Source organism: Lissotriton vulgaris, unplaced genomic scaffold (assembly GCF_964263255.1).
Source record: "Lissotriton vulgaris unplaced genomic scaffold, aLisVul1.2 SCAFFOLD_520, whole genome shotgun sequence".
NCBI lineage: Eukaryota > Metazoa > Chordata > Amphibia > Caudata > Salamandridae > Lissotriton > Lissotriton vulgaris.
This window is the reverse complement of record NW_028255828.1, coordinates 312,958-457,136: the sequence shown is the minus strand read 5'-3', so window position 1 is coordinate 457,136 and position 144,179 is coordinate 312,958. Positions and strand designations below refer to the sequence as shown.

General features: G+C 47.2%; 1 protein-coding gene across 1 annotated transcript; it reads right to left on the bottom strand.

Moving 5' to 3' along the window:
• Positions 1-51,173: 51,173 nt before the first annotated feature.
• Positions 51,174-107,033, bottom strand: LOC147658875 (uncharacterized). The gene is made up of 2 exons (XM_086952075.1): positions 106,897-107,033; positions 51,174-58,429 (listed from the first exon to the last, which is right to left on the bottom strand). The coding sequence occupies exon 2, from the start codon at positions 57,759-57,761 to the stop codon at positions 56,511-56,513; it is 1,251 nt and encodes a 416-aa protein (XP_086808201.1). The 5' UTR covers positions 57,762-58,429; positions 106,897-107,033; the 3' UTR covers positions 51,174-56,510.
• Between the last annotated feature and the right edge of the window lie 37,146 nt (positions 107,034-144,179).

Genomic DNA, 144,179 nt, shown 5'->3' with positions numbered 1-144,179 from the left:
GTTGGACGCAAATGTATTTGCGTCTTCATAGCTGACACAGGAGGGAAGTTACATGCACTTTAAGCTGGTACATGGAGTCGGTGGGGTACGCGCTAGGGAACATAACATGACCAAAAATTTATATTTCCTCAATCTGACACTATGTGTCCTGTGCTCTGCCAATGATCCACCAAAGGGGCACCTAGGACCTTGCATCGTAGCCTGCTACAGTGTGAAAAAATGCGTGACTTGATTTTTTGCTGGGTTTGTCCAACATAAACTTGGTTGCACGTCTGGTTGACACAGTCCTTCGGGGTGATCTTGTATCCGTCCGGGATGGCTGTGGCGATGTCGGGCGCTGAGGAGGCGTTCATCCAGGTTTCGGTGAGGAAGGCGACGTCCGGTGCAGTTGCTTCGAGCAGGTCCCAGAGTTCCACGGCGTGCCTGTGGACGGAGCGGGTGTTCAGCAGGATGCACTTCAGGTGGTTGCTGTTAGTGTTGAAGTCGGCGGGGGCGGTGCAGGTGAAGCGGCAGGCTTTGCAGGCGAAGGGTCCGTTGGTGAGTCTCGTGGTGACTTGGTAGCAGGCCGGGTTCCTGCCGGCATTGAGTGCGTTGAGAGTGGCGGCGTCGTAGGTCAGTCGTGAAGTCTGGCATCAGCGGTGGGGGCCAGGGGTCCTGGCGCTGGGCCCGGTCCAGTCGCGGACGGGTGCTGACGGGCTTACCTTCGGCGCACAATCGGCGCGCCGCTGCGCGTCAACGCTGCACGTGTGCATGGTCGCCATTTATGGCGAAGTGCAGGGAGGGAGGAGCAGCTGGGAGGCAGGAGTGGGGAGGGCACAGAAGGAAAGGGAGCGTGTCCGCACTCCCGGCGGCGGGAAGCGGGGAGCGGGGCGGGTGGGCGCAGGGGGCACTGCAGGGGAAAACTGCACAGGGGGGGACAAAAAACACAGGCAAAAGGTACAAAGTAGGTACGAAATTACAATTAAACTACAAAAACATAACAGTAAATGCGGGAGAAACAACGAGCGACGGCGGGGGGCGTGGCCAGTAGGAAGGCTCAGTGAGGCTGAGAGCAGCGGCAGGCGGGGAGCACACGTGACAGCTGGTGGCCGTGCGGCGCGGGGGTGTCCTAAGAATAGGTCACACTCACCTGTGCCGCACGGTCGCCATTTATGGCCAAGTGCAGGGAGGGAGGAGCAGCTGGGAGGCGGGAGCGGGGAGGGCACAGAAGGAAAGGGGGCGTGTCCGCACTCCCGGTGGCGGGAAGCGGGGAGCGGGGCGGGTGGGCGCAGGGGGCACTGCAGGGGAAAACTGCACAGGGGGGGACAAAAAACACAGGCAAAAGGTACAAAGTAGGTACTAAATTACAATTAAACTACAAAAACATAACAGTAAATGCGGGAGAAACAACGAGCGACGGCGGGGGTCGTAGCCAGTAGGAAGGCTCAGCGAGGCTGAGAGCAGCGGCAGGCGGGGAGCACACGCGGCAGCTGGTGGCTGTGCAGCGCGGGGGTGTCCTAAGAATAGGTCCCTTTTGTGATGTGTGATCTGTGGCAACTCAGAATATTACAGCGTTACTGCTCGCCCTTTTCATAATGTGTGATCTCCAGCAGCTCAAAATGTTACTGTGGTAGTGATGTCCCTTTCGCAATATGTGATCTCTGGCAGCTCAGTGAGCGTTCTCTGGGGCTGCACCCAGAATTTGGAACTTGCTACCAGAAGAATACCTTCTCTGTCAATCTTCAAAAAGGTAGTGAAAACCTTCCTGATGAGCAAATTCCTCCAATAACTCTCCTGGTCGCCCACACCTCCTTTTGTCATGACTTTAGTTTCTGCGCATAATTTCCCGTACTGATTGGCCCTTTCCGTGAACCAACTCTCACTCCTTCAAATGTTCTGCTGGTTCTCTCTGCCTTTTTTTGCTATCATATCTCCCCTCTTATAGAATTGCTAGTTTTCTCTTTTAATGCGGACTTGTCTCTCTGCTCATTTTGGTACTGTATTGATTATTGTATATAACTCTGGCTTTGTCGTAATGTAGTCAATTCCCTAGTCTCCATCCTTGTTTTTTTGCCTGTGCCTAACCTCTTTGTAACGTGTTATCCCTGTAAAGCGCTCTGATACCCTAACGGGTCACGTTCGCACTCTATAAAACCTCAAATAAATAAATATTACAGTTACTGCTTGCCCTTTTCATGATGTGTGATCTCTGGCAGCTCAGAATGTTACTATAGTAGTGATGTCCCTTTTGCGGTGTGTGATCTCTGGCAGCACAGAATGCTATAGTGTTACTGATGTCCCTTTAACGATGTGTGATCTCCGGCACCTCAGAATATTAACTGCTTGCCATTTTCATAATGTGTGATCTACGGCAGCTCCGAATGTTACTGATGCCCCCTTCACGATGCGTGTTCTCTGGCAACTCAGAATGTTACAGTGTTACCGCTCGCCCTACTCATGATGTGTGATCTCTGGCAACTCAGGTGGCCTGGGTCTCCCAGATTTTAGGCTATATTTTCTGGCGGGCCTTTTACAATACACAGCACAATGATGCACGGAGGGCCAGAACACGGAGGAAGAACTGCTAGCGGATCGGAATACCAGTATGACACTCCCACGCTACCTCATGATGGGCTCACACACTCCGGCAAGTGGCAACAACACCTGAACAGGCATTCACTCTGATTATCCGGAGGGCAACATATGCCACAGCACTCCCCCTGCAATGGCTTCAGGCTTTATCCCAAATTCAAACGGTAATGGATATCAAACGGTGGTATGAAGAGGACTGCCTGACGGCTGGAGATTTATACGCTAATGGACCGTTTTTGACGTTCCAAGAGGCAAAAGACTGAGGTGCCGGGTTTTTAGGGACCCGGTGGTGCCAGGGGTAACACCCGGGGACCTCTGAGTTCTCCCTGTTATGGACCACAGAAACACGGAGTCTTCTAGTTGAAGTCAGAGATCGAGTTTTATTGGCTGCAACCAAGTAACATGTGTCCTAGAAGTACGGCAGCACGGGCCGTAAGTTCTCAGGAGACTGCTCGTTTTTACAGAACCAGCCTTCTCCTTATATACATAAATAACAGCTGTAGGCAAGAATTCTTGAGTTTATGATATGGCTATACACATATTTTTGTAACAATACAAAGAGCGAAGTCATGCTGGTCAGCACATATTTTAGATGTCCAGTTTGTGATGGATTACCCCGCCAGATCCAGAATTCCCATCAGATATCGATGTAACACCAGTAAGGTCGGGCACCCTTCCATCATAAAACGGGTCATAAACAAGAAGCATGGACAGGTGTATGTGTATGGAAAACATGATCTGTATGTAGTGAATGGTTTATGACATGTTGTGCCTAGATGATATCTTGTTCGGCCACTGGGCGAGGAGCTGCCAGAACAGGTTTGGCTGGAGGCAGTGGAGTCAGCTTCGGCCAGGTCATGGGGATGTCAGCTACGGCGGACGTGTCCTTTCAGATCAAACTCGGTCTTAATCGATTGACTATATATGAGGGCAAGTCATAAGATGGATGCCGTTTACAAAATGTCCTACTTGTAGGACACCCCCGCGCCGCACGGCCACCAGCTGCTGCGTGTGCCCCCTTGCCTCGTCTGCCTCGCTCGCTGCCTGCCTCGCTGCCGCTGACCACGCCCCCTCCTTCGAGCGGCGTGGTCCGTGAGCGCCTGCCGGTTTCTCCTGACTGTTTTTTAGTGTTTTGTTTCTTCCTTCCTTTGTGCCTGTATTTTTATTGATTTTGTGCCTGTTTTTGTGGTTTCCTTCCTGTTTGCCCGCTGTCTCGCCGCCCTCCGCTCTCCCTCCCCGCTTCCCGCCACCGCCGCTAACCCCGCCCCTTTTTTCCCTTCTGTACCCTCCCCGCTCCCGCCCCCCAGCTGCTCCGCCCACCCGCGCACTTGGCCTTATATGGCGACCGTGCGACGCAGGTGAGTGTGACCTACTTGTAGGACACCCCCGCGCCGCACGGCCACCAGCTGCTGCGTGTGCCCCCTTGCCTCGTCTGCCTCGCTCGCTGCCTGCCTCGCTGCCGCTGACCACGCCCCCTCCTTCGAGCGGCGTGGTCCGTGAGCGCCTGCCGGTTTCTCCTGACTGTTTTTTAGTGTTTTGTTTCTTCCTTCCTTTGTGCCTGTATTTTTATTGATTTTGTGCCCGTTTTTGTGGTTTCCTTCCTGTTTGCCCGCTGTCTAGCCGCCCTCCGCTCTCCCTCCCCGCTTCCCGCCACCGCCGCTAACCCCGCCCCTTTTTTCCCTTCTGTACCCTTCCCGCTCCCGCCCCCCAGCTGCTCCGCCCACCCGCGCACTTCGCCTTATATGGCGACCGTGCGAACGCGCAGCGGTCACGTGCAGCGGGCGCGCTGATTGTGCGCCGAAGGCGCGCCAAAGGTAAGCCCGTCTACGCCCGTCCGCGCCTGGACCGCGCCCAGTGCCAGGACCCCTGGTCCACGAGGACCCCGAGCGACCCGCCTGACCTACACAGCCGCCACCCTCACCGCACTCAACACCGGACAACTCCCGGGATGCTGCAGAGCCACCCCACGACGCGTCCACGGACCCTTCAGCTGCAACACCTGCAAGTTCACCTGCATCCGGACCTGCCCGACACCAGCACCCGCCAAGCCAAACACCAGCCGCAACCACCTCAAGTGCATCCTGCTCAACACCTGCTCCGTCCACAGACACGCCATCGAACTCTGGAACCTCCTAGACACCACAGCCCCGGACGTTGCCTTCCTCACGGAGACCTGGATGAACGCCTCCTCAGCGCCCGACATCGCCACCGCCATCCCAGAAGGCTGCAAGATCACCCGGAGGGACCGCAACGCCAACCAAGTGGGAGGAGGCATCGCCATCATCCACAAGAACACCATCCGCATCACGACCAGCACCGACAACACCCCACCCTCCGCCGAACACCTGCATTTCCAGATCCACACCGACCCGAAGAACACCCTCAGAGGCACCCTGATCTACCGACCTCCGGGACCACGCACTCAATTCAGCGAGGACATCGCCGACTTCGTCAGCCCGCATGCCCTCCCCTCCGCTGACTACATCCTCCTGGGGGACTTCAACTTCCACCTGGAGAACAACAACGACTGCAACACCAACACCCTGCTCGACAACCTCGCCAACCTTGGACTCAAGCAGCTGGTGTCCACCCCCACCCACCTCGCCGGACACACACTCGACGCCATCTTCTCATCCAGCAAAGACATCACCTTCAGCCATGCCACAGAACTCCACTGGACGGAACACAGATGCATCCACTTCACCTTCAGAAGAACAACGATCCACCACCACCAGCCACAGGTTGCCCGAAGAAGCTGGAACAAGATCACAGCTGACCAGCTTGCCGCTTCCCTGAGCCAGCACCCTCCGGCCAGCTCAGCGAACCCCAGCCAGGCCGCTGACAACCTCTCGAAGTGGATCAGCAAATGCGCAGACGAACTCGCCCCTCTGAGGATCCCGCCCAGCAGACCCGGCAATAAGAGAGCCCCATGGTTCACCGACAAACTCAAGAGCTCCAAGAAGAACTGCCGAGCCCTCAAGAAAGTCTGGAGAAAGGAACCCACGCCGGACAACAGGACCACCCTCAAGCTCGCCACCCGGAAACACCACCAACTGATCCGCACCGCCAAGAAAACGGCATTCAAGAACCGACTGGACGACAACGCACACAACTGCAAGGAACTCTTCAACATCGTGAAAGAGCTCTCCAACCCCAACGCCGGAAACAACGACATCACCCCATCGCAAGACCTCTGCAACTCCCTCGCCTCCTACTTCCACAACAAGATCGCGGACATACACAACAGCTTCAGCACCCAACCAACGCATGCCACGACCGCAGCAACGCCACCCACCACCACCCTCCGCGCCTGGACCCCGGTCAACACCGAAGACACCATCCACAAGATGAACTCCGTCCACTCCGGATCTCCGACCGACCCTTGCCCTCACCACGTCTTCAACAAAGCCGACGCTGTCATCGCACCCCACCTGCGGGACATCATCAACACCTCATTCGACACCGCCACCTTCCCCGAGAGCTGGAAGCACGCCGAACTCAGCGCTCTACTCAAGAAACCTACAGCAGACCCCACCGAACTCAAGAATTACCGCCCCATCTCTCTTCTCCCGTTTCCAGCCAAAGTCATCGAAAAGACCGTCAACAAACAGCTGGCCGCCTTCCTCGAGACAAATGGATCCCTCGACCCATCGCAGTCCGGATTCCGTGCCAACCACAGCACCGAGACCGCCCTCATCGCCGCCACCAACGACATCCGAGCCCTGATGGACAACGGAGAAACAGCGGCCCTCATCCTCCTAGACCTCTCCGCGGCTTTCGACGCGGTCTGCCACCGCACCCTAGTGCAGCGCCTCAGCAACGTCGGAATCCAGGAGAAGGCACTGGAATGGATCGTCTCCTTCCTCGACGGAAGAACACAAAGAGTCCGCCTACCACCGTACAAGTCAGAGGCCACCGAAGTCATCTGCGGCGTCCCTCAAGGATCCTCACTGAGCCCTACCCTCTTCAACGTCTACATGAGCCCCCTCGCGGCCATCGCACGCCAACACAACCTCAACATAATCTCCTACGCCGACGACACCCAGCTGATCCACTCCCTGACCAACGACCCCGCCGCCGCCAGAGCCAACCTGCACGAAGGGATGAAAGAGGTAGCCGACTGGATGACGACGAGCCGCCTGAAACTGAACTCAGATAAGACGGAGGTCCTCATCCTGGGCTCCTCGCCCTCCGCCTGGGACGACTCCTGGTGGCCCCCCGCCCTGGGCACCGCACCCAAACCAACGGACCACGCACGCAACCTGGGTTTCATCCTGGACTCCTCCCTCTCCATGACCAGGCAAGTCAACGCCGTCTCCGCGTCGTGCTTCAACATCCTGCGCATGCTGCGGAAGATCTTCTGGTGGATCCCCACAGAGACCAGGAAGACCGTCACCCAGGCCCTCGTCACCAGCCGACTGGACTACGGCAACGCACTCTACGCCGGAACCACCGCCAAGATCCAGAAGAGGCTCCAGCGCATCCAGAACGCCTCGGCTAGACTCATCCTCAACATCCCACGACACAGCCACATCTCCGGACACCTAAGAGACCTACACTGGCTCCCGGTCAACAAGAGAATCACCTTCCGCCTCCTTACCCACGCACACAAAGCTCTCCACGATCAAGGCCCGAGCTACCTCAACAACCGCATCAACTTCTACGCTCCCAAACGCCACCTCCGATCTGCCAGCCACGCCCTCGCCGCCGTCCCACGCATCCGCAGAGCCACCACAGGAGGAAGGTCCTTCTCCTACCTGGCCGCCAAGACCTGGAACTCCCTCCCGGCCGACCTGCGCCTGACCCAAGACCACCTCTCCTTCAGGAAGAAGCTCAAGACCTGGCTGTTCGAGCATTAGCGGCACCCCCCCTCCCAAGCGCCTCGAGACCCTACGGGTAGGTAGTGCGCTCTATAAATGTCTTTGATTGATTGATTGATTGAGGGTTTGGGACGGAAACTACGATTTAAGGGTGTTAGCATCACTCAATTGTGACGCAAATGCATAGGGATAACGTCCTAATCATTACCGGTCCGTAGATACCAAATTCGTCACGGTACGACGATGTTTTGTGACACGAGTGCTGGACCCCGGGACCGGTGGAACAGCAGGGTCCGGAATTGCGGTACCACAGACCCTCCTTTTGCCCTCATATTAGGCAATAACTCACTTTAATCTGAGTCCAAATCAGTATTGATGAATTCATGGAGATGCTGCTGTAGCATCCTTCTGTTGCTCAATTCGTCCCTTGATACAGGCTTCCTTACACATGAAGTAGCGCAGAGGCCACATATTGCAGGAGCGCACTGTACAAACAGGCAGAACATAAACAGAACGGCTAAGATCATCCCGATGAAGATCAGAGTTTTCCATCCCCAGGCAGAGATCAGTTCCCAGAACCACCCTAGCAAGGACCAGTCCCCTTTCTCTAAGTGAAGGGAATCAGAGATTTTGTGCAATTTGGAGATGGCCTGGTATACTGTCGGAGCATTATCGGGGATGAAAATGCAACAACTAGACTGGATCACTCTACATACACCACCACGGTCTGCAAGTATGACATCTAGGGCAACCCTGTTCTGAAGGGTCATAAGTCGATCCGACTGAAGCTCAGCTGTCAGGTTGCTAAGGGCACCGGCCGTTTCAGTCACGGCGGATTCAACTATTCTCGTTAATTGTCGAATGTTCCTGCTGTTCACCATGGGCCCCCAAAATGGCAGAAAACCCTTTGCGAAGTCTCCAAACTCCTGACCCGCAGTGTCGTCTTGACTCACGACACCCCTAACTGTCCTTGTCCGATGGTAATCTGCCCCGGCCGTGTAGGTGGGTGGCAGCAGAAACGAGATGAAACATGTGCCCGAGAAGTCAGGGGGCAACCATGTATAGGCTTTGTCATGGCAGACGAAATAGGTGCCTTTAGCCGCCAAGAATGGAGGGGAAGTTCGGGAGGCAAACACATATGTTTCCGTGCATACGCTCTTCCCCAACTGTGCCTTGGGATCCCTGCCAATACCTTGCAGACACAAGTGACCTCGGTGGGGTACTATCCAGACTGGGGAGGATTTCTTTGTTTTCTGGCTTTTATTCAAAGAGATCCCGGATTTAGTCACATTCCAGCGACTGTAGGGAGCGAGTTCATCTTTAGGAATCGTTTGATACGTGTCAACATCCCTACTCATATTTCTTATCCCTACCACTAGTGCCTTGTTGCTGGAATCACTCTCTGCGGAACGGGGCGGGTACGGTTCTAGGGCGAACAGGAACATGGTCTGGAAAGCCCACAGAGAACCGTAATAGCTGAATGGTAGGATGAAGTAAGGGATGCCCTTATCTGCAGTGTGTGGCATGAGACCGCATATCCAACAATTAGTAGTGTTCATCACAGATTGGTGCTGGTGGAGGAGTTGGACAAATGAGTTGTTTACGAATTCTAGTCTTCTGGCAGACTCGTGTTCGGGTAGAGGGTGAAAGGAGTGTAAAGAAACAGTTGGAGGAGGTGTGGACTGAGTGTTATTTACAAAGGTGATTTAAAACATGGATAAGGTGTAACCAATCAAGAACATCATTATGCTACATATCATCAAAATACATATTGTCAGGAACTTCTTCCTGGCCATCACAGTACATATTCTTCTTTTAAAGTTCATGTCTTTAGCAGGTCTCTCTACCCTCGGAAACTCCATCCTCTGGTTGCTGCCCGCGGTGGGAGGTTGCTTCTGCCAAGATGTGCGCTCTGTCCGATCCGGGGTAATTCCCTCAGATCGACCAGAACCGTTGACCTAGGCGTCCCCAGCTGCACTCCTCAGACTTCAACCGCGGCCCTAGCAGCAGAACCGGATGGCGGTTCGAAAATCAAAAATGAGCTAGTTCCCTGGGCGAGAGAGCTGTGAGAATCAAAAATAGTTCATGGGGAAAAAGGGGGAAAAAGGGGGGGGATCGTATTAGGTTCGTTATGTCAGTTCCTTGGTCTTGACCTCAGATTAAATCGTTCTTTTCCAGGTACGGTGTGGTCTTCAAACAATGTTTCAGGTTCTGTAGTGTCTAACTGCATTCACGGTGTCACAGATCCTTGCAAAATACAATCGCTCTCTTTGTCGGTACCAGTTCCCTTTAATCGTGCATCGCTGAAGGGGACAAAACAAGGTATGAACTCAGTTTCGGAGTCAGCGACTCCTTGCCGGACCCATCGGTCATATGGAAGGGGGAGCGGGACCCTTTTACAGTGGGCGCCGTGCACCCAATGTTTCTTCCCGTGGACACGTACTGCAGAGCGGGTAGACAGCAAAACCTGGAAAGGTCCGGTCCAGCGAGGCTCCTCGTTCTTTGTTCGTCTGAAGTTCCGAACCAGGAGCCAGGTTCGATGGTGTGGCCTGGATCGTCAGACACCGGTGGAGAGGAGCTGTGGACCTGTTGATGTAAAGCATGCAGTTTAGTTGTCAGTTCGTGCAAATAGTCAAACAGTGCAGGGTACTCTATTTCCCTGAGCTTTCTGGGCCTCGGTACTCCCCATATATTTGCTGGGCGCCCGAACACGATCTCGTGTGGGCTGAGTCCTAATCTGGAGTGGACAATCATCCTGGTAGACAGGAGTGCTAAAGGCAGGGCGTCTGGCCACTTGAGGCCTGTGCTGGCTTGGATCTTGGCCAGTTTCAATTTTAACGTGCCATTATAGCACTCTACCAATCCTGCCGATTGGGGATGATTCGCAGCGTGAAATTTTTGGTGGATGCCTAGACACTCACACGCTCTCTTCATCACTCGTCCCACAAATTCACTTCCATTATCACTCCAGACAATTCTAGGCATGCCGAATCTAGGGAAGAATTCTTTGACAAGGGCTTTGGCAGTTGACAATGCGGTGTTGTTCTTAAGGGGGTACGCTTCTACCCACCTGGAGAAGGCGCAAACGACAACAAGTACATATTTTAGGTTATTGCACCTCTCCATGTGAATGAAATCGAGCTGCAAGAGCTCGAACGGATACGTTGGAGGTGCAAAATGACCAGCTGGGGTTGGGGTTCCTTTACCGGGATTGTGCTTCAAACACACCATACAATTTCTGACCAGATTCTCTGCACATCTTGGGATACCACTATTCTGCCATACTGGGGCCAACAGCTTACATATTCCTTTCACACTGATGTGTGCCATTCCATGGGCCATCGTTATAACTGCGAGCACATAGGCGTTAGGTAACAACCATCGCTGATGTTCCGACAGTTCGACCCAACAACCATTCGCATCTAACCTACCCTTGCTTTCTCTCCATTCGTTCACCTCTTTCTCAGTAGCATCAGCTTGTATAGATTTCACGCTTTCGATGGTGTCCTCACACATACCCACATCAGGGGTCCATCTAGCAGGACCTACGACATACATCCGACTCATTGTGTTCCTTGCAGTCTCTTTCGAGACCTCATCCGCAAATGCATTCCCTCGACCAACATCATCTCGGATCTTTCTATGCGCGCTGCACTTTACAATCGCAACCTGTAGGGGCAAGGTGAGTGACTCAAGAAGGTCGTGTACTAGCTGTCCGTGTTTAATTCTCGCACCGTGTGATGTCAGGAACCCACGTTCACGCCACAGTCTTCCAAAACTGTGGGCTACGCCAAAGGCGTACTGACTATCAGTGTACACATTTACTCGTTTTCCTTTCGCCAACACACATGCTCTTGTGAGTGCGACTAACTCCGCTGCTTGTGGGGGATGCGAGCTGTCTCTACAATCGTGTGTAATGTTGTCACGGCATATGCTGCAGTCGTATCACCATTCAGCAACTTGAAACATGAACCATCAACCCATAAGTTATTATTACATTCAGGAAGGGGAGTGTCTTTCAAATCTACTCTCCCTTTTGTCTCTTCCTCTGTCCTAAAGCAGCAATCATGTTTGTCGACCTCATCTGTCTCTGCTGGAATGTGTAATAATGTAGCAGGGTTGAGTGTATCACACCTTTTTATGTGAATGTGACTTGCTAACAGGGTCAATTCATAGCTGGATAGTCGAGCACTAGTTAGGTGTTGCGTTTTTGTTCTGTTTAGTAGGATATCTACTGCGTGTGGGACCATTACGGTCAGAGTATTATTCATGACTAACCCAGCCGACTGTCGGATGCAGACAGCCGCTGCGGCAGTAGCCCTCAAGCAACTTGGTAATGCCTTAGCTACAGGATCTAGAGTCGCGGAGAAATACGCACATGGGCGTTGCTTGTCCCCAAAGCGTTGCGTCAAGACTGATAATGCGCAACCTTCCTTCTCGTGGACATATAATGTAAAAGGCTTGCTGTAGTCGGGATTGCCCAACACAGGAGCCGAACATAGTGCATCACGCAACTCATGGAAACTCGCCTGACAATCTTCAGACCAAGGCAAAGGATTGGGTGTGTCTTTACGCATTAATGTCAGCAAGGGTTTGGCCAATAGTGAGAAGTTCGGTATCCATTGTCTACAGTACGATGTAATGCCCAAGAAAGCACGCACTTCTCTTTGTGTCCTTGGGACACTCAATTCTGCAATTGCCTGTATTCTTTCTGGGGTCAGTCTCCTTCCCTCCTTCGACAAGATATGACCTAAGTAGGTTACTTCTTGTCGGCAAAATTGTAATTTGGAAAGCGAGACCTTGTGCTTCATGTCACATAAACGACGCAACAATGACAACGTAGCTCACTTGCAAATCTCTTCAGTATCTGCAGTGATCAGTAAATCGTCTACATACTGAATCAGAGTCGCGCCACCAGGTAAAACAATCGTATCTAGTTGCGTTTTCAGAGCCTGACTGAATATTGATGGACTCTCACAGTAGCCCTGAGGAGCGCGTTTAAAGCGGAAGCTTCGTCCTCCTAAATTGAAGCCAAAAATATCTCTGCTCTCCTCGGCAATCGGGATGCTGAAGAAGGCGTTCTTCAGATCAATCACTGAAAACCAGTTGGCTGAGGCTGGAACTATTGTCAATAAAGCAGTAATGTCGGCGACGACTGGAAACTGTGGTACGACGATCTTATTCACTTCCCTTAGATCGATCACAAATCGGTACACAGGGGGTTGTGAAGGATCGGTACGCTTTAACACAGGCAAAACAGGACTGTTACAAATGTTGCCTGAAGTCTCTTCGATGACATCTTTCGCAATTAGATCGTAGAATATCACTAACAGAGCCTTTTCACATTCGTTGGATATTCTATATTGGGGAATACGTGGCAACCTAACATTAGTTTTCAATGTTATGACATATGGTGCTATTTCTAAACAACATACATCGTTAGAACCATTCGCCCAAAGTACATCTGGAAGAGATGACAACTCAGTTGGGATTATTTCTTTTGACAAATACATCGGGGAAATCACTTTCTTACCAAGGGTGAGTTGTACTCCCGAAGGAGAACAGTACAAAGTAGCATATAATCTCTTCAACAAATCCAAACCTAACAAGTTTTCGCCACAACCTGTTGTAAGAATGAGGGGTGCTTCTAATTCGCATGGGCCAACAGAAAGGGGCATGGGACTGGAGATCGGGTTTCTAACAGGGGCACCTGAAAAACCTACTGAAACATTCATTTCGCCGGACAAAGGTGCACCAGGAAGTTTTGAGTGCATAATAGAACTTTTTGTAGCACCAGTACCCAGCAGAAATGGCTCTGATACTCCGGATGTAATCACCTCAACATAAGGTCCATTCTGATCTACTGGAACTGAAACAACTCCCTCTCTTTGTCCATGGCTGTCCTAGCAATTATGACCCTCATTCTCGTTCTCTGCGTAATAGTCGTCTGCATAGTACTGAGCTGTCCTGGAGGACGCATTATTCTGTTGGTCAAAGCTATTCATAGAATTCTGAGGCGGGAAAGAAATGGTGTTCTGGGAGAAATTTCCACGGCCCCTCCCTCTAGGAGCCTGTTGAACACCTCTACCTCTTGCGCCGGAGACACCATTCAAACGTCGTGCAAGAGCTTGGCAATTACTTTTGAAATGACCCTCTTCTTTGCAATAGGCACATTGATTCGGGCCATACGGAGAACGCTGGTGGGAAAACTCGTTTCCTTGTGCGTTTCTCGAATACTGCTGTGGTTGCTGATAGTTGGGCTGACTAGGAGTGCGAGGCGGATAGGCTTGTTGGAGAAGAACTTTACTTTTTAGTTCTTTAGTCTTCTTGTCTGTCTTATCTAGCTCGTCTTTGCGTCTATTTTCATAGTACTGGGCTGTGGCTAAAATCTGCGCTGACGTGGAAACAGCCCAAGCACTTTCTGAATCTTTCAACTTATTGCACAGTTCAGGAAGCAGATTATGTACAAATTTGTCTACAAACAATCTTTGACCACCCTCGGTAGCCATGTCCTGACCACTATGATCAGTAAAAGTCTCCTCAAATCTTGTGAAAAAGTCGGACACATTCTCATCTTTCTTCTGTTTGCATGCGGATAGCTTGTGCCAATTTACGCGTAATTCAGGCATTAACGTTTTCATGTACGCGATAATCCTACCGGGAAGGTCTGCTATTAAAGGCTCGGGTTTAGAGCCACCAATTTGTCTGGCATCAGTAGCTGTAATATTAGCCCATGAGTCACCTAGTTCTTGATCATGATCTGCATGACGGATTTTACTCCATAAAGGATGCGGAACAACATTCCCAAACAACATGTCTATATCTGCTAAATTCATTACACATGAGCTGGCAGTTTGTGACAATTCCTTATAATATCCTGCTGGGTTTTTACGTGGATCAGGTAGTGTCTGTTTGAGTGCTAAAACTTCAGATCTTTTCGAGGGGACATGTACCCATACGCGCTGGAAGTGTGGTGGAACGGGTGGTTGTGCATTCGCATCACCTTCCCTCCATACTGGAGGAACCTCTCTCATGGGATACTGTCGCGCCTTTTTCCTATCTGACACATCATCCTCATCAAACGCTCTAGAACTATTCCCGTACTCCTATAAGATAACAGCAGATCTATTGCTCGTCCAACATCTGCACCTATAATCATGCCTTCGTAAAATTTGAATCGCATGCGGGCTAGTTCTTGCATTCTGCGTTTTGGGTCATTGTCTCGCAAATCTTCCCAGAGGTACAAGCACATCTCTTCAAATACATATCGTTGAGTGGGTGCATCCCACTGACGGAAGACTTCCATAACGGACTGAACATCATATTTAGCAGTGTCAGTAATCCATTTGCGTGCTAACTCATTTAGTACCACTCTTTCCTCGTAGTCTGGTAGTTGGCTACGCAACTGTCTACGTTCTGTCTTAGGGGTCGTTTTAGGCGACCCAAAGAAGGGTGAGAATAGACCGGTGACAGTACTTGTCACTCTCTGTCTGACAGAAGGAGAAGCTTGTGGCGGAGCAGATGCGCCGGAAAACACAGGCTGATATAAAGAGGAAGTTGAAGCAACAGCAGAGGAAGTCGAGGCAGTAGCAGACGTAGTATAATAGTGAGTAGTTGGAGCAGTAGGCAAAGTCATAGAAGTAGATGGAGTATGTAGCAAAAGGCGGCGGCCCTTGAGAAGGTTGCGCCGGAGAAGTAGGAACCAGCTGAAGAGGAGCTGGTGCTTGTGCAAGAGCTGCTTTTCGTGCCCTAGGGCGTGGTATAACAATACGCCTTGGCGGTCCCACAATACTCGATGTGTATGGGGGCGGTGAGTTCAATAAATGGGACATTAATGGATCTTTCTCGGATGTTCCCTTTGAGTCTTGTCCCCCATGTGGTAACATCAGGTAGCATTTATCTATTGCTAGTTTCTTGCTTCTGAGCATTTGTTCACTTTCCTGCTCTTCCTCATTATCCCTGTATGCGATGGCAGCTTGCACCATCGACATACCTCTTTTATTTTTCTTTGCTAGTTTTATTTCCTTCTGTTTGGCCTCTTTGAGCCATAGGCGAAAAGAGTCAAACATCGCCGGCCGGGCTTTCTTCTTGAACAATTTGACCTCGAGGTTGTCTAATACTTCTGAGTCAAAACTACCATATTGGGGCCATTTTAAAACACCATCCTTGCGGGTGTATTTTATCCACATTTCATTATACGTGATAGGACCTACTCCGTGCTTTATATATAGCTCATTTGTTGGAGTTCCAATCGGAGGAACCGGACACGAATCCTCTAATCGGTAGTCCTTACTATAACCAAGACAAAACAAGTTTCCAAGTCTGCTAAGACCAGGCATCTTTGCTCACTAGTCTAGCTTCAAAGTTCAAGGGATTATCTAATTATGATATTATCGTGAATACACGAATCCCTCGGTTTTGGTGCTTGCAAGAACCAATACAAACCGTATCTCTAGGATACCAAAACTAAGAACCAAGAACCAATACAAACCGTATCTCTAGGATACCAAAACTAAGAACCAAACTAAGGACTGGGAGACGCTCCACTTATACTTAACTGAATATTGAAGATCGGTGACGTCACTAGAAGACTCTTCTATCGTTTCGCTCTACCAAGGATCACTGGGTCCAAAACAGGGCGATAGTCAGGGCAGCAGTCCTTCTTAGCCGTCGGGACGCGGGGAACCTCGCAGCAAAGACCTTCGGAACCACGTCGACATGCAGGGGTCGCTGAAGTGGCTGGCCGTCCTCTGGAATTTTCACACGAAGCTCCTCACGAACATCTGGCTTGGACCGTCACCGCTTGATACCGCCCCGAGTTGGGCGCCAACTGAGGTGCCGGGTTTTTAGGGACCCGGTGGTGCCAGGGGTAACACCCGGGGACCTCTGAGTTCTCCCTGTTATGGACCACAGAAACACGGAGTCTTCTAGTTGAAGTCAGAGATCGAGTTTTATTGGCTGCAACCAAGTAACATGTGTCCTAGAAGTACGGCAGCACGGGCCGTAAGTTCTCAGGAGACTGTTTGTTTTTACAGAACCAGCCTTCTCCTTATATACATAAATAACAGCTGTAGGCAAGAATTCTTGAGTTCATGATATGGCTATACACATATTTTTGTAACAATACAAAGAGCGAAGTCATGCTGGTCAGCACATATTTTAGATGTCCAGTTTGTGATGGATTACCCCGCCAGATCCAGAATTCCCATCAGATATCGATGTAACACCAGTAAGGTCGGGCACCCTCCCATCATAAAACGGGTCATAAACAAGAAGCATGGACAGGTGTATGTGTATGGAAAACATGGTCGTATGTAGTGAATGGTTTATGACATGTTGTGCCTAGATGATATCTTGTTCGGCCACTGGGCGAGGAGCTGCCCAAACAGGTTTGGCTGGAGGCAGTGGAGTCAGCTTCGGCCAGGTCATGGGGATGTCAGCTACGGCGGACGTGTCCTTTAAGATCAAACTCGGTCTTAATCGATTGACTATATATGAGGGCAAGTCATAAGATAGATGCCGTTTACAAAATGGAGTCTGAGGGTTTGGGACGAAAACTACGATTTAAGGGTGTTAGCATCACTCAATTGTAACGCAAATGCATAGGGATAACGTCCTAATCATTACCGGTCCGTAGATACCAAATTCGTCACGGTACGACGATGTTTTGTGACACGAGTGCTGGACCCCGGGACCGGTGGAACAGCAGGGTCCGGAATTGCGGTACCACAAGACTGGTACCAGGTCACAGATGGGCAGTTCTTGCAGTTTGCAAAAATAACACGCACGATCCTGGAGATTTGGACCCCCTTCCCGGACGAACCAGTAGATTCCCACACACTGGCATTAATTCTTGACCCAGGTTCCACTACTATAGCATTGATCTCGCATCTATATAAATCCCTAAAGATGGACCATACTTTCGAGCTTTCTCAAACTAAAGCTAAATGGGATGCGGATTTACCCGTCCCTCTTACGGAGGGTGAGTGGACGAGAGCATGCACACAGGTTCGTGAGGTAGCCAGTAATGCCAGATTTAAATTGACTCAATTTTATTGTCTACATCGTGCATACCTGACGCCCCAGCGCTTGGCACTTTTTGTCCCCGGCAGATCAGCAGCTTGTCCCAGGCGCGGTTCAGATCCAGCCATGTTCCCCAATATGGCCTGGAGTTGTGTCCTCCTCCAAGAGAATTGGGAGAAGGTGAGACAGGAGATAGGAACAGCCACAGCGCTGCATGTTGAAGCCTCCCTAAAGCATTGTCTACTGGGAGTACTTCCAGTCCCCAAATAAAAGGCGCACATGAGGCACAAATTTGGCCTTCCAAGCCTAATTGTGACACAATGCAGAAATGCAATTCGCTTGATCCATACCACACCCAGATATAGATGAATGCAGGGCAGATATGCGGGAGTGGGGGGTAGCGGAGGAATTTGCATAAAAATGGTGCGTACGGATGAGAATACAGAGAGATCTGAATGAGTGGAAACATATGCTAGAAGGCCTCTAGTCCGGAGCTAACCAACCTTCAGACGGGGAGGACACAGCTGAGACACCAGATAGCCCAGCACCTATACAAAGTTTATAATGATACACATGCCCCTCACTCACCTCCTACACATAGAAAGGCAAAATGAAGTCCCGACCGAATAATGCTGCCTCCATATTGATTGATACTTGTATAGCGCACTACTCAGCCGCAAGGGTCTCAAGGCGCTTGTACGAATACCGCTGTGGAACCCATCCTGGCTTTCCCTATGAGGCGTCCACTCCTGGGCACCCCCAAGGTGGAGGCCAGGCATCCTTAGCGTTGTGGGGGCCGTTGTGGAGATTAAGCAAGCTATTGCCCAGAGTTGCACTCCATGATTGGAATAGGCACCGAGGCGCGAATTATCAGGTCCGTGGAATTTTGAGCCTAAGACCCGCCGAGGCGGGGAATTGAACCCTGGTCCCGGGCTAGACCTCTGCATCAGGGTCTGCCGCTTTAACTATTGAGCCACACTTCTCCATATAAGGTTTCCACTTAGTGTACCTGATGCCCAAGCCCAACAAAAATCTCCACTGTCTACATAGGATGACGCACAGAACGGTCGCTGAAACCTCCCTTCCCACTCTCTGTTATTTATCTCACATCTTTCTTTTCTACTCTTCTTCTATAAGAAGCTGTAGTGTTGTTACTGTTTATTATACTCAAAACTAAATAATTGCATGCAGGAATCGAGATGAACAGATTCCGGAAAGCTGGCACAAGTTCTTCGAGTTTCTAAGTGAAAGTAACTGAAAAATGTATGCACAAGTTCTTCGAGTTTCTAAGTGAAAGTAACTGAAAAATGTATGCCACATAAATGTAAAATTGAGATTTACTGTGTCCATATATAGATAGATCGGAGCTGAGATGCATAACAAGCGATGGGCTGTATCAGTGCTGTAAAACATTTTATGTGCAACCTTGTTAATAAAGAAAAAATTAGATGGGTGCAGCCCTCAGGTGTAATGCTCTTGTTGTGAATGTATCTAGGACCCTAATTAGATATTCCCGATTTATGCCCTTATGTGGTTATAACAAATCATATCCATATTAAGTCATAGCCAATGCAGTCCAAATACGGCAAGGCAACTCCCATAGACTCCTAGAAAGTACAACGTGTTCTTAAACAAACCAAGCCTCCAGCAGCCCGGGAATTCCCCATGCTTCTGTTTTGATTTGTCCTCGAACTCCTGAGAGTCCTGAAAGAACTGCCAGTTTATAGTGACGTCTTATGTCCAACCTTACGTCAAACTCAGCACCTTCCAGGTATAAATATACCAACATCTGCCTTAAGCAACACACGGGGGTTTGGAGCAGATCGGCTATCTACTTGCCCGACGCCCTGCTGATGCGAGTGCCGAAGGAAGCCGACCCTCCCTGCTGACGCACTGAGAGAGAAGCTGTCTTTTTTCCTGCCGAGAAATCCAGCTCCAGTGTTTCACTGATACCCTCGCGGGTTACTGGGAGATCGAGTCCTGAGAGAGAGATACAAAACCTCCTTCATTCTATACCCAAGGTACGGAGCTGATTAGACCCATAGAGAATTCTTGATTCAGATTCTTGGCAAAAACTGTAACTCATCTACTCCTTCCCTGTACTAGGCTTAGGTTAGGTACATTGGGGAAGGCGTATCTTAGAAACACCAGTTGAGTACGTTTAGTCATTATTTTATCATTGTATGTATTTTATCCATTTTAAGTATCTTATGGCTAGAAACCATATAAATGCTTTTACAGTATTATTTCATAATACTCCTTTTACTGTACGTACTTTACTTTATGACAAGTATTGCAATTGTGGCAATTCATTTCTCTTGCATGAGAAAGAAGACTACTCAATAAATAATCCTTTTATTGAAAACGCCTGTCTCTCTATTTCTCTGCATCTCTGGTGAAACGAAGCATGCACGATTGACTGAGTAAAATAGCTAGCTATTGTTTCCGCGACTCTGGAGATATATTCCTTATTGCAGGGGGAACAAAGTTGTCATGTGATATGGATGTCAGAAGCTAATCCCTTCTTGTCTATTCAGGAAAGCTAAACACCTTCCTGTTTACTCGAGAAAGTTTCTAGTGACCTCTGAGCTAGCTGGCACACACAATTAAGTCTAACATATTCAATAGACACCTAGTCGACCTCAGTCCTACGTCTAAACTATCGTTTATATTATTCCAATGCGCAGAGCCTATTGGGAATATAGGACCTACACTGCATGGCGCCCAACATTTGGTAATGCAATAGTTTAACGCTAGATACTAGAGTAACTCAGTCGTGCTTTTCACACAGACCCCTTTTTCCCGTAAAAACTCCAATAGGGGTCTGGAGTGGGTAAAAGGTTAATATCCGCCAAAACTTAGTAGGAAGAGATTCATATGTATTAGTTTTTGGTTTAGTCAACGTTGAAGGATACAGTGTTCCAAAATATTGTGCACCTAATCTTTGCTTCCTTGAAATTTGACCTGCAAACTTTCATTAAACAATGTCAACCAACAGCGACAACAACGAAACCGGTGGAGCTGCAGTAGATGCAAATCAACCGGGTTTTGACGTTACAGGGTTTAATGAAAATGATCTGGATGCGAAAACCATCCCGGTAAATGTAAGGAAAACCTTAACTATAAAACTTTTAGAAAAGGGAGTATCATCAAGAGGTGGTACAGTCATATTTTTGTCGTGGCACCTGAATATCGGAAGACAGAGGTATTCTATTCATGGATAATTTTTCCAGCAGCAAATGCTGTAACACACGAGTTCCACTACTGCAAAGCAGGGGAACCTGCAGCGGAATACGTTTCTTTCGAGGAAATTGAAATTCCAATAACTTACCAGGAGCATGAGCTCTGGTTTAATGGCGCCCTACAACATCAAAATCACATTACCAGGCTGGGTCCACTAGGTAGACCAGGAGCCACTTGGCCGGTTCTAGCCAGCTATACACCACATCCTGGCATTGAAGAAATGTCAGAGAGAGAACTCTTAGTTCAACTAAAACAATTAATTAAAATACATAGACAATTGGTACAATATCAAATCAAATTCGAAAGCTTTATTCGACAGATTGTCATAAAAGCAACACACAAGGCATGCTATACATTACACTATAAATAATACATAGACAACACATACTAAAAAATTATTACATTCATTAAATCTGTCAATTTACAATACAATCAATTTCTTAAAAACAACTCATCTATCATTGATTAAAAAATTCTACATGATAAGACAAAGTTTCATATAAAGCACAAGTGATTTACTAACTATCATCATTAGGAAGGAAAGTGCGAGTGCGTATAATCCATACCCACTTTACAAATTTTGCAATTGCTACCGCTATACAGGGTGAGCAGTCAGACTCTAGTATTCTTAAAGCTTCTATGTGCATCTGTGTACCCAGATTTAAACAGATGGGTTTTAGCCATTTACGACGCGGAGCACAATAGAGGGGACATTCAAAAAATATATGTGCTATGGACTCAACCTTGTTTTTACAGTTATGACATTTGTCACCTCTTGATGATGCCCATTTAGCGCTAAAAGCTTTTACAGGAAGTGTCCCGATTCTAAATTGAAAATACAATTTACGATCTTGTGGGCTTTCTATGATATCCCAATTTGCCTCACAATGGGGACGTGGTTTAAAATCAAGGAAGCGACCTGTTAGGTTGGTGCCAGTGCTCTACATGTGGACTCTCTCCCAGACCATTTCCCAATATTTGTCTTTCAATTGCTTTTTTGATGGGAATGTTGTCGGGTCAGGGGCTTCCCATAGTTGAGTGAGTTCCAAATCTTTTAGAAGTGATCTTAATTCATTGAGCCACTGAATTACGTGGAATTTGTCTGCCTTCATTACATCTCTCAAAGCTATAGCATAATGAGCCAATTCTGGGGTGTGTAAATACGCCTCCAGTATAATAGTGGCCTCAGTCTCGCTATGTCAACCACGTTTTTCCTGCCTAGATCAAATAGCAGAAGGACTGTAGGGGTGCTTTGTGGAGTGCCAACCAGCCCTCGTAGACATTTTCTTTCTGATATTGCTAGTTGGGTTAGGTTAGAAAATCCCCAGAGCTCTGATCCATACAGAGTGGCGCTTAATACTTTTGTTTGATAAATCTCCAAAGCAGGTGTAATGGGCTTTGTGAAGGAAGATTTGTATTTGGAGGATAGGGCTCCCGCAAGTTGATGAAATTTCAAGGTGGCCATGTCTGTGTGGCATTTCCAACCCATGTTACTCTGCAGTGAGATACCCAAATAGGTAAAAGCCTCCACTTCCTCAAGGGGGATATTGTTAAGGATAATTTTACCTTTGAATTTTTTCCGCTGGTTCAAGGACATGAACTTGGTTTTTGAGGTGTTATTCTAAAGTCCACGCAATTCACAGAATACCCCGAATGCATTAACAGCCTTCTGCAACCCACTTGGAGTGCGCGAGAGGATCAGCGTGTCGTCCGCGAACATGAGGACTGGAACCCAGATCCCCGCTAGGACAGGCGCATCTGAAGGAGAACTACAAAGGTGGTCCACTATACCATTAATGTATAGTGAGAATAATGTAGGAGAAATTAAAAGAAACAGATATAGCAGACCAACCTTTTGAACTTGCCAGAATAATTGAAAAATCCTATGAAGTATTAGGTAGAGACAGTTTAGGTTTTAAACCACTAAAACCACAACTAACTGAAAATCCTGAAAAGACTTTCATTAAAAATAATCTCAATTCTCAAAAGAAGAAATGGGAGGGTAATAAGCAAACTTCTCCAGGAGAAAAACATTTTTAGACCAGAGGAAGGTATCTCCAATGAAGAGAACGATCTCGGGAAGGGGGGGGGGGGCAAGTCTCCACAACGGGAGCCCTCTGAAAAAAGATATAACCTTAGAAATAGGGAAAATTTGAGAAAATCTGACAGATATCAAGATATTGATACACGTCCCTCTCGATCTTTTCAGACTTCCGCACAGAAATCGGAAAGAAGAGGACGGTCAGAACATAAAGAAGAGCGCGTTAAGTCCAAAGACAAAGAACCTGCTCAACAAAGTAAAAAATTACAATTTCCCAAAAAGAAGGTAGCCAGTATTAAAATAAAACATGCCAAGGATCCTGAGGACACAACTCAAGAATGGAGAGTGGGCTCAAACAATGCTAGACAGCGCAGCAGAAGTGACCATAGCTTGCAAGATCCTGATGAATCTTCTGGAGACAGTGGGCACGAATGAATACATTCAGGTGGAAACTGCAGACACCAGAGTTAGCGAGCCCCATAAACTATATGAAATAACATTACGTATAGAGGGAGAAAAAACTAGGAAAATAAAAGGTCTCTTCTGGGAAAAACTATCTAAACTATCTACAGGTCCTAGAAATCCTGAGAGTCCTGAAAGAACTGCCATTTCTTAGTGACGTCTTATGTCCAACCTTACGTCAAACTCGGCACCTTCCAGGTATAAATATACCAACATCTGCATTAAGCAACACATGGTGGTTTGGAGCAGATCGGCTATCTACTTGCCCGACGCCCTGCTGATGCGAGTGCCGAAGGAAGCCGACCCTCCCTGCTGACGCACTGAAAGAGACGCTGTCTCCTGCCGAGAAATCCAGCTCCAGTGTTTCCCTGATACCGTCGCGGGTTACTGGAAGTTCGAGTCCTGAGAGAGAGATACAAGACCTCCTTCATTCTATACCCAAGGTAAGGAGCGGATTAGACCCATAGAGAATTCTTGATTCAGATTCTTGGCAAAAACTGTAACTCATCTACTCCTTCCTTGTACTAGGCTTAGGTTAGATACATTGGGGTAGGTGTATCTTAGAAACACCAGTTGAGTACGTTTAGTCATTATTTTATTATTGTCTGTATTTTATCCATTTTAAGTATCTTATGGCTTAGAAACCATATAAATGTAATGTAAATGTGTGTATACTTGTAAAGCTCACTATCACCTAGAAGGTATCTTGGCGCAGTATACCGCTGTGGAACCCTTCCTGGCTTTCCCTGTGAGATGCCCCTTACTGGGTACCTCCAAGGTGAGGCCAGGCTGTATAGTGCTTTCGGGGCCGTTGTGGAGATTGAGCAAGCTATTGCCCAGAGTTGCAGAGTGGGACCCATGATTAGAGTAGGCACCTAGGCGAGAATTATCGAGTCCGTGGACATTGAGCCGAAGACCCTGCCGCGTCATGAATTGAACCCTGGTCCCGGGCCAGACCTCTGCCTCAGGGTCTGCCTCTCTAATCGGTGAGCCACACTTCTCCACATAAAAGCTTTTACAGTATTATTTCATAATACTCCTTTTACTGTACGCACTTTACTTTATGACAAGTATTGCAATTGTGGCAATTAATTTCTCTTGCATGAGAAAGAAGACTGCTCAATAAATAATCCTTTTATTGAAAACGCCTGTCTCTTTATTTATCTGCATCTCTGGTGAAACTAAGCATGCACTATTGACTGAGTAAAATAGCTATCTATTGTTTCCGCGACTCTGGAGATATATTCCTTATTGCAGGGGGAACAAAGTTGTTATGTGATATGGTTGTCAGAAGCTAATCCTTTCTTGTCTATTCAGGAAAGCTAAACACCTTCCTGTTTACTCGAGAAAGTTTCTAGTGACCTCTGAGCTAGCGGGCAAACACAATTAAGTCTAACATATTCAATAGAGACCTAGTCGACCACAGTCCTACGTCTAAACTATCGTTTATGTTATTCCAATGCGCAGAGCCTATTGGGAATATAGGAACTTCACTATACTACACTCTCGACATACTGGTGGAAGGGGATGTCTCGGGCCACCCAACACAGTCATTCGCAATCCCCTGTTTTCTATTCAGGCTGCATTACAGCCTGCACAGAGAACATGCCGTCCCCTTCAGCCTCTGGCTGAGCACTGTGTCACGGCCATTTGACCAATCCTTGCAGCGCTGTGATTGGCTTAGGAGTGGGAGCCTGGCTGCCTGCTTCCTGACCCGACCTGGAGTCAGACACAGGCAAGCAGGAGAGAAAATGTGGGACCCAGCGGCGGAAAGGTAAGTTATATATTAGAATTTTTGTTGTTGTTAAAGCATCCAGCATCGCCCCATAATACATATATACACATATATATATATATACATACATGGATGCATACATATATACATATACATACATATTCCAATGGAATAATACATTTTTACTGTTGGCATTGGATGTCTCCAATTTATATATGTCAATCAGACATGAGGATGGTTTGAGAGCTTTGAGCTACTTCCTAGGCAAAAGACCTATTGAGTTCTTTACGCATAATAAGATGTTACTAGATCTCACAAGATTCTGCCTAGAGAACAATTATTTCATGTTTGATAAGAATATTTACCATCAAGTAAGAGGCATAGCTATGGGGTCGAGTTTTCCCTTAGCTATGCCTGCTTACATATGGGATGGTGGGAATGCATGATCTTAACAACGGAATTTGCCGAATATCTATCCAAAAATGTAATCAGGTGGATTAGATATATAGATGATCTTTTTATAGTTTGCCAGGAGACCAAAGGAGTGCTGATGATTTTGTGATGAAACTTGAATGTGAACTATCTGAATTTGATTTTACTCATGATATCAGTGAGGTCTCTATTACGTTTTTAGAGTTGATGGTGTTTGTAGTTAGCAACCAACTAGAACCCAGGTTGCACCACAAAATAACAGCTGGTAACTCTATACTCCACTCATCCAGTTTCCATTCAAAACACACGATATGTAGTATCCCCTACGGGGAAATGTTGCAGATTCGGAGAATCTGCAGCAGGGATGAGAATTTAGAGATAGCTCAGCAACAATGTAAAGATAGGTTCCGTGAGAGGGGATATGCTGAGCACATCCTGGATGATGCAGTAAAACATACCAGAGAAACGTCCGCACTGATCTGTTGACAAAATCTGCTAAGGGTATAAAATGCACGCCTGGGGTACCATCACAAACTGAGGTGGACAAAAAGAACAACAGCCCTAGGCTTATCCTAACTTATAATAACCAGAAGGATTGTCTTTATAGAATTTTTAAGAAAAGCTGGCATTTGATTTTAAGTGATCCTATTTTGGGTGAAAATCTACCACGCCCACCCGCAATCAATTATAGACGGGCTCCCAGTACCAGGGATCTGGTGGTGAATAATAGCCCGGAGTTGAAACACAAGAGTAGTTGGTTAACTAACCGAAAAGGGTTTTTCAAACGTCAGTCTTGCAGAGCATGCAAGTATGGTGTAAATAGAACAACATATTCTACACCATTTAAAGACAAGCCCTGTACAATTGACCAGTGTTACCGTGCAAGACCGAATATGCAATATATGTGCTGGTGTGCTCTTGTGGCCTGCAGTATGTGGGAAACACTAAATTGCAGGTTCACAAGAGAGTGCTCCAGCACCTAAGGGCCATCACCAACTCAGACGAGTCCTATCCTGTCGCAAGACATTTTAAGGAGGTGCACTCAAATAGCTTGGAGCATCTGAAATATTTTGTGATAGATAGTGTTCAGGTTTCCAAGCGGGGAGGTGATAGGGAAGCACATCTTAGGCGCTTGGAAACAAACATTAGAGCGAAAAGAGACTGAATTGAGCTCTTGGCCTCTCCAGCCTCAGCTCAGCCCCAGCTCAGGGTCGGCCTCGATTCAGCCCCAGCTCAGGGTCGGCCTCGATTCAGCCTGAGCTCTCGGTCGGCCTCGATTCAGCTCCAGCTCTGGGTCAGCCTCGATTCAGTCCCAGCTCTGGGTCGGCCTCGATTCAGTCCCAGCTCTGGGTCGGCCTCGATTCAGCCCCAGCTCTGGGTCGGCGTCAATTCAGCCCCAGCTCTGGGTCGGCGTCGATTCAGCCCCAGCTCTGGGTCGGCCTCGAATCAGCCCCAGCTCTGGGTCGGCCCTGAATCAGCCCAAGCTCGGCCTTGAATCAGCCTCAGCTCAGGGTCAGCCTAGAATTAGCCCCAGCTCAGGGTCGGCCTAGAATCAGCCCCAAATCAGGGTCGGCCTTGAATCAGCCCCAGCTCAGGGTCGGCCTTGAATCAGACCCAGCTCAGGGTTGGCCTTGAATCAGCCCCAGCTCAGGGTCGGCCTTGAATCAGCCCCAGCTCAGGGTCGGTGTTGAATCAGCCCCAGCTCAAAGTCGGCCTTGAATCAGCCCCAGCTCAAAGTCGGCCTTGAATGAGCCCCAGCTCAAGGTCGGCCTTGAATCAGTCCCAGCTCAGGGTCGGCCTTGACTCAGCCCCAGCTCAGGGTTGGCCTTGAATCAGCCCCAGCTTAGGGTCGGCCTTGAATCAGCCCCAGCTCAGTGTCGGCCTTGGATCACTCACAGCTCAGGGTCGGCCTAGGATTAGCCACAGCTCAAGGTCCTTGAATCAGCTCAGGGGCCTTGAATCAGCCCCAGCTCAGGGTCGGCCTTGAATCAGCCCCAGCTCAGGGTCGGCCTTGAATCAGCCCCAGCTCAGGGTCAGCCTTGAATCAGCCCCAGCTCAGGGTCGGCTTTGAATCAGCCCCAGCTCAGGGTCGGCCTTGAATCAGCCCCAGCCCAGGGTCGGCCTTGAATCAGCCCCCACCCAGGGTCGGCTTTGAATCAGCCCCAGGTCAGGCTCGGCCTGGTCACCGTAGAAAGGACATTACTATTTTTGGGAGACCCTCCTCCATACAGCACTGAGAGTCTCTGCACACAACATCACTCAATCGCTCTGGTTTCCTGACCCTCTCTCCTCTGGTCCTTTCTTTGTCATTTTTTCCACGTGAACTGAGACCCTGGAGCGGCTCCGAGGAAGGAGGAGGACCAGCACCAACAGCAGGGCACAAGTCCTAAAAAAAGAAGTGTGGGGATGCTGTCACCGGAAGTTACGTCACGACAGGAAGTGACGTCAAGAAAGGTGCCAAGCTCCTCGTCCCAGAGAGGCTAAAGAGGGAAGTCCAGCTGTTTGGCAAGGGGAACAGCGTCCCCCCGGTAAAAAAAGTGGGGGGACACCGTCCACCCGCATGGTACCCTGACACAAGCCCTGACCGACAGCAGAGCAGAGACATGGAAGTAAGCTGGCTACTGAAAAGGACTCCCAAGCGGGGGCCCAAGGACAGATGACAGTGCTGTAAGTTTCATTGGTCACCACTCTCAACACCACCCAGAAAGCCGTGTCTTCTAGTTCTATCAAATTGAATGGACCCTCATCTGAGCCGACTCACAAGGCCACAGTGCAGCATCTTTCCTCGACAGCAGACTTTTTCAGAGACTTTACATCTGCCTGAAGAGTGAGTAAGGTACAAGCTTTGTTGTCGACAGAGCTTTGCACTGTTGTTTGTTCTTTAGCAGGGCAGTGATGAGGACACACCCTGGCTTCACTGATAAACCACTGGCTTCAGCAGAGATGTGTTTAGGACATTCGTCTTTGTGGATGGGGGAGACTGAGTGATTTGCGCAGAATCACAGGACCTTGAGCCTACATTTCCCAGCTCAGGGTCGGCCTTGAATCAGCCCCAGCCCACGGTCAGCTTTGAATCAGCCCCAGCTCAGGCTCGGCCTGGTCACCGTAGAAAGGACATTACTATTTTTGGGAGACCCTCCTCCCTATAGCACTGAGAGTCTCTGCACACACCATCACTTACTCGCTCTGGTTTCCTGACCCTCTCTCCTCTGGTCCTTTCTTTGTCATTTTTTCCACGTGAACTGAGACCCTGGAGCGGCTCCGAGGACGGAGGAGGACCAGCACCGACAGCAGGGCACAAGTCCTAAAAAAAGAAGTGTGGGGATGCTGTCACCGGAAGTTACGTCACAAAAGGAAGTGATGTCACGAAAGGTGCCAAGCTCCTCGTCCCAGGGAGGCCAAAGAGTGAAGTCTAGCTGTTTGGCAGGGGGAACAGCGTCCCCCCGGTAAAAAATGTGGGGGGTCACCGTCCACCCGCATGGTACCCTGGCACAAGCCCTGACCGACAGCAGAGCAGAGACCTGGAAGTATGCTGGCTACTGAAAAGGACTCCCAAGCGGGGTACCAAGGATGGATGACAGCGCTGTAAGTTTCATTGATCACCACTCTCAAACTGAATGGACCCTCATCTGAGCCGACTCACAAGGCCACAGTGCAGCATCTTTCCTCGACAGCAGACTTTTCACAGACTTTACATCTGCCTGAAGAGTGAGTAGGGTACAAGCTTTGTTGTCGACAGAGCTTTGCACTGTTGTTTGTTCTTTAGCAGGGCCGTGATGAGGACACACCCTGGCATCACTGAAAAACCACTGGCTTCAGCAGAGATGTGTTTAGGACATTCGTCTTTGTAGATGGGGGAGTTTGAGTGATTTGCCCAGAATCACAGGGCCTTGATCCTACATTTCCCAGGTCGAAGGTCGGCAGCTCTGGCCGTTACACCACATCCTCCCCCCACTTGGGGCTGCGGTCTGTCTCCGGAAGTGCTACAGTTAGTGTAAAAAAACTGAAACTCCTCTGAACTCAGCAGTACAGCTCTGAGAGTCTCTGCACACACCCTCACTCACTTGTTCTGGTTTCCTGCCCCTCATTCCTCCGGTCCGTTTTTAGTCATTTTTTCCGCGTGAACTGAGACCCGAGAGCGGCTCCGAGGAAGGAGAAGGAACAGCACCGACGGCAGAGCAGGATGAAGACGGCGCGAGTGCGCAGGCGCAGAGAAAGGCATAGCGTGACTGCGCATGCTCAGAGATAAAACACTGCATTCCACGCATGCTCAGAGAGATCTGGTGTTCTACGCATGCTCAGACAGAGTGATCTTCTGTACTGACAGCTCCAGCAGGGGGCGGCTCCTACTGGACATTTTATCAATCAATCAATCAATCAATCATAGACATTTATAGAGCGCTCTACTTACCCGGAGGGTCTCAAGGCGCTAGGGGTGGGGGGGGGGGGGCTGCTACTGCTCGGACAGCCAGGTCTTGAGCTTCTTCCTGAAGGCGAGGTGGTCTTGGGTCAGGCGCAGGTCGGTCGGGAGGGAGTTCCAGGTCTTTGCGGCCGGGTAGGAGAAGGACCTTTCTCCTGTCGTCGCTCTTCGGATGCGGGGGACGGCGGCGAGGGCGTGACTGGCTGATCGGAGGTGACGTTTGGGAGCGTAGAAGTTGATGCGGTTGTTGAGGTAGCTCGGGCCTTGATCGTGCAGGGCTTTGTGTGCGTGGGTGAGGAGACGGAAGGTGATTCTCTTGTTGACCGGGAGCCAGTCAAGTCCGAGGTGCTTTTCTTTGGGTGTGACACAGAGCCAGACTGGCAGACCTGGTGGCCAATGAATATGTTCCCTCCATCTTGTTCCTCTCAGGTTGCCAAAAATCTGGGGGTTAAGATGGATAACAGGCTATCCTTGAAATCCCAGATCCTGGGGGTGTCGGGCACCTGCTTTGGCATCCTTAGGATGCTGCGGAGGTTTCTTCCCCTGCTTTCCGAGGAACATAGGACGCTGACAGTCCAGGCTCTGATTGGGTCCAGGTTGGATTATTCCAACATTCTTTACCTGGGCCTTCCAGAGTACTTGCTACAGCGGCTTCAAGTGGTGCAGAACGCCGCTGCCAGGGCAATTTTTGGTCTTAATAGGCGTTCCAGTGCCTCGGGCTTGTTGGCAACTTTTGCACTGGCTTCCCATCCGCAAGCGGATCGCCTTTAAAGCTTTGACCTTGGCCTACAAAGCTCTTCACAAGGAGGGAGCTAAGTACCTCCAAAAGAGACTGGTCTTTTATCAACCGACCAGGTCTCTGAGGTCGGAATCCCTGTACCTGGCTGTTGTCCCACGGGTTAAGAAAGCGCGCCTCGGTGGCCGCTCTTTTGGACTGTTGGCTCCACAGCTGTGGAACTCTCTGCCGCTGGCTCTGCGGGGAGCCACTAGCCTGCTGGCTTTTAGGAAGAGCCTTAAAACTTGGCTGTTCACTCAGTAGCCTGTCTTTTGTAAATTTTCTGGCTGATTCTTCTTCTTTTTTTTATCTGGTGTTATGTTAGTATGTCGCAGTTTCCTTTCTTTCTCCTATAAAGCGCCGGGACACTCTTTTTGAGTAGCCGAGCGCTATAGAAAAGATTAAATAACATAACATAACATAACATAACATAACATAACATAACAGTGCAGGTCTCTCAGGTGTCCGGAGATGTGGCTGTGTCGTGGGACGTCGAGGATGAGTCTGGCTGAGGCGATCTGGATCCGTTGGAGTCTCTTCTGGAGCTTGGCGGTGGATCCACCGGAAGATCTTACGTAGCATGCGCAGGATGTTGAAGCATGACGAGGAGACGGCGTTGACTTGTTTGGTCATGGAGAGGGAGGAGTCCAGGATGAAGCCCAGGTTGCGTGCGTGTTCTGTCGGTTTGGGTGCGGTGCCCAGGGCGGGGGGCCACCAGGAGTCGTCCCAGGCGGAGGGCGAGGTTCCCAGGATGAGGACTTCCGTCTTGTCCGAGTTCAGCTTCAGGCGGCTGGTCGACATCCACTCGGCTACCTCTTTCATCCCGTCGTGAAGGTTGGCTCTGGCGGCGGCGGGGTCGTTGGTCAGGGAGAGGATCAGCTGGGTGTCGTCGGCGTAGGAGATGATGTTCAGGTTGTGTTGGCGTGCGATGGCCGCGAGGGGGCTCATGTAGACGTTGAAGAGGGTTGGGCTCAGCGAGGATCCTTGGGGTACGCCGCAGATGACTTCGGTGGCCTCTGACTTGTACGGTGGTAGGCGGACTCTCTGTGTCCTTCCGTCGAGGAAGGAGATGATCCATTCCAGTGCCTTCTCCTGGATTCCGACGATGTTGAGGCGCTGCGCTAGGGTGCGGTGGCATACGGTGTCGAAGGCCGCGGAGAGGTCTAGGAGGATGAGGGCCGCTGTTTCTCCATTGTCCATCAGGGCTCGAATGTCATCGGTGGCAGCGATGAGGGCGGTCTCGGTGCTTTTTTGCAGTTTTATAATAGCACAAACTGGACCCAAAGGTATCAGAGTGATTTATATGAACCTCAGTTACACTTTCTTTCGGACATGTTCGTTTTTAGGCAGGGAGAGATTGAGTCATTTGCCCAGAATCACAGGATATTTTTAAGCTGAGACTCAAATCCTGTTCATCATCTTTTAGGTCGGCCGGTCTAGTCGTTAGGCTACATCCTCAATCCTAACTCGGTTTGTTGTGTGGTTCTGGAAGTGCTACAGTTTGTGTAGAACCCCTGAAAGCAATTTAAACTCAGCAGTTTTGCTCTTGTTTCCTTTAAAAGTATTTTAAAACTGACTTGCATTGGAATTTTTTAGACAAGTTTATATTAATTGCATTGAATTTTTTATTAACAATGTACGGATTTAAATGATATCTTTATACTTGCTAACTCTTGTGATTCTATGTTGGGTGGGACTCTGTGAACTATAATCTCAACCAACAGGCCTGGTCCAAGCGCCATAGTCAGTGCCAGAGCTTCAGAAACACTGTGACAGTAAAACAAAGCGACAAGACGGGTGAAGAAGAGAGGCTAGCACCTGGGTGAGTATTTCACTCGTTCGGAAGGTGGAAATGAGTTGAAACGGATGGTAACAGCTTCCTAATGAGGGTGAGTTGAAATATATGCCTACACAAGATGTCACAATCAAGTTAAAAACAACAAGGCTATCTTGGAGGCAGTTGACCTTATGGCGTGTAGGTCAGACACAAGTCTTTATTCCATATGCATTAACCTTCTGAGCTCATCTCCAGCTTTCTTTTCTTTCTAGGACCAAAGCATGTCTTTTATTTGGACTGCCTAGACTGAGTGCAAACAAACTGCTAGGTGTGTCAAGGAATTCACTGCATGAAGGCGGACAGCTTCCCCATTCTCGCCTTAAAAGTCCTGATCTTGGGAAGTGCCCCACGAGAACACTGTGCGGCGTCACTCAGAAATGCAGCATGCATGGACAAATAGCTCTGTACAAGAGGTGTACAAGAGGTGTGTAGTAATCCACGAGTCATTAAGGGATTTCAAGTAAACTTTATTTGTAAAGACAAGTTCCCACAGACAGGCATAACGTACGTGCAAGCACCTCTAGATGATGGCGACGACTCCTGACCATTAATTCCAACTGTCAAAGTCAGCATAGGGTCTCGCGTGCAAACGGGCAGCGTGAGACAGAAGCAGAACAATCCCCTCATGTGGGAGGCGCGCGGGGAGAGAAAATTACAATGTGCTATTTATTGACTTCCCCAATGTAACAACTCTTCTCCAACACCACTCACCCTTGCAGTCCAACATGTCCGGGTATTGTTTCCCTGCTGGGACCAGTAATGTGGCCATAGTCATGGGTGGCTTTGCCATATCCATGAACGGCTGTCCCCCCTGAATTTAGTGAAGGTGCTGCCCCCTGAGGGGAATCATTAACGTATCTGACAATGCTGTAAGCAATTGCATTACTGTTGGAGAAGCTGTTCGCAGCTAACCAGGGCCTTCTCACCCCACCATCCTGTACAGCTGACAAGTTTCTGATGTTAAGTGTGCGTTTAGCTCACGTAGCCTCTTTACTGTCTGAGGATTGTAGTTCTGGTTTTATAAAGTAATACAAAAGACTACAAGTCCCAGAATGCAAAGAAAATACCTAGTCTAGAACAGCCAGTCATGCATGGACCTTAAAAACCTTGCAGGGGGACATGCTCATATGAAAGAGTGTTGCACTTGGCCCTTTTTGCAGGGTCATCCCAGAACTTTTTCCCTTCCCCCTGTATTTTTTCTGTCCTGTGGTTGGTGATTTTATGACTCTGGGCACTTTACCACTGCTGATCAGTGCTAAAGTGCATATGCGCTCCCTGTAAATTGTTCTTATGGATTGGTGTTTCCATTATTGCATATTTGGTTTACTAGTGAGTCCATAGAACAGTGCACTGTGTGTGCCCACGCCCGGAAAATCAAATGCTGGCAATGGGCCTGCAGCGCTGATTCTGCCACCCACATAAGCAGCCTTTACATGTAACTCAGGCCTGCCACCACAGTGTCTGTGCGCAGTTTGGTACTGCCAAGTCGACTTGGCAAGTGCACACACTTAGTAGCACAAGAAGAGTACAAAGTTCCCCGGGAAGAGTGAAAAAGGTGGTGTGCGTGTACTAGAAGGTGGAAAAAGGGGGGATCCCCTTGTGCACACACTTGCCAGTCCCTCACCTTCCCTTTTCTTGCATGTCAGCCACCCCTAAGGTAGGCCCAAGGTACCCCTTTGGGCGGGTGCAGTGTATGTGAAAGGTAGGACATGCCCTGGTGTGTGTGGCATGTCCTGATAGTGAATTATAGCCAATTTTGTTTTTTGCTGTTGCAAGGCTACCTGTTCCCCATAGGACACAATGGGGAGTTTGTTTATAGCATCTTATAAACATAACTGGCCCGGGCAAATAGGTAGGAAGATAAAGTCTAGTATGCCTGAACTCAAAATGTAAAGATGCATCTTTTAGTTAAGGTGATTTTTAAATTCTGTGTTTGAACATACCACTTTTAGAAAGTAGGTATTTTCTCGCTTCATCATCCCGTGTGCCTTTGCTGGAATGTGGATTGCCTGTCTGGGTTTTGAATGACAGAAGGCTGGGGAGCACGAGTGGCTCCAGATAGCCTATGTGGGTCAGGAAAGGGCTGAATAGAGCTGGACTGCAATTGGGGAAGGGGGAGGAGATTTCATTGCACCTCAAATGGCCTGGTCTGCCTCTGACCATGCCGTCTTTACCAATTGCCAGGAAGTTACACCAGAGAAGGCAGAACTGATTCTGTCTGGGTAGACACTCTCTGCCTAAGAGATCAAAGGATTTTGGGATATAAATATTGGGGCCCAGACCCCTGACTTTTAGAACTCTTTTGGACCAAGAAGAGTGCCAAGAAGAAGAGCTGTAGAATCTATGAGGAGGAACCACCACACTGCTGTGTGCTTTGCTGTGTTGGCCTGCAGTGGCTACTTCTGTCTTGGGCAGTGAAAGGACTGGACTGAACTTTCTGCAATCTTCTTTTGTTAGTTTCTCCAAGGGCTTGAGGTACAGCTTGCCCCATGTTCAAGAAGTCTCAGGAACAGCAAAGACTTCAAGCTCTTCTGCCCTCAGCACTGGGGGCTGTGTGTTTTCTGCTGCAACAGAAGAAAAGCAGCCCGACGAGGTCTACGGTGCGGCTGCCGACTTGTGTCCTGACGGCCCTGCAGAAGGTACTGCCGCAACGCGACCCTGGTCTCAATGACAACGCCTGCTGACGCTGCCATCGAGCCGCTGCATGCACCGTGACCTGCTGACATCACACTCTGCACCGCCTCGCTTCACGACGACGCCTTGGTATCTCCAAGGACACCCTCCATGGCGAAATCTACGCCGCTGCTTTCACAGTGGTTCAAGGGCATCGTTTGTAAAGTTGCAAAATGCACCACCCTCATCCCGCACCGCAGCCTTGGCCTACCGATGCCATCGACTCCAGTACGTCGGCCGACGACAGCCCTTCAGCAACGACGGCGATGCTGCTTGCACCATGACCTGCCAGCACAGCGACTAGTATCGCATTCACTTTGCACCGTGACCCTGGTCTCACCGAGATGCCATCTGACGTCGCCACACCGTGACCTGAGGGCACCGCACGCAGCCCCGCTGCATCAGACGCCTGCGGACGCCAACGGTCCTGACTTCAACAGAGAGGAGTTCGATCTGCAACGCATGTGTCTTCGAGGGCCCCTATGACTCCTGCACCGACCTCCGGAACCGACGCCTGCAGATGCCGGGCTTTCAGAAGCTTAACAAGAGGTCGGCGACATCCTGCATTTCTAAAAGGTACTGTTTGTTGGTCTTTCTGACACCGTAGCTGGCCCGAGACACCGCGGTCAGCCAGAACTGTTTGGATTTGTTTGTTCATGACATCGTGATAGCCTCGGATGGAGCTATCGACTTCAAGGAACTGTTTTTCAAGGTTATGTTGATAACTGAAGTTTTCTAAGTACTGTATTGTGGATTTTTATCATTTTTGGTCTTCTGTTAAGTATATAACAATATTGCATATTTTTCTAAACTGGTGTGGTGTCATTTTGTAGTGCTTACACTGTATTGCTGTTGGTTATGTGCAAATGCTTTACACACTGCCTCTAAGATAAGCCTGACTGCTCGTGCCAAGCTACCAAGAGGGTGAGCAGGGGTTATTTTAGGAGTGTAACTCCCTTATCCTGACTAGAGTGGTGGTTTCTGCCTGGCTTTGGAACATGCCCTAGCCTACCAAAAATCACATTTCTAACAAAGAGCATAATTGGCATGGGGGAACTGCCCTGTCGAAAAGCTACAACTGAGGCAGGCAATGTAAGAAACTGTTACTCACTTCAGTAAAAGTAAACAAGTTAGCTAGACCAAGCCAAATTTCCATAGCAAAGAGACACCTCTCCTCGCCCTGGCCTGGCTCATAATAACTACTAGGGGTAGCACAGCAATCATGCTGGCTGCTGAGTTTACGTGACGCTGCAGTGCTACAGCAGCTAATTGTGCATAAGGGAGCTCTAATTATATGTGACATTAGCATTTTAGTGCAGTGATGTGGACATCAGCACTAAAATGCATCAGTCAAACTAGTCATGCATGATACTTCACAGGGCTGCCAAAAATATTCCAGGACTGATGTTTGTGTATTAAATACGCCACCTGAACTATTACGAGAAAAGTTATACTTTTCCAAAATATTGTACACTGGAGTTAGAATATTAATTGAGCTGCCCCTGCATGGAGAATCGTGCCTACTGACAATTAAAGGTAAAAAAAAACGCTGGTGCTCAAGAAGCAAACATCGGAGGTAGAAAACTAGGACCACAGCAAACCATAGACAAGTGTCAAGTATAATAGTCGTGCTTTTTTTTACAGCCTCATCTGAAATCATGAGCAATAGTTGCAAAAAAAGCATGTAGTTTACCTTCGCATCCATATCTGTGTTACTAAGGTTTTACGCTGGCATCAAGGTGATGGTTGGAAACTCTGCATGTAAGGAAAAGGTGGTCTGGTTGCTGTTGTGCTGATCCTGTGAAGATTTCTCAAAACTGATCCATGGAGATGTAGTCTTCAGATGGAAAGGCTGACAGGAGTGGATTCAATGTGGAATACAAATCTCTGTTTGGCCGTGTGAGTCTGATATCAAACAAAAGGGAGGGAAGAGGATAGAGAGTCCATTTGTTTCCCCTTAACTAGTAACTGATAATCAAAAGAGAACGGACACTGGTATCTGCAAAAACCATTAGTTTTTATCGAAAACCCTCATAGACATCCTGGAGTTGTTACAGCGGTATATCTTTTCATCCGCCCCATCAGGAGTCTTGGCATCGTCATAGGGTCAACGATTGACGTGCAGTATGCCTGCCTCACCCGAGGCTACTTCTGGTGTATGCAGAAGTGTCCAGAAATGAAAAAAGGATATCTAAAATATAATGACTAAGCCAGAAGAACTTGGTTTTTAATCAAAAGAATTTGACTAGTCACTAATATTAAAATTAAAAAGAAATTGGGATATAGGGTAGTTGAGTTACTAAACTACCATATCGTTCTTGAAAAAAGTCGACATGTTTCAGCTCGTCGGGCCCACAGAGGGTCAGTGGAGCTTTCGTCAGGACATAAACAAAAAAACACACAAACAAAAATATATGTATAACTCATACACCCTTTGTGTGTATGGTGAAAATAAACACAACGGAATTTCCAAGCTGTGAAAGAAACCAATGAAATCATTGTATCAATAATATGTTCACTGGGTTTAGGCAGACATATACATATAATAGCATCATTGTATGCAAAGACGTGAGTTAGCCTGATTGCGGCATAACCCTCGTGGGGTGAGTATGTAGGAGAAAGATCATGGGTTTGAAAGCAGATGTTAAATGCTTTTAAGCTTTCTATTTTTCGGGATTTGTGACAAAACTATGCTTACAAGTCTCTTGTAGGTGTCAGATGCAGCGCGGTATTAGAAAAATATAAAATGCATTTGCAAAATACATTCAAAAGAGTGTGATTACGGGCACCGGTAACTATTCAGGCTTAATGTGAAGAGTGACATGGTTGTAATACGCTAGTATATATATCGTCGATTTCGAGTATATACGTTGTTAAGAAACGACTCGCGTGTTAGTGAATCGCGGGTGTTGGGAAACCGTGGGTTTTACAAAAGGGGTTTACAACATTTGTTGTTTGTGCTACCAACTTCATGCACACCCCATAGAAAACCCGTAAGGTACCTGGTGTTTTCAGAAGTTAGGTATCCAACAGGGAATCAGAGTCGCATCTGGATTTTCTCTACATTCGAAATAATATATATTCATTCAGGTTAGTTTTGGCCGTCATCTTACCTCTTTTCTTCGGAAACACTCAAAGAACGCCATTCTTACCCATGCGGCATCTAACTGTGAGCCTTGTGCTGACTCTGCCCCCGGCTGTGGGCGGGTCATGAGTTGCTGGTCTTTTATACTGGCCATCGACACAATGTTTATGTTGCCGCTATGGTGGGCTAATGTGTAGGACTTAGAGAGCCTGGTTTCAGGTGAAGTTATCGGCAGAGTTGAATGTCGATAAAGTTATCTGACAAAGTTACCTGTATACATGTTATGCACCACTAGGTCAGAAGTATATCTTATCTATCCGTCTTGTTGCTTATAGGGGTGATAAGACCTATGTGTTGAAGCACATATTCATGTGGAATTCTGGGATGCAGTATATTTACAATGACAGATGTAATCAGCAATACACTTCATTTTCCATGGATAGAGTCAGTAAAGTTGGTTCCACGGAATATGGTCATTCATTCCGATTTCATCAGTCTTTAAGCGATCTACCCATCTCTGTTCTTTATTAAAAAGGACTTTTTCTGAGTTTTGATCCTTGATTTCAAGCATTTCTAGTACTGTCCACTTAAGTTCATCACATGTATGGCCAGCTTCTATGAAATGGGTGCATAATTTGGTCGTATTCTTTTTTAACCTGACATTGCTCCGGTGTTCCCCTATGCGGAGTTTGACTTTCCGGCATGTCATGCCCACATACTGCTTTTGGCATGGGCATGTGATCAGATATATCACATGTGTGGAGTTGCAGTTTGTATGGCTCCTTTGAGTCCATTTGAGATTGTCATTCAACTGTAAGGTCTTTGTACTCGACGTGAACTTACACACTCCACAGGTGCCACAGGGATAATGTCCAGGGACTGGCACCATATGTACATCTCTGATGGTAGACTTTAAAGGTGTTTTTCTCGGTCTTGTGTGTACAAGGAAGTCTTTTAAGTTCTTGGTTCTTTTGTTGGCAAAGCGAGGCTTTGGCCAGTTCAATGTTCCAGAGGTTAATATCTGCCAATTTTTCTTTATGAGTTTTTGCACCTCATAGGTCGCTGGGCAAAACGTAGTCACGCAGGTGACGAGATCTTTGACTGGTTCTTTTTGTGTACTTTGTAGCAGGCAGTCTCTAGGTTGATTTGAGGCTCTTTTTCTACATTTTGATATTATAGATGATGTATAGTTCCTTTTTTTGAGTTTTTGGCTCAATTCTTCTGCTTGTTTTTTGTAGTCCTCTTTTTTGCTACAATTCCGCTTGTGTCTCAGGAATTGGCTGTATGGGAGATTATCTCGCAGCGGGCGGGGATGGTAACTATAATAGGACAGCAAACAGTTTTTGGCTGTTGGTTTGGTAAATGTTTTTGTCTCCAATCTCCCATTTTCCACAAATATGGTGAGGTCCAAGAAATCAATTGTCTGCCTGTGTGTTGTGGAGGTAAATTTCAGCCAGCAGTCTCTGCTGTTTAGCCATTCCAAAAATATTGTGAGGTCAATTTTAGTATCCCAGATGAGGAGGACATCGTCAATATAACGTTTCCAGTATTTTATACTGGAAACGTATGGGTTGGTATCGTGAAGAATGCTTTCTTCTTCAAGGCGGCTCACGTAGAGTCCGGCCACCGAAGGCGCAAATGCACTCCCCATGGAGGTGCCATGGCATTGTAAAAATAATTGGCCGTTATACTCGAAGTAATTTTCTTGCAAGGCAAGTCTACAGCATTCGAGTATGAAGTGACGTGGGGTTTTGTATGTCCAATCTAGCTTAAAGAGCAAGTCCTCCAACATTTTTAGGGTGTCTTCTTGGGGTAGGCTGGTGTAGAGGGATTCTACATCCAGCCCTACCAGTAGCATGGTGTTTTGGTCAAAATTTACATCTCCAATCTGGTTAAGCAGGTCTCTCGTGTCCTTTAGGTATGTTGGTGTATTTTGTACCAATGGCTTTAAGAACTCGTCAGCAAATTTAGACAGGGGCTCGAGCAAGGAACCGATTCCCGAAACTATCGGGCGTCCAGGCGGAGGTGTTTTGTTTTTATGGGTTTTTGGTAACGAATAGAAGAAAGGTGTTTTGGGTGCCTTTGGAGTTAAAAATTCGGCCTCTTTCTTCGAAATCCATCTATTCAATTCCGCTTCGTGTACCATAATTGCGATCGTATTGGTCAATCTCTCAGTGGGATCCGCATCCAGTTGTTTATAGAAGGTTTCGTTGGACAGTAAAGTCAGGCATTGTTCATTATATCCTTCCTTTGTAAGGATTACCACCCCGCCACCCTTATCAGCGGGTTTAATTATGATCTTCTCATTGTCTCTTAGTTCGAGCAAAGCCTGTTTTTCTTTGTTGCTCATGTTGTGGTAAATCTTTTTGTTTTTGTCCAATTTGTCAATTCCTTTCATTATGGCTTGTTCGAAAGTTTGAACTTCAATTGGCACTACAGCAGGGGGAGGACAGAATTTAGATTTTCTCCTTAGATTAGTATCTCCCTTCGTCAATGGGTTGTCAGAATTGCCAAAGAAAGCCTTAAGTTTTAGGGTTCTGCAGAACTCTGCTGCTTCACATTTGAGTTTAAAGCGATCTGTTGTAGGCGTTGGCACAAATCCAAGTCCTTTGTTGAGGACATTCTTCTGGTCTTCGGTTAGGGTAATTGTCGTCAAGTTCACTATGAGTGAATTTACTTGCTCGGTCCCGGTTGTGCAGAGGCCATGCTTCTCGTTTGCACGTTGGGCTGTTGGTCTTGCCACCTGAGATTTTTCTTTTTGCCTCTCGTGGTGTTGTGGCCTCTCCCTAAAAAAGGCTGTGTTTGGTGTTGAGTAGCATTGTTGGGCATATGTTGACTTTCCATTTGGTGCTGTTGGTTGGCATTCGGATGGTAAGGATTCATCCATCCAGCAAAAGGGGGCATGTATGGGGGATAGTAGGGCATAGGATTGCCATGAAAAAATGGTGGTCTTTGCCATCTATTGCCTCGTCGGGGACGTGAGAACCTAAAATTGTTCCGACCTCTTCTTGGAGCAGAACCATCAAAACTCGCTTCTGAGCCTTCTGAGGAAGTTCCACCAGATGAGTCTCTATCTGAGCCGTCATTGGTAATGGTAAAATCTTCCTTGGAATACGGGTGCATTTTCTCCTGGCTGAACTTTTTTAGTTCTTTAGATAATTTCTGAAGTTTGTTTTGCGTGAGATATTCTTGCATATCATCCATTTCTTTAGTGATTTCATCCAGGCGTTTCTTGTATACTTGAGGGTTTATGCTTTTCTTAAGTTCATTCTCGCACTCTTGTATTTCTTTCAAAAGTGCGTCCGATAGTCTTTTAGCTGTTTTGACTATTAATACAAGGTAGTCCAGTGTGCATTTCCACGAGATGGAGGACCAATCGCGCCGGAAGACCAAATCATGCAAAAAGATTCTAGGTGCATTAGTGACCCATAGGCCCTTTGGGGCGGATTTGGATCTTAAATATTCGGTCATTATTATTCCGTGTATAGCAGTCCGGATTTGTTCCCGTTTTTTTGTAGTCAGAGTGTCCCACTCATCTGTCTGTGCGATTGCTTCGATGAGTTCTTGGTTCTGTAGTAAGGAATGGCCTGCTAGAATTTCGTCAATGTCACTGCCTGTAAAGCTTAAACCCATATTATTCTCCATGGTTCCTCAATTTAAAGATCCAGAGTCTAGTATACGCTATAACTAGATCTCTTGAAAATCCCTGCAGCTGTGCGCTGCTTAAAGACTGATATCAAACAAAAGGGAGGGAAGAGGATAGAGAGTCCATTCGTTTCCCCTTAACTAGTAACTGATAATCAAAAGAGAACGGACACTGGTATCTGCAAAAACCATTAGTTTTTATCGAAAACCCTCATAGACATCCTGGAGTTGTTACAGCGGTATATCTTTTCATCCGCCCCATCAGGAGTCTTGGCATCGTCATAGGGTCAACGATTGACGTGCAGTATGCCTGCCTCACCCGAGGCTACTTCTGGTGTATGCAGAAGTGTCCAGAAATGAAAAAAGGATATCTAAAATATAATGACTAAGCCAGAAGAACTTGGTTTTTAATCAAAAGAATTTGACTAGTCACTAATATTAAAATTAAAAAGAAATTGGGATATAGGGTAGTTGAGTCTACAGATCTCCAATGCTGCTGCTTCTCGTGCCACAGCAAACACCAATGCTTTATGATGACAGTGAACTGAGGTACCCAGGTCCTAGGTGAGATGTTTCAACAAGTATGTTCCTGCTTTGGGTGTCAAGGATGAGGAACCGAACAGCAGCACCACTGCACAGTCCTGACAGAGTCTCGGCCCTCTTGACTGAGGCCCTGCAGTCCTGATGTAGTCTCCTCACTCGTGGCTGAGGCCCGCAGTCCTAACGCAGTCTCTGCACACGTGGCAGAGGCCAGCAATCCTGAGAGAGTTTCGGCAATCGTAGAGGCGATGCAACAGTCCTGATGGAGTCTCAGCACTCGTGGCTGAGGCCTGCAGTCCAGACGGAGTCTCCACACTTGTGTCTGAGGCCGGCAGTCCTGACGGATTCTCCGCTCTCGTGGCGGAGGCCAGCAGTCCAGATGGAGTCTCTACACTCGTGGCTGAGGCCCGCAGTCCTGACTGATCAGCATCAGCTTCCTTCATGAGATGAAGATATTCCAGTGGCGTGTTAATTAACTGATGGTGAGTGTATTGCTCCCAAGTCCGTTTGACTTTTTCTGCAATATCCCTATTTTTTTCATCAATGTACTGAGTTACACCCCACATTCATAGATGCCTTGATGGGTGGACTTCTTTGCACTACATCCAAGATTGGAGGATTTCGTTTTACCACTACTTGGTGAGTCTACGCATGAGGTGGTTGGCTTTTTATTCTTGATTTCTAAACGCACACTTCTAAACAAACCATCCCCTTTTCTATTATTCAGGCTGTCACATTAGATTTAATTTTGTCCTGAAGAAGACCCTACGTGATGTACCTATAATACAGACACTTGGATCGAAATGTTGATGTATTGCTCTTCGTGGCTTTAGACAGTGTAACCATAAAAAGTTGAAGTTATAGGTTACAACTGGAATGATACACCTCGACAGACATTTAGATATACTGTTCACCATTTTGTGTTATTTATGTATCTGTCTTTTTTGTTGACAGTCTTTTCACTTCTATCACCCCATGCGACATCCGTCACTAATTAATCACTCATTCTTCTATTGTATGACAGTCAGTTTTCAACAAAAGAAAAATATGCAAAAGAAAAATATACATGCTTATCTAAAAAGTTGTGGTGTGTGCTTGTTTTAAAGCATAAATTTCTATTGTTAAATCACTGTATAACTACTGTACGTCAAAAGAAATTAATTGCTACCCAACTATTTTGGAGACCCTTTAGAAGTGGACAAAGGGGATATGTGGATACAGTGATTACTTCAGGTGGTGCAGCATTAATTTGCCTTGCTGCTGTTTGTTTGTTCAGCATACCTCCCTTCGCAGTGAACCTAACCTCTTAAAATTTCGGAAGGATCTGAAAACCCACCTGTTCATTTAACCTTTCTTTCCTTTTAGTATGACGGTACTTAGCGCTACGAGGCCTCCGGGTTGTTTGCGCTCTACAAAACCCGATTAATAATAGCTTGCACCTACCTGGCCCAGAAAAGTCTTCGACTCCTCAACTTGCAGTACCACAGAGTCAAGTGATAAAGGGCTAGAACTTGGCCTACTCAAGCCCCATAGTAGGTCGGGTCCCCCAGGATAACAGGATTTAAAGGCCTCAACCCCCTGACCCAGTAACTTCTGCTTGCTCCGCAGCCCTCTGGAAGGGGTTCTGACATTGCACTGTATTAGTTCAGGCAAAGTTTAGATGCCTAATCGTTTCTGGTCCCCGTTGGAGGTGGTCACATGGAAGTACACTGGTACAAGGATGATCAAGAGGTTGACAGAATGTCATAAGAGGCCAGATGCCCAGCCCTTTCTAGATGCAGAACAAGGTATACAACTTCACCAGTACTAATAAGGTCCAACACAGAGTCCATGGTACAGATGCCTATGTTATATAGAAGAGAAAACCAATAATCTTGTAAAGAAAAGTCTGCTCAACCATATGGAAACATATTGAATAATGTTCCCTGACTTCCCATCTATAAATGACATTACTATTATGATGTTGGTTCTGAGGAAGACATTTTTCCACACAGAATGGCCCTGGTGCACTGTCAACTCCCTTTTTCTCTGTTGTAAACACACCTCATATGTATTGAAAGTTATATCTGCCCAATGTTGCGGATCGGTTAGGAATTTAATGTACAGCTGAGTACACATTTCAATTGGATGCTCTATGTGTGCGATTGCAATGGACGGCGGTGACTGATATGGTCGAAGATTTCTAGGTCACTGTTATGGATTGGATATATTATAAGTGCTTGAGGAAGTTATGCAATAAAAAATTGGAGATATCCTTTTGCTACATATACAATAAAATATACTAAAGCCATGTTGTATAGTTTGCTTATTATTGTTCATAGATCATGGCTCTTCTTTGGAGATAGTGCAGTTTCTTGTTCTCATTTGATATTGTTCCACTTTTACAAACTCATGCGCTTTAGATTAAGAAAGCTGGTTTTTCATTGATTTGGCTCCAATTGTGGTGAGTCACAATTTCCGTCTTACCTCATTATAAATGAAGTAGGTCAGATTCCAACCCACAGCAGTTCAGAATTTTAAGAACCAACTATTTTGACGTAGGTCGGTGCTTACATTAGTTCTAAACTTCGACCAGTATTTTGCGAACTAGTAAATAGTAAGGCTTGAATCTCAGCTTCTGCGAAACCTCCTGTGATTAAGGATAATGTATAAACGAATCTGGTCTCTGGTTTGAGTAAATAAAAATACAAATAAACTGGCAAGTATAGTAGTCACATTTTTTTTGCAGTCTCAGCTATTTGTAGCCCCCAGGTAGGGACCGGTGGGGCCCGCACCTCCCAGTCCAGTCAAGATGCATTATCTGGGGATTATGATCTGAGTGCGTTTGACCCAGGTACTCTGTGTTTTGGATTAGGGGGATCAGAGCTGCTGAGGTCAGTGAGTAGAAAGAGTATATCTGCGTGTCAGGGTTACGCTTGCGCCAGACATCTGTCAATGACCAGTGCCCCATCCAGGAGCTCATGGAATGTGCTTTTGAAGAGGCTGTGGAGCGGTTTAGGGTAGGGAAGGAGCAATCGAGTGAGACGTCCAAGACAGAATTAAATTCTCCCCCCAATAGCCATGGGACATCTTTTCAGCGGGGTAGGAGTGCTGATATGCTACAAAGAAAGGTGCTCTTATCCATATTAGTGGCATAAATAGAGCCTAGGAGAATGGGTTGCCCAATAAGCGTACCCTTGAGGATAACATAGCGTCCAGCAGGGTCCATCACCATCAACTCCTCCTCCCTAGGGACCCCCACCTTCACCCAGATTAATACCCCTCTCGCTAGGGTTGAGTAATCAGTGCTGTACACCTGCCCACACGAGCGGCATCGCAGCCGGGTAGTCTCTAGGTTCGTCAAGTGTGTCTCCTGTAGTAAGGCGATGTTAGCTGCTGTACATTGTTAGTATGTACATGAATTTATATAGCGCAAATCACCACTGGTTTCTAAGCGCTTGCTTAGGGAACCCGCTGCGAGGGGCCGTTGTGGAGATTAAGCAAGCTATTGCCCAGAGTGTGAACCCATTAATCGAGTAGGCACCGGAGCGAGAATTGTCGAGTCCATGGACATATTAGGACTCAAGACTCCGCCGAGCCGGGAATTGAACCCTGGTCCCGGGCTGACCTCTGCTTCCAGGTCTGCCTCCTCTAACCAGTGAGCCACACTTCTCCAAATATTGCATATATTGAGTACCTCCGAGCGGGAGTATGTATACCCCTCCCATTCCAGGTTATGACGTTAAGACTAGTCGAGAGGGCGATGTGAATCTGCCAAACTCAGCTTACATAGCTGATTTACACTACAGGTATCTCCGCGACGGCAACATGTCTCTTGATAAGGCAATACTCTACGGGTAAAAACAATTGTGAAACCAATAAGATATGTAACTTCATAAGAGCGAACCTCAAGCGGGGGTTAACCCAAACAGTTGTGTCTAACTGTGGCAATTATCTCGCTGTCAAAGAATGACTCCAAATAGGCGTGTAGAGTAGGAATGAATCTGTGTGGTCCATCCCCCGCATAAGTAACAGTATGAGGCGGAATTAAGCCGAAGCATCGCATATGCCTGGCACGACATAGGTATGAAACATGAGGTGCCGGAAGCAGGCGTGAGGACTGGTTCAGTGATACTGCAACATTACATGTGATCTGGCTATAAGCGGGTCAACATATGTATTACATGTATGTCAAATAATTTAATCTGATGTCGGAGGTGTGATGTTCAGTAGGTGAGGTGAGCTAGAGTCCGCCAACCACTCTAGTGCAGAGCCAGCATCCCCATCAGACCTCAATGGAGGTGCTATGGAGCCAGCGGATGGTGAGGGTCTCTTAGGTTGGAGGGCGGCTGCCACTTGTAGTGCCTCATGGTGCTCCGACCTAATCTGCTCAGGGGCCGGGGCGGATACAGGGTAGGCCCTCTGTTGCACGTCTCTGCCCCTACCTCTCCAACTGTTAAGCCGGGCCCTTTTTCACATCTGGAAGTCATCCAGGGGCATGGGTGCAGTCGCCAGTCCATTTTCTTGCAGCCAAACCCAGGCCTCCATTGGAGAGTCGAAGAAGGGGTGTTGCCATTTCAGATGACCCGAAGGCGAGCTGGAAAGAGTAGATAGTACCAAAGATCAGGAACTCTTAGTTGACGTTTAACTGCCCTAAAGGTGGAGCGCCTCTTCAGCACATGAGCAGTGTTGTCGGGTAAGAAGGAGACAGTGACATTTTACACCTTGGGACCAGGGTGCTTCCCCACTTCCCTTAATATCGCGTCACGATCCCGGATGTGCAGCGGGCGAAACAAGAAAGGACGCAAGCCAGCTCCCGGAAGAGGCTTACGGGTGGGTACCCTACGGGTGAGCCCAACTACAAATTGTGGAGAGAGTAAGCCTGGAGGAAGTAACTCTTATCTAGGACTCAGTGTAGCCCTCCGGCTCTGACCCTCTGCCCCATCCGGTAAACCAAATGCCGGGGCACCTTCCTTCACAAAAACAATCCTGAGAGGTGTGTTCCTCTTTCTACGTGAGCTGCAGAATGCAGCACACATGGAAAGATTGAAAAACAAGGAAAAATTAAAACATTTCTCCTCGTTACGGCTCCACTGGGGAGGCGTACGTTTTTGCCGCTGCCCCAGGTTTACGTGATTTTGTACATATGGAGTAGCAGCAAAATCAATGGAGGTTGCGAGGTATCGCCAACGCAACGCCTATGGAACACCTCCTTGATGCAGAGTAAGGCAACAGAGTGACTTGCGCTGCTTTGTCTTACTCCATATCTATGAGGCCATGGAAAGCTACGCGGGGTGACTTTGCGCCACTTCATAGGTATGGTTGAGACACTTGCGCCGCTGAAGCATCAAAAAAGAGATGCTCTGGCAGCGCTGCCCTCTCATAAATAAGTTTCAAAATATTTTGTAAATTTTTTAGGTCTTTCACCATCAGGTACCTACATATAAATTATTGGGCAGGGTAAATTAAAAAAGAAACAAAAAAAGTTGTCAATCAGTGGGAAATGCACTGTCAGGGCTCGGAAAATCAAAAAAATTGCACTAGACCTGCAGGTCTAGTGATCTACAAAATCTCGACCTAACTGAAATGCACTTGACCTCCGACTCTGAATGCAAGCAAATGTGACAAGTTAACAAGATTTAAAAGCATTTTTATTGGTCATTTACTTTGTGAGCAATAAAGATGCATTTAAATCTGGCTATCCTGTCACATTTCCTCTTCTTTCAGAGGCAGAGGTCAAGTGTCAGTCTGTCTTTCTACTCACCAGAAAGGGGGAGAAGGACCTAAAAATAGTTCGTCCTTAATGAATCGGACTCGCAAATGTGAGCGGTCGTAATACATTATAAATTTTAACACTATTAGTTAATGCACTACAAAGGTCTGTGTGTAACCAGGGAGCCACAAAAATAAATCTTGGTTGGTGCAGTGGAGAATAGTGACTTGTGAATGTTGCAGTGCTATGAGGTCACAGCCTGTGACAGAAAGCGCTGTGACTATGTAAGTCATTATTTTACACTTCAATTACACACAGTATAAGATAGTCTGATACAAAATGTGTAAATAGCTTCACGATAAAATGGTGTTTCCAAAATGTAGATTTTAGCAATACCAGGGCCTATATACAGAACTGTCCCTTCAACACCTCCTGAGGGGTACTAAGGGCTGTGTAAATATAGTTAGGTTTCAATACCAGGGCCTATATACAGAACTGTCCCTTCAACACCTCCTGAGGGGTACTAAGGGCTGTGTAAATATAATTAGGTTTAGAAGCAAGTACTTCACATCCCAGTTGTTAACTCTTTGCCCAACCACCAAAAACAAACAAATCTTTGTCCTCACAAAGGTTGGAGTGGTTCAAGGGGTACCAAGCACCCTTTGCACTTGCAGATTAACCCCTTCCACGCTGATGACGAGCTGGGCTCGTCATGGTGTAGCCTCCTCGCACGCTGATGACGAGCCCAGCTCGTCACGTAACATGCGTTTTTAAAAATCTCAGCCCAGGAGCGGAATTCCGCTAGCGCGCATGAGGTAACTAATAGGGCACATGTACATTACTTTCAGGCAACCAGGCACGAAAGCTTTTCACAGCACAGGAGACTCAGCTGAAGCATTTTAACAAGTGAAACTAGCCGCGCCAGGAGGTCTGTCTTTTTCGAAAACAAAAACTGGGGAATGAGTGCCCCCCCTTCCCAGAACTCCATGGCCCCCCCGGGGGTCGCGCCCCACAGATTGAAGACCTCTGAAGTAATGTCTCATGCAACTGATCTTTACGTGAAACACATCTCACTCAAATATTTCTCAGTGGGTTGTGGAGTTTGTAGCAAATGAGTTCCGCCTATTTAGTTCACCTGGATTTTTTGCTTTCGACTACCCATTTTATTTTACTGTGAGTGAATCTCAGTACCTAATTCTCACTCCTGTCAAAATCATGGTAATTGGACTTATTATGCATACTACCAGTGTCTGCATTTTAAGATACGCTGCTTCTGGGCAGCTAGTATAAGAGACGCTCGTCTGGTTACATGTGGGACTCTGGAAGGATTGGTACTGACCTGGACTAGGTATTTTAATTTGAACAGGTATTCCTAGTGTACATCTGTGATTGTTACTGGAAAATCTGTAGTGCTTTCACTGTATTATACATGTATGCAAAATCTGCCCTGAAGTAGTTTCACTCCACGTAGGACTACAAAGTCCACGAGGTATCAAACTGGGTTAAAACATGCACACAGAGTTTGAAGTTTCAGATCACAAAAACACACAACCACATTTTATAGGACTTCTGGGTTTATCATATGGCTCAGTATCAGTTCATGGTCAGTTTCTTTAACCCTGCCCCCTGTACCGGGAAAGTCAATAAAAGCAGAAGGAGCAAGGGCCTCTACACACTAAAAGAGCAATCATGAGCGATTGAATCAGCTACTGGGAAAGGAAGGAGTGGAGAGGAAATCTGCAGCTGATAATTAACTTGTCACACTGCACCTGGGCTAGAAGAGGCTCATTCGAACAGGGGAGGAGGGCCAGATTGCAGCCATCACAGGAGTGTCTCACTTTTGAAGTTTTGGCGGGAAGGAGTCCGGCAATGATGTCAACTATGGGCAGAGCTGAGGCCCTCACAGGAGTTATCAGAGAAATCATAAAGTCCCAATTTTAGGTTTTCGCAGAATGCTGTGCAGGAGGGTAGGGACAGGGTTGGAGGAATGATGTGGCTTCATAGGTTTGGCCAGGGTTGATTGGCCCCTAAAACTTTCCACCGCCACTAAGACACTACTGCACAAGGTAGAGACAATTGTGAAGACCCTAGACCTGCGTGCCGACAGCAGCAGAATGGATGCCCAGCTGGAAAGAGAAAACAGCTAATGCCCTGCAAAGATTGACTAAGGATTTTGACTCCAGCTGACCTGACCAGGATGGGTCCCTCCAGAGACAGCAACACTGGCCCCTTAATACCCCAAGAGGACCAGTTGGGGAAAAAACCTAAACTCCAGTACCCCACACATGTGCCCTGCAAGACAGCAGGAGGCTCTGATGGCTGAGGGATGCAGGCAAGAGGTGTCCTGCTGGCTGGTTGTGAAAGGGCTGCACAAGATGACCAAACTGGGTGATCTCCTAGGACCCTGCACTGCATCGTGAGGACCACATCCCTCATGTCACGCTTGGAGAAGACAACTGAAGACCAGCTGCAATGTCGCCCCTCATGCCCAAGTTTGAGGGGGTCGGTATGCCAGCCTCACATTTCTTTGCTTATGCTGTTCGTCGGCAGGGGATGTTGCAAGCATCCTTCCGTGGCTGTGAGCAGAAAAGGGTCCAGCCCGGTGGGGGCAGAAAGACGTTTTACAAGCTCTCGTATGGTGCTAGGAGAGAGGTGTTGAGCGCAAAGGGACGGCCAGGCAGAGGCCACTTGGGGCACCATCTCACAGCCTCCAATGAACCCAGGTTAGTTGTAGGTATCCCAGGTGGGACCAGGACACCCAGCAAAATATACAAAAAGAAAGATGGACATGCGACAAGGGGCTACATGGGAAAAAAAGCTGCTAATATAATATTTATGGAATGGAGTTTGGGGCACCCTATAAAGCCACTGGCAGGGGCTATTGTGTACATTTTCTTTTCTTGTAGTACCCCTGGAAACACAAATGCACAACCAATGTGTGCCTGATGTGTCTAGGGACTGCAAGGAACACAGCAAACCCGAGGAGATGTTTACAAAAACCTGCCATAAGTCTCCATGGGAGTTAAAGATGTGCCCCATCGAGGGGTTTCATTTGGCTCTGAGGCGCTCTGAGCCAGAGCTGCATACTCAAGCTGAGAAGTGCAGAGACCCCTTCACGTTGGTCCTACGGCTGCATTTTTAAGCATAGAGATTGTGAAGAATGACTGACAAATATGTTGTTTTCAATCAAAAATGCTTTATTGACAATATTGTCATTGATCAGGTAACATTTATGAATGCTTATTATTGTGAGTACTGTTTCCACTGATTTAACTGATTGTGTCCTGCGATGGTGACATGTGGTTGAATCTTAATGGTGACATGACAACAAAGCTGGCAGGCCACACTGAAAAGTGATCAGGGGAAAATAAAAAGGAGGCCTAATCTAAGGGGCCCCTTTCACCTTGAACAAGAATCTTCATTCCCATACTTCACCTCCACCATCTACCAAATAACAATGCTGCAAGAAGACTAATCAGCAGCTTCTCCCAATGAAGCAGAATTTAAAAAATCAACTGTCTCTTGCTACTACAGTGTCTACGCCCCCCTCCCCTCAGATTCAGGAATGTCAGCAATATACTTTCAATGCCTGAGGAAGCAAGCTTACCTCCACTAGGGTGCACAAGGCCAGGCCAGCAGCATCTATAATGGACCCCAGGATCCCACACACCTCCATTATTCAGGCACCACTAGGCCTCTACTCCATTGACACAGGTAAAGAGGCTGAGTCACAACCTCTGACTAGTAATACACAGTGCACAGACAGAATATCGAGCTTCAAATATCAACATACACAAATATCGAGTTAGAAATATTGTGATACAGAAATATCGACAGCAAGAATATTGTGGTCAAGAATATCAGCTTTAAAATACTTTTTTTTTTTAAATATCGCAGTTTTTTTTAAATATCGCAGTTAGTAATATCGTTTGCAAAAATATAGTGGATTAAAATATCGATTTTTAAATCAGTGTTATATATTTTAGTAGGTATTTTAAAAGTATGTGATCTATTTTTTTGTATAAGTATTGCTTTAAAAAATTATGTTACATTTTTAGCAGTGATTAATTTTCGGTTAATTAAATTTAGAGTTTTTTAGTTCTGTAGCGGGTTGTGGGTTTATAGGGGAATAGGGTGGGAAGAAATTGAATTACAATAAATGAATTCATATTTTTTCTTTATAAATATTTATTTAATTTAGATGTAGACTAGATTTCCCCCGACAACTGACACAGGTAAAGAGGCTGCGTCACACCCACTGACTAGCAATACACGGTAGGCTGCCACCCGAGCTATATTCCGGATTAACACCAGTAGTCCAATGTCAGGTCCAGGAGCTTTTTTATATCAAGGGGTAGGCCTAGTCCTCTGCACACACTAGATTAGATTGAAACCACAACCAAAATCAAAACCTGGATCCCAGATCCTCTCATTTGAAGACATAGAGCAAGGAAACACATCTGTACACCCTCCGAGGGACATTCCCATCCCAACAGGGCACTCCAATCATCTCCCAAGACTTTCCTAGAAGAGACAAGAAGAATACTAGCCTGGAACAGTTCTTCCTTGAAAACAAGCTAGCATCAGCCCTGACCGGAGTTCCAGATACCTCATCATTGGCAACAACGGTCAGCTTGACAAAAGATCCAATGTATTAAAATCAAACGAATAAAACTCAATGTGAAAAGCAGAAATGGTATCTCTATATCGAGGAAGCAGTTGTCAGTAATGCTAAGTCATTCTGGTTATTGGTGTCAACGTATAGGGTACTTGCAAAATAATATAAACTCAACTGTACCAGTTTAATAAGGAGTAGGATATTTTGAAACAATTTTCTAAAAATGATAGCCACGGCCATAGTGCAGACACTAAACACCAAAGATCTGTGGACGCACATTCAATCATCCTGGCAGGCTAGTTTACACCTGCTAAAGTATAGTATGCTTACAGAGTTCTGAAAAACAAGCGTAGTCATATCTCTAAAGAACAAAGGTGAGGTCTCAGAACCAAGCTCACAAACACCAATCAGTTTCATTGATATAGATGAAAAATAAAACACAAATATTCTAGATCATATAAATGAATTGCCAGAGGACAAACTTGTTATACCTAACTCAAGGCAGCTTCAGATGTGGTCTATTGACAATAGGTCAGATCATCCAAAAATCTGACTAGGAGTTTTCCACCTCGAGATAAATAACTTGTATGGTGCTTTTTGGGACTTTTCACAGAGTGTTAGTCTGGTCTTCCACATCCACATCCAACCTTAGAAATAACAGCCAGATTATAAACAGATTTTAAAGCACCTTCAGGATAGGCCTAAATGGCACACGATGCACAACATTTGCCACAGACAAAAGTACTCGACCAAGGTTGCATCTTGACTCTTCTGTTCAATTTTTAGGCATAGCAAACTACTTAGAGCATTTCCTGATGTCCCTATGAATAAGCAACACAAGCATTTTGCTGTTTGTGTGCAGATGTCCCAAGAAATTTCTGTTTATCAAAATCTATAATCATGATCTGGGAACCAAGATGCAAGAGGACACATTGCAAACAATTTAATTTAGGTAAACAAAGATTAGAAAACAGCAAAGACTTTTAAATGCCTGGTTTGATAATGTACAGACAGTTATCCTGAAGCAATGGCGTGGTTAAGGCCTTAGCAGAGGAACGGCTAAAGGAAATCTACAAGCTGCAAAGAGACACAACAGCACAGAACCAAAAAGCCTAGAAACATGTTTCAAGATCGATATCCTGTCAGCATTAAGTCGACTAAAGAGGAGTTTGTGCAATAAATGACTTGCCTTCTTTCAATGAACAGCCATTGCACATTAGAAAAAGATCTCGGCTAAGCATAAAACGAAGAGACACAAATGCACACCTCTTCTAGGCCGGGGACATCTCATCAGGTAATTGGCATGCGCATATATGGATACTGCTCAGAATCCACTTTGTGCTACTATGTAGGATTTGACATTCAGCTCACAAAAGTTCAATATGGCTGCCAGTAAAAATTTTTGGTGAGGAACCTTAAATGAGCAGCGATGTAATGTTCATGTAACTTATCAGAGGAAGCTGTGAGAAAATCCTCCCTTCATAGCTGATTCTGTCACTAGGCACACTGGAGAAAAATCAAGAATTAATAAATCTAAAATGGTTTAAAAACAAATGGTTCTCAGTTCTGTTGAATAATGACATGGGTAGATTAGCCATATTTTGTGGAAAGATTCATTTTTGATATAGCACTGTGGAAAATTTGCCAAATGTCGGTCAAAAGCAGGAGTGCCCAAATGGGATCATACTTTAATCTTCTTTGAATGTTTATTCTCTATGAAGTGTCTCAATGTGTTCTTAACACAAATATCTCCAACTTGTTGTGTATTATCACATTTTATTCTTTTGCAGCACTATTGGTGTCTGTGCTCGTCAGGGGGGAACTGCAATGGATATGTAGATTCAGCAGCAATACGCAATGTTCCTTCACTTCAACATACTGTATTCTATTAACAGTCATGGAACTGGAGCTGGAACAATATATTGTTTTTCATTATGAAACTGGTAAAGTTTAAAACAAAAACATTACTGCCATTTCGCCATGCTCCTTGAGATGGGCTGTTCAATGTTATCACACTAACCACATCTAAAGGCAACAACTCACAAATATTCAGCCGAGAATTATTGTTCTTATTGTAATTGTGTAAATGGCAGATCTTGAGAGAAACAATTGTCAAAATGCAGTGATGCAATAACAACCAGCACACTCAGGAAGGGTGACTGGAGGGAATTACTCATTTAAAATTAATTTCAAGGAACACATCTGTCCCCTTGTTTCAGATTTCTTTGTCCCAGATATCTTTCCTTGTTGTGTGCCTCAGATCCAGAGGTGGCCTAGCACACAAAGAACTTAAAAGAAGGGAGTCACTTCAATGAGTGCACTGACTGATTTTCAGATCCAATTAAAAGGTTTCTGTTACTCCAATAATGTCTCCAAAATTGATTCATGTTCACAAATCTATATGTAGTACCTTGAAGTGAAAAGCTCAGTTTCAAGCACTCTTAAGGTACAGAGATGCATTATATTATATATTTGACTTCGCTCGACTATAGAATTTGGTGGTGAAACAGTTTAGAAATAATTGTAATTTTATAATTTGCTAGTGGTCCCAGTGTTTCTGCCATACTGTAAACTGTTTGGACGATACTGAAATTTGGTAAAGTGACGCTTGTCTGCTATATCTTTCCTGTATTGCAGATTATGCATCTTTCCGATTTTACAGTTTTTCTCTACACACCTGGCAAATCATGTAGTAATATGTCAACTAACCTGGTATTTTACAAGTAATCTATCATTTAAGAGTATTATTTTGACTTTTCATAACCACACATAACTGTTTAAGCCTCTACTTCAATCAGTATGATGTTTCTGTAGTACCTTGTACTTTTTACTTTATGTTAAATTCTGCCCAATTGTATAGTTTCCTTCTGCTGGACCTGTTGCTTAAATGGTTATTCAGTTATACTGCATGTAATCCTGATTTCTCTTCATGTACTGGATATGTTCTATAACAGTTTTGAAATGTACATTGTATTGCTACATGAAATTATTAAATCAGCACTTACTCTCATCTCCCCACGCTGTACAGTATTCTGAACATTTGAGTCACTGCTGTTGTCATTACTTATGTGGACGAAGGATGGTTTACTGTTGCCATGCAAGATTCCTTATTGCCCAAGCCTTTGTCATTTATAATTTTTCAACTGAATTCTTATTAAAATGCAAAATATATACTGGATTTCCTCATCTCCCTGTTCTGGACTTTCTGATGCAACGAGAGAGGACTTTCTTTACATGAATTTCTTACCACGTTCAGAACATGCATGCAGTTTCACACTATTGTGAGTTCTCTTGTGTATTATTAGTGATATCTCTGTAGTTAACATTTTGCCGCATTCAAAGGATTTACACAATTTCAGGCTATGGTGACTGTCATATGATGACCATATGTAGTTAAAGACTTTTGCACTTAGGGCCTGCGTATGAGCTGGTTGTAATTTTCTGAACCATGTGTTAACCAGTGTTTACTCAAAAATTGGAATTAAGAGTTTGAAGGTATTTAACACATCTGGATGTGTTAAATAGCTCAACCTGTGTTACATTTTGGCAGGTCAAACCTGCCAAAAGTTAGCAGGGGAAAACATATGGTGTTTACAGTATCATGTGGATTTAGGTGCGTTAAAGACCAAAACATGCATGTTATTCCCCATAAACTTGTAATAGGTCTAACTTATGGCACCTGATAAATACATCATATATGTACCACATGGTATCAGTATTTATCAGGGGCAATAAATAATGACCCAACTCTTATCGGTCCTTTAGTACATCAATTTGATTTCTTTCCTTTATCTCTTCTCAGGTGGGGTGATAGATGATCCTTTTCCTTGAAACAGTTGTCACATTTAGTAAATATACATGGTTTCATCGTTGTAAATTATGTCAATTGTCATTGGTCCTACACATGTAGTAAAGATGCATGGCTTCTCACATGTGTCAACATATTACCTTTTTGATTGAAAGCTTTAGAACATACTGAACATTTATATGGTTTCTCACCAGTGTGAATCAGCTGATGTATCAACAGGTGTTTCTTTCTAATGAAAGCCTTCTCACATTGAGAACATTTATAAGGTTTCTCACCAGTGTGAATTCTCTGGTGTGTGGATAGTTCATCTTTTCTGCTGAAATGTTTTTGGCATTCAGAACATGTATATGGTTTCTCGCCGGTGTGAATTCTTTGATGTATTATTAGGTTGCCCTTCGTGATGAAGCACTTGACACACTCAGAACATTTATATGGTTTCTCGCCAGTGTGTATTCTCTGATGAATTATCAGATGTGTTTTTTGACGAAAATCCTTATTACATTCAGAACATCTATATAGTTTTTCCCCAGTGTGAATTCTCTCATGTGATGATAAGTCAACCTTTTGCTTAAAAGTCTTGTCACATTCAGTGCATTTATATGGTTTTTCTCCAGTGTGAACCTTCTGATGTTGCATTAGTTGACGTTTGGTTCTGAAACCCTTGTCACACTCAGAACATTTGTGAGGAGTCTCACCGCTGTGAGACATGTGATGCAGCCTTAAATTTGCTTTTTTACTGAAAGCCTTTTCACATTCAGAACATTTATATGCTTTCTCCCCTGTGTGGATTTTCTGATGAACTGAAAGACTGCTCTTCTGCGCGAAAGCCTGGTCACATTCAGAACATTTATATGGTTTCTCCCCTGTGTGGATTTTCAGATGTATTCTCAGATTTTTATTTTGACTGAAAGTCTTATTACATTCTGAACATCTATATGGTTTTTCCCCATCTTGAAATCTCTCATGTGATGATAAATCACTCTTTTCCTTGAAAGTCTTGTCACATTCAGAAAATGTATATGGATTCTTCGTAGTGTTATTTCTGTGATGTAGTACCAGTTCACCCGTTTGATTGAAAGCCTTATTGCATTCAGAACATTCACATGGTTTCTCGCCAGTATGAGTTTGTTGATCTATCTTCTTCTGCGCCTTTGTAATAAATGTCTGGTCACACTCACTGCATTTATATGGTCTTGGTTCAGTGTGGCCTGACTTTTGTCCAATGAGAGAGCCATTTGTGAAAAAACCTTTACATTTGAGACAGTATAAAGTTTTTTCTTCAGTACGATTTAGTTGGCCTACCATCGAATGGCTTTTTGTAACAGACGGCTTGGTAAACATTGTAGATTTATTTAGTATGCGGAGATCTCCTTGATGTTTTCCTAATGGGCATTTATATAGAAATCACGGTCACATGTAGACCAATTGTGCGCCTCCTCCATAATGCGCACATTATGTTTAAATAAGGAATTCCTCGTAATAAAATGCTAGAGACACTGGGCTAATGTGTGTAGCTTCTCCTGTGTATGTCCAGGTTAGTACTTTCAAGTTAGTTGCAGTTTACTTACACATATAGATGATAAATAACCTTTCTACCTTCTGTATTCTTAGCAATAGTATTAGAACTGCAAAGATGTTTTCCTGGAAATATTTATTACAAGCTGTACATTTTTGTGGCCTTTCGCCTTTGTGGGTTCCTTGATGAATTAGAGTTCCTTGGAATGTTAATTTGTAGTCATACTCATGAAATACTCCTTACTCTTTTGATGTGACGTACTATGTCAAATTCATGAGGCATCCATTGGGGTCTCCTACCAATTTTGACAGAAAAAGGTTGTTTGCACAAGGAGCACTCATGGCTAGAAATTACATATAGATTCTTTAGTGGAATAAAGTCTCCAAAAACTGTTTCGTACTTTTCAGGGGGCTAGTGTCTCAAAAGTTGAATTGCAGTTCTTAGTGTCCACGATATTTCTCTGACTATTGCTTTTTTTCTGGATTTCTTTCACCTACGGAACAAAAAAATATATATAAGCATTAGCATTTTATGAGACAAAAAATAAAAATATCAGCATTACAAAAATCAATTTGTTTTCTTGTATGGATATGAAGTAACAAAATCCAGGAATGCTTCTCTATGTTATAGTCACAACGCATTAGCATAGAACTAGTATTAACAATATGGTGACCACAGTATTTTACTCATTTATGAACTAAAAGATTTGCAAATTGGTAATGAGATCCAAAGCACATTGTTAGTCATCCACTAACAATGTTCATATCACACATTATAATGGACACTGATATATATGTAACACATAATAATAAACATAGGTAAAATTGGTAATGATGACTGCTGACAAAATGGATTAAAACAAAAACCTGGATGTCTAATCCAATAATTACGGCATGAATTGACATGGATATAATGACATTATCGTTAAATGGCGATATCCACAGAATGTATTGAGATGAATAAGAAAGCTTCTAAGACATGTATTTGTTCCAGTTATTTGAGGAGTACAGCAATACCAACTAGTTTTCTAGTGCTAAAGAAGAGAACGCTGCAGCCAGAGGTTAAGGTTTTAATTGAAGAAATTGACAAGTTTTTAGAAGCTTTGTACAAACAAGGTTATCAGGCATCAATCAGAGATATAAAGGAAGAGAATTACACAGTTTGGCAACAGTGACTGAAAAAGCACACACACTTTTCTGGGATTTGCAATTAGAAGGCTGAAGAGGAACAAAGAGTTCAGGTTAGAGAGTACGAACACAACAACTATTTGATAAATGTTTCCATGTATATTTTTGTGACAGATCGAATGCCCCAAAAGCACAGCATAAACCTCAAACAATGATTAATTGCGGAGCGTAGATATGCCAAAAACAAAGATACCTTCTAATCCATTGATCAGAGCTTTAAGTAACACAAAACCTAAGGGCCGGTTTGGCAGTCGAACTACCAGTTGCCAAACTTAGAGATCACTGCCGGCCACACAGTTACAGTCAAGGTACTCATCGTTTGGTGGACAGACACTGTTGGTTCTGACTTTCATTCGCCAAAATTTACTTACGTTTTAATTTTTCAAAAAGTGGGAATATGTAATTGAAAACAAAAAATACTATTCACCACCATGTGCAGGGAGTTTGTTTCTACCTCGGTGTGTGTGTCATGTGTTTTTTCTGTCTTTTCATCGCCAGGTTATACTGCCAGGTAACAGAGGGACAAAAACACATCACATCCGATTGTTTACCCTAAATAAAATGGGTGGTGCTATGCCCTTCGTCAGACAGTCCCTTCTCTGTTCTGTTGCCTGAGAGTGCTTTCCGTCAACAGAGCCAATAGGGGCTTTGTTCACAGAAAGTTGTTAACTCTGCTGATTCTATTTAAGGTGGGAAAACCGTTGGTTTGGGGGAACAGCATATTCTTTCACTTTTGTGACTAAATACAGTTCTTCAGTAAACTCTAAATCGGGTCACAAGATGCCTGTGATCAGATGCGCACAGAACACAAAAACCAAGATATCTGTAATGCAATCACTGTGTCAATGGCAATTGCTCCTAACCTGAAGATCTTATGACTCAGTAGCAGAGACACTGAATTCAAATTGTATTTATTAATGGTTATATGAATGCTATAACTATGCTTTTATGGTTTCAGCTGAAATACTAAAGCAGAATAATAAATGAGCTAAAGGGGAAGGGTTTTGCTAAACAAAGAATTAGCTAAGAAATTAAACTTGACAGTATGGGGTGATGACAACTCCCTTTCCCCTGCCCAATCACATTCCATGATTCATTGATATTTGCAACTTTTGAGGGTGGGACATGCAGAATTAAAGAGTATTACTAGAGTGATTTAAGTGAAAAAAGTGGGCGAGAGCTGCTGCTGGAAAGAAGAGAACAGACTGGGAAGATTAATTCCTGAAAGACAGCCTTATTATATTGAAGAATGGTGGAAGAATATCGAGGAGGGAGAGAGTGTAAGAGAGGGATGCGCTCTGGGGCATTGGGGTTCTAGAGAAGTGTAGTAAGAATGATCCTATCCTGCTCCTGTTCAATAGTCTTTGTCAGCTGATTCTAAGTCAGGAGACCCCCACCAGTCCTTTGGCCAGAGGGTTGGGTTTCCCTGTTTCACCAATTGGTAAATATTATTCTGTCTTACATTTGCATATCTTTTGCAAATGTGTGATTTATCATGTCCTTTGTCTCTTCATCTATCACTCCTAATGCATTTATTTGTTGAATGAGTCTATACATTGAATGCACTTTGATAAATGAATTATTCTCTCCCATGAAAGTTGATGGACTTTGCACTGTACATATGAGCGTTCATTTTGACTGAGTGATTAGATAAAATTCATTGAATCTTACCCGGAGTCTTTGATTATTTTATTGAGAGATAGAAGATAAAATTAATAAATTTGTTAATCTCACCAACTACTCGACTAATGGTGCATTGACCAAAGGAAAATGTTGATCTGTGAAGGTTAGCTAGGCATTGACTAATCCAGATCAAAGTTAAAATAAAACTTGACCCCGAGCGAAACAGTCAGAAAACTTGAATGTGTATAGGGGCCCATCTTGGAGGAATTTGCCGATTGTGAAATTTTCATCCTGTCCTTTCACTGGATCACTGTTACTATGTTGCTGATGTCCCTCTCATGATGTGTGATCTCTGGCAACTCAGAATGCTGGTGTTACTAGTCTCCCATTCATGGTGATTGATCTCTAGCAGCGCTGAATTCTAGTGTTACTGGTGTCCATTTAACAATGTTTGATCTCTTGCAGCTCAGAATATTACAGTTCTACTGGTCTCCTTTTCACGATGGGTGGTTTCTTGCCTCTCAGGAATATAAAATGCCCCTAAGACAACCATAACAAGGCTGTGTTGGTAATTAGAAAATGGGCTGCTGTTCATGCCCCGACCCTCTGAAAACTGGCCCTAGGTTTTGGACATGAGAGATAGACACAGCCTACCATCAACCAAGTGCTAGGATTCGAAGTGGGGGACTGATTGCGGAAGCCTTTACTATTGTGAGGGCCACAAGACAGGGATGTCCACTGTTGCCACTCATTTGCCCTGTCGATGGAGCCACTCACAATCAGGCTACGATAGGACATGAATCAGTGGGGTATACCTGTAGATGGCCGTACACTTGTCGTCTCATTATATGCAGATGACGTGCTGTTGTATGTTCGACACCCGGAAGAGGCAATCCTGGTGCTATGGGGCATATTCACTTTTTTTGGAGGGTCATCGGGCCTACACGTGAATTGCCAAAAGAACTGTTGCTTTCCCTCTAGCAGCTCTAGTGATGGAGGAGTCATCAAACCTTCCGGAAGTTGGATTCAATGAGAGAGCAGCCACTTTTGATACCTTGGTATACATGTGACACACAAACTGGAAGAGCAATACAACTTGAATGTAAGGAAAGTCATATATGGCCTCAAAGAGTCAGTGAAATTCTGGAATAGACTCCCTCTCAGCCATTGGCAGAGTAGCGATGGCAAGGATGGTGATGCTCCAGAGATGCCAATATGTGCTCCAAAATTTGTTCTGTACAGTGCCAAAAGCCATGTTTGACACACTAAACAGCCTCGTGATATCCTTGCTATGGGCTGGAGGGCGCAGCCAAGTCAAACTACAGGTCCTTAAGCTTGATACAAGATCAGGTGGCCGTGGTCTTCCATATTTTCGGCTATATTATTTGGTGGGACTTTTACAATACGCAGTACAATGGTGCGCGGCGGGCCGGAACATGGAGAAAGAACTGCTGGTGGATCGGAATACCAGTAGGACACTCCCAAGCTATCTCATGATGGGTTCACACACTCCTAAAGACTGCCCCCACATAGTCCGGCAAGTGGCGACAGCATGGGAACAGGCAGTCACACGGATTATCCGGAGGGCCCCATATGCCACAGCACTCACCCTGCAATGGCTTCAGGCATTTTCCAAAATTCAAATGGTAATGGATATCATGCTTTGGTATGAAGAGAGCTTCTTCTTTGCCACCCAAAACCCATACCCACCCTATACCCTACAATGACCCTTCCCACCCAAAAAACCTATACCCACCTTAAACCTCAACATTAACATTGCCACCCAAAAACCCATTCCCACCCTAAACCCTAAGAATTCCCTTGCAACCCAAAAGCCTATTCTCACTCTAACCTTAAAATTACCCATGCCACTCAAAAACCCAAACCCAAGCTAAACCCTAACAATTTTGTTGACACCAAAAAAAACATTCCTGCCCTAAAATGATCCTTACAACCTAAAAACCCATACTGGCCCTAAACCCTAAAATTACACTTTCCACTCAAAAACCCATAGAGGCCCTAAAACTAAAAATTTTATTCACCACCCAAAAACCCATACCCACCCTAAACCCTAAAAATGTCCACCCTACACCCTTTAAAAAAAGAAAACGTACCTATATACTTACCTTAAATGTACATTTAAAACGCAACCTATACCCACTTTAAGCCCTAAAAATGCCCACCCTAAAACCCTAAAAAAAACTTTCCTTAATATATATGTATATTACCTACTGGAAGTCACCAGTAGGTTGTTACTGTTAGGACCTAGTGTCCCTAGGAAAAGCATTTTTTGACTTGGCTATACCTTTGCCATAGTTTGACCGATCTATACGAAAATTTTCCACAAACGTCACAGTGGATATTTTAGTTATTGAAAGTTTGAGGGTGATCCGTGCAGTGGGGGCCGAGAGTTTGGAACACGAAATAAGCTTGCATTTGTAATGTTAATTCCCATAGGACTCTTACACACACCTGCAGCTCGAACTGCTGAACTGACTTGCACCAAATTTGGCAGGGAGATAGCGGTTGGTTCAAGGAAGTGCCTTTGCTTATTTGGTGTAAATCCGTTCAGAAGTTTTTGAGAAATGTAAGTTCAAATTGATAGTGATGTCTCTGGCCAAGGATATTTCTCAGTGGTTTCACAATGATTTGTGGTTACCCGCGCCAACCGGAATGTTCCGATTGGCTGGACACAACCTGAATAGAAAGTTACGGCTGCCATTTTATCTATCGGATCGGTTCCCAAGGCTGAAAATCGATGTGAAAGCCGACATAAGGGGCCAGGGTGGAGATACTCTGACCCTATGGGAGAGAAATGGAGGTGTTTGTGACACAAGTTATCTGTCCAAAATGTTTTTTTTTTATCGTGTGCGATATTCACAACGACGCTGCGACTGCCATTGTGGCCCCAATGTACCATTGCGGTGACATTGCGACTATCCACGTTGTCGCAAATATTGGTAAAAATAATTTACAAAAAAATATATATATATCAGGTAATCATTAATAAGCATTGTTATCAGATATTGGGATTTTGACACATTTTTATAGAGTTACTTATATAATGAGTTATCCACTGTGATGGTTAGAATTAATTACACAGTTATCATTTTTGAATGTGGTGGTGGCTATTGAATTCCTACTTTTGCTTCCTGCTTTCGCGACGTGTCTGGGGGATCGCAATTACCAATGTCATCACAATTTCTGGCCTCACTGCAAAAAGAAAAAATAGGTCTTAGAGATGGTTGTTCTAGAAATACACTAGAAAAACAGGAGTTTGAAGTGTAAAGTAATAAACACCTTTTGAGTAAAATACTGTCTTATATGTGCATGTATGTGTTTCACTTTATGGAGAAGGCATGATCATCGCGGTTAACGACATCCTCACAACGTTCTGAATAACTGTGAATACGAAAAAAAGTCTCAAAGATGGTTTATAAATAAGGCTCCCTGTTTTCTGTTTTTACAGATTTTTACACATAAATACAGACAGAAAACAATGTGTTTTTGTCTGCATTTATTTTTTTAAATGGATAAATACAGTAATGTTGCTCCTTTTAAGTGACTCTCCATGCTGTCTTTGATGAATTATAGGCCAGCAGCTGAGCATATGGACAGCAAGGGAAATTTAAAAAAGGGGATGAAATGTACTTAAATAACGGCATATGTCAACATACATTAATGGTATAATGCTAGTATTTACCAGTGGATGTAATGTTATGTAATATTTGGCAGCTTAAATAGCTAAAACACAACAGACATCAAAGTGTGAGTACGCGTCCATCAGTTAAATAAATATGGAAATGTACAGTTTTTCAACTAAATTTAAACTGAAAACAAAATAAATATGAATAAATACAGATTAAAATGTCCCAAAAAAGATTATGGATACAGACGGAAATGTTAAAAAAATAAATACCATAAAACCGGGAGCCCAATTAATAAACCGTGCCCTCGCGAATATAAAAATTAAAAAAAAAAAATGCCTAATAATCCACTGAAGAAAATATGAGCTTATAAAGAATACCTCTTTTAGAGCAAATTTAGATAGAAAATACAATTTAAAAACCTTAAAAATTCAATTAAAAAATCATTACATGGACGTTATAGTTGAGAAATAGAATTTGAAAAACCATAGAAATTCACTGGAAAAAACTAAAGGTTACAGGAGTGTTATAGTTAGTAAATGGAATAAAAAAACCTTAGAAATCCAGTGTAAAAAAAAATGGTTACAGGGAGTTTTCAGTTAGAGTGACATTTCACTCGTACAAAACCAGAGAAATTCAGCAGTTATAGTTAGCTGAGCTAACTATAACTCTTTACTCAGCAATGCACTCCTTATGACCTCACATATTACATCACTCAGACATGGTCAGTGACATCACGGAATTTCTCTGGTTTTGTTCATATGAAATGGCAGCCTAACTATAATGTATCTGTAGCCTTTGTTTTTTTATATATCTATATCCACAACAAAACTGCAACTCTGCACAGGAACCACAATCCCAGGGCAATAATCACAGCACCGGCACTCTTATTGATGTAAACATATGTTTATTCACACACGGCGATACCAAAAGGGATGATGGACGGAGCGTTTGAGCAAATCAAACACTCACCCCCAGTCAACTGATGTGAGTTTAATCCATCACCAATCTTTAGCTCACTCCACCACCCCAGTTCAGACATGGCCATATGCAAATCAGTCTGACCCTGTGCCTCATGGGAACAGTCCAGCCTGAACTGCCAAGCCATGTCTTCCCTGGACCGGAAACAAGCATCCTGGCACCGGTTTCGGATTCATAATCCTCATCAGCCAGGCTATCTTGAATCCAGTGGTAGAGTGAGCAGTGCAATCTCTGGAGTGGGCAGAAGCTGCATGGACAATATGTCCCCTAGCGTAGAGTGAACGCTCGTCCAGTACTGATGAATTTTAGGACACGTCCAGGCAAGGTGGGCGAAGTCTGCAAAGGGAGATAAGCATTTCTGACAGTGGTGCGGTCTGGAGTTGTCTATTCTATGGGAGTGGGCGGGAGTGAAATACATCCTACGGAGAAACTTAAAATGGAGTAATTTGTGTCTGCTGTTCAAGGAGATCTCACCGGTGGCCCTACAGCACTGCTCCCATTGATCGTCCGATATAGGCTTACCCAAGTCCACCTCTCAGGCCGCCGCACCCTGGTGTCATCCACTGGCCTAATCACGCCACACTGCTTATATAGTTTAGAAATCGAATGCGCCCTGGATGGGCTCTGTATCAACAATGTCAGGGGCGGGGGGTAGGTTCAGGGGCAGAAGGAAACAAGCATTTACAATGCAACGGTTTCGCCTTCGGAAAAGTTTGAGCTATTGGTTTTGTAAATGACAAACTTTTTATTTATGTGTTGGTTTTGAAAACAGATAAATAAATGGCATTCTCATTTACAATGCCAATAGCTTACTCTGTCGCAAATGCAAGACGTATTGCATTTGCACACACACACCCACACAAGAGCCCCCCACACACACACACACACAAGAGCCCCCCACACACACACACACAAGAGCCCCCCACACACACAAGAGCCCCCCGCAAACACACCACACAGAGCCCCCCACACACACACGCAAGAGCCCCCCACACAAACACACACACACGCAAGAGCCCCCCACACAAACACACACACACGCAAGAGCCCCCCACACAAACACACACACACGCAAGAGCCCCCCACACACATACGCAAGAGCCCCCACACACACGCAAGAGCCCCCCCCACACACACACACGCAAAGAGCCCCACACACACACACGCAAAGAGCCCCACACACACGCAAAGAGCCCCACACACACGCAAAGAGCCCCACACACACGCAAAGAGCCCCACACACACGCAAAGAGCCCCACACAGAGGTCAGGGGTGGCACAGAAGCAGAGTTTTCACACACATACCATATGAAAAATGGCATTCTCATTTACAATGCCAATAGCTTACTCTGTCGCAAATGCAAGACGTATTGCATTTGCACACACACACCCACACAAGAGCCCCCCCCACACACACACACAAGAGCCCCCCCCACACACACCACACAAGAGCCCCCCACACACACACCACACAAGAGCCCCCCACACACACACCACACAAGAGCCCCCCACACACACACCACACAAGAGCCCCCCACACACACACACACAAGAGCCCCCCGCAAACACACCACACAGAGCCTCCCACACACACACGCAAGATTAATAATTAACTGGACATACAATTAGCTACCATCATCCATAAAAGCAAAAGCATTCAAACGACAAGCTCTACTAGCCTTGGGCCAAACAGAAAGGACAAACACCATGGCAGCTCCCAAGAGATCGAAATCAGAAAAAAACACTCCTGGCAACCTTTTTATGAGCTATGGAGCAGAACTATATAATGCACAGAAAACCGTAGACATCACTAACCTATCACCAGAAACCGAAAGGCGCGTGTCACATTCGAGCTACAAGGTCGCTTTCTATGCATAGAAATATCTTACGGTTCATAAAATCCGAATAGTGGTCTGATATCACACACACTTTAAATAGGAACTACGAACTACATGCAAAAGCAAACGATATTTTGGAAAACGCTCTGAAAACGGACCATTTCAATTTCTTGAGGACTATGCAAATAATACGCCAAGATGATCGACTCACCCCACTGATTACTTCATTTATGCAGACACTCTGTTGTTGAATAAACTACACACTGTACCTCACGGTTGGGTAATCGTCATGGAATGCAGGGAACACAGATTACGCACTGGTACAACAGTGCATATATGCACAAATTCTTTGCAGTGTCAACTAGGGTAGAGACTTGAGAAATTTATGAAGTCACACAATTTCCGAACGGCACAACAGCACAGAATTATCCTCATGATCCAAGGTATAGAATACATGTCTATCCATACACTACTTGCCGCCTATACTTTATTATGCTGCTCTCACTGGAAGTTGACAGGAGTTGGGAAGAAATTGTTGAAGGAACTAGCACAAAGCTCTGAGCAGCAGAAAAGGTATCCATATTCCCACAATACACAGAAAATTCAGGCTGACGGCATGAAATGAAGGAGACCAACTAACCACCACTACCGAAGATTTTACAGGAAGGGGTGAGGGGATAGTAAAAGTTGCAAGTTGAGGGAACCCAATGCGAAGGTAGGAGAAACAGGAGAAGGAGGTAAATTGACAACTATTCAGATTCAGAATTCGAGGCTACAGGGGATAAATCTCCGGCAAAGTGCCACTCAAAATGATTACAAATTTGGATTTCTAGAGACACGTATTTTGTGTATTGAAACAGAGGAATTTAATTATTCGACTGAACTTTCATATAAAAATCCATCTACGCGACTACAAAATTATGCCTTTAAACAGCAACATAAAGAAAAAGACTATTCCCTATAGTGTCTGGAAGAAAAAAATTTATTAAATCTTTCATTTTTTGTAAAACAGGTTTAACTATTCCAGGAAGAGTACAGAAAAAGGATAACGCGCTACATACAGATAAATAACCCAGCTAATTGTTCCTCTTTTAGACAAATAGTACAGTTCAGTGGATTTAAGCCTCTGATGCATCAATCTGTCGTACACAAGTTTGAATCTCAGTAGACAACAGGTGATTTTCATCATTCCCAAGTCACAAATTACCACAACTGGCTAACAGTAAGAACTACTTTCAGCACTAGGGAAACGTCACCCTGTAGCAGAAAGTGCAAAAAAGTGAAAAATTGACATTACTCATACCTGTACATCACAATTCAAACTTACTTCGTGATAGAACTTACCATCACCTATGTGCCTATTTTTCTCAATTCAAACCAATTTCTAAGAACCCACAGCTCCTGTCGTACTCTGCACTGACATGTCGTAGAAAATTATTTGGTTTATAGTTTGCGTTCAAAGACATCACAGATTCTTTTTAAAAACACCACAAATTGTAAATATTTTAAAAGATATGTCCCAAAATATTTTCTAAAACCAAACCATACTTCTGTCAAACCTTACTCCAACTCTTTCAAAACACTAAATCACAATGCATTAACAGTCCACAAACTAGCCACCTCTCCTAACACTTGTTTACCATAACCTGGCCTTTCACACTGTGCATCATTCTGCTGCCTTTGTTTTGGCTAGGTTTGCGCTACATAAATACCAGGTACATATGCACGCACTCTAGCCTTGATCCGACTCTACATCATAAACATACTTAAACCTTAATGCTGACCTGAACCTCACCTACAGGGACCATACTGCGAGGTTACCCAACTTTATTAACCCTTCATCAAATCCTAAACCTGACCCAACATAATCCGCCCTTTGGATTATCATAACCATGACACTACCCTCCCCCTTATTTTCACAGTAACGTCACTCAAACCCTTATTCTGGACCAATTATTACTCAGACCTTATATGTTAATAGATGTTTATCTCAACACTGACCAGACCCAAGCCTTTGTCCTTATCATACTCCCAAACATGAACCTGTATTCTTTATTCCCTTCCCTAATCAAAAACAATCTTGCCCATACCCTAAGGCTATCTTTCATTCAAACGGTTAACTCATCTATGAACCATATCTCTGAACCGGACGACTTCTTCATATCCATAATCTTCACCCTACCCCTTCATTATAACCTGAATTTCGTTAAAATTTAATTTTCTTATTTAAATGTCTTTTATTTGGTTTGTAATTAAATGTTTAATGAAATGGCGCTCTGTAATGTTATGGGAGAGGATCTCCGAGCCAACGTTCTCTGAAGTGTGGAACTCCTGCTTATGTTGGATTAGTTGTCTGTTGCCATTTCAAAGCATGTTCAATATGTGCCTATAACTTAAACCTTCACTTCCGCTAATGAGAGTGAAGCTCATGTCACTAAGCAGAATGAAGCATACAGGGTTAGCTGCAGAAAGCCAGAGAGATGTCCACTGCAGGGTTAGCTGCAGAAAGCCAGAGAGATGTCCACTGCATTGTGGGGTGTGTCAACGATACTAAGATGGCATTCGTCTTCAAGTATGGAGGCAGGATAAATGCAAAGCGAGTGCAAATGGGCAACGTTTCAATCTCGTTCAAGAAAAATAAAAACACAGAGTGAGTGCACGCATGGATTCTTTTTTGCAACCAAGGCCCCATATTCCAAGTCTTAAATACACAAAGAGCAACACGCAAGCTAGTAATTGGAATATTTCTTGTAGTTGAAAAAGTTATTGTTTAAGGGGACTGGTTAACTTTTGCCCTGTGCCTCGAGGTGTCCAGACGCTGGCCTTTAAGGACTTCTCCTGGTTTGCCCGAGGGTGAGATGAGGTGGCAGAGGCTGTGATGGTGACACAGCGCTCCGGATCACAAGTGAGAGCGAGGAGCTACCCCAGTGTGAGTATGACTGAGCTGCGGTCACTGGGAACAACCTGCGTTATTGTGTGAGGGCACCCAGCGTCAGGTGGCAAGGGGGAGACCAGGGCACCAAGGCTAGTTCGGAGGACAGACTGCCGCAGACACGGGAAGAACAAAGCTCGCAGAGTCGCAGGCGCTAGGAGGGTCTGTTGTGGAGAGTTGGCAGAGAGGGTGCGAGGACCGGACTGTGGGTCCCACTCTGTGGGACCGACGGTTGCTGGCCTGAAGGGCACAGAGCGCCTGCCCACTACAGGCGCCTGCAGCTCCTGGACGGGAGTGCGGGCTGCGGGCTGGCACTAGTGTCCCCTGTCGCCAGAGGCCTGCTGCCCCTGTAAGAAGGGGTTCCAAAATAACAAAAGCCTAATTTACAAGTAAATGGTCTTTTAAAGACCTGTTAACTACTCGGGTGCGGTTACAATCAGACGATCGCCATCACGCAAAACTGTGTCAGCCCGGGTTGACACACACGAGGGGGGGGGGGGGGGGGGGTCAGGTTGGGTCTGAAGCCCCGTGAGCCCAATGGGTGTTGCGCGCCTGCTAGGGAGCATGCTGCTCTTACACGGGTTGCGATGGTGGCGAGGGTAGGTTGGCAGAGGTCCCTGTCACTAGGTGGCAGCTGCTCCTGCACGGGGTGGTGATGGTGGCCAGGGTAGGTTGGCAGAGGTCCCTGTCGCTAGGGGGCAGCTGCTCCTGCAAGGGTGGGGGGGGGGGGGGGTGATGGTGGCGAGGGTAGGTTGGCAGAGGTCCCTGTCGCTAGGGGGCAGCTGCTCCTGCAAGGGGGGGGTGATGGTGGCGAGGGTAGGTTGGCAGATGTTCCTGTCACTAGGGGGCATGCTGCTCCTGCACGGGGTGATGATGGTGGCGAGGGTAGGTTGGCAGAGGTTCCTGTCACTAGGGGGCATGCTGCTCCTCCACAGGGTGGTGATGGTGGCAAGGGTAGGTTGGCAGAGGTCCTTGTCGCTAGGGGGCAGCATCTCCTGCAAAGGGGGGGGGGGGGTGATGGTGGCGAGGGTAGGTTGGCAGAGGTCCCTGTCGCCATGGGGCAGCTGCTCGTGCAAGGGGGGGGGGTTGATGGTGGCGAGGTTAGGTTGGCAGAGGTTCCTGTCACTAGGGGGCATGCTGCTCCTCCACGGGGTGGTGTTGGTGGCGAGGGTGAGTTGGCAGAGGTCCCTGTCGCTAGGAGGCAGCTGCTCCTGCAAGGGGGGGGAGGGGAGTGATGGTGGCGAGGGTAGGTTGGCAGAGGTTCCTGTCACTAGGGGGCATGCTGCTCCTCCACGGGGTGGTGTTGGTGGCGATGGTAGGTTGGCAGAGGTTCCTGTCACTAGGGGGCATGCTGCTCCTCCACGGGGTGGTGTTGGTGGCGAGGGTAGGTTGGCAGAGGTTCCTGTCACTAGGGGGCATGCTGCTCCTCCACGGGGTGGTGTTGGTGGCGAGGGTAGGTTGGCAGAGGTTCCTGTCACTAGGGGGCATGCTGCTCCTGAACGGGGTGGTGATGGTGGCGAGGGTAGGGTGGCAGAGGTCCCTGTCGCTAGTGGGCATCTGCTCCTGCAAGGGGGGGGTGGTGGTGGCGAGGGTAGGTTGGCACAGGTTCCTGTCACTAGGGGGCATGTTGCTCCTGAACGGGGTGGTGATGGTGGCGAGGGTAGGGTGGCAGAGGTCCCTGTCGCTAGGGGGCAGCTGCTCCTGCAAGGGGGGGGGGGTGGTGGCGAGGGTAGGTTGGCAGAGGTTCCTGTCACTAGGGGGCATGCTGCTCCTGCACGGGGTGGTGATGGTGGCGAGGGTAGGGTGGCAGAGGTCCCTGTCACTAGTGGGCATGCTGATGGTGGCGAGAGTTGGTTGGCAGAGGTCCCTGTCACTAGGGGGCATGCTGATGGTGGCGAGGGTTGGTTGGCAGAGGTCCCTGTCACTAGGGGGCATGCTGCTCCTGCACGGGGTGGTGATGGTGGCGAGGGTAAGGTGGCAGAGGTTCCTGTCACTAGGGGGCATGCTGCTCCTGCACGGGGTGGTGATGGTGGCGAGGGTAGGGTGGCAGAGGTCCCTGTCACTAGTGGGCATGCTGATGGTGGCGAGGGTTGGTTGGCAGAGGTCCCTGTCACTAGGGGGCATGCTGATGGTGGCGAGGGTTGGTTGGCAGAGGTCCCTGTCACTAGGGGGCATGCTGATCCTGCACGGGGTGGTGATGGTGGCGAGGGTAGGGTGGCAGAGGTTCCTGTCACTAGGGGGCATGCTGCTCCTGCACGAGGTGGTGATGGTGGCGAGGGTAGGGTGGCAGAGGTCCCTGTCACTAGTGGGCATGCTGATGGTGGCGAGGGTTGGTTGGCAGAGGTCCCTGTCACTAGGGGGCATGCTGATGGTGGCGGGGGTTGGTTGGCAGTGGTCCCTGTCACTAGGGGGCATGCTGCTCCTGCACGAGGTGGTGATGGTGGCGAGGGTAGGGTGGCAGAGGTCCCTGTCACTAGTGGGCATGCTGATGGTGGCGAGGGTTGGTTGGCAGAGGTCCCTGTCACTAGGGGGCATGCTGATGGTGGCGAGGGTTGGTTGGCAGAGGTCCCTGTCACTAGGGGGCATGCTGCTCCTCCACGGGGTGGTGTTGGTGGCGAGGGTGGGTTGGCAGAGGTCCCTGTCGCTAGGGGGCAGCTGCTCCTGCAAAGGGGGGGTGGTGGCGAGGGTAGGGTGGCAGAGGTCCCTGTCGCTAGGGGACAGCTGCTTCGGCACGGCTGTAGTTGGAGAGGGGTTGGCAGCGTTCTCTCAAGCTAGAGGCCTGCTGCTCCTCCAGGGGGCAAGCAGTGGCGGGATAGGGGCTTCGGTGAGGTCCCCGTCACTAGCCCGCTGCTCCTGCCTCTGGAGAGCACCGTTCACCGCCACGAGGGGGCTGATGCTGCAGACACCAGACACACGCTGCAGACACCGAGCCCCTCCAGGTCACCGGGGCAGGCAGCTTCGTGACTAGGGTGGGGCAAGGAGGAGGGGGGGGGGGGGGGGGTCCCTGGGGACATGCTTCTTTCTCCAGAGCCGCAGGTCGCTAGGGACAGGCAGCTGCTGCGCAGGGTGTCACAGGGCCTGCTGCCCCTGAGGGGCAGGTTTATAGTTTACCTTAGGGGCTTGCTGCCCCGCACTGGGCCTGAGGGCGGGGGTGGGGGTGGGGTACTCAGAGTTCACTCTCACTAGAGGCCTGCGGCCTGCTGCTCGGGAGACCAGAGCTCCAGCCATTGAAGAGGCTGCTCTGTACCAGCAGTGCTGCTGAAACAATGTTCAGGGGGAGCGTGCTGGCTATGCAAGTCAACCGACTTACTTAAGTGCCTTATTCTGCATTTCATGTCAGGGTGTCGTTATCAATCTTGAAGCACGTGCAGAGGCACGGGACCCAGGGTGGAGAGGAACCGCAGTTGGTTTCATTTTCCCAGCGCCCAGGACGGTCCAGGCGACTGTGGGAGGATTTTGGTTTCACCTCTTTAGATTCAACATCCCCAGCGAGACAGCAGCTGTGAGCCTGCGCATACGCCTGCATGCGGTCCTTTCTTGACTTTAAAATCAACATTCAATTAAAAAGCCAGCGAAATAGGTTGGTGCACTGTTGTATCATCTGCGAATCCTGATTTTTTCCAGGTGTGTGCACCCTGCGTGCGGAGCCACGCAACACCCGAGCAACACAGCACTCACCGTGGGCGGAGGCGCGGGGCTGCAGCTGTCCTACTCGGCAACACTTGCCCGGCAACGTCCTCCGCTTCTTCCGGGGCTCCCTCCAGGCAGGCCACGGGAGCCCCGCGTGGGCCGCCATACTTCTTGTGGGCCGCCGTCTTCCTTCTTCCCCTGGGCGGCGGGGGGGCGGGCACTTCCGGCCAGCCGCGCTAGGATTGGCCGGCCGGCCGGCTGAAGAAACCTCGGAGAGGACGAGGGGGGCGGGCGGGAGAGGACGAGGGGGGCGGGAGAGGACGAGGGGGGCGGGAAAGGACACGGACGTCGGGAGGGAGGAGGGAAACGTGTGGACGGCGGGAGGAGGGACACAAGGCAGGACAGCAGCAAACACGGCCCGGCCGGACCAGACACGGGGGCGTTCCCGGCGTCGCGTGACGTCGGCAAAAGCCAAAGAATCTCGGGAACGCCCCCGTGTCTGGTCCGGCATTGACGGACGCCTCTCTGTTCCAATGGCTAGCCTCCATTTATGGAGCTAGCCAATGAAGCAGAGAGGCGTGTTCAAGTCACCCATACTAGAAACTACAGATTTTGCTGGAGGAGGAGCCTAACGGCTCCGCCCCCCAGCGAAACCTAAAAAAGGAAATATGGCTCGAAGGGCGGAACGCACCCGGGTCAGGACAAAGGTATCCATAAACAGCGCTCGACAAATCTAAAACATCTTACTTGACCTGCAGGTCGAGTGAGTAAAATTTTCTACTAGACCTAACATCAATGCACTCGACCCACAAATTGTTTGCATACAAATTTTCTTCAAACATTTTCAGAGCCAACAACCCAAGAAAACGTTGGCAAACCAAATTGTAAACAGCAAATTCATGGGGATAAAGATGCATGCTTTAAGACCTGTGTCTATTTAGTGGGCCAGGTGTTGGATCATCGATAGACAGTTCTTTAAGTGGAAATAAATAAGTGCAGGTACTCACCACCACTAAACTGTGCACTAGCGGTGGAGCCAGGTCTAGGGGTGGGGTGAGAAGGCAAGCTTAGCATTTAAGGAATCTTCGTTCTCATTCTTTGTAGTCGTTTTATTAGCTTAGAAATTGCTGTCCATACTCATATGCTTTCCCCTTGTCACTGTGCTTTATCTCCCAGGTCTGCATTTTGCATTTCCCATTTGATATTTTACCGCTCTTCATATTTATCTCCACCTCTTCATTTTCCGTCACATCTCTCATCTCGCACTGCTTTCTTTCTCCTTGCCTCTCTCCTATCTTTGCTTCACTCTTCTTTCCATGTCTCCAAATTTGTTTTGTCCTTTTCTTCTCTTTTCTCTTGTCTATTTCCCCATCTTCCTTAACCCTTTTACTTTTTCCATTCTCATCATTCTCTAGTCTTCTTTTACCCATTTTCCACCCTGTTTCACTTCCACACACAATCTATTTCACCACTTTCTCGTTTTCCTTTCTTTTCTTCCTGTCGATAGTTTGCTACTTCTCTCTATTCATACATCTGCAGGATCTTTCCCTAGCCTCCCAAATAGCATAAACAGCTTTGTAATACTGGCAGGTTAACAGGCTGTTGTGACGACAACTGAGTTCTGCTTCACTGCACTCTAATAATTGTGTGTGCTTTAGGCACAGCAGAATAAACTAGTGCGGGAATGTAATGCAGACCCAGGCTCCATAACCTTAATAAAATAACTAAATGAACAATGGGAGAACAGATGATGCAGTAGCCTGGGAACTCTTAACCAGAGCTGGGCCCACCTTGCTCACCCTCCCATCCCCATCCCCATCCCCCTCTTCCTTTGCAGGTTACACGATCGGCCATCAGCACCTTGGCTTGATCAGCTACTGTACAATTCAGTAAAAGAACACTATTTACAGTGATTTACCGAGAAGGACCGTACTCACAAGGGACTGAGGAACTGGGAAGTACTTCATGTTGTAGATGATTGCCAGAAATGTGTTAGCTGCGGCACCCGTTCTTAGATGACACCCCATGACACAGGAATCAAGTTACTCAGCCTACTGGAAAGGCCAAGGCAGATGGTGCGGGGTCAAGCTTGTTGCTCAGACTATTCAAGCTCTAGTACAGCCTGTGTGACGCAGTTAGTTGGGCCTGTCAGTAAGAAATACAACACATACGCACAGTGACAAGGGGAAAGTACACACACACTGTTGAGTCAATAAATGGATGCGTATTTCTTTTTCCTGGGCAGCTACGTTTCTTTACTGGCTGCAGAAAATTCAAGTTGTTTGAAATTTTTGGTACCAATTAATTAATAGCAGGGTGAGCGGAGTCATCTGAGAGGAGAGAGATGGATTTAAGGTGCATGTTTTTACTGGTGTCTGTAGAGCTGCACTGGCGCTCAGAATGGTGCACGCAAATGCTGCACTATCTCAGCCTCACATGCATAACAATGGGCAGCAGCTGCGCCGAAGAGAGAATTTGGCACCAACTGCGTAGACATAATGCGCAGCTCGCAGTTAACAGTCAGTGAGAGTAAATAAAAAAACTGTTCCATTTTAAAGATGATTGTGTAGGAAAATAGTATTAGTACACTCGAGGCTAGAGGTAGGAAAAGTCTGCCATGTAATGCTAGAGGGGCGGCTGCGAAATTACACACTGAAACAACAAAGCTCAGATTACAACAAAAAAAACATTGGAGTTCATTTGAAAAAAAAGACGTGCTTGACATTCAGTTTGTTTTCAAACATAGAGGCTCAGAGAAAATCCACTGTAAATGCAATGCAAGTCACGGCTGGTGTAGGTGCGGTAGGCCCCACCGTCCCGCCCGCCCCACAGCACCGGTCTGTGTCGCGCAATATAATTGAGAACTTGCCTACGTTTTCTGGTGTTATTCAGTCGTCTCACGTTCCATGTCATCAGTGAAAGCCCGGAAGGACCGGGTACATTACCTAGCTGAACTATTCAAACAGTATCAGTACAATCGAAGCCTTGTGTACGTCTGATCTAGACCACATCATGACCATAGATTCCAAAAATCTGCAGAAACCATTAATGATGTAAACCCTAAAGAGGCAGTCCCAAATATAACCAACCATGCACATGTGCAATGGAAATCGGAGCTTGCCAGGAGGAACAAATGAAGCACAGTGCAACATGTGGACTTTAGAAGAAAACATTACGGTATTCACCATACGACATGGCAAACGCCATGCCAGTCGGGCAACACAGCAATCAATAACTTTGAAATAAAGCACATATGGATGAAGAAATAAGCATTAGTCAGACACATTTAAGGAGCAAGGAAAAAAGCGGTCAACCAGTCCTGGGTTGGGAGAAGAAATCCACACTTGTCTGTGAGGCCTCTCGCGGTGGGGAAGCAAATCTCGGCTCTCCGGACAAACCCGCTTGATCCTTCCTGGAATCCCGGCAAAACTCCTGCGCCTCAGCTGGAGTGTCGAACACCCGAGACCTGCCATTTATGTCCACCTTAAGCCTCGCTGGGTACAGCATGCCATAACGGAGACACAAGTTTTTCAAAGTTGCCTTGACCCCTTGAAATGTGCGCCTAGCTTCTTGAACCACAATGGTGAAGTCAGGAAAGAAAGTTAGCTTGCTCCCTTGCCACTGGATAGCCCCCAAGTCATGAGCAGCGCGCAAAGCAGAGTCTCTATCTCGAAAGTTCATGAGCCTGGCGATGATGGGTCTCGGAGGCAGACCGGGTCTAGGACGGGGGCCCAACGATCTATGGGCGTGCTCGACCACGAATCCCTGCGTGAAGGTCTCCCTGCCAAACAGGTCCGACAGCAGTTGTTCCACGAACATGTCCATTCGACCGGTAGCTGTCGTCTCGGGAACACCGAGAATGCGAATGTTGTTTCGGCGACTCCAGGCCTCCAAATCCTCGTTCTTAATAGCAACATCCTTGAGGATCTTCTCTACCCTTTCCAGCAGTTTCAAAGAGGAGGCAGCACCATCTTCGATGTCCGATACTTTGGACTCAACTACATCCAGTCTACGATCATGCACCTGGATTTTTGTACTCATATCCGCCAGTTTTTTATCCAGATTATCAAACCGGCCATCCAGTGGCTTAAAACCAGCCTTCATTTCAGCTAGCATGGCAGTAGCAAGAGAGGCCGAGCATTCAGCGTCTTGGGGGATTGAGGTCTTCGCAGACTGATCAGCAGGAGCATCTGACTCAGTGCCTGTCGTTTTATCGAACTGCAGCTTGCTCTGCTTAGGGTCTTTCTTCACCATTTTCGAGGAGCGTGGAGAGGGGATCAGCAGAGAAGAGCGCGATGAGAGCGCCGCTGTAGAGACCAAACTCTGAAGGGGGAGTCGCTAAGCGGATGGAAAAGACAGCCAATTCGTTGGGCGGTGTCACACACTCCAGGTACAGAACGTGGGGCAATGGGAATCCGAAGGACAGCGGCAAAGGAGGGGTGGCAGGTGACTCCTAGAAACAGTGTAGAGACAGACAAGTGGTAACAGCGTAGGTGGCAGACACAATACGAGGGCATCTGAGTGCGATCCTGGCATTCACAACCAAACCACGCCAGGGATTGCGGAGGGCACAGAGCACAGTCCGGCAGCTGGCAACCAGACAGCCCAGGCGCCACAGAAGAGCACTATAGGACACCCGAATGTCAGGCCCGGGCACAGCGCATGACCCCGTACTGGAGACGAGCAAGTAAGGCAGACAGTAGCTTCGGCAATGGCAGGCGCCTCCGGCGGCACATCAATGCCCGGATAGGGTCAGGTCAGCAGAGACACAGGTACGAGCATCGCAGCGGGGATCCAACTGGAGCAGTGGCCGCAGGATCAAGCCAGCCTGGAACAGCAGGGCTGGTGCAGGCAGCACAGGCCAAGAAGCGTAGGCACCATCAGAGGCACCACAGCAGACAGCGCTCCCAAGAAGGCCCCCAACCAGCTCGAGGCAGAGCCAAACACACCGGGAAAATAACCCCCAGCGCGGGCCCGAACCCACTACCCGCAGCGGAGCACTCCCGGGGCACCGAGGGGGGAAGTCCAACCCCCCGCATCACCCAGACGCAGCCCCCGCACCTGTCACCCACCAGTGACCCGGAACTCCCCGCGAATCCACCCCCGCACTCCCACCGGCCCCAGCAATCTAGGCCCCAGTCTCGGAGCACGCACCAGGCCGCAACAGCCCGAGAGCCCACCCGAGGCCAGGGGGTCCGACCGGAGGGGCGGTAGCAAGAGAGAGGACAGCGGGAAGCATGCCGGCCGGGCAAAAACGAGCAACAGGGCAGCGAAAGGGCAGCAAATGGGCGCGGATTCACCACATTCCTGGCAGCGCTGCGAAACTACGACATGGGCCGCAATATCGCCACCGCCTCAGCAGTCATCGACGCACCTCCTGGGCGAATCTTGCACTGTTCCTGGACCTCCGGTTGTGCATAACATGGTCCCAGGCACTGTAGGATGGTGTCCAGCTGCAAACGTTAGATCCTACATCGAGCTATAAGGAAGCGTAGAAGCCCGACCGTCGGAGCTTCAAGCGGATGCTGCCATCTTGGTCGCCTCCGTGGCCACGCCCCAAGCTCTCAACTTTATTAACATCCTGAACCAAAATACCCTCAATCTCTCGTTCACTGGTCACATCGAAAATACTACTATTGAGTTTCTTGATACCCAACTCATTGCTCAGATTGGCCAACTGATAAGTAGGTTATATAGGAAATCTGCATCAGGTAACAGCTTATTAAGAGCCAATAGCTGTCACCCAGGGGCTCTCATTGAAAGTATCCTGTACGGCGAATTGATGAGAGCCAGGCGAAATTGCAGCAGTGATGAAGGATTTAAAAATGAGGTAGCTACCATGCAGCAAAGATTTAAAGACAGAGGATACAGTAATAAAACTGTACTCAATCCTGTTGAAAAAGTGAGGAAATTGGACAGGAATAATGTACTTTGTCCGAAGCCTAAAGACTCACCAGATGAAAAAAATCAGATTAATTAGCACCTATAATAACCAATCCTCGAATCTGAGAAAAAGTTTTAAAAAAATACTGGAATGTGTTACACACAGATCCACATCTGACACCTGTTATTGGGGAACATCCCCAAAGAACATTCAGGAAGGCTAAATCCTTACAGGACTCGCTGTGTCCTTCCCTCGTTAAACTTGAAACAACAAGAAGCATTACCAAAGGTTTTTATACATGCAACCGATGTAAGGCCTGCAAGTTCAGCAACAGTTGCAAAAAAGTTCAATTGTCATCAAGCCAGAAATAATTTATCAACAACAAGTACCTCACAGTATGTAGTATACACGCTTATCTGTCCATTCAAACTTGCCTATGTAGGCAGCACCATTCATAGGGCCAGGAAGCGTGTTTTAAAGCACATCCGAGCCAATCGTAATAATGATCAGCACTATTCGGTGGCGCCATTTTAAAATACATCATGCTCAAAATTGTAATCGAATGAAATTTGTAGTACTGGACACCATACCCATTAAAGATAGAGGGGGTGGTCGTACCACTGAGTTAAAAACTCTAATCTAAGATGAATAGGATACTTTGTTTCCTAAAGGTTTGAATTTGGACGAAGAAATGGCAGTACATTTAAGCTAAGCACGTTTCTAACTTACAACTATGCACCTTTTCTTCTGAATAGGCTAGTGTCTTTTAATCTGTGTGTTGTAACATTGGTTTTAATGAGTATACTTTGTTATTTTTTTATTTTAGACGGAGAATGATAAAAAAGAGCAGAGAAGCGATTAGATATTAAATGGCTGGAGTATATCCATATGTGTTATTGATTGTCAAGTCCTACTTAGATTTTGGGTGTGGACGTCGCCGATGGTGGCAATGTTTATTCATTGGAAATGAAGTACATGTCTTATTGTCTTGTACGAGATAATATTCAGGGTGTAATTGCACAAATACAATGTTATTTAATTATCTGATCTATTAAGCACGTTTATGTAACATGGTATTGGCGTATGGCACATTTGTTATTATAAGAATGGGGTATTAATTGTTACTGGTCTATACAGGGCATTACTCGTTTTTTATTTTGCCCACTGGGGCCAAATTGGGTTATGAATGACCTCACAGAAGGTCAAATTGAGTATGAACAGTTTTTGTCACAGGATCGATATTGATCAATGTGTTACTTTTTCTTTGAAATGCCCACTGGGGCTTCAAAGCTGCCATTGTTACAATTATTACCCAAGTGATATAGGTCTGAACTACTTAAAATAGTTCAGATATCATTTGGTAATCACTCATAAAGAAGTGTTACCGCAGCATGTGTTAGCAGGTGATTACAAATCTGTCAAACGCTGTGCTTTGATTGTATATAACTGTATAATTCTGTGCAACAACCCAGCATAATCACTTGATTATTATTGTCCAATGAACAGAAATGTTTTATTTTGACTCGCTATTAATCTCACTCTGAACGCTTATGCAACAATGTACATATAGAGCAAACCATCTTTACTATGTTGTTCTATGCTGTTTGGATAACGCCCTGTCTCTTTAAAGGAGGCAGACTGCACGTTCACGCCTAACCCGTGATCAAGGCGTGCTTGATCTCCAAAATGCATTGGGATATTGATTGCTGCCGTGTGTGAATAAACATACGTTTACATCAATAAGAGTGCCGGCGCTGTGATTATTTACCTGGAATTGTGGTTCCTGTGCCGAGTTGCAGTTTTGTTGTGGATATTTGGGGTTCGCTACCCCGCTGTATACTCCTCACGTAAAGAGGCTTGAGAAGATGCGATCGTGTTTGCTGGCTATATATAGGCGTGCCTGAAAAGCATTACATTTTCAACTATAGCCTCCGAGCATGTGTCGGACCCATTTTTTTAGTGGGACTGGTGTGAAGTTTGAGCGGTTACAAGCACCGCTTTCCGGCACGCCCTTTCAGTTTGGAGCTAAGCGCATTGATTGTGCAGAGTGGTTTGGTGGTGGAAAACACAGCGCGTCACCCCCCCCCCCCCCCCCCCCCCCCCCGCTCCCCCGGATGGTTCAAGATACTCACTGTAGTTCGAGGCCGTATGGGAAGAAAGGAAGCAGCTGCATGCCGCTTGAAGAGACTAGAGTTGGATGTATCATCTTCGCTTCCTGCTTTGATCGCCAAAGTACCAGTGTTTTCGATGCCCAGCAGAGGTTGGGACACCACATGGTGTATGAAAAGGTTGATCACTGTACCAGCATTCACAAACGGGAAACATGGAAAATCCGGCATGGACCAATGCAGGACTGATAGAGCTGAAAGTCGTGGAGAGTGTGCCATAACATTTGCTGCAATGAGTGAACACCAGTGTTCCCTGTAACCTTGCTGACCCCGAGCGCGCAGAGTCCCGAGGAAAGCGCGCACACATCCTGTGAGTGCTTTCGCGCCGCCGCGTTTAAAACGCGAGCGGCGCGAAAACGGCAATTCCGTGTTAGGGGGAAAGATTGAAGAAGCTCCGCACTAATGGGCTGTGGCTGCGGGCTGTTTGCGGCCCTTTGTGAAAACATTTGTTAATTGCAGCGCCGTCATGCGCTGCAATTAACAAACATTTTCACAATGGCTCACAATCAGCCCCCGACCTCGCTCCCTTAAGAGAAGACATTTAGCAAGTCCAAAAGCATGACTTTTCGTGCTTTTGGACTTGCTAAATGTCTTCTCTTAAGGGAGCGCGGTTGGGGGCTGGTTGTGAGCCATTGTGAAAATGTTCGTTAATTGCAGCGCATGACGGCGCTGCAATTAACAAATGTTTTCACAAAGGGCCACAAACAGCCCGCAGCCACAGTCCATTATAAAACAAATTCAGCAAAAGAAAAGAGGGGATTAGGCGGTGTCTCCCGCCTCTATTTTGCCGCCATTTTCAATCATGTCACCAGCCCCTCCTCGCTAGTGGTACAGGTCTCTGTTGTGGCTGGCTCGGGCAGATGCATGTGCGCTCTGCTCAGCTGACAGTTCGAGCGGGACAGAGGGCATAGCTGCCAAGGTTTAAGATTGCTATGGGGGACATTTTTATAATTTCTATATAATCTTGAGTGATATTTCAACAAATCAGTGACATTTTCAAGCAAAATCAAGCAATGAAGATGACGGAAACATAAAGATGAGACATTACACCCCTCAGATAGCTGTAATTTCTTTTATTTATAGGTCACTCATAATTACACTGTAATTATGAAAATGTCACACACAAGCAATCTGAAACCTTGGCAGCTATGTGTAAAGCACACATTGTGCTTTTGGGCTTGATGCAGCCAAGCCTCCTAAAGGTTATACACAGCAGTAGTTGGTTGCCAGATTGTGAGCTGTGCATGGAGATGGACGAAGGCCGCTGCGAGGCTTTGTTGCATGCAGCTGACTATACATATAATGAGGGTGTTGTCCTCGTGTGAAGAGTTGGATGCCGTGCATGTTCCTGGCCTCCAGCTATTTTCAGGCATCAATTAAAATGTCTAGATAACTCTGGTGATTATTAGTCTTGCTGAAAAGAGATAGAGGTTTGTCTAGTGGAAGTTTTGACACATCCAAAGGTCGCACAGTGGGTTAAAATGTCTCCTGCTAAGAACATGTGCCATGCAGAAAACAAAGTGAATAAATGTAAATAGGTCGGTGGGTTACTACTTCTGTTAGAGAGCTCATTTTGTTACTTGTGGTTTGTAAGTCAAAATCCTAATATAGAGCATTGAGCTATTAACAGGTGGGGGAATCATATCGCCCGGCGCCCGAACCAAGTTGTTTTTATCATTGGGCAAGAAGATTTAATCTCCATTTTGTCCGACGGACAAGTAGACATTAAATCACGGAAACAAAACAGGCTGTGGGCACTCTGGGGCTCACAGCCAGTCATAAAAGCTTGCAGAGATCCTTTGAAGACTTTGGAGGCATCTGATTGGCTAGCATCCCATGACTTCACTGTGCTCTAGCCAGTGATTGGCTGGGGAGTGAAACGTCACTCAGTCTCAGCAAGCCTTTGAACTTCGGGATAGATTCAGGTAAAATAAGCACTATGGTGCCCATCATAGCACTACTAGAGTGTTATTTTGCTGAGCTTGCGTGCAGACTGCTCTGAAATATCGAAATAGAACTTGTTTGCCTGCTGACTGACCGTGTCTAATGCGGCGTCAGTGTGGCTGCAGAAAGTTCACGCTTTTATCGCCACTAATTGCTAACTGCGCACGTTTACATTGGTGTGCAGAGTGGATTAAAACTCCCTTTCACACGAGACGTGTGACACAGATTGGGCAATTTCCCTCACAAAAGGGCGATATCTTTCCCATTTGTGTGAGAAAATGCTCAATTGGCCAGTGCCTATTTATAGGGCTTAATGTAGCCCAATGTGTGTATTTTCTTTTAAGCTGCAGCGGCACCTCAGGAGAACTGTTCCCTTCAAAGTTCATGGCAGGCGGCTTGGGCACGGCACACATCTTGCACCACATCAGTGCCAGGACTTCAGACGGATCTGAATGCGGGGTTAAAATACATGTGTTTTTAAAAAGCGGAAGTGAAATTCGCCCCGTCACTGTGCTGATGACGAAGCCATAAAGCTCTTTGTGACCGGGATTAGAAGTCACGCTAGAAGTCCGAATTTTGGCTGATGATGGTCACGAAAGGTTCGCCAATTCCACCACCAAGGAGGTATCTCTAGGGGTGGTTGTGTTTTGGCTGCAATCAGCTTTGTATTTAGCGGCACAATAAAGTGAGGCAGAGCTGCACTTAAGGGAGAAGGAAGAGCGCATACAGTAGCTGTTTAAAAACCTCAGACATAGAAAGCGAAGGTGGAGGTGCAAGGAAAGGAAAGCGCATGTAGTGAAATCCTGTGATCGACATTGGCATAAAGTTAACTGTGGGCGTGTGCTTATGTGGTACGGAAGGGCGCTTTCTAACATAGTACAAGGAACATGTCACAGTGAGCCACATATTGTTTAACTTTGCAACTTCAGCCGCGCTCCGAGCAGAGCAGGGAATGCCTAAGGCGAGTGACGGGGTCACAGGGAGGCACCAGATTTACCTCTAGCAGAAACCTTGGTTTTCATTCTGAAAACTACAATGAATGCATTGTATTGGCGCCTGCCAGAATAATGTCCCATTTGCAGGCTCTGCATTAGTTAACATATGATTTAATATGATTTCTCATGCACCTGCAAATAAGGACAAGTGGTTTTTACAGGACATGTAGGTCTCAGTGGCATTTTGTCCCTTGGACAACTAGATTATTTGGAAAATTCCACATCCCTGATTAACTGTCATCAAACAGCTGCGTGTTAACTGCAAGTATTATGTTAGAGCAATATGTTTTATTGCCCAGTCTTTTATTATCCTAATCTTTCCAAAAGGGTTTATTTGGGTAAAAAAACAATTCTTGTTTTTAAGAGAACCTCTAACACATGGGGGCACATTTTGAATTCTGAATTCGTACTTTTCCAGAATAAGCATTGTTAAATTATATTGCATACTAGTATCGATGACTCCTACACTGCACCTTGTAGTCTTGTCTGATGTAACACTTCCAATACACTGATTTACACACATATGATTGTGTCTGTGCAATGTGTGTATTATGTAAAGTGCTCTGACACCCTACACTGGTATGAATGGTGCTATAATACTAAATTAATCAGAGAGCCAGTGGTTCTGGAGACTTGAGGGCCGCTATTAAAGGGTGCTAGTGAGGGAATCCATGGTAGAGGTGGCCATTGGAGGGGCGCCAACAAACATTGTCACACAGGGCTCCACCAGTCTTAAAGACGGCCTGGCTTGTGCCTAGTTGAAGTTGGCTGACCAAAGTCCAATTGAACAACATGTAAAGCACACGTCGTTCTTTTGGACTTGCTACATTTCTTTTAGATATCACGCAAGATAGAAATCTCTCTGCTTAGCCTAGTGTGCCACCTGGCTGGTATTTTGTTGCTTCTTTCCGTCTGTGCATCCAGATATACAATACAACAAGTAATATTACATCTACAGCAGTAAAATCTTATAATGGTACTATCATTGGAGCCTTGTGCTTTTCTAAACCCGAAGTGTACTTGCCTGTATAACCAATTCATGTAATTGTGTGTGTCTAAATTGCAAACCTGCCATAAGACACTTAACGTGCCGATTTATGTGTGAAAATGCAGTCTTTTCACTTGTTTAAGCATGAGTTTGGAGTGATATTTGGCGCCGCACCCACACGCACGGTCTGGTTCCTTGCGCACATAACCATGGCTGCAGCGCACAGAGACCCCACACTGCCGCACACAGAGGAAACAAATTAGAGGGAACATTGGTGAACACCAACAGAGATTTTAAAGCGAGCACCTAAGTGAAACATTTTTAGTGAAGCGGGCACTGAGGAAAGCGGTCAGACTGAAACTCGTCTGCACAACGTTTCACCGTTTTTGCAGGACCTGTGACCAGAGCCTGAAAAGCATTACATTTTCAACTTTAGCCTCAGAGCATGTGTCGGGCCCATTTCTGTGGTGGGACTGGTGTGAAATAAAGAAATAAATATATATGTTTAATACCAACCTAATACTCACATTTAAAACAAAATTTGTTGTAAAGGCATATGTGTTGTAAAAATATGCATGGTAATGGCACTCGCGTTCCAACTGCCGCTTTGTAAAGGTAATGTGTGGTAACGCCGTGTTGTAATGGCAGGTCCCCAGGCCAGCTCTCCCTTGGTTGCTCGCTATGCCAGAATTACTCCCTTTAACTCGGTTTTACTTTTCAGACTCATTTTTCCCTCTAACTTGGTTTGCTTTCAGACTCAGTTTTGCCTCCCTTTTAACTCAGTTTTACTTTTTAGGATTGTTTTTCCCTCTATTTTCGCTTTAGGCTTAATTTCCCTACTCAAATTCATTGGAGCTTCTTCCTTGCAGACTCTTTCCTGCCCTCTCCCTCCCGCTTCCTGTATCCTGCTGACTGCACCGAGCACCCCGCCCGGTTAACCTACTTAATGGAGGCCGCAGCACAACTCCATTGAGCAGTTCCTCAGGAGAGCGCTCCCATGGTTGCTCGCTATGCCAGAAGTCCTCCCTTTAACTCCATTTTACTTTTCATGATAGTTTTTCCCTCTAACTTGGTTTACTTTCAGGCTCACTTTTTCCTCCCTTTAACTCTGTTTTACGTTTCAGGCTTGTTTTCCCCTCTAACTTGGTTTGCTTTCAGACTTCTAGTCCTCAACGCCAGGACCTTACTCCGGCCGGAACTGAACATGCCACTGCAGCACATAACCCTCGGCCCCAGAAATTCTACCTACCACTACTACTGCTACAGTTCAACTCCAATGCCTGCTAATCAACATCCGATAACTCCACAAGCACATCAATGAGATTTGGAACATCATCACCTCCCTCACACCGGACATCATCCTCCTCACTGAGACATGGCTTAACCTGGCATCAGCACCTGACATCGGCATCGCCACACCATACTGATACAAGATAATTCACCAGACCGAACCAACAAGTAAGGTGGGGGAATAGCTATCATCCACAAAGAATCCCTTAACTGCACAGACACCACAGACATTCCCACCCCCAGCATGTAACACCTCAATTTCCACATCCACACTAACGGCAAAACAATAATCAGAGACACTCTCGCCTACAAACCGCCTGGACCACGCCGTGCCTTCTGCAATACTATCACCGGCATTATCACCCCACTAGTCATCAACTCTAAATACTTCCTCTTCCTCTGTGACCCCAACTTCCTCCTGGAAGACACCAATGACACCAACACAGTCAAAGTACTTGGGAGCATGGAGATCCTCCACACTAGTCACGGATCCCACACACATCATTGGACACACTCTCTAAACCATGGGTACTCACAAACTTTTTCTCTGGGGCCAAATTTACAGTGTGGTTTGTGGCCGAGGGCCGCACCGATGGGACCGGGTCAGTGGGGGAGGGGGTGGGGCTCGAGCAACAAAAAAAACTGGTACCATGAGGTTGATCACTGGTCCCTGCAGCGGGCGCCTTCGTCCACTGAGCCACCAGACCCGATATACACACCTCTCTCTCTCGTTCTGTCTCAGTCTCTCTCTCTGTCTCTCTCCTCGCTCTGTCTCCCTCCCTCTCTCTTTCCCTCTTCCTCCCTCTCTCTACCTCGCTCTCCCTCTGTCTCCGTCTGTCTCACTCACTCTGACTGTCTCACTCCCTCTGTCTCACTCATTCTGACTGTCTCACTCTCTCTCTGTCTCCGTCTCTCTGTTTCCCTCTCCCTGTTACCCTCTCCCTCTCTCTGTTTCTCCTTCCCTCTCCCTCCTTCCCTGTCTGTCTCCCTCTCTCTCTTTCCCCCTCTCTCACTCTGAGGTCTCCCTCCCTCACTCTGTCTCCCTCCCTCGCTCTGCCTCCCTCCCTCGCTCTCCCTGTCTGCCTCTGCCTCCCTCCCTCGCTCGCTCTCCCTCTGTCTGCCTCCCTTACTCTCCCTTGCTCTCCCTCCCTCGCTCTCCCTCTGTCTGCCTCCGTCTCACTCCCTCGGCCTATGTCTCTCTCCCTCGCTCGCTCTCCCTCTGTCTGCCTCTGTCTCCTTCCCTCGCTCTCCATCACTCTCCATCACTCTCCATCACTCTCCATCACTCTCCATCACTCTCCATCACTCTCCATCACTCTCCATCACTCTCCATCACTCTCCATCACTCTCCCTCGCTCTCCCTCGCTCTCCCTGTTTGCCTCTCCCTCTGTCTGCCTCTCCCTCACTCTAACTCTGTCTGCCTCTGTCTCCCTCCCTTGGCCTCCGTCTCCCTCCTTCACTTTCCCTTGCTCTCCCTCTGTCTGCTTCTCCCTCGCTCTCCCTCTGTCTGGCTCTCCCTTTGTCTCCCTCCCTCGCTCTCCCTCTGTCTGCCTCCGTCTCCCTCACTCACTCTCCAGGACTCTCCCTCACTCTCCCTCGCTCTAACTCTGTCTGCCTCTGTCTCCCTCCCTCGCTCTCCCTTGCTCTGCCTCTGTCTGCTTCTCCCTCGCTCTCCCTCTGTCTGGCTCTCCCTCAGGGAGGGAGATGTGTGTCTGTCCTAAGCCCCCCAACACTCACCCCAGTGTATGTCAGGGGAAAGGAGATGTGTATCTGTCCTAAGCCCCAGCCCAATGGTTTGGTGCCCAATCCGTCAAACCTTAACTGAGACCCTTAATTAAAACTCATTAGCCCCATCTAGACTAGGATCAAACTCAAATTCCTCTCCATATATAGACATTTTAATAATCAATCAATCAATCAAAGCATTTGTATAGCGCACTACTCACCCGGAGGGTCTCAAGGCGCTAGGGGAGGGGGGTCCGCTACTGTTTGAACAGCCAGGTCTTGAGCTGCTTCCTGAAGGCGAGGTGGTCCTGGGTCAGGCGGAGGTGGGTCGGGAGGGAGTTCCAAGTCTTGGCGGCGAGGTAGGAGAAGGATCTTCCCCCTGTGGTGGCTCTTCGGATGCGGGGGACGGCGGTGAGGGCGTGGCCGGTTGATCGAAGCTGGCGTTTTGGAGCGTAGAAGTTGAGGCGGCTGTTGAGGTATCCTGGGCCTTGGTTGTGCAGGGCTTTGTGTGCGTGGGTGAGGAGACGGAAGGTGATTCTCTTGTTGACCGGGAGCCAGTGCAGGTCTCTCAGGTGTCCGGAGATGTGGTTGCGACGGCGGATGTCCAGGATGAGTCGTGCTGAGGCGTTCTGGATCCGCTGGAGTCTCTCCTGGAGTTTGGCGGTGGTTCCGGCGTAGAGGGAGATGCCGTAGTCCAGTCGGCTGGTGACGAGGGCCTGGGTGACCGTCTTCCTGGTCTCGGTGGGGATCCACCGGAAGATCTTGCGTAGCATGCATAGGATGTTGAAGCACGACGAGGAGACGGCGTTGACTTGTCTGGTCATGGAGAGGGAGGAGTCCAGGATGAAGCCCAGGTTGCGTGCGTGGACTGTTGGTTTGGGTGTGCTGCCTAGGGCGGGGGGCCACCAGGAGTCGTCCCAGACGGAGGGTGAGGATCCCAGGATGAGGACTTCCGTCTTGTCCGCGTTCAGTTTCAGGCGGCTGTTCTTCATCCAATCGGCTAATATAACATATATTTGCTTTTGTCTTCCCTTAAAAACGTGTGCCATTTCTTGGAACACTTTTTCCCTTTTTAAATAGTGTTTCATTTTCCATTTTCTTCCAGATACAAACAGAATGACAAACCCTTCTATGCCAACCTATTAACATGACGTGACTGACTCAGCCCCGCCTCATTTGATTTCCAGATAGGACCTAAACTGAGAAAATAGTCTGTGCATGTCTATAACAAAAACAGTGCGGCTGAGTTGTCATTTATCAGTAAAAACCGAGGTGTTAAAGGTGAGACGATAGATATAATTTTGCTGCATACATCTGCCTTTCTGCACTTTTAAAATGCAGTGACCAGCCTAGTAGTCTTTCTTCATCGTTTAGCTGCACAAGTGTGGCTGACGCTGGCCCAGCCTCGTCGGCCTTACAGGGTCTCACTCGTCCAAAGCCCTCATTCCCTTAAAGATGCACGGCTGACCTGTGAAAGGTTCTACCCTAGCTCCCCCTGACTATCAAATGGCGCCATTTGGTAGGTTGGCAGACGGGGATGAATTGTACCTCTTTAAGACCAGGTAGCCATCAATCCTCCCCCTGGTGCCGGTTTGCTCAAAAATACCAAATATAGATTTTTTTAGATTCAGAAGCCAAACTATAGTTGGTATAGTTAGCATCAATCTCAACTAGATTTCCCCTTGTTTAAAGCACAAAGCCTACCAGATTTATACACACCTTTGTCTTCAAATCCTGCCTGTTTGTGCCTGGGCTGAGACAGCTTCCGGGCACACACACACACAGCCGCACCCGAGCAATTAACAGGTCTTTAAAAGACCATTCCCATGTTAATGAGGCTTTGTTCACCTCGTAGGCCCCTGCAGCTCCACGGAATCGCCGGCCCCCACAGAGCAGCAGTCTCTTGACTCGCGCTGCCGCAGGGGTGTTTACTGACACTATTAAAAAAAATATATATATTAAAACACGGATACGATGTTTGGACGGTCCGCGGGCCGCCAGGGAAGGCTTGCCGGGCCGCCACCGGCCCGCGGGCCGTACTAGGAGTACCCCTGCTCTAAACCATGTACACAGCCAGCTACAGAATCAAATACGACCACTCCACCAAAATCACCAAGTAAGGCCACTCCATTGGCCACTTGCACACCACAACAACCCCCTACACACCAGCTGCCCCCCAACACCACCTATAGCAGAGGTCTTCAAACTTTTTGGATGCCAAGACCCCCCCTGTCAACATTTTGAGGTGTAAGGACTCTCTCCTGACAAAATTTCTAAACATGTAGGCAGGGCTACCAGATTTATGAGGCATTTGAGGACCAAATTACGCAACAGGGTTAACTAAATTGTGTAGGATGAAAATGTAAATGATGTTATGTGATGCCGAGTATTTTGGGATAGCATTGCTTCATTATTTTGAAATTAAGTTTTTACACACAGTAACAGTGAGGAAAGATTTCACCCCATCAGTACCTGTTTATAACCAAGGTACAGCAATTAACATCTGAAAGATTTCTAGTCAACCTTCCACTCCGCAGGAATACATGCTGCCACATTAGAAGCTCACCTGGTCCTGGCCGGGTGAAGCAGGGGTCTCTTAACACCCTGGCTGTTTTGTGCTGAGTTAAGCAGTTTACTCATAGAGTTTTCCTCTCACCCCCTCCCTTCCATCCCTCTCTCTTCTCCCAACCCCGGATCCCTCTCTCACTTTGCAGGCCATTTTCTTTCACCCCATTTTCCAACTTCTGAACTCTCCCCATTCAACCTCTCACTTCACCTTTAATCCCCATTCTGTCTTTTCACTGCCCTCATCTCTAACAGTCTCTTGCATTTATCTCATGGCCTCTCTGGCCCCGTCACCACCTGTTCCCCTCAGCACTTCTCATTCAACTCATGTCTCCATTCAACTTTTTGTATATTTGTATCTTACACCTCTCTCCAGTCCCCCATTCTTCTTTCACATCTCCCCTTTGTTCTAACAGAACCCCTCACCTTTGGCTCACATTCACTTCTAGAGTGTCCACAGTTCTCTTCTGCAATTTACATTTCTCCTCATCCCTGACCTCTTCAATATAATTCGCTCACTCCCTTGATGTCCTCTCTCATCACCAAGCATACAGGTCGGACCTGTATGCTCCTCTCAGCCTGTGCCGCTCTGCTTATTGTTCCCTAATTCAAGAACGCATGAGTTGTCTGACTCGCCGTTTTTTTTGCAGGCCACGCAGTTATGGGACTTGCACCCTCCTTTGCTTCGCTCCACCAAGAATCTATTATCCTTTAGGAAGATATAAAAACCTCTCTCTATGCTCTGTAGGTTACCCCAATTGGCTGGTTCTCCTTTTCCTTCAGTGTGTTTCTCATTTGCCTTCAACAGCAGAAGGTTATTAGCCCCAGGGCATCTTTTGGTAACAGAAGCGCACTACAAATGTAAATAATAATAATCAGTAGAAGCAGGGGAGCCACTAGACCAAAACTTCTGGGGGTCCTAACACTCCCAGCCAGGGCCGGTCCTAACACTGGTCGCACACGGTGCAACAGCCTTTTTTTGTGCCCCAACCCAGTTTCCTTCTCCTCCATGAATTCCCTCACTACCATTCACCAACAATGCACCTCATCTCTCTATAGCACCTTTCCGACAAACATTTCATTTTTTTATAGCGCTACTCATATTTTACTCACACTCATTTCTGTGATCTGCATGGTACATATTTTTTATAGCAGGCACATTAACCCTCTGCACTGTGTGGGTGACAAGAGAGTCCATGTCAGTGCACGGTGAGCGATGCAACAGGGTGAGAGGAGCTACTGCAGGGTGAGTGAGGTGGCCGTACGAATTTGGGTGCGGATGCAAGTTCAGAATGGGACGAATGAATGTATGATTACTGCTGGGCTTGTTTGAGTGAGTTGTATATTCAGCAGTGAGGGGTACAGGTGAGTGAAGTGTCACATGAGTGCAGGATGAGTAGTGTGCTTGTGTGACTGCAGGGTGAGGTATAGGGTGAACAGCGCAAGTGCATTGTGAGTGCAGAGTAATCACTGTGAGTGCAGGATGAGCAGGTGAATGGTGTGAGTGCATGGTGATCAGTGCGAGTGCACTGTGATCGCTATGAGTGCAGGGTGAGGGTGAAAGTGAAGGGCGTGAATAAGAAGTGAGTTTTCTGAATGCAGGGTGCATTTCCAGACACTTGAAGTAACTCAGCATGTTATTGACGGCGATGTAGGGTTTAAGATCCAAGTTAAACTATTGCTATCATGGCATTAATCTGGGATAGAGGGTGGAGGGAATAAATGTGCTGATCCTGCAACAAACGTCCAGTCCTATGGTTAGGGTTGCCAGCAGATTATTTTGATGGCCCAATTGGTACAAAAATAAGCAGTCACCTAAAGCTGTATTTTAAGCTCTTATATATGCATACTCCGAACAGCAAATATAAATAGAAAGCACTTTTAATTGTGTTCTAGGACTGCCTCAATGATCCATGACTGATAATTAAAGAGAACAAAGACAGAAAAGTCACATAATGAATGAATACATACTTTTTTATTTATAAATCTATTTAGTGTCAAGAGTAGGTCTCTGCGGGCTCCTTAAACAATACACACATGCATATTACTTTTGGCAACCCTACTTTATATTCCTTTTCATGAAATGCATTCTCACACTCAGCAGTAAATGTAAAATACAAATGTAAGGAATAGGCAGAGTGAGACCCAGGGGGTAGTGGAATCAGTAACAAGCATTGGAAATGCAATAGGTCTCGCATGAGGAAAGTTTGAGCAATTGGTATTGTAAAGGATACTTTTTTATTTATGTGTTGGTTTTGAAAATAGCAAAAGTAATAGCTTTGTCAGTTACAATGTCAATAGTTTTAACTTTCGCAAATGTGACACCTATAGCATTTGTAATGCAATGTGTGTTGTCTTTACGTGACTTAGATGTATTGATATTGCAAATAACAATGGCTTTTAATTTTGTAAATAATTAATACTTAAATAAAATTTATTGTAATTTATAATGGCAATAGCTTAAACGTTTGTAAATTAATTTTGTGAAGATTATGTTCAGTGTATTTTATTGTGACGAAAATCCAAGAACATTGCATTTGCACCTGGTGGTGGATGTGGTGGTGGTGGGTGTGGTGGTGGATGCGGTGGTGGTGCATGTGGTGGATGTGGTGGTGGTGGATGTGGATGTCATGGTGGATGCGGTGGTGGTGGTGGATGCGGTGGATGTGGTGGTGGATGTGGTGGTGGTGGATGCGGTGGTGGATGTCATGGTGGATGTGGGTGGGGGAAGGGAGAGGTTAAGGAAGACAACATTAGATTGGCATTGTGGCGACGAAAACATCTATGCCATGCCACACTTAGTGTCATGCGTGAGGACTCAACAATGTCTAGGGAAGAGTGTTAGACTGGGTGCTCAATTGGGCAAGGCTGTGATACGCGGATTGCAAGGCCAGTAGTTAACCAGCCGATGCGAGTGGTGAAGAGATGATGTTGGTTTAAAAACTGTTTACAACTGTAGAATGAGGAGTGAAGGTAACTTACCGCTGCGAGTGGTGAAAGGATAGTGATCTAATGTTCGCTTTATAACGCCGAGAAATTGTTACAAATGTGCAAGAGCTGGTGTCAAGGAGAGTTCGGGCAGTGCTGTGGTAGACAACCATGCGTAAAGGATTCTGGATGGAGCACAAACCTCGGGCAGTGGGCGGACCGCAAAACAATGGAAACGTGTCACTGAACCGGTCTTCACAGAGACCTGAAGACCGGTACGCAATTACTTGTAGGTATCAGGCGAAAGTGGCGGGAATTACAAACAGCACTCGTCAATCAGTGCTGCGCCACATTCAAAGTGAGGACTAGTGCAGGCACTAAGAAGGGGGTCAAAATTCAAGGTTAGGCATTTACCTTGTGGAAGTTAAGTGAATAAAATGAACGCAGAAGAATTGCGAGTGTGCGCTCAATTTAAAGCTTCAAGATAAGGAGTTACTGTTCTCAATGGAGCGACAATGCCATTCTGAACTGTATGCTTCATGTTGCTAGACGGTCACACGCAGTGTGCTGATACACTGCAAAAACAAGCAAGGCATATAAGGAAGGGTCAATTACTGGTTAAAACCTCACGGAATTCTCGGGGGCCAACAACAACGAACGCTTACCAGATAAGCCGCAGTATGCCTCAAGCGATCAACCCGACTGACGGGGTGTGTGTGTGCCGTCCGTGCCTATACACGATCGTGATTGTGCACTATACCGCAAACTAGGCGTCAAGGGGTGAGAAAAAGTGAGATAGAACAAAGTTGTGCTGGGAGAGTAGGAGGAGGAGGGGGGAGGAGAGTAGGGGAGGCACGGCCTAGCGGCCGTGCAACCAAGAAGTGAGGGGGCGGAGCTGGGGGAGGCTGTGAGAGAGAGAGTGGGGAGGAGAGTAGGAGGAGGGGGGCTGGGGGCATGTGCACGCGCTTTTAAGCTCAATGCGCATGCGCATTGAGCTTGAATTTCACAGGCACTGCAAGGAATCGCCACGATTCCTTGCAAGTTGGTTAAAGACTGTTTAAGCCCCCATAGTCTTGCAAGCTCGATGCGCATGCGCATCGACAGGCGAGACCTAAAAACACTAAGGGCCCGATATAGGTAAATCTTTTTTACCACTTCATAAATACCGATTCATACCGAATCGGTATTTAAGAAGTGGGAAAAAAGAGAAGGGCAGATGTAGGTAATTTTATTTTAAATATTACCGAATCGGAAGGAATCGGTATTTACCGATTCGGTAAATACCGAATCGGTAATGCCCATTGATTCCTATGGGCATTGAAGCCCATAGGAATCAATGGGCATTACCGAATCGGTATTTACCGATTCGGTAATTGCCGATTTCTGCAAGGGTGCAGGGGGTGTCACTTTGACACCCTCTAGCACCCCCAATACTGGCTTGTGTGCCATGTGGCACACAGACATGCCCTAAGGGCATGTTTGTCTGTCACATGGCATAGGTGTGCATGCACACATGTGCATGCACACCTGGATTCGGTATTTTAACACCCAATTGGATTGGGTGTTAAAATACCGAATCTGAAAGGCCTGTGGGACTCAGAAGAGTCCCACCTACATCTGGAAGATACCGAATCGGTAAAAATACCGATTCGGTATTTTACAGATTCTGTAAATTTACCGATTCGGTAAATATACCGAATAGGTAAATACTGGCCCCCTACATCTCAAAGTGCCAAATACCGGTCGGAAACGGCCAATTTTGGCAGTTTCCGACCGGTATTTGCCACCTACATCGGGCCCTAAGCCTCTGTTACCAGTTTACAAAGGCATGTAAATGGTCTTTAAAGACCTGTGAAAAACTGACGGGCGTCCTGGAGATAAGACTCCATACACTGCCCAGCTGAGACCCCAGCAGCTCAAGTTGCACTGCGGCAGCCCGGGCTGAGACACAGGTCGGGGGAAACGGGGGGGGGCTGAAGCCCTTGGGCCTGGGCAGAAGTGTGACTGGGAGTGCGCGACCCCCTTTGCATCGCTCCACGGCCCCCCAGGGGGTCGCACCCCACAGTTTGAAGACCCCTGACCTATAGGAACTGGAGCAAAGTAACAGAAGTCCTCTGGACTAACTCCCTCGAGCTCAATTCTAGCCCCCATATGCCACCACCAACCTCAAGGTGGCAGTCGGAAACTTAGACGAACGGATCAACACGTGTACTGACCAAGTTGCTCCCCTCAAGCCCACCAAATCCTACAAATCCTTCAAACACCACAGATGGTTTGCATGAGAGCTAAAATCCCACAAACGCTCCTGTAAGTGACTTGAAATGATTTGTCACACCAGCAAAAACAAAGCTGGACCGGGACAACCTCAAACTAGCCCTCAACAGTTACCAACACAAGTTCAAATATGCCAAAACAAACACTCAGGTCCTTCGCCTGGACGACAGCTCAAATCGCTGCACTGAGACCGCCCTGATTGAGACCACAGATGACATCAAGACCCTCCTAGACAGGGGAGAGACCGCCGCCCTTATCCTCCTCGTTCACTCCGCAGCTTTCAACACTGTGTCTCACTACACCCTCCTGCTCGGCCTCCACGGACTGGGAATCCAAGGGAAAGACCTATAATGGGTCTTCATTGCTCGCTAGACGAATATAAATCGTCCGCCTCCCACATTTTAGCTCCGGATCAAAAACATAATCTTTGGAATTCCACAAGGATCTTCTCTATGTCCAATCATTTTCAACACTTACATGGCACCTCTGACCACTCTTGTCAGATCCCACAGCATGAACATAACCTCCTACGCCGACTACACTCGGCTCATTCTCTCACACCTGATTAACACCAAATCTACCTTTCACAGGTGCATGGCCAGCGTCGCAGGCTGGATATAAGTCCTGGAATGGCATCCACCTCCGTATTAATTAACTCATCTCAGCAGCAGCATTACCCCCCTCCCCCCAGCGCTTGGATACGCAGTGCTCTACAAATCCTATTGGATTGATTGTTTCCCGTATGGACACCAACAGTGAAATCATGATGGTCCCCGACTCTAAAAAGAGTGAACAGATCGTTCGTTGAGCAGACATTTGTGGCAGAGTACCCTGCCCACCAAATTCTAAATGAGACTTCAAGTTGATTATTTTACCTTCATATTAGAATCAAATGGCATGAATACTGAGGACATTATATGTGCATTTAAATGGTTGCGCATGTGACTTTTGTGTCTCAATAACCTTTTAATCTTGATGTAATAATGAAATAATAATGCAGGTATTGATTGCGAACGTTACTGTGAATAAATACTATTAATAAATGGAATTAGCCCATCTGCAAAGTTCTACTTTATTGTTAATTCTGCCAGTGGTTATAGTTACCAGAGGGGCTACAGCTGTTGACCTTGAAGTTGGGGAACTGGGTTCGAGTTTCAGCAGGGATTCTGTGATACTGGGCAAATCACTTAATCTCCCTGTGCCTAATAAAATGAATGTATGTGCCCGTCTGTAACGCAACTGGTTCTCATGTAAAGCGCTTTGATACCTGTGGGTCGGGTTTGTGCTATATAAAACTACCAAAAAAATCTCTTATACAGAAATAAAAACACTCTACTGTGCCTGAAATTTTAAGCTGTGTCCTTACGGATTTGGCGTTCTGCATGAAAAAGAAGAACATGCCAAAGCTGATAACTATTGGAACCTAAGGAAGGCTTGGGTCTAAACCAACTGGATGGGACCACTATTAATTTGAATATGAAATCAGTATCCAGTAGCCTAAGTTCTCAAAATGACTCAAGTGACGAGCCAATGTGTTGAATTCACAAGCTTGTGTGATTTATTCCACTTTTGTTAAACCTTTTTTTCCCAGAAAGGAAAACTGCATTTCAATCATGTCAAATGATAAGGAAAACACAAAATAATGAAACAATTGAAAATTACATAGGTTACAGGAACATTTCAAACATCAACATATATTTGCAAGTGTGTATCAAACATCCACAATTATTGTGAGCAACACAAATCCTGCATAGTTGATACAAACAAAAAATCGCTCAACATAAGGCACCAGTCCTTTACTCAGAAATAATAATGGCACATAAGCGGAGAAAAGAACCCAACTGTCTAAATGCTACTTGTGTGTTATCTCCTGCCTCTATGCACAGCTCTGGAACCTCTAAATTAAGAGTGTTTGCAACAAGGAAGGGAACTTAATTAAAGACTTTCTCCCTGAGAACTTGAGAATGTCCTATCCCAGATGCGGATAACTAGGCACCAAGTATTTTGTGTAAGCTTAACTAAGAATAATGTTTTACAGTGGAGGAGTTGTACATATCAATCCTCGTTTTCAGACTTTAAAAATTCCCACTAATATTGTGACACATTTAACTGTGATGCAGGTTTGTTATCAGAGTCCTGACCTCTCCCCCTTTCAAACCTGCTAAATGAAAAAAATATGAATAGAAGAAATTGTAATCTGGAAACTTCAAAGGCAGTGCCAAGTTGATGATGTCATGTATTTGAGAATAAAAGTGCCCTTGCACATTTGATTATAATAAATGTGCCAATACCAATAATCTTCCTTTCCACCCTTGAAAATAGAATTTTATATACGTATAACACTGATTTTAAAAGATCGTCTAATAAGCTACATACAGCAGTTTGGTCTAAAATAAAAAAATTCTTAAACATAATCTCCCAAACTATTCATAAAACAGTCTCTTTCAGTTTGGGCTGCAATGCACTGGCCTCCGTCATAGTACTTAAATGACTAAGCTATTTGAAATAGCGTGTACACTGGATGACAGTAGGAATCTAATGGTTCCGCATATGGTGCAGACATTTCACACAAACTTGAGCTTGCCTCTGTTTCATTCAAAGCAAACCATACCGTGCTACCCAATGAATTTATAGCGCTTTCAATCGTATATTGAGGAATAATATACGGTACAAGCGAGTGGGTGCATAATCACCAGCCAAGAAGCAACACTGGTGATAATACTCAGCCAATAATAACGCTCTAATATAATTTTTTATTGTTGGGGGTTGCCATAGGAGACAGCATAATATATACAACAGGCCAGAGGAGCCAGTGACCCAGCGATCAATTTTGCCACTGCAAGTGTAGAGCATTCTTCAGAGTCTTGTTTAAGATCACATATATGACTCGAGAACCTTATGATAGGTTGTACAGTGCAATAATATTTTCAAACATATTCATTTATGTCACAATTTGAAGTATTCAAAAGATATGGAGTCATTAGAATTCAAAGCTGTTATCCCTGAAACGGCAAATGCATCATCAATAGACATGTTCTGGGACACCAAAGAGTCCAATTTAGTTAATTTTCATTCATTTTTATTTGCAGTGTTTTCAGAAGGCAGCCACTGCTGTCTGAAATGTGTAATCTAGTGACTTGATAACAATAACACCTGCGATGCTCTGCATGCATTGAGCAACAGAATAGTCATATCTCCCCACGTCAAGTTCATGTCCTCTGACCTTTTACTCATTTTGGCCTGATCCTCATTCTGGGATTCAAGAGTAATGTATTAAGAAGTACATCTGAATACAAAACTGTTTTGTCTATAGTAAATGGGGTTCTAGAAAAGGGTTCCGAGATAAGTCCTTGTCATTGGTACACCTTAGTTTTCTTATCAAAGCTTTAAGTCAACACAAAGTGCAATCAAAGAATTGCAGTTCTGGTTCAGCTGACTTACACCAAAAACACTAACAATTGAAAACAATGAATTACAAGGCTTAAAGTCAAGGACTTCAAAGTGTTCCTGTTACACCAAGGCATCTGGTACCCGGGGTTAAGAAGCGGAGTTTCCCTATTCTTTACCTGGCTGCAGGGCTGGCCTTTAGCATGGACGAGCTGGGCCAAGAGCACCAATATTCTGAGGGGGAAAAAGACAAACAGATCATGGACGGAATGCAGAGCAAATCAAACATTCACCCCTAGTCAAGAGATCTGGGATAAATCCATTGTTCTTTTGCTCACCATACCACCCCAGTTTAGACCCAGCCATATGCAAATCAATTTTCCTCATAGGAACTGTCCAGCCCGAACTGCCAAGCCAGGTCCTCCCTGGGCCAGAAACAAGCATTATGGGACCAGTTTTGGGGCATCATTCCTCATCAGCCAGGCTAGCTTGAATCCAACGGCACAGTGAGCCCAGGAACCATGTCTGGGCATACCCGGCGCAGTTCGGGCGAGAAAGCAAAAGACACATAGATGATGGACGGAATGTAGAGCAAATCAAACATTGACCCCCCCAGTCAAGAGATCTGAGTTAAATCCATCATTCTTTTGCTCACCATACTAACCAAATTTGACCCAGCTATATGCAAATCAGTCCTGACCATGTTCCTCATGGGAACAGTCTAGCCCATACCACTGGATTCAAGCTAGCCTGGCTGATGAGGGGTGAAGCTCTGAAACCGTGCCCAGGATGCTTGTTAACAGTCCAGGGAGGACATGGCTTGGCAGTTCGGGCAGGACTATTCCCATGAGGAGCAGGGTCAAGACTAATTTGCATATGGCTCGGCCTAAACTGGGCTGGCATGGAGAGCAAAGGAACAATGGGTTTAATCCAGATCTCTTGAATGGGGTGAATGTTTGAATAGTTCTGCATTTCGTCTATCATCTGTGTGTCTCTTGTTTTAATATTCTGAGGGGCAGTGTGCATTAAGGTTATGCCAACAGCACCACCATTCTCATCTTGCTCCAGTCTTGTTGTTGTCACTGCTTGTTCTTTTCTGTCTGATTTGCAGGTTTAAAGTGGTTTTAGTCCTTCATTATCATGTGACAGGTGATGTTTTTAATACCCTTTGAGCCCCCTTCCTTGTCCGGCCTTCACCGTCTGACCCCTGCTGACACATCTACAAAACCATCAACTGCATGAGACGGTTAATCTATCAGTGATTTAGGTCAGATGGGGGAGGTGCAGGGATGTTTGTGTTCAGGGGCCAGTACCTGCTTTTCCCTGCACTGACCACAGATCACAAAAAGCATTGGCATAGCCAATAGGGCTCGCTTATGGGACCTTATAAGTATTTAGTTATGCAGCAGAGTATCCTTGGTGCAACACCACCAACTGTTGCATGGCTAAAGACTTATAAGGTCCCAAATGTGAGACCTATTGGCTACGCCAATGCTTGTTTTTCAGGTTTTAGGTGCTGGTCAATGGTTTAACCTGTGATCTGGGGTGTTCTATGGGTCTGAAAGCCCTACTGTGGTTATCCACGAAAGCTTAAGATTTAAGAAAAATTGATATTAACATATTAATAAACTGCTTCTTAAGGTATTAAAATGTGTAATCGTTTGATTCAAGTTTGTTCTGTAATTCTGCGTACTGTTTTCAGGTGCAAATCATCGAAATTGCTAAGGCTGGGGTTCCACTCCTCCCAATAATGACTCAGAGGCTGTTCCGGTATTCCAGTAATGATTACAGGGGCCCACGGAAGTCAAAGGTTTAAGAAACACTGTTTTAGAGCACCAATTGTGCAGTCGCTTGCATGCGTTGTTCTTTTTAAGTCTCTCTAACGGAACAGATGTTCAAGAAATACAAATACCGGCAGGCACGTGGCTGATGGGAGACTGACGCATACAGTAGCAAATCAGACCTCAACATTTAAAACCGTAGCCTATGAACAACCATGAGAGGTTGGCCAATGCCCCGTTACCAAGGCAGCGCTCCCGGAAGGAGAAGGACGCGGCTGGACGGCAGGAGGCGGTGCGTGAGCTGTGCTGGAGGCAGGCACAGCCACGGTGGTCGTGAACCTGGAAGGGACACAGAGATTCCCAAAGTGACGCCGTGTAGAAGGCGCAGATCCGCGACCTACATACAGTCGGTGGGGCAGGTGCGTGGCGGCCCCCACTGACAGGTAAGGCCAGTCTTAACTTCCCATAGACCTGAGCCCCCTACCTCTTTGTCATCCTGATGAAGCTTAGGAACTGTGGCAGGGATTTAAAGGACATCTTTGAACCATAGCCCCCAGCCTTGTCATCAAGCATTAATGCTCTCTACCAGATGGCTTCACTCTCTCCACCACCCTCTGCCCACTATCATTCCTCCTTGCGCTGTTTAGGAATGTGCTGCTGTGGAATAAAAAGGGGGCATCTGCTTTGTTTAAGTTAAAGTTCTTTACCTTTGTTAAGCTGTGTCGGGAGCCGATAGGTCTCGCTCTTGGGACCTTATAAGGGTCTATATATGAACATTTCATTACACCCCCGAGATTGAATCGGGCGGATCGCTTATTTTACCAGTGCTAATTTTAAAAACTGTATTCTCCCTTGTGTCCGACCCCTTTTTTAAAATATCCCCTCGCTGCTTTGCACAATTGCACTTTGGACCACTCGCTTTTCTTGAAAGCCATAATTTTACCTGGGGAACTGGCGCTATAGTGTGAGGACTACTACTTCCCTCTTCCCACGATCCCAAGGTGCTCGGCAGGGCTGGTGAAGCCCCGGGTCCCGGATTACGTGGCGGCCATCTTTGGTTGGGCTGTAGTTGCCAGTATAAGAGGGGAGGCGGGAGCCAAAACGCGAGAGATCATCATTTCATTACACCCCCGAGATTGAATCGGGCGGATCGCTTATTTTACCAGTGCTAATTTTAAAAACTGTATTCTCGCTTGTGTCCGACCCCTTTTTTAAAATATCCCCTCGCTGCTTTGCACAATTGCACTTTGGACCACTCGCTTTTCTTGAAAGCCATAATTTTACCTGGGGAACTGGCGCTATAGTGTGAGGACTACTACTTCCCTCTTCCCACGATCCCAAGGTGCTCGGCAGGGCTGGTGAAGCCCCGGGTCCCGGATTATGTGGCGGCCATCTTTGGTTGGGCTGTAGTTGCCAGTATAAAAACGGTCGGCCATGTCTCCGCGCAGCGGACGCGGTCAGCGGACGCGCCGGATCTGTGCCGGAGTAGTGCCAGAGTCCTGCCCGTCTGCGCCCGTCCGCGCACGGAAGGGCGCAGGGGCAGGGCCCCCCACCAAACGGATCACATACTCTGGTGAGGAAATCCGTCATCTGAATGGGGCCATGACATCTCTAGACCTGGCTACACTCACTCGTATTGAGGAACTGTCTATCCAGGCACCGCAGATAGGTAGGTCCCGAGCCCCCCCGCATAGTTTAAAGCTCGTCAGCCTAAACACTAGGTCGCTATGCTGTCATAGTCTCGAGATTTACACTCTACTACAGGGCGAAGACATTGACATCCTGACCTTGTCCGAGACCTGGATGGGGGATAACTCCCTACCGGACATCATAGCTGCTGTCCCTGAAAATTACGACATCCACTGGCAGAATCGCATATGGAACACCCGAGGGGGAGGGGTGGCAATAATTTTCAAGAAACATCTAGCAGTGACTAAAATACTGGCGGAGTCGGCGGATTTGGCCGACTTGCTGGCGATAAAAATTATGTTTGATAACATGTGTGTTACAGTTCTCACAGTCTATCGCCCTCCCAACGCCACCCCAGGTTTTAATGACTCCTTTATGACCTATGCCTCCGACATGTGCTCCAGATATAGAAACGTCATAGTTACAGGAGACTTCAATTTTCACTGGGACAAAGATAGGAAACAGCCAGCGGCCAGCACCCTAGAGACAACCATGTCCTCTCTAGGATTCAGGCAGCTTGTAAACGCTCCCACCCATATAAAAGGCCACACCTTAGATCTGATATGGACCACAGATCTCAGGGTGGTACTAGCTGGAATCCTCCCTTGTATGTGGTCAGACCACTACCTGATCTAATGTGACATCCCCCTGGATACCATACTCTCACGCCCAGCACCAAAAACCAGACTGACCCGCCAGTGGAAAAACGTAGACCAACACACACTGACTACATCACTCAGAGGAACTGTCCAGCCGATAATGCTTAATAAAGATGTAGATCAGGATTGTAAAGATATGATGGACTATTTGGTAAAGGCCATTGATCAGATAGCCCCTGAGAAACTTCAGACAAAAAACAGTGGGAAAAAGGGAGCCCCTTGGTTCACACCCGCCTTGAGGGACCAAAGGAAGGCCCTGCGTAATATAGAGAGAAACTGGAGGAGGAATAAGGACACAGCTACTTGTGAACAATACAAGATGGCGTTCCGTAGCTACAAAAAATCTATCCGGACAACCAAAGCCGCATTCTATGAGGTCCGTATAAATAGGGCGAACAATGTTCAAAAGGAAACGTTTAAAATCCTGAAGGAACTAACAAAAAGAGCCCAGGATGCAGAAAGTAGCATAGACTGTGATACTTTCCAGAAATATTTTCTGGATAAGGTTGATACTATCATGCGCAAAATAAAAAGCATGGGGTGCAGCCCAATTGAGCAGCATATTGCTCTAAACCCAACTGCCAGCTGCTTATCATCATTTCCCCCTATGGACTCACTAACCCTCGAATCATTGATGAGAAAGACAAAATCTGGCTCCCCAGCAGATCCATGCCCCCCAAGTATTTTCTGCTTGGCAGGTCCAATTCTAGAGGACCATATCCTAGCTACACTGAATAAATCCCTGAGTACTGGCAGGCTCCCCACTAGCTTCAAAGAAGCTCGTGTAAGACCGCTGCTAAAAAAAAGTGGGGGCAGATCCCAATGCCTTAAAAAATTATCGACCCATATCCCAGCTGCCCTTCCTGTCCAAAGTACTCGAGCAACATGTACTAAAGTCTATGTCAAGCTATCTGGAGTCTAACCATCTACTCCATGAGAGGCAGGCAGGCTTCCGTGCACACCACAGCACCGAGTTGGTCATGCTCTCGGTGCTGGACGAGCTCAGAAGGATGGCTGACAGTAAAAGACCGAGCGCCCTGATTTTGTTAGACCTATCAGCGGCGTTCGATACTGTCAGCCATTCCATTCTGTTGAATAGGCTGGCTGGGTTTGGGATTCAGGGTTTAGCCCTTCGGTGGCTGGAATCATTTCTATCTGGGAGAACCCAGAGAATCCAGATGGGAGATAGTGTATCAGGAGTGGGAAGTCTGACTTGTGGCGTCCCCCAGGGCTCAGCACTATCCCCACTCCTGTTTAACATATATCTACAGCCCCAGATTAACACACTAGCGGGGATGGGCTGTCGGGTGTTTAACTATGCTGACGACACACAGCTGCTGCTGGGCATAGATGACACAGCACAAGCCCAGTCACACGCTCAGGACATACTTAGATATAAAGTCCACTGGATGTCCACCAACCAGCTTAAAAGTAACCCGGAAAAGACAGAGGTGCTGATAGTACCATCCAAGTGCTCCACCTGGAGTGACATGTACTGGCCCCAGGAGCTGGGCCCAACCCCACAGCCAGCAGCCACGGTCAAAAGTCTGGGCATTAAATTGGACAGTGCCCTCTCAATGACCAACCAGGTTTCCACCGTGGTTGGCACTTGTACAGGTCTTCTAAGACAGTTGCGCAAATTAGTCCCTCTCCTCTCCCAGTCGATGCTACGCACAGTGGTCTCGGCCACCATAGTGTCAAGACTCTACTATGGCAATGCGCTCTACTTAGGCCTGCCAAAAATGCTAACAAACAGACTTCAGGTAGTCCTAAACGACGCCGCTAGACTTATTTTCAACCTTCCGCGGAGAACGCATGCCTCTCCACTATTAAAAAGTCTACACTGGCTGCCAATTGGACAGAGGTCCGTTTTTAAAAGCCTCTGTATAGCCCACAAAGCCATCTATGGGAAGGCCCCGACCTACATCAAGGAACGGATTGAGATATATAGACCGGGAAGAAATCTCAGGTCCTCTGATGCCAAACTCCTTGTATGTCCTCGTTTTAAACTGGCCACAATGGGAGGGAGATCCTTCTCGGTTTTACTACCGAACCTTTGGAACGCCCTGCCTGAGACACTCCGAAAGGAGGGGAATCTACTCCGTTTCAGGAAAGCCTTGAAAACTAACTTGTTCAGAACAGCACTTAGCTTAAGTACTCCACCCTTTTTTATATCCCGGATGTTATGTTCTGTGGTCAAAGCGCCCTGAGACCTGCAGGTGACTCGGCGCTATATAAATCCACTATAACAATAACAAACAGTTGAGTTAGTGAGATATAGTAGCAGAGTTAGGTAGTGTGATAGAGTGAGAGTTAGTTAGTGAGACGTTTCAGAGATAGTGGAAGTTTTATGGAGACCTAGTTTGTCATTGAGAGTGAGTTTGTTAGTAAGCGTTTGTTAGTGAGAGTCTGTGAGTTATTTAGTTTTTGAGAGAGAGTTGGAGTGTTAGTTTGTGACATAGCTTGGTAGAGTTATTTCGTTCGACTGAGTGGGAGAGTTAGTCAGTTATTTAAAGTAATTGTGAGAGCTATGTATTTATAGCGATAGAGTGGAGTATGTAGTTAGTTATTGCGAGCGCTAGAGTAATTTATTTAGTGATATAGAGGTTGGGAGAGTTAGTGAGTGAGACAGACTGGGAGAGTTAGTGTGTGAGACATAGTGGGTCAGATAGTTATTTAGTGAGAGAGAGTTGATGATGGCAGTGGTTAATTTGTTAAAGAAAAAATGCTCGGGGTCCGTGAATCAGCTCAGGCTGGGCCTCGTCACCTCTGCTTTTGACTCTATTATTTACAGGGAGTCCCTCCTCCCTCCAGCTCTTAGAGTCTCTGCACACACCACCACTCACTTGTTCTGGTTTCCTGCCCCTCATTCCTCCGGTCCTTGCTTCTTCATTTTTTCCGCGTGAACCGAGACCCGAGAGCGGCTCCGAGGAAGGAGAAGGAACAGCACCGACAGCAGAGCAAGATGGAGACGGGGCTAAAGTGCACGCGCGGAAATGGCATACTTATGACTGCGCATGCTCAGAGAGCAAACATTGCGTTCCGCGCATGCTCAGAGAAAACTGGTGTTCCGCGCATGCTCAGGAAGGGCATAGTTTCTTTTGTACTGAAAGCTCCAGTAGGGGTAATAGCACAAACTGAACCCAAAGGTATCAGATTGATTTATATGAACCCCAGTTAGACTACAGACGGACACATTCATTTTTAGGCAGGGAGAGATTGAGTGATTTGCCCAAAATCACTGGATATTTTTGAGCTGAGACTCCGATCCTGTTCTTCAGCTTTTAGGTCGGCCTAGTCGTTAGGCTACATCCTCAATCCTAGCTCGGTTTGTTGGTGGTTCTGGAAGTGCTACAGTCTGTGTAAAACCCCTGAAAGCAATTTAAACTCAGCAGTTTTGCACTTGTCTCCTTTAAAAGTATTTTAGGACGGACTTGCATTGGAATATTTTATACGAGTTTATATTTGTTGCATTAAATGTATATTCAAAATGTACGAATTTAAATGATATTTTTGTACCTGCACCCTTGTGATCCTATTTTGGGTGGTCCAAGCGCCATGGTCAGTGCCAGAGCTTCAGAAACACTTACAGTATGTAAAATAAAGCAACAAGCCGCGTGAAGAAGAGAGGCTAGCACCTGAGGTGGGGAGGGCAAGGACCCTGGGGCGTCACCAGTGAAAGGCCATGAGCCGAGAGTTGTGAAGTATCAAAGTACAATCCAGTGGTAACACCTTGTAGCCCCTGAGGAGGGTGAGTTTGAGAGGTCCTGGAGGATAAAACTATTTAAACTAATGTACATGGCAATTTTATTTTGCTTTTTGGAATCTGGGCATGTTTTCACGGTGGGTGATCCCACTCAAGTCTATGGGAGGTGTTTCACTCGTTTGGAAGGTGGAAATGAGTTAAAACAGAGGGTAACAGCTTCCAAATGAGGGTGAGTTGAAATATATGCCTACACAAGATGTCACAATCAAGTTAAAAACAACAAGGCTATCTTAGAGGCAGTTGACCGTATGGCGTGTAGGTTAGACACAAGTCTTTATTCCATATACATTAACCTTCTGAGCTCATCTCCAGATTTCTTTTTTTTCCTAGACCAAAGCTCCAGTTGTCTTTCATCTGGACTGCCTACCCTCATTGCAAACAAACTGCTCGGTGTGTCCAGGAATTCACAGCATGAAGGTGGACAGGAAGCAGACAGCTTCCCCATTCTCGCCTTAAAAGCCCTGATCTTGGGAAGTGCCCCACGAGAACACTGTGCCGCACCACTCAGAAATGCAGCATGCATGGACAAAAAGCTATGTACAAGATGTGTGTAGTAATCCACGAGTCATCAAGGGATTTCAAGTAAACTTTATTTGTAGAGACAAGTTCCCACAGACGGGCATAACGTGCGTGGAAGCACCTCTAGATGATGGCGACGACTCCTGACCGTTAATTCCAACTGTCAAAGTCAGCATAGGGTCTCGCGTGCAAACGGGCAGCGAGACAGAAGCAGAACAATGCCATTGTGCGGGAGGCTCGCGGGGAGAGAACACTACAACGTGCTTTTTATTTAATTCCCAAATGTAACAACTCTTCTCCAACACCACTCATCCTTGCAGTCCAACAAGTCCAGGTATTGTTTTCCTGCTGGGACCAGTAATGTGGCCATAGTCATGGGTGGCTTTGCCATATCCATGAACGGCTGTCCCCCTTCAATTTAGTGAAGCTGTGGCCCCCTGAGGTGAATCATTAACTTATCTGACAATGCTGTAAGCAATTGCATTACTGTTGGAGAAGCTGTTCGCAGCTAACCAGGGCCTTCTCATCCCGCCACCTTGTACAGCTGCCAAGTTTCCGATGTTTAGTGTGTGTTTAGTTCACTTAGCCTCTTTACTGTCTGATGATTGTAGTCCTGGTTTTATAATGTAATACAAAAATACTACAAGTCCCAGAATGCAAACAAAATACCTAGTCTAGCACAGCTAGTCATGCATGGACCTTGAAAACTTTGCAGGGTGACATACTCATATGAAAGAGTGTTGGACTTGGCCCTTTTTGCAGGGTCATCCCAGAACTGTTTGCCTTCCCCCTGTATATTTTCTGTCCTGTGGTTGGTGGTTTTATTACTCTGGGCACTTTACCACTGCTGATCAGTGCTAGGGTGCATATGCTCTCCCTGTAAATTGTTCTTATGTATTGGTGTTTCCATTATTGGCATATTTGGTTTACTAGTCAATCCATAGTACAGTGCACTGTGTGTGCCCAGGGCCGGAAAATCAAATGCTGGCAGTGGGCCTGCAGCACTGATTGTGCCACCCACATAAGCAGCCTGTAATTGTATCTCAGACCTGCCACCACAGTGTCTGTGCGCTGTTTGGTACTGCCATGTCAACTTGGTCAGTGCACACACTTGCCAGTCCCTCACCTTTCCTTTTCTTATATGTCAGCCACCCCTAATGTAGGCCCAAGGTACCCCTGTTGGCTGGGTGCAGTGTGTGAAAGGTAGGACATGCCCTGGTGTGTGTGGCATGTCCTGAAAGTGAATTACATCCAGTTTAGTTTTTTGCTGTTGCAAGGCTACCTGTTCCCCATAGGACACAATGGGGAGTCCGTTTATAACATCTTTTAAACATAACTGGCTCGGGAATTAGGTAGGAAAATAAAGTCTAGTATGCCTGAACTCAGAATCTAAAGATGCATCTTTTAGTGGAGGTGATTTTTACATTCTGTGTTTGAAAATACCACTGTTAGAAAGTAGGTATTTTCTTGCTTAGTCATCCCGTGTGCCTTTGCTGGAATGTGGATTGCCTGTCTGGGTTTTGAATGACAGAAGGCTGGGGAGCAGGAGTGGCTCCAGATAGTCTATGTGGGTCCGGAAAGGGCTGAATAGACCTGGGCTGCAATTGTGGAAGGGGAGGAGATTTCCTTGCACCTCAAAGAACCTGGTTTGCCTCTGACCATGCCGTCTCCTCCTCCTGCCAGGAAGTTACACCAGAGAAGGCAGAACTGGTTCTATCTGGGCACAGACAATCTCTGCCTAAGAGATCAAAGGATTTGGGATATAAATATTGGGGCCCAGACCCCTGTTTTTTTATTGAACTCTTTTGGACCAAGAAGACTGCCAAGAAGAAGAGCTGGAGAAGCTGTGAGGAGGAACTACCACATTGCTGTGTGCTTTGCTGTGTTGGCCCACAGTGGCTGCTTCTGTCTTGGGCAGTGAAAGGACTGGACTGAACTTTCTGCAATCTTCTTCTGTTATTTTCTCCAAGGGCTTGAGGTACAGCTTGCCCCATGTTTAAGAAGTCTCAGGAACAGCAAAGACTTCAAGCTCTTCTGCCCTCAGCACTGGGGACTGTGTGTTTTGTGCTGCAACAGAAGAAAAGCAACCCGACGATGTCTACGATGCCGCTGCGGACTCCGTGTCCTGATGGCACCGCAGAAGGCACTGCCGCAACCCCGCACCGCGACCCTGGTCTCACTGACGACGCCTGCTGATGCCACCATCGAGCCGCTGCATGCACCGTGACCTGCGGACATCGTACTCTGCACCGCCTCGCTTCACGACGATGCCTTGGTATCCCCGATGACACCGCTCCACACCGAAATCTACGCCGCTGCTTTCAAAGTGGTTCATGGGCACCGTTCGTAAAGTTACACAACGCACCACCCTCATCCCGTACCGTATCCTTGGCCTACGGATGCCATCGACTACAGTACATCAGCCGACGACAGCGCTTCAGCAACAACGACGACGCTGCTTGCACCACGACCTGCCAGCACCGCGACGAGCACTGCATTGACTTTGCACCGTGACCCTGGTCTCACCGACACTGCCATCTGATGCTGCCACCGAGCCACACAGCGTACTGTGCACCGGGACCTGGGTGCACAGTACGCTGCACCGCTGCACTTCACCCCGCTGCACCCGACGCCTGCCGACGCCAGCGCTCCTGACTTCAACAGAGAGGAGTTCGATCTGCAAGGCATGTGACTTCGAGGGCCCCGACGACTCCTTCACCGACCTCTGGAACCGACGCCTGAGGACGCCATGCTTTCAGAAGCTCAACACGAGGTCGCCAATGCCCTGCATTTCTAAAAGGTACTGTTTGCAGGTATTCCCGACACTGTAGATGGCCCGCGACACCGCGGTCAGCCAGAACCTTTTGGATTTGTTTGTTCATGACGTCGTGATAGCCCCGGACGGAGCTATCAACTTCAAGGAACTGTTTTTCAAGGTTATGATGATAACTGAAGATTTCTAAGTACTGTATTGTGGATTTTTATCGTTTTCTGTTAAGTATATAAAAATATTGGATATTTTTTTAAACTGGTGTGGTGTCTTTTTGTAATGCTTACACTGTATTGCTGTTGATTATGTGCAAATGCTTTACACACTGCCTCTAAGATAAGCCTGACTGCTCGTGCCCAGCTACCAAGGGGGTGAGCAGGGGTTATTTTAGGAGTGTAACTCCCTTATCCTGACTAGAGTGGTGGTTTCTGCCTGGCTTTGGCACATGACCTAGCCTACCAAAAATCTAATTTCTAACAAACAGCATAATTGGTATGGGGGAACTGCGCTGTCGAAAAGCTACATCTGAGGCAGGCAATGTAAGAAACTGTTACTCACGTCAGTGAAATTAAACAACTTAGCTAGACCAAGCCACATTTCCACAGCAAAGAGACTCCTCTCCTTGCCCTGCCCTGGCTCATAACTACCAGAGGCAGCAGAGCAAACGTGCTGGCCGCTGAGTTTATGCAATGCTGCAGTGCTACAGTTGTGCATAAGGGAGCTCTAATGATACGTGACATTAGCATTTTAGTGCAGTGATGTGGACATCAGCACTAAATGCATCAGTCAAACTAGTCATGCATGATACTTTACAGGGCTGCCAAAAATATTCCTGGACTGATGTTTGTGTATTTAAATACGCCACCTGAACTATTACGAGAAAACTTATACTTTTCCAAAGTATTGTACACTGGAGTTAGAATATTAATTGAGTTGGCTCTGCATGGAGAATTGTGCCTACTGACAATTAAAGGTTAAAAAAACCTCAAGCCGTTGCTCAAGAAGCATACATTGGAGGTAGAAAGCTAGGACCACGGTAAACCGTAGAGAAGTGTCAAGTATAATAGTCGTGCTTTTTTACAGCCTCATCTGATATCATGAGCAATAGTTGCAAAAAAATGCATGTAGTTTACATTCGCATCCATATCGGTGCTACTAAGGTTTACGCTGGCATCAAGGTGATGGTTGGAAACTCTGCATGTATGGAAAAGGTGGTCTGGTTGCTGTTGTGCTGATCCTGTGAAGATTTCTCAAAACTGATCCATGGAGATGTAGTCTTCAGATGGAAAGGCATACAGGTGTGGACTCAATGTGGAATACAAATCTGTTTGGCCGTGTGAGTCTACAGATATCCTATGCTGCTGCTTCTCATGCCACAGCAAACAGAAGTGCTTTATGATGCCAGTGAACTGAGGTACCCTGGTCCTTGGTGAGCTCAATACGAACAGATGTTTCAACAAGTATGTGCCTGCTTTAGGTGTCAAGGATGAGGATCCCAACAGCAGCACCACTGCACAGGGGTTGACACTTGTAACCTTGTGCTGAATTTACAGCCTCTGAAACTTAGTAAGTCTTGGAAGATATTTGTTTGAGAGAGAGAGAGAGAGAGACGTGTCCTTCGATGCATCAGAAACCTTGAGAATCTAATCATTCTTTGGTACATAAATCCATGCTCATGTCAAGGGCTGTGAGTTGAACAAATACAATTGTAAGGTTTTCCAATAACTGGTAGCTGTGCTTCGCGCTCTGTGGCAGGATGCAGCGCTTACTTTTCGCTTATTGCACAAGAGGGGAAGATTTGGGTTCAGCCCATGTTGTTACATTCTGGAAGAATTGGAACTACTCTGTCTAATTGTGGCATCATTGCCGGCCCTGAACCAGTGTCTTCTGGTAGTGAAAGTACCCCAACGTCCGACCAGGAACCACAAAGCAGATAAATATCAAGAAGGTGCACTGCCTATGTGTATCTCAGTTGTTGCTGGTTTCTAGAGAACCTCATTTTCTGATTTCTTGCTTTGAGGGACAGAGAAAGAAGAAGGGCCTGGTGGGACTGGAGTGACACCTACACCTGCCAGCCTAGAATCAACCTGGGAAACAACCTAGCAGATCATAGCACCGATGATTCCTCTGCTTTCAGTACCTCGATTCCATAATTATTCTCTACCTTGACTGAGATCCAGATAAATCACTGTTTTTTAATACTATCTGCTGCACTAATCATTTCAATAAAATTACATTTACTTTCAGAAACAAGCATTGGCAAAGCCAACTACTCTAACTTACAACTTGTTGTAAATTAACGGCGACTAGGTTAAGCATTAGCAGAAGACATGCTGTATTTGACCATTGTCGTCGCAAATGAACCAACTCCATTTTGTATTTGTAGCGGCCATTTTGTATGCCATACATTGCCATGTGCTCATCATGTGCTTTGTCCTACCTCCTTGTTAACTGCACCTGAAGTCTGCCCAGCAACAGACTATATTTAGCATCCCCCACTTCCAGCATGCCCAGACATGCCCTGTAGGGTCCGCGGCTGTTACTAATTAGTTCCAGATAGGAATGTGTTTACTAGTTTCTGAAAACTGTTAACTCCGCCCACTCATCGATTGTGCTTTCCAATATGTCCTTGTATGTACCGCCTTCTTTTGAGCCCCCTCATTGTGTATAAAAGGGGCCATGTGCTTTAGTTAGGTGTGCTACTCTATACAATGCTGAAGGGTGTTGTGTGGACTGTAGTACCACCTTTAAAGGTTTAATAAACTTTGCTTTTATATTTTCCAGTTTCTGTGCCAACTTCTTCCTATGGTCTGAGGACTCTGTGCAGAGAAGGCTTTGCACTGGTAGGCCTTGCTGAGGCTTGCTTACTTCAATTGGCGCCCGACACGTGGGGCTCATCCGCGACTCGGATGCCCGAAGGAGTGGTCGTGACGAGGGATTGGAATCTCGCCGCGGACGTGATCACTGCCAGAAGAGACCTGAGTATTGGCATCCAAGGCGTTGTTCCTTTCTTTCCGATCTGACCATCCAGGTGGTGCCAGTCCTTGACTGAGATCTCTTCTGTTGGCTTGCCGTGCAGTGGCCGTTTGGTCGAATTCAGAACTTGGCAGTTAGAATTTGGGCGCCCTGAGATTGGTAAGAACCGTTGTTCGGTACTTGCTGTGTGTTTTGGAAGCCTGGGATTGGCAAGGCAGTTTTAGGATACGCTTGCTGAGGCAGTTTTTAGTTTGGTATGACTAGTCATGATGTGTATGTGTAAGTGAAATATATGCGTTGCAACACATATAGGCAGGTAATGAGGAGATTTTTCTCTAAAAATGCGATTTTGATTTGAACGGCACAACGTATTACAGATACTTTAACTGCTACTTTGATTATAATACTGCATATTTTGCACTATTTTTGGCATGCCTGCTTTTAGCGCACTTCGTAGTATGTGCTGCTTTTGTGGAAATAACCGGTTAAGACTTGAGGAATCGCAGCCGGCTCCCCCAGAGGGGACGCCTAATAGAGATATGTATATAAAATATGGTCTTTCTTCTATAATGTACAGCACATTATGGAGGAAATACACGCGAAGGGATCCTGAGTTACATTGGCCAATGTATGGGTCTTTTGATATGCGAAAGATTGAGTATGTGGAACAGTGTATGTTCGAGTGGAAATCTAGACAAGACATGTTTATGTTTATGTTTATGCAATTTTTAAAGTGCACAACTACCCGGAGGTGTCTCGGCGCTCAGAATACTGAACCGTAGCTACAGCAGGTAAATTATAGTGTAAAAAACCAGGTTTTGAATTTTTTCCTAAAGCTGATGAGAGTAGGGGCTGTTTTGATGTGCAGGGGCAGTGTGTTCCAAAGTTTGGCCGTGGAAACTGTGAAGCACCTGTCACCCCAGTTGGCCTTCTTTGTTCGCGGGACTTTAAGCAAGTGAGCAGAGGAGGAGCGAAGAGTTCTAGAATGTACCAGGGGACAAAGGGCTCTTCTAAGGAACTGTGGGCCCAGGTTGTTGACTGCTTTATAGGCAATACAAAGTGCCTTGAATTTTGTTCGGCTCCTGACTAGGAGCCAGTGGAGTTGCTAGATAAATGGGGAGATGGATGTGAACTTGGGAACTTCCAGTAAAATTCTAGCAGAAGCGTTCTGGACTAGCTGCAGTCTGTTCATGACTTTTTGCTGGGCATTTAGAAGGAGGGCATTACAGTAATCTATTTTGGAAAAGACCAAAGTGCTGATTAGAGTTTTGCCGGCTGATGAGGGAAGGTATGGCAACAGTTTTTTGATCCTTTTCAGAATAAAAAAAGATGAGGAGACCACGGAGTCGACGTGATGATGAAAGGTCATTTTGTCATCAAATATAACTCCTAGGTTGCGAACCTTAATGACTGGTTGGGGTGGAGCTCCCATCTCCGGTAGCCACCATTGAGGGGACCAAGCAGGTTCCAGTTTCCCGAATGTCATCACCTCTGTTTTTTCAGAGTTTAATTTGAGACAGTTTGATGACATCCAGGTACTGATAGCCCGCATTCCCTCTTGGAAATTTGCAGCAGATTGCACCAGTTGTGTATCGTCAGCGTAAGTTGTGAGGGCAAGTCCGTAAGATTTTATTACCCTCGCTAAGTCCGAAACATAAATGTTAAACAGTGTCGGACTTAGCGAGGAGCCCTGTGGGACGCCACATGGAAGAATGAAGGTATGGGAGGTGAAATGGCCCATTTTTACTGTTTGTGGACGGTCAGCTAGGAAGGATGCGAGAAGTTCTTTCGCTTTGTTGTTAATTCCTATAGCTGAGACACGGTCTATCAAGATAACATGATCGACCGTGTCGAAGGCTGCAGAAAGATCTAATAGTATTAATACAGCTGCTCCTCCTTTGTCCAATGTCATCCTTATTTCATCTGCAGCTTTTAGTAACACAGTCTCTGTTCCATGACCCTGTCTAAACCCGAATTGGGTATCATCCAGTAGATTGTTATTGTCTATAAATTTTGATAGTTGTGTGTTCATTGTTTTTTCAAAGATTTTAGCTGGGAACGGAAGACATGCAATGGGTCGGTAACTAGCAGAGAGAAGGGGATCGAGAGTAGGTTTTTTAAGAAGTGGCTTAATAATAGCCTCCTTCCAGACTGAAGGATAGGTGCTCGTTGTGAACATAGCGTTACAGATGGACGTCAGGGCGGGGGAGATAGCTTCAGGAATGAGATTGAGAATGGCGGGCGGGCAAGGGTCTAAAGGTGATCCTGATTTAATACCCGAAACAAGTCGATAGACTTGTTCCTCCGTGACAGCTTCGAAGACAGAGAAGCTGGATGTATTACAATGTGCTGGTAGCTTCATAGTGACAGTGGGAGGAGCGTGGGTGAAGGCTGAGAAAATGGCAGTGACTTTATCTTTGAAGAAATTAGCAATAGAATCACAAAGGGATTGAGTTCCATCAAAGCTGGGAGCAGGTGGGTTAGAGAGGTGGGTGACCACCTGGAACAGTTTTTTAGATGAGTTATTTGCCTGGTTGATTTGGGAGGTAAAATAAAATATTTTTTCGGCGGTTATAAGATCTTTGTATTTGGAAAGGGCACTTTTGTACACAATTTTGTCCGTAGGATTATAATAGCGGCACCAGTGTCTTTCCAGGTTTCTGCAGTGCTGTCTCTGCAGTCGAAGGGATTCTGAGAACCAAGGGGCCGAGGGGAGCTTTCTGCTACGATGAGAGGTTTTGAGGGGAGCTAAGTTGAGACAAGCCGTATTTAGGCTGTTTAGATAGTTGGTGGAGGCCAATGAAGGGTTCTGTTCGGTAGTAGTGATGCTGTCAAGCAGCAAAGCAGCAAGGTGAGGGGGATTAATATTTTTCCAGTCTCTAAAAGTAAAAGAAGAAGAAGATATAGGGGAAAGTGAAAATGAATTCAGTTTTATGGAGAAGCATACTGCTGAGTGATCGGTCCATATAAGAGGGATCACCTTGGAGACCAGAACGTGGGGGTTGCTGGTAAATAACCCATCTAGGGTGTGTCCGACTTTATGGGTGGGCTGGTTGACAATTTGCTGTAGGCCGGCGGCTGCAAGATCGTTAATTAGTACCGCAGTGTCAGGGTCACAGATGGCTTCAAGATGGAAATTGAAGTCTCCCAGTATGGTAAAGTGTGGCGCTCCTGCTGAGACCTCGATAAGGTTATTAAGATTGTTAAGAAATTTCAATCTCGACCCTGGGGGGGCGATAAAGAAGCATGCCTATAAAAGATTGGTTACCGGAGAGGCTGATGGTAAAAAAGAGAGCCTCACACTCACTATATTTAGCATCTGTAATTTTAACTTTAAGGTGGTTCTTACAGATAATGGCTATTCCCCCTCCCTTTCTTTTGATTCTATCTAACCTGCATACGCAGTCATTTTCTGGGGTAGCTGCTTTAAAATCTGGACCTGAGGAGTCATCACCCCAGGTTTCAGTGATAAACAGAAGGTCTAGGTTGTGAGACTCAATGAGAGCTAAGATTTCGGTTTTGTGCTTAGGGACAGAGCGCGCATTAATAAGCGCTGCTAAGACCTGGGGAGTGGGAGTGGTGGGAAGCGTAGAAGCTAAGCATGTAGGACATTTGTGAGGTCCTATGATGGGATTGGTGTATAGCAGATATGGTAAAGGATGAGGCAGATCTGCTAAGGTGTTCAATTGTAGGAGTTGTTCAGAGGTATATTTGTATGTGCTTGATTTATGAGCAGTGTGTGGCACGCCAGAGGCAGGGGGAATGGCCCCTGGCCCGGCCTCGGCACGGACAAGCGCAGACGAGCTTGCCTTAAGCGCGCCTTTGGCGCGCAATCGTCGCGCCCGCTGCGCTTCCGTGGAAAACACATGTTATGTGGAGGAGGAAGGGGAGGTGAAAAAGGGGGGCGTGGCCAGCGCGAGTGGGCGTGTCAGCTGGGCCCGTGGGGGGCGTGTCAGCTGGGCGGTAGGAATTAATCGACACTCACCCGTGACAGCGTGTGCTCAGCTGGGCGGGGTGTCAATGGGTGCAGTGGCAGGCGCCCGTGAAGTAAGTAGTTTTAAAAACACTATTATTACACCAATAGTTAAAAAAATGATCACTGTAGCAACTCCCGGCTTTTCGCCTCAGGAGCGGTTGAGTAAACGCAGCGCTCTCGATCAGCGCGCGTTTAAATGCCAGGGAAAGGGGGCGTGGCCAGCGTGAGTGGGCGTGTCAGCTGGGCCCGGGAGGGCGGCAGGAATTAATCGACACTCACCCGCGACAGCGTGTGCTCAGCTGGGCGGGGTGTCAATGGGTGCAGTGGCAGGCGCCGTGAAGTAAGTAGTTTTAAAAACACTATTATTACACCAATAGTTAAAAAAATTATCGCTGTAGCAACTCCCGGCTTTTTGTCTCAGGAGCGGTTGAGTAAATGCAGCGCTCTCGATCAGCGCGCGTTTAAATGCCAGGGAATGGGGGCGTGGCCAGCGCGAGTGGGCGTGTCAGCTGGGCCCGGCTTGGCGGCAGGAATTAATCGACACTCACCCGCGACAGCGTGTGCTCAGCTGGGCGGGGTGTCAATGGGTGCAGTGGCAGGCGCCCGTGAAGTAAGTAGTTTTAAAAACACTATTATTACACCAATAGTAAAAAAAGATCGCTGTAGCAACTCCCGGCATTTCGCCTCAGGAGCGGTTGAGTAAACGCAGCGCTCTCGATCAGCGCGCGTTTAAATGCCAGTGAAAGGGGGCGTGGCCAGCGCGAGTGGGCGTGTCAGCTGGGCCCGGGATGGCGGCAGGAATTAATCGACACTCACCCGCGACAGCGTGTGCTCAGCTGGGCGGGGTGTCAATGGGTGCAGTGGCAGGCGCCCGTGAAGTAAGTAGTTTTAAAAACGCTATTATTACACCAATAGTTAAAAAACATGATCGCTGTTGCAACTCCCGGCTTTTCGCCTCAGGAGCGATTGAGACATGTTTGAATGTGTTCGAATGTGGGTGAAAGAAGTACGTGAGCGTAAGAAACGTGAGCAAACGCTGATTGAAAAAGAGCAACAGAAGAATGTGTATGAAAAAGTGCAAGAATTATGGAAGAAAGAAGTGAAAGAATTGGAAGAGAGACAGGAGAAGGAGCGTAGATTACAGATATCTGGCCAATATGCTGTTCGGCAACCTCTTTATCCTGTCCTTAATAAATCAGAAGATGATTTTTCATTGCTAGATCGTCCTCCGCCTCTGGCGAAGACGAGGATTCCGGTGCAGATCGAATGAAACCAGATACTCGCTCTATGCTGTCAGTCGAACGTGCGGCGGAACTTAGAAAGACTGCGCGTCAAGCACTTCGTGATTCTGTTACTGTTTCTAATATGTTAGATAGTTTACAGGGGTGGCAGGACAGAGAGCAATTATATTTTACCAAGCATTTTGCTGAAGAGATAGTTGACATGTTTCGGAAAGTCTCTGGTGTTTTAGAACCTAATGATGTAGCAGCCGATTGTAAGCAAATACGTAATGGGCTTTTTACTCTCCCCCAGGTGGCTGATACGATAAGACGGTTGTTCAAACTACGAACTGAGGCGCTTCGTATGCGAGAGGAGAAACGGGAAACAGATGCAGATGCACGGACGGATTCGCTCGGCGGGAAACAATCATCTATCTTTGGAACAGATAAGACCGCAATAGTGCATGCAAAGCCTATGAGAGAGGCTGCGCCTTTATATGTTCCTCCTAAGGGAGCGGGTACAAGTGATGATAAGTCTTCTGTAGATACTAAAGGTTATTTTATTTATAATTGGGTGTACACTCCCTGGAATAGGGCAGATGTAATGGCACTTAAAGCAGCATTGCCTGACCTGCGGAAAAATCCAGCCGCTTTCTATGAGGAAGTAGAGGCAGCTATAAATTCTTGTACCATGACATTAGCTGATATTGATTTATTTTTTGGGCTAATATTACCGCCTAATATGTGGAGATCCGTGCGTAAAGTTGATGATCGCGCAGTGGATGGGGCATTATGGAAAGAGATAGAGAGGGAAGATGAGGATAGGGAACCAGCGAAAAAGCCATGTCAGTTGATTTTAGATCTTCCTGGTGCAATATTAACTAAGTTAAGAACGATTATTCCCCCTAAAAATATTGATTGGACTATTTTAGCATCATGTAAGCAAAAGACAGATGAATTGGTTTCAGATTTCTTTACGCGTTTTGAGGAAGCCATTCATGATTTTAGTGGTCAGTCGTTAACTTTTGATACGGGCCGACATTCGTTTGTAGATAAGTATGTTACGAATCTTTTACCAGGAGTGGCTAGCTGTTTAAAAGCTAGTGAAAGTTCTTGGACTACCTCTTCTCCGGCACCCCTCCGGACGATGGCTCAATATTACGAGCGGCAATTGCAAAAACAACAAGTGATGGACCGAATGTGGATCAATGTCACACATTCCCCCAGTCAAAAGATCTGGGCCCAAATCCATCGTTTTTTTGCACTCCACACCACCCTGGGTTAGACAATGGCGATATGCAAATCAGCTCTGACCCTGTTGCCCCATGGGAACAGTCCAGTCCGAACTACAAAAGCCATGTCCTTCCCAGAACGGAATCAAGCATCCGAGGACCGGACCGGTTTCGAGGTAACACCTCTCATCAGCCCGGCTAGCTTGACTCCAAGTGGGGTGGAGTGCCTGGGACCCACGTCTGGGCATCCCCAGCGCACTTAGGGCGGCAATTGCAAAAACAACAAGTGATGGACCGAATGTGGATCAATGTCACACATTCCCCCAGTCAAAAGATCTGGGCCCAAATCCATCGTTTTTTTGCACTCCACACCACCCTGGGTTAGACAATGGCGATATGCAAATCAGCTCTGACCCTGTTGCCCCATGGGAACAGTCCAGTCCGAACTACAAAAGCCATGTCCTTCCCAGAACGGAATCAAGCATCCGAGGACCGGACCGGTTTCGAGGTAACACCTCTCATCAGCCCGGCTAGCTTGACTCCAAGTGGTGTGGAGTGCCTGGGACCCACGTCTGGGCATCCCCAGCGCACTTAGGGCGGCAATTGCAAAAACAACAAGTGATGGACCGAATGTGGATCAATGTCACACATTCCCCCAGTCAAAAGATCTGGGCCCAAATCCATCGTTTTTTTGCACTCCACACCACCCTGGGTTAGACAATGGCGATATGCAAATCAGCTCTGACACTGTTGCCCCATGGGAACAGTCCAGTCCGAACTACAAAAGCCATGTCCTTCCCAGAACGGAATCAAGCATCCGAGGACCGGACCGGTTTCGAGGTAACACCTCTCATCAGCCCGGCTAGCTTGACTCCAAGTGGTGTGGAGTGCCTGGGACCCACGTCTGGGCATCCCCAGCGCACTTAGGGCGGCAATTGCAAAAACAACAAGTGATGGACCGAATGTGGATCAATGTCACACATTCCCCCAGTCAATAGATCTGGGCCCAAATCCATCGTTTTTTTGCACTCCACACCACCCTGGGTTAGACAATGGCGATATGCAAATCAGCTGACCCTGTTGCTCCATGGGAACAGTCCAGTCCGAACTACAAAAGCCATGTCCTTCCCAGAACGGAATCAAGCATCCGAAGACCGGACCGGTTTCGAGGTAACACCTCTCATCAGCCCGGCTAGCTTGACTCCAAGTGGTGTGGAGTGCCTGGGACCCACGTCTGGGCATCTCCAGCGCACTTAGGGCGGCAATTGCAAAAACAACAAGTGATGGACCGAATGTGGATCAATGTCACACATTCCCCCAGTCAAAAGATCTGGGCCCAAATCCATCGTTTTTTTGCACTCCACACCACCCTGGGTTAGACAATGGCGATATGCAAATGAGCTCTGACCCTGTTGCCCCATGGGAACAGTCCAGTCCGAACTACAAAAGCCATGTCCTTCCCAGAACGGAATCAAGCATCCGAGGACCGGACCGGTTTCGAGGTAACACCTCTCATCAGCCCGGCTAGCTTGACTCCAAGTGGTGTGGAGTGCCTGGGACCCACGTCTGGGCATCCCCAGCGCACTTAGGGCGGCAATTGCAAAAACAACAAGTGGTGCCACAATACCCAGTGGTTTCTGACAACACAACACTTCTTACTTTAGTTCCACCTACTGCAACTACGTTCTCTGTTATAGACTTGAAGAATGCTTTATTTTCGATCCCTATTCATCCCTATAGCCGATATCGGTTCGGTTTCACTTTGAATAATCGATCATATAGATTTTGTAGAGTTCCTCAAGGCTATACCGAGAGTCCTAGTATTTATAGCCAAGCATTAAAGAAACAACTTGATTCTTTTGTTCTGCCTGAAGGTGTGGCGTACATACAATATGTTTATGATATCTTGTTGGCAGCCGATACCCCTGAACAATGTGAAAAATGCACTTTGTCCTTGCTTTCTTTCCTTGCTTCACATCATCACAAAGTATCGAAAAAGAAATTGCAGTATTGTAGAACAAAGGTAACCTATTTAGGTCACCTTTTGTCTAAGGAGGGACGTGCACTTACATCAGATCGCATTCAGGCAATTTTAGACACACGAGTACCTTCTACACAGAAAGAAGTTTGAGCATTTTTAGGTCTTACTTCTTTTTGTAGGCAATGGATATTGGGATTTTCATAAATTGTTAAACCTTTGTTAGCACTTTTGACAAAAGACACTCCAATACCCCTTCCATTTACAGATGAATGTGAGAATGCTTTTCGACAGTTACGACAAGCCCTTTGTTCAGCACCAGTGTTAGGTACTCCAGATTACACGAAGCCCTTTACATTGTATGTACACGAGAGAGATGGATGTGCATTGTCAGTTTTAGTACAGATACATGGTGATAAGCTCGGTTGCAGCAACAGCTGTGTCAATACGCCAGAGTCACATAAGCTGTTGGTACTGGTACCCCATGCTGTTGATACCTTTTTGAATCAAACAAAGATGCAGTATTTAACTAGTGCTCGTCTGACAGGATATGAGCTGACGCTGTTAGCTCCTCATATGGAAAGGGGCGACCACTCGGTCCCCCCGAACGTATGGCGGAGTACCACGATCCTCCCGGGAAGCCATCTTGGGCGGGAGGCGAGTCTCGGCTGGTATGCCCGAAGCGGCGTAGCCGGGGCGCGCCTTTTTCCCGCCCTAGAGTGGGTTGGCCTAGACACTGACGCGGCCGGCCACGCCCTTGGGGCAGGCAGGGGCGGGTTTACGCCCGCCCTGAAGACGGATAAAAGGAGCAGCAAGCCAAGAAAACATCCTCTTGTTCCTGTGCTCTGAAGCTGCACCTCCTCGCTGCACGTGAGCTCGAGACGGAACGAAGAGCCATTTTTGAGCGTTGTAATCGTTCTTGTTTGTTTTTCAGATACTCTGTTGGAGAATGCCGAAGAAGGCGGGAAAGCGCATGACTACCGACCAGATGCTGCGCGTTCTCATGAAAGAGGTGACCGACCTAAAGAGGCGAATGGATAAAGACGAGGAAGGGGGGCCGAAACGTCCTTTAGCGGGAGCAGCCCCGGGAGGGAAAAGTAAGAGGCCCAGGAGGGGAGCAGCTGGGGGAGACATCCCGGGTCCCAGTACCCCGCTCGAAGCACCCACTCCCGTGCCGGAAGAAGGGAATCCGATTCCCGTTGTGGTCACCCCCGTGTCCGGGGAAGATATGCCGCCCGAGCTGGCAGCACAATTAGCAGCGTGGTTGGGTAAAGGTAGTGAGGGCGCCACGGCTGTCGACGCGCAGGTGCTGATGAAGCAACTGCGTGAGACACGGGAAGCAGCGAAGGTGTCCACGCCGGCTGCAGCAGTCGAGAAGCCACAGGGGACGGGTTCAGTCGCAGAGACAGCGTCTGGTTCAGGTAAGCGGCCATTGCCGATTGCGAGGGATGAGTCAGCACCCTCTCGTAGGGAAAAGTTGGGTCAGCATGTCCCTTTAGCTATTAAAGAGAAGATATGGGCAGGGGAGTATGTAAACATCTTCTCGTTGCTTACTGATCATTACGAGATGGAGCATGTTAAGGGCCAGAAGGACCTCATGCATCCGAGTGTTTGGCGTGCAAAGATGGCCGCCTTTAAGGTAAATGAAAACATTGGCAATTGGGGCAAAGCGTGGGGGGTTTTTACATCGATCTTGGGAGAACGAAGGCCCGAATTGCTACCCGAATTGCCGATTTATCAGTCACGGATCATGGGGTACTCGGTATCACACGAGGGAAATCATTGGTTCTGCTATGATAATATTTTCAGAAAGGCTAAAGAACATGATAAAAACTTAACTTGGGATTGTTATGATTCTGTGTCATGGTCCAAAATGGAGGATACTGGTATGTTGAAATTGCCATTAGTAGGGAGTAACGTTGGCGAATCCTCCCGCCAGTATGCGGGGACGCCCTTTCGATCAGGTACGGGTACCGACAATCACTCGAGGCCTACCGGCAATACAGGTAAAAGGGGGGTTTGTTGGAACTTCAACAGGGGTAAATGTACTAGGCCCCAGGGGTCGTGCAAATTTAGACACGAATGTAGTGGGTGTGGGCAATCATCCCATCCTGAGTCCACGTGCAGAGCCAAAACGGGTGATAACGGGGGTAGAGGAGGCGCCAAACAGGTCTAACATAGTCCGAGGGGCGCCTTTACCTACCCCGATTGATACCTTGGCAATGATTCCCTGGCTCAGCGAATACCCGGATCGTGCTTCCGCTGGGGTGTTGCGGAACGGGTTTTCACATGGTTTCCGCATCCCAGTGGGGGACTTTCAAGGTGTAGAGAAATGTAAAAATCAGATATCGGTCTTGCAGCATACGACCGTGGTACAGGAAAAGATCCGGAAGGAGGTTACTCGAGGTCGAGTCGCCGGTCCGTTTAGTGTACCCCCGGTTGCTAACTTTGTTTGTTCTCCTTTAGGGGTGGTCCCTAAGAAGGACCCGGGTGAGTTTCGGCTGATACATAATTTATCAGCCCCACGTGGTCTTTCCGTAAACGAAGCGATAGACCCGGAAGTGTGTTCGGTGCGGTACGCATCCTTCGATGAGGCCGTAGCCATTTTGAATCGCCTGGGGCCCGGTGCGCTGATGGCAAAATCTGATATCGAGTCAGCGTTCCGGTTGCTCCCGGTACATCCAGACGATCAGCGTCTCCTAGGTTTCATGTTTCAGGGTCATTATTACATGGATAGGTGTATGCCGATGGGGTGCTCTATATCTTGTGCCTATTTCGAAAAATTCAGTAGTTTCCTACAATGGGTCTTCACAAAGAAGACGGGTTTCCAAAACGTGATGCATTATCTCGATGATTTTTTGTTCCTGGGGGCAGCCGGGGATCCGGAATGTGGGCAGGCTTTGGCTGCATTTTGTGTCTTAATGAATCAGTTTGGCGTGCCATTGGCACCAGGTAAGACTGTGGGTCCTTCCACTTGCCTCGAGTTTCTGGGGATCGAGTTAGACTCCGGAGAAGGTTGTTTTCGTTTACCAGGTGACAAAGTGTCAAAGTTCAGGGCATCCCTGCAAATGTGTATAAGTGGATCTAAGGTTAAGCTGCATCAATTACAGCAGTTAGTGGGTCAGTTGAATTTTGCCCTGAGAGTTATACCAATGGCCCGCCCCTTTTCCCGTTCGATTGCTCAAGCCATGGTCGGCCTGAAGGAGGGCCATCATCGCACAAGGCTCTCGGCAGAGGTCCGCCAGGACATGCGCATTTGGTTGGCATTTCTGGCGGATTTCAATGGTCGAGTCGTCTGGAACAAACCGGCCGTGTCCTCTGAGGAGCTGGGGCTGTGGACAGATTCGGCAGGGAGCATAGGTTTTGGTGCCATCTTCGGCACAAAATGGTCGGCACAAAAGTGGCCGGCATGGTGGCATGACAGTGGACTGACAAGTAACATTGCTTTCCTGGAACTTTTCCCCATTTTGGTGGCCCTGAGAACGTGGCCCGAAGGGTTCAGAGATCACTCTGTGGTATTCTGGTCTGACAATATGACCGTGGTCGAGTGTATCAATAGCCAGGCAGCACGATGCAAATGGATTTTGAGACTGCTCAAGGAAATCGTTTTACTGTGTATGCAATTGAATGTGCTATTCAAAGCAAGACATGTCCCGGGGGTAATGAACTAGGCGGCTGATGCCCTGTCTCGTTTTCGTATGCAGGCTTTCTGGGGTTTTCTTCCCACAGCGGACCCGGAGCCGGCACCCTTTCCCGAAGCTCTCTGGTCTCTCGGTGCCCCGAACTTCGTAACCTCGTGGGAGAGAGTCTAGCACCCAGGACAAGGAAGGCATATGAAGGGGCGTTCCGGTCCTATTTAGCCTTTTTGGGGACTGCTAGAGAGGAGCTTTGGGGCCAGGAGGAATGGGTAGTGAACTTTCTGATGTCTTTACATCTGGCAGGGAAATCGGTGGCCACGGCCCAGAGGCATCGGGCTGCCATTTCCTTTGTTGCTAGGGCTTATGGGATCCTGGACCCGACAGCGTCTTTCGTTGTACAAAAAGCGCTACGTGGGTGGCAACGCCTTGAGGGTCGCAGAGTAGACGAGAGGCGCCCGATAGGTTTGGATAGGTTGGCCCAGTTATTATCCGGACTCCCTGCAACATGTTCATCTCAGTTTGAGACAGTATTATTCCGAGCCGCTTTTACGCTGGCATTTCATGGGGCTATGCGGGTAAGCGAACTAGTGGCGAGGAACAAGCAGGATGTGACAGGAGGACTGTGCCAGGAGCACGTTCAGATCAGAGGGGAGACAATGACTGTCTCATTTGTCAGGTCCAAGACCGATCAATGTGGGATGGGTGACTGCATAATCATACGCAGGATTCCCGGGTCCTCCATGTGCCCGGTAAAGTGTTTAGAGGATTATTTAGCACGGAGGGTGGCATCATGGGGGGGGACCTTGTTGAGACACGCTGACGCCACCCCACTGACAAGGTTTCAGTTTCAGCGGGTGCTTGCGATGTCGATTACCGCTGCGGGCTTGAACCCGGGCGAGTTTGGGACCCATTCCTTTCGGATAGGGGCTGCTACAGAGGCTACAGCCAGGGGTCTGAATGTGGAACAAGTTAAACGGGTGGGGCGTTGGTCCTCCAATTGTTATAAAAGGTATGTGTGGTTGCACATGTTGTGAAGCTGTAATGATGTACTCACGCTTCTTGTTTTTGTTTGGTTTTCAGTTGCGCAAGCCTACGAGGAGGGGCGGACTATGCAGTCGACCCAACACCGGGCCAGCGGTCAGACATCACCGGCTGTGAAAAAGGAGGTGTGGGTCATGGGCCACTCATACGTGAGGCGTGCCGCGGACGTATTCAAGGCAGGTGACATGATTCACGTGGCTGGGGAATACGGGTACAGTGTGTCCTTCTACGGAAGAGGCGGTCTCTGTATTGACCAGTTTCAATCATTTTTCGAGGGTTTGCTAGGGCGGATGAGGTCACCGCCGTCTGTAGTCATAGTACATCTTGGGGGCAATGATTTGGTCACCACTGGTAGTCGACTTCTTCTTGAGGCGATGCTTTCCACTGTAAGTTGGTTAGCGAGGAGAGTTCCAGGGTGCACAATTGCGTGGTCCCATATGATCCCACGAAAAGTGTGGCGGGGGGCTTTTTCTGTTTCTGCTTTGAATCATTCTGTTAGAAAGATTAATAACAAAGTGAGTAGGTTGTTCCGTTCCAAGACATTGCATTCTATTTCGCATGGGTGTATTAATGATGACAGTATGTATTTGGGGGATGGTGTGCATTTGTCTCGGGTGGGGAATGAGTTACTCATAGGAGACTTCTTAGCATGGCTAAAGACGTTATAACATGACCTTTAGGTAGGAGTTTTGTGGGGGGTCCGGATAGCCGGTCAACTATCCGGCCTGTGGCGGTAAGGTCATGATCGGTGAGCACTAATTGGAAGATCCCTATGAGTGGGCGTCACCCAGCACGGATGGGAGCGCTCGGGGGAGGTGGCCATTGGCCCCTCAACGGGGAGGCGGTCCCTTCTAAGGATGGGTCGCCGAAAGGAAAGGAAAGGCGGTCAAGGCCCCTTCCTGGGTAGGAGGGGTTACAGCCCCCTCCTGGGGAATTTCCCGGGGCCAGGACGTCTGCGACGGCAGATGTGGTAAGTTGTGTGGGGTTGGGGGGGGGTCTATGCTACCTTCTAGATACCTCACACGAGTCCTCGTACGACCTCTAAGTGGCGTCGAGTTTTATTGGGGCCCCCGTCAAGTCAAGGGAAATTGGTAGTTGCACTTGAGGTACGCCTCTGTGCGGTCGCCCTTCACAAGGGAGGGGGATATTTCGGGGTTAGGGATCTTGACACCGGTGATGACCTTGCCGTTGGCCCTTAAACGTTAGGATGTACAATTTCAAAATTTCAAGTAATGTTTTGTAGGATGTTAGTTCGGCTAGGAGAACCTTTGTATTAGATAATATGTTAAGGTTAGCCAAACATTGCAATGTGGTAATGAAATTGTACATATTATGAAACTGTTTATTTAATGTTTTAATTTTGTTTCATATTTTAATAAATACGGCCGGGAGGGTCACTCCCTCCCGTTTTCCAAAAACTTCATCACTGTTTCCAGTTTCCCATCCTTGGGGATTGTGTTGAGAGGGGGTGGCGGGTATCTCAGCCATATGGAAAGGGGCGACCACTCGGTCCCCCCGAACGTATGGCGGAGTACCACGATCCTCCCGGGAAGCCATCTTGGCCGGGAGGCGAGTCTCGGCTGGTATGCCCGAAGCGGCGTAGCCGGGGCGCGCCTTTTTCCCGCCCTAGAGTGGGTTGGCCTAGACACTGACGCGGCCGGCCACGCCCTTGGGGCAGGCAGGGGCGGGTTTACGCCCGCCCTGAAGACGGATAAAAGGAGCAGCAAGCCAAGAAAACATCCTCTTGTTCCTGTGCTCTGAAGCTGCACCTCCTCGCTGCACGTGAGCTCGAGACGGAACGAAGAGCCATTTTTGACCCACCCACCAGCCCCTGAGGACAGCAAGTGGTTTAGAATAAAGTCTGATGGATAACTCTGATTTTGTTTACAGGTTGTGGTTATTATCGTGATGACTTTTGAGTATGCAATAAAGAATGGTCAATTTGTGTTATGTTTTACAAAATAAAGTAATTCTGCTTTAGTGTTATCAGTGAGCATGCTTTTAATAAAATTGTGGTGCTACTGTCTTTTCATGATTTAGTCATTTAGTAATTTAGTTAGCATTGTCGTATTTATTTTGGTCGGGCGGTAAGGTCATGATCGGTGAGCACTAATTGGAAGATCCCTATGAGTGGGCGTCACCCAGCACGGATGGGAGCGCTCGGGGGAGGTGGCCATTGGCCCCTCAACGGGGAGGCGGTCCCTTCTAAGGATGGGTCGCCGAAAGGAAAGGAAAGGCGGTCAAGGCCCCTTCCTGGGTAGGAGGGGTTACAGCCCCCTCCTGGGGAATTTCCCGGGGCCAGGACGTCTGCGACGGCAGATGTGGTAAGTTGTGTGGGGTTTGGGGGGGGGGTCTACGCTACCTTCTAGATACCTCACACGAGTCCTCGTACGACCTCTAAGTGGCGTCGAGTTTTATTGGGGCCCCCGTCAAGTCAAGGGAAATTGGTAGTTGCACTTGAGGTACGCCTCTGTGCGGTCGCCCTTCACAAGGGAGGGGGATATTTTGGGGTTAGGGATCTTGACACCGGTGACGACCTTGCCGTTGGCCCTTAAACGTTAGGATGTACAATTTCAAAATTTCAAGTAATGTTTTGTAGGATGTTAGTTCGGCTAGGAGAACCTTTGTATTAGATAATATGTTAAGGTTAGCCAAACATCGCAATGTGGTAATGAAATTGTACATATTATGAAACTGTTTATTTAATGTTTTAATTTTGTTTCATATTTTAATAAATACGGCCGGGAGGGTCACTCCCTCCCGTTTTCCAAAAACTTCATCACTGTTTCCAGTTTCCCATCCTTGGGGATTGTGTTGAGAGGGGGTGGCGGGTATCTCAGCCATATTACACTGAAGAGATGTGCAACACTAAACGCAGCCACGTTGTTGCCATTTCCGGCGACTCAGCCTGAGGCGCAAGAAACACATGATTGTATTTTCCTGACTGAGGAACAGACAAAGGGTCGTATTGATCTGCAAGATACACCCCTTCCAGATGTAGATGGAGAACTGTGGGTTGATGGGTCTTGTCTGAAGTTACCGGATGGTACAACTTCAGCCGCATATTCAATTACTACGCTTTACACAATAGTGGAGACAGCTCGCATACCACAGAAGTCAGCTCAAGCAGCAGAACTGATAGCTTTAACATGAGCATGTGAGCTTAGTACAGGTTTTCGTGTGAACATTTATACAGGTAGCCGCTCTGCTTTTGGAGTGGCGCATGATTTTGGCCTGCTCTGGAAGGAAAGAGGTTTTCTGACATCACACGGGATGCAGATAATGCACGGAGAACTAGTACATAATCTTTTGACTGCATTAACATATCCAAAGAAAATAGCTATTAAAAAAATGCAGTGCGCACAAGAAAGTGACTGATAAGGTGGGACAAGGAAATGCTTTTGTAGATCGAGTGGCACGTGAGACTGCGATACAGCCTGACACTACTTCTATGTATGTAGTGAAGTCACAAGCTGAGCGGTGGCACGATGCTAGGAAAGAAGTATTAGAGATACAGAGGACTGCTTCTGATAAAGAACGGGAGCAATGGTCCAAGGATGGAGAGTTGGATCATGAAGGTTGTTGGCGAAACAAACAGATGGATAGATGGAAGTTGCCTATAGCTTTTGTACAATCTATGGTTCAGATGGCACATGGGCTAGCACATGTTGGAGCTTCAGCTATAGTGAAATTGCTTACGCAAGTTTGGGAGCATCCAGAAATTGCTAGCACAGCTAAGAGAGTAGTACAGTCCTGCATGATTTGACTACAATTCAATCCTGGAAAAGGGACACAAACTCCAGCAGGAGAATTTGCTACACCAACTGCACCCTTTGAAGTTTTGCAGATGGATTATATTCAATTTGAACCCTGTAATAATCTGAAGTATGTCTTGGTGGTGGTATGTGCCTTCAGTAAATGGATTGAGGCGTATCCTACAAAGGACAACACTGCAATTACTACGGTAAAGGTGCTTTTGAAGGAATTTTTCCCTTGTTATGGTGTTTGTAGACTTTTGTGGAGTGATAACAGACCTCATTTTATAGGGGACGTTATCAAGTATGTCCTGAAAGGATTAGGGATCAAACAGAAGTTTCATGCAGTGTTTCACCCACAATCAGCAGGATTGGTACAAAGATTTAATGTTACTCTAAAGCTGAAATTAGCCAAGATACAGGCTTCTACTTCTCTGACTTGGCCAGATGCGTTGCCACTGGCATTGTTGTCTATTAGATCAGTGACTCATTCTCGAACAGGTCTCACCCCATATGAGATCCTGTTTGATAGACCCATGAATATCTGGGGAATTCCTAAACCAACTTCTGTGTACGATGTACCTTGTGTCTTAATGAATGATTATTTGGCACAATTAACTGATAACTTGGTTTCTATTCATCAACAGGTTCGAGAAGCACTTCCTGACAGATCTACAGGTGAAGGCCATAATCTCCGACCTGGTGATTTCGTTCTCCTGAAGTCCTTTGAGAGGTCGAGCAGTTTGGAGCCAAGGTGGCGTGGACCAGAACAAGTGCTACTTGCCACGAGGACAGCAGTTCGAGCCACGAACCGGAAAAATTAGATTCACAGCACCCATTGTCGGCGAGTACTTCCTACCTTGGTGGAACCTGCTGTGTTGACCGACCATCAAGAGGTTCTGACTGCGGAGAAAGGCCGTGCTGTGACACCTGACAGATCTGAGGAGTTCTTCCCGGACCAGACAATCCCTGGAGCAACGAGATATAATTTGAGACCGAGAAAGTAGTCTGCAGTGCTTGTGAAAGTTGTCTGAGCATTCCCTGGGTTAGTGGAACAAAGAGCCGATGTGGCAAGGGGGGGGGATCAGCCCTGCATTAGAGTAGTGACACCCGTCTTGGCCCGTGGTGAAGAAATCAATGGCTGCCCAGGGGTAAGAGCTCTGACAACTACTTTAGTTTCAGGAAGAATTGTTTTGTGCTTTGTTAAAATGGAAAGGAAGAAGATTTTTTGTGCTGCAGGGCTTATTGTTGTTCTGGTGATTGCAGCGACAATCGCATGGCCTGTTGAGGAGACAACTCCTGCTCGTGAGTTGTTTGTTGTTACTACACCGACACCTGAGGAGCATTATTTCTTCACGCTCCCGTATCAAGAATTGAAGCATCGACAATCCTACCTTAATAACACTTTTATTCAGATGCTACATCAGAGGTCCTCAAACTTTTGGATGCCGAGACCCCCCTGTCAACATTTTCAAGCGTAAGGACCCCCTCCTGACAAAAATTTCTAAACCTCTAGGTTATGAGGAAGGTGAGGACCAAATTATGTGACAGGTTTGACTAAATTGTGAGAGTAGAAAATGTAAATAATGTTCTGTGATGCTGCGTATTTTGGGGTAGCATTGCTTTATTATTTAGATTTTTTTTAAACACAGTAATACTGAGGAAAGATTTCACCCCATCAGTACCAGTTTATAACCCTTCCTTTGGTCTGAGGACTCTGTGCAGAGAAGGGTGAACCCCTTGCACTGGTAGGCCTTGCTGAGGCTTGCTTACTTCAAACTGAAAGAGCTTTTTTGATTGATTAACTAGTCTGTGAGTGAAGTGGTGTGTATCAGCAAGTGGGTAAATAGAAAGAATAAGCCAATGGTTGGATAAATGGATCAATGAGTGTCCAGATGAGTGATAGAGTACGTGAATGATGAATCACTGAGTGACAACCCGTAGGAAGGGATTCACTGGTGAAGTGGGTACAGGTAGGGGCAGTCAATAGAATGACCCACCTATTCCTTCATGTCTATATATGGGTCGCTACCTGAAGCTCTCCGCCTCGAATTTTCACTAGTCAGTTCCTATGCCAGAGGAATCAGCAATGTCATCAGATGGGCATGCAACCTCCTCCATGCGGAAGAAGGAAAGCTCCGATCCTTACTTAAAACAGAGACATTTGACCAAGGAACTCTGAAATATGTACTCTGTAGGAATGTCTCAACTGCTTATGAATTATCTAATGTTAATGTTAATTTGTTGTACTCCTGCACAGTTGAAGCTTTTCTTAAAAAACTTCACTCCAAGACTAAGCTTTGACCTTGACTTTCAGCATTGTGCCAAACTGTCACAATATAAAAAATATGCAGAAACTATGGTCTACAGGAAAACACAACAGTATATTTATTTTAACCTAAAGCATGGAGTTCGTAGAGCGATTATTTTGCTCCGGAATGAGATACTCCCACTAAAATCTTTGATTCACAAGTGGCTACTAAAAGAAAAATCTAGTAGTCTCTGTAACTTATGTAACAGAGGGGAGCAAGATCTGGAACATCTGTTGTTTACTTTCCCAAATGCATCAGTAGTAGAAGCAAGAAAAAGGTTTTTACAACCTATTTATATAAAATGTAGAATTAACTCTGTTCAGGACTTGATTTCGCTTTCCAAGGTACCGCCAAATGAATTTGTATGTTACGACTTATTGACATTTTTTAAATCCTCTTTAACTTTGTATTAGAATGAAAACTTTTATCATCTAACCACTTAAATTTTTATATTGTGTCAAATATTTTTGGTTCTCAGTCGAGAACTAAATGAAATTAACTTAAAACTTAGGTCGCTACCTGCAGTCCTTACTAATGCTACGAAGCCAAAACAGGCTTTCAGCCCATCATACTGACTGTGAAGGTAGGGCTCGACAAATGTACTCGCCCGCTTGCAAATGCGAGTGAATTTTGTGCAGGTCGAGTCAGTTTCAAGGTCTACTTAACTGGCCTGGCGAGTGCTATCTGGTAGGTGCAGTAGCATGTGGAAGGCTCTAGGCGGCAGCATTGCGGTGCGGTGCGCGGTGAAAGGTTTTAGGGGGCATCATGCATCATGCACGTACTGCCTATTGTTTGGGTGCCAGGGCCGTCAATCTTGTAGCGCGCGAAAGCACTACCATTGACGGCCCTGGCCTGCCCCCGCGCTGTACTGCTTAAAGTGCAGCAGTGACGTAGCACGCCACCACGCGCTCTCCTCGGTGGAGTCGGCTCTCGGGACAACGTGCAGGATGATTTGGCAGAGGTGAGTCCGTTTTGACAACGTTACATTTCTTTTCATCAAACGAGGCTGAGCTGAGCTGACTGATCCGTCATGTCTCACCCTCACAGGTCAGCCCCTGAGTCGTGATTGGCTGCATTATATGTTCACAGCTGATGCTGTGAGACTCAGCCCAGGCCGACCGCAAAACTTATCACAGTAGTGTCTTTTTGATTTCGCTGAGGGAACTAGTGACTGTCTGAGTAGGGCAGCTAGTGGCAGTTATTGTTCTTTGCGTGCTGCTGCCTGTGTGCGAGTTCACCGTGCCATTCTGCAAGACTTTTCAGTCCGTGAGTGTGATTCATGACTGACATGTTCTGCTTGATTTATTAATGTAATCTAGCAGCCTGTGCCTGCAAGTAGACATTCCCTTCTCACCTCGGGCTCGGTGCCGCTGCAGGGTGGGCTGAGTTGATTCACTGTAATGATTAGCAGCGCCACTTGTGCCGTCTGTAATGCGGCATGTAGTTCCTTGCATCAGTAATTAAATTAGACCGAGAGGGCATCTTCCCTCTTGCTGAGTGTTTTTCCGGCAACTCAGGTGCCCCCCCCTCCCCAGTGCCGATGGTAGTGACCTTACGGCCGCACAGCTTCTTCAGGCATTCTGAATACCAGAGAATAATTCTGAGTGGACGCTGGCATGCCCTGTGTGCCTCTCGAGCCGGTCGCCTGGACACACTCTCGTTGTCAATAATTCATCTATAATTCCAGGGAGGACGGTCTAGGCGCCTTCAGGCGCAATCTGTGACAGGAATGTTTTAAATGTCCTGCCGGCCCAGGCCCCCAAGAGTTATTGCTGCTCCCAGCGCCAAAGTTAAATAAGAACAACGCATCCGACTTTGACAAGTGCTTCTGCCCTGTCGTGGGGTGGAAGGTGGGCTTCTGCCTGGTCATGGTGGGTCCGTGAGCAGATGCTGTAAGAGTGTCTTTTAAAGGTAGGCGCCAGCACAGCTCTCAGACCAGCAGTGACATCACTGACTCCACCCCATCTATAAGCACTTTAAAACGTGTATTTGGTGTTGCCACTTGGGTAGCATAGCAACTTCCTTTATTTCGCTGTCTTCATTATTTATGTTATTTGACAACCTCTCTGGTTTTGGGTTATGCTTAACCGAGGCATTGCCTCGTCCACATTTGATTTGGTAATCTGTAATTACCTTAGTACGCTGCACTGAATTTTTTCCTTTGGTCTTAATAAGATTCGATATATTATATTGTGCATGTGAGTTGAAAATGAATGTCAATGTTGTAATGAATCTGAAAAGCGTTACGTGCAAATTGGCATTATATGCTGCATTATTGTGGAAGCAACGAATTAGATTGACATTGGTGCTGTAGTAAGTAGAACAGTTGCAATGTCAAGCAAGTCCTAACTGTGATCACTGTGTAGAGCAAAAAAAGCACTTTTTTGTGGATGCACATGTTCTGAAAACATGTACTCAATTGGCTCTCAACATGTGGGCAGAGCCATGCGATCAATTGTGGGTCGAGTGCATTGCTGTTAGTTCGAGTAGAAAAGTCTACTCACTCGACCTGCAGGTCAAGGGAGATTTTTTAGATTTGTCGAGCCCTGGAAGGGGATGTTAGAAACTAAGGATAATGAAGATTATTGGTAAGTAATTGGAGCATTATAGCATCTCCTTGTCCCGGTCATTTCTATTGAGGTATAGCAAAGCTTCTGCTGGCGCACAGTACAATAATTCCTCAGTCTTCACCAAGAAAAACAATCAACTTTAATAGCGAATAAAGATGCCAATATGCAGAAGCTTAATTATAACATAATTTAGTTCCCATAATTTGCGGTCTTCAGTACATTTGGTCCAAAATGTCCATCTTCTAACCCCGACCCAAAACAAAACAAAACAAAACAAGCAGATAATGATCACATAACTGGAACACACATTGTAGACACAGGAGAGGTGCACATCATATCATCCTGTAGAGACACATTTGGGAGCACACACCTCAAAGACTGTAAACAGAAAGGTGGTTATGTGCACAAACACACCTCCAGTTGAGAGGGTAGCTCACATACAGCTGGCAATAACCCAGTAACATTTGTCGTATTGTAACCGCAGCAGCTAAGCTCAACCAGGATTTGGCTACAAGGCACAGTGCACAGCTGGGGGTTTAGCTAAGTGTACTAGGCAGAGGACACAGAGGGTACCATGAAAGTACACACACATAGAAAGAAGCATGTAGCCAGCTGGATCTGGGAGTGTACAAAGGGAAGACACCATGGGCATGACACCCCAGAAGTAGAAGTACTAGTTTGATGGACAAACTGGGGGTACCCAAACACAGCTGCAACACCCAATGTTTCCTGAGTGGGCTGATGTAAAATGTGAATTACTTCTTACTGTAGTTAGTAAGCAGAACCCTGAAGTGTGCTTTTGTGCAACAGCACTGCCAAATGCTGCCTTGAAGCACAGCACATTCAAAAGAAACAATTGATGGACGGAATGCTGGACAATGTAAACATTCAACTCCAGTCACAAGGATCTGCGCTAAATCGATCATTTATTTGCTCACCACCTCAGTTTGGACCCATCCATATGCAAATCAGTCTTGACCCTGCTCCTTGTGGGAACAGTTCAGCCCAAACTGCCAAGCCAGGTCCTCCCTGGATCGGAAACAAGCAGCCTGGGAGCGGTTTCAGGGCATCCCCCTTCATCAGCCATGTTAGCTTGACTCCAGTGCGGTAGTGAGCACAGGACCCACGTCTGGGCATACCCTTCCCACTTAGGGCGACATATGCAAAAGAAACAATTGATGGACAGGATGCTGGACAATGCAAACATTCACCCTAAGTCACAAGGATCTGAGTTAAAGCCATCATTCTTTTGTTCACCACACGACCCCAATTTGGACCCAGCCATATGAAAATCAGTCTTGACCCTGTTCATTGTGGGAACAGTCCAGCCTGAACTGCCAAGCCAGCTCCTCCCTGGACCGGAAACAAGCATCCTATGACCAGTTTCAGGGTATCACCCTTCATCAGCCAGGCTAGCTTGAATCCAGTGGTGTAGTGAGCACAGGACCCGCATCTGAGCATACCCTTGCTCAGACTCTGGACTGTTCCCATGAGGCACAGGGTCAAGACTGATTTGCATATGGCTGGGTTCAATCTGGGGTGGTGTAGTGGGCAAAAGATCAATGGATTTAACCCAGATCTCTTGACTTGGGGAGAGTGTTTGAATCATTCAGCATTCCGTCCATCATTTGTTGCAGTTACACTTTTCGTCCTAAGTGGGGCGGTTATGCCCAGACATGGGTCCTTTGCTCGCTGTGCCGCTAAATTCAAACTGGCCTGGCTGATGATGGGTGACATACCAGGAAACTGGTCCCAGGATGCTTGTTTCCGTCCCAGGGAGGACCTAGCTTGGCAGTTCGGTCTGGACTGGTCCCATGAGGCACAGGGTCAAGACTGATTTTCATATGGCTGGGTCCAACCTGGGGTGGTGTAGTGGGAAAAAGAAGATGGATTTAACCCAGATCTATTGACTGGGGGTCTACTGACGCCGACCCTGGGGGTGCTACGCTAGTGGACGGTGAGGGGCACCTTTTGCGGAGCAGCTGGGACTCCTGCGCCGCAGCAGAGGGAGCCTGGGATTGTCCCGGAGTGGGCGAATGGACCCTTGACTGGCCCTAGGGCGCCATCTTACATACCGCGACAGAGACGTCCCCAGGCGCGGGACCCTGCAGGCTGCCTCTCCCTTGCGGGCTACTTCTCCCGGCCCGGCAGGCCTTCTGTCGGAGCTAACAGGTCACAGCGGTGCCCAGATCTCTGTGGGGAACGAGGTAGACATCCCCAACAGTGTGCTTGGGTCCATTGTTTTCATGGGACTGTTGCGGTGGTGGCTGCCATCTTGTATGAGCCGACTGTGAGGAGCCCGCGCTTGTGAGTAGCTGAGGCGGGGAGAGGCGTGCGGCACTGGGGAAACGTTGTGGGCTCTGTTAAGGGCCCCAGGGGTGAACACTACAACTGCCCTGGGAAGCTCCTTGGCCTCCTGAGTGGCCGGGAACATCGCCCTGGGCTCCACCCCCCCTGGTGCCGGCGTAGGACGGGTGGAGGAATTGGAGGCCCACTGGAGATAGACTGGTCTGGTGGTTGCGCCCTCCTTGGATATCCTCCCGTGGAACCCCAATAACACGGACACGCAGCGCAGGTGAGGAGTAAGCAGTGGGGACGGCTCTTGTCAACTCACCCCTCCACGTCCCCCCCCTTGTCCCCCGCACATGCTGCTCCTGGCTAGACATGTTGAGGACATGACTGAGCAGACAACGGGGGCCCTGATAATCGACCTTCCTGCCAGTGATACTCCCCCTGAGGGTGCTGGTGGGGCTGACTTCCTGCGCCCTCGCCCAGGACACCTGCACGGCCTGTGGCCTACACTTATCCGCTTGTTGGTTATAGGGGCGGATATGTCACACCAACTATAACATCGTTGAGACACGGATACTGCCCCTGCAGCTCTTGGGGCCCCCTCTGAATGGTCCCTCGCGTGCTGCCTCTTCTGCCTGGGCATTGCAGCTCCCAGGCAACCTACCCTGATACCACCTCGACAGTGTGCTGCATGCCCCTTACCACGGGAGGGATGGTGCAGTGAGCTAAAAAACGGTGATGGATCAAGCCCTGATCTGTTGACGGGGTACGATTGTTCTGCTTAATTCAGATACTCTGTCCATCACCACCCCCTTTTCTGAATCGTTTTGTCCACCATAAGCGTGGAAGGGTATGCTCAGATGTGAGTCCCTTGCTCACTGCACCATCAGGATTCAAGCAAGCCGGGCCGAAGACGGCTGTAATGCCAGAAACCGGTCCCCGGAAGCTTGTTTCCTTCCCAGTATAAGAATTGGCTTGGTAGTTTGGTCTGCCCTGTTCCCATGATGCACTGGGCCAGGGTCAGACTAATTTGCATATAGCCAAGTTCTGAGCTGGGATGGTGCAGTGAGCTAAAAAACGGTGATGGATCAAGCCCTGATCTTTGGACTGGGTAAGAGTGGTCTGCTTAATTCAGACACTCTGTTCATCACCACCCCCTTTTCTGAATCATTTTTGTCCACCATAAGCGTGGAAGGGTATACTCAGATGTGAGTCCCTAGCTCATTGCACCTTCAGGATTCAAGCAAGCCGGGCCGAAGACGGCTGAAATGCCAGAAACCGGTCCCCGGTAGCTTGTTTCCTTCCCAGTATAAGAATTGGCTTGGTAGTTTGGTCTGCCCTGTTCCCATGATGCACTGGGCCAGGGTCAGACTAAGTTGCATATAGCCAGGTTCTGAGCTGGGATGGTGCAGTGAGCTAAAGAATGGTGATGGATCAAGCCCTGATCTGTTGACGGGGTACGAGTGTTCTGCTAAATTCAGATACTCTGTCCATCACCACCCCCTTTTCTGAATCCTTACCATGGGAGAGCGCAACAGGCTAGTGGAGACAACTGCAACCTGTTGGCTTTGGGTGGAGACAGACTGATCTGTATGGCCCCCGGCCTCTGAGACTGTCACCTTCCGGCTGGGCGCCTGAGTAGCTGAATGTGATCTCGCATTGATCTCGGCTCTGGACACCTTGATCCCCACTGGCCTTCTAGATAGCGCGCCACATGAACGGGCGGGGAGCCGTGGCGAGCCATACATGCGAGCGGTGACCTGGCCCACCTCATTTGGCACGCACCACTGTGTTGCTGCTGAGCCTGAAGCAACACACCCCAATCTCCATCAGCGAACATGAAGCAAGTGCACTTGACGCCCGGACCCACTATTGCACAACCCTTTGACCACCCAAGGGTTCCCACGGTTGTCGCTGTTGAAGGCCACACATCTACAAGGAATGACACGCACTAATGTGGGAAAAGACTCAGCGGCAGCCTGCAAAGACAATCCTGTTGCTGCGATGTGGGGCAAGACGGGTGCATCGGCCCCGGCGGAGGTGACTTCACAGACTGAAGTGGACGCGCCACCTTCTACGCAAGCTTTTATGGCTACCTTCATGTCAGAGCTTAAGAATGAAATAGGCTGTCTGCGCACTGAGGTCCATTCCTGTGTCCTGGAGCTTAAGAAGGGGTCACAGTCCTTGGTGAAAGATTGGACGGGCTGGAAAAGACCGTAGATGCCCGAACTGAAGGCCAGGAAAAACTCTGGCAGCGCCTGGTCACCTTGGAGGAACAGCTCATAGAGTTGCAACTGAAGCAGGAGGACCTGGAAAATGGGAGTCGCCGGAACACTCTCCACATCTGGGGAGCTCCTATCAGGGCTGAGGGGAATGACATCATGACCTACGTGGTCTCTGGCCCCACTGGCAGGCTGGGTGTACTCCCGGACATCCTACCCCGGGTCCATTTCTCCACAGAAAAGGAGGCTATACTCAGGTCGGGCGTGCCAAGCCAGACCTCTTCCACAATGGGATCAAGATTCAGATTTTCCAGGACCTCGCGCCTAACACCCTTCGAAGACGCCGAGATTTTAAACCTGTGACGGATAAATTGCGAAGCATAAACATCTCATACCAGTGGGGCCACCCGTTCGCTCTCATCTTCCAATGGGAATCCAAGCACCGGATGATAAGGTCCTATAAAGAGGCAGCACAACTTCTTCGCCTCTCCTCAACGTTGCCTGCCAGTCCTGCACTTCTCCCCACTCTCACACTGCCACCTGCCAGGCCATCATGGTCCACCATGCGCCGCCATAGACGCTCGCCGCCTTCCGATGAACACTCCACCTCACAAGCCAAGAACAATATCATTAAGTATGGGTGAATTTTGCAGATTTGCGGTCTGCGAAATCTCGCGAAATGGCAAAAAAATCTGTGAGTTCGCGAAAAAATTTGTGAACTCGCGGATTTGCACAAATTGGGTAAATGTATATTGCTTTTCCTACACTACAGCTGCGTAAAGGGCCAGAAGAGTTGTCTCCAGTGACCATGTGTGTCTGTACCTTTGCCACTGCGCCGATAGGCGCCGAGGTACCTCGAGTGAGCAGTCCATCCCAGTGGGGGAAAGGGCGAGAAGATGTTGAATACCCTAGTGTGTGTGGTGCAGGGCCAAACGGGCGGGGCTTCTATGCAAGTTCACATGCCTCTTGTTTATAAAGGGTCAGAGCAAGGCTGATCAGAGCAGCAGATGAGGAGAAAGCAGCCTCCTGGTCACAGGAAGAACACAGGGATTGCGCTCGAGAAACTTGTGGATGCAAAGACCTCCATCAAGGACTCTGTGCCTTTGCCACCGCGCCGATAGGCGCCGAGGTCCTCAAGTGAGCTGTCAATCACAGTGGGGGAAAGGGCGGAAAGATGTTGCAAAGCCTAGTGTGTGTGGTGTTGGGCCAAACGCACAAGTTACTACTTGTGTAACGATATATCTGTAAGAGACATTAGTTAGTGATAGATTCCTTACCTTAGAATATCCCCAGGCGTCAGACTGGATCCGGAAATTTTTGCGTAGCAATACCCCTGCGCGCTGGTAGGCGTCGTCTGCGGCTCCGCGTCCGTCGTCGGCGTCGTGAGCGCCGGGATGACGTCATCGGAGTATATAGACGGCGCCCATGCGCGCTGACGTCAGTTCTGATAACACAGCTTTTCCGCGCCAGATACGCAGAGCCATGATAGAACCAACACTGGTGCCATTGAAACTAGGGCCCTGAAAGGGGATGACCTTAACCCTAAATATCGGTTCGCAGAACGGGGAGGATGGGAGGGCGGTAAGGAATCTATCACTAACTAATGTCTCTTACAGATATATCGTTACACAAGTAGTAACTTGTGCATCTGAAAGAGACACGTTAGTGATAGATTCCTTACCTTAGAATAGATACCCCAGCAATACCAACCCCGGTGGTGGGTCTGCGAACCAATATCACACCAGAAAGTCCTGGAGGACGGAACGGCCAAAGAAGCCATCCCTCCGGACTTGACTGTCCAGGCAGTAGTGTCTAGCGAACGTGTGCAGCGAGGCCCACGTGGCTGCCTGACAGATGTCCTGCAGGGGGACACCGCGGCCCAGGGCAGTTGTCGTTGCCGTGGCCCCAGTGGAGTGAGCCCGCAATCCAGCCGGGGGCTCCTTCCTCGCCATGGAGTAGCATGCTTGGATGCACAAGATGATCCACCTGGAGATGGTCCTCTTGTGTACAGCCTTTCCCTTCTTCGCGCCCACGTAACCAACGAAGAGTTGGTCATCCACCCGGAATTGGCGAGTGCGGTCCAGGTAGTAGGAGAGCGCACGTTTTGGATCCAGACGGTGGAGCCTCTCTTCCTCTTTCGAGGGATGCGGAGGCGGAAAGAAGGTGGGCAAGGTGATGGACTGCCCGATGTGGAAGGCCGTGACAACCTTGGGCAGAAAGGAAGGTCGTGTACGCAACACCACCTTATCAGGATGAACAGACAGGAAAGGCGGAGAAGAAGAAAGAGCCTGGAGCTCACTCACCCTCCTGGCAGAGGTGATGGCAACCAGGAAGGCCGTCTTCAGCGTAAGGAGACGAAGAGGACAGTTATGAAGTGGCTCAAAGGGAGCACACATCAGATAGGTGAGAACAAGGTTCAAGTCCCACTGGGGCATCACGAAGGGAACAGGAGGGAACATGTGTGTGATGCCCTTCAGAAATCTACTCACTATAGGGGACTTGAACAAAGAAGGCTGATCTGGTAGCCTCAAGAAGGCAGAAAGAGCAGAAAGGTACCCTTTAAGAGTGCCCAGAGCAGAGCCCTGCTGGGCAAGGGAAAGAAGAAAGAGCAGCACTTCCGAAAGGGGTGCAGAGAGGGGATCCACAGCCTTTGCTGCGCACCATGCCACAAATCTATTCCACCGGCAGGCGTATACCGACTTAGTGGAGGGACGCCTGGCTGCCAGAATGATGTCACAGACTTCGGGAGGCAAGTCAAATGGCCTCAACTGCCGCCGCTCAATCTCCAAGCTTGTAGGTGGAGACTGGACAGGTTCGGGTGCAGGACCGTCCCCTGCTGCTGCGACAGAAGGTCCTCCCGAAGAGGCAGACGAATCGGGGGATCGACTGACATGCTGAGTAGCTCAAGATACCAGTATCTTCGAGCCCAGTCCGGAGCCACAAGGATAACTTGGGCCCGGTCGTGCCTGATCTTCTTCAGCACTCTGGGCAGAAGTGGTATAGGCGGAAAGGCGTACAACAGGCCGCAGCTCCACTCGCGACGAAAAGCGTCTCCGAGCGAGTGCCGCCTTGGAAACTCCAACGCGCAGAACTGCTGACATTGCGCGTTCTCTTCTGTGGCGAATAGATCTAACCAAGGCTCTCCCCACTGTCGAAAGAGACCTTGCGCCACGTCCGAGTTCAGACGCCATTCGTGATCCATCATGCACCGGCGGCTGAGTTCGTCCGCCCTGGCATTCAGAGAACCTGCCAGGTGTTGAACCACCAGAGTCACGCCCTGATGTTCCAGCCACTGCCAGAGGCGCAGAGCCTCCTGGCAAAGGGTCCACGACCCCACACCGCCCTGTTTGTTGCAGTACCACATGGCGGTGGTGTTGTCGGTGAACACTTGCACCACGCTCCCCCTGACAGAGGGGAGGAATGCCTTCAGTGCAAGACGAATCGCCCGCAGCTCCAGAAGGTTGATGTGGAGCCGGGACTCCGCCGGAGACCAGAGGCCTCTGATCTCCGCCTCTCCCATGTGGCCTCCCCAGCCCAGGAGGGACGCGTCCGTCACAACTACGTGCTCCGGCTGGGGTAGAGAGAGGGGTCTGCCACTGACCCAGTCGCGGTCCGTGAGTCACCACTGCAGTTGCTTCGCAGTGCCCTCCGAGATCAGGACATGATCGGACAGGTTGCCCTGATGCTGGGCCCACTGAAACTTCAGGTCCCACTGCAGAGCCCGCATCCGCCACCTGGCGTGACGCACCAGAAGGATGCAGGAGGCCATCAGCCCCAGAAGCCGCAGCGTCAACCTGACCGAGACCCGGGATAACGGCCCGAAGATAGGAATCAGAGCCTGAATATCCCGAACCCGCTGCTC

Coding starts and splice junctions, on each gene's coding strand:
- LOC147658875 (XM_086952075.1), bottom strand. CDS start 57,761: ATGTTTACCAAGCCGTCTGTTACAAAAAGCCATTCGATGGTAGGCCAA.